This window comes from Giraffa tippelskirchi, chromosome 12 (genome assembly GCF_054371585.1).
Source record: "Giraffa tippelskirchi isolate mGirTip1 chromosome 12, T2T-mGirTip1v1.2.pri, whole genome shotgun sequence".
Lineage (NCBI taxonomy): Eukaryota > Metazoa > Chordata > Mammalia > Artiodactyla > Giraffidae > Giraffa > Giraffa tippelskirchi.
In genome coordinates this window covers 121,789,023-121,909,815 of record NC_137286.1, presented here as the reverse complement: position 1 = coordinate 121,909,815, position 120,793 = coordinate 121,789,023, and the positions used below count along the sequence as shown (strand labels likewise).

General features: G+C 36.0%; 1 protein-coding gene and 1 long non-coding RNA gene across 51 annotated transcripts; both read left to right on the top strand.

The window, feature by feature from the left end:
• Positions 1-32,842: 32,842 nt before the first annotated feature.
• RBM26 (RNA binding motif protein 26) lies at positions 32,843-116,135 on the top strand. Of its 50 annotated transcripts, none has more exons than XM_081549828.1 (22): positions 32,843-33,347; positions 60,268-60,386; positions 61,013-61,149; positions 65,217-65,305; positions 65,975-66,192; positions 67,906-68,166; positions 68,949-69,188; positions 69,866-70,006; positions 70,329-70,469; positions 74,191-74,302; positions 75,385-75,544; positions 77,689-77,853; positions 78,562-78,684; positions 80,011-80,082; positions 86,463-86,588; positions 86,924-86,998; positions 87,925-88,092; positions 89,325-89,429; positions 94,490-94,690; positions 97,794-97,880; positions 105,679-105,792; positions 112,910-116,135. In XM_081549828.1, the coding sequence occupies exons 1-22, from the start codon at positions 33,277-33,279 to the stop codon at positions 112,931-112,933; spliced, it is 2,949 nt and encodes a 982-aa protein (XP_081405954.1). In that variant the 5' UTR covers positions 32,843-33,276; the 3' UTR covers positions 112,934-116,135. The 50 variants fall into 50 exon arrangements, with proteins under 50 accessions (XP_081405954.1, XP_081405952.1, XP_081405949.1 ...); XM_081549826.1 differs by having other exon boundaries at positions 78,553-78,684; XM_081549823.1 differs by having other exon boundaries at positions 69,836-70,006.
• LOC145529428 (uncharacterized) lies at positions 41,101-44,878 on the top strand. Its single transcript, XR_014071215.1, has 2 exons — positions 41,101-43,277; positions 43,778-44,878. It is a non-coding gene; the product is annotated as an uncharacterized LOC145529428 (long non-coding RNA).
• Positions 116,136-120,793: the final 4,658 nt, after the last annotated feature.

Genomic DNA, 120,793 nt, shown 5'->3' with positions numbered 1-120,793 from the left:
TTTAGGGAAATACGGATTAAATGGATGGCTTGGATTGGAAAATAGTTGAACACCCATTTTCAAAAGATTCGCTGGTCAGTGTCACCTGAGAAGGACATGTCTAATGTATCAATACAGAAGAGTATTCTGGGCCCACTACTGTATCACACAGTGGTAAGTGGCGTGGCTCATGATATGATTGGAGTGGGTATGATTGGAGATTTATTTCATCAAATCTATGATGAAATAAAATTGGAAGGAACATAGAATAAATTGAATGAGTTAGGATATTAAAATATTTAGACCCTAAATTTGGGACTTAATTTAACAAGATTAAATACTAGTAAGCTCTTGTGGAGTTATGCAACCTGATACTGAAGTTCATATAGAAAAATAAACAGCAAGAGTAGCCAGGAAACCCTGAAAAAGGAAACACTACCAGGGAACTAGCCCTGCGTGCATCCATGCTAAGTCACTTAAGTCGTGCCTGACTCTGTGCGATTCCATGGACTGCAGCCCACCAGGCTCCTCTGTCCATGGGATTCTCCAGGCAAGAATACTGGAGCGGGTTGCCGTGCCCTCCACCAGGGGATCTTCCCGACCTAGGGATTGAACCTGCATCTCTTCCATCTCCTACTTTGGCACGCAGATTCTTTACCATTAGTGCCACCTGCAAACCCCAGGAACTAGCCCTACCAGTTATTAAAACATAGTGCATACAAATCCGCCATAATTAAAACAATGTGGTACTGGCACATGAATAGACAAACAAGCCAGTGAAATATAACAGACTAGCCAAAACTGCTGCTAAGTCGCTTCAGTCATGTCTGACTCTGTGCGACCCCATAGATGGCAGCCCACCAGGCTCCTCCGTCCCTGGAATTCTCCAAGCAAGAACACTGGAGTGGGTTGCCATTTCCTTCTCCAATGCATGGAAGTGAAAAGTGAAAGAGAAGTCGCTCAGTCGTGTCCGACTCTTTGCGATCCCATGGACTGCAGCCTACCAGGCTCCTCCATCCATGGGATTTTCTGGGCGAGAGTACTGGAGTGGGATGCCATTGCCTTCTCCAGCCAAAACTAGATCCAAATATTTATGAAAATTTAGTACATGAGAAAGGTGCCTATTCAAATCTCTGGGTTAAAGATGGACTTTTTAATATGTGGTGCTGGGACAACTGGGTAGCTGTTTGTATAAAGATAAAATTAGATTAATATCTCACACCATAAACAAAAATAAACTCCAAATAAATTAGGAATTTATGCATAAATTTAAAAAAAACATGGAAGTACTAAAGGAAAAATAGATGAAGTCCTCTTCAACCTCCATGCAATAAGAGACTATCTAATCATGACTCAAAATCCAAAGGCAATAAGAAAATAATAAATTTGACTACATAAATTTTAAAATTTTGTATGACAAGAAAACCATAAAAAAGTCAAAGTATAATTGAAAGTTGGGAGAAATGTTGATACATGATATAGACAAAGGGTTAATAATCTTAATATACGACCAATCTTAAAATTGAGGGAGAGTAGCTAAAGCAGTGCTTACTAGGATATTTACGGCATTAAATATTTATATGAAAAGGGAAGAAAAGTCTGAAATCAATAAAGTAAGTTTTGAATTTAGGAACTAGCAAAAGAAGAGAAAAAATAAAACCAAAGCAAAAATATAGCTGATGACAATTACTGAACTTTAATTAGTATACATAATTTTCCAAACAAATGGCTAGGAAAAAAGTGATTTTATAATTCATAACTCTTATTTTAAAATAATTTAAGTACTTATTTTTGCTTTCTCTTAGTATATAAGCCAGAGTTATAATGTATAAGACCAATACAAAGGAGCATTATTGTCTGAATTATGTCCCCTCCTCCCCAAATTCTTACATTGAAATCCTATCTCCAGTACGTCAACCTATTTGGAGATAGTGCCTTTCAAGGAGGTTCAAGGTAGAATGATGTGGGCACTGATCCAACATGACTTATAGGAAGAGATTAGGACACAGACACAGTTACAAAGAAAAGACCCCTCCAGGACACAGTGGGAAGATGGATCTCTGCAAGCCAAAGAGAGAGGCTTGGAAAAAAATCAGACTCGCTGACAAATTGCAACTTGATCTTGGGCTTCCTAGCCTCCAGAAATAAATTTATTTTGTAAGAAATAAATTTCTGTTGTTTAAGCCACTGAGTCTGTGTTACTTTGTTATAACAGCCCTAGAAAATGGATACCAGGATTTTCAATATTTTTCCCCCACATTTGAATACATGCCCACTATATGCTAAGCTAAAACAAATCATACCTTTTTTTTTTTTTGCACTGTGCTATATAAAGCCCCACAATAACATGTGTTGTTGTTCAGTCGCTATGTCATGTCCAACTCTTTGCGACCCCGTGGACTACAACACGCCAGGCTCCTATGTTCTCTTGATCTCCTGAAGTTTGCTCAAGTTCGTGTCCATTGAGTCAGTGATGCCATCCAGCTGTTTCATCCTCTGCCACCCCTTTCTCCTCCTGCCCTCAATCTTTCCCAGCATCAGTGAGTCGGCTCTTTGCATCAGGTGGCCAAAGTATAGAAGCTTCAGCTTCAGCATCAGTCCTTCCAATGAATATTCAGGACTGATTTCCTTTAGGATTGACTGGTTTGATCTCCTTGCAGTCCAGGGGACTCTCAGGAGTCTTCTCCAGCACCACAATTCAAAAGCATCAATTCTGCGCTCAGCCTTGTTTATGGTCCAATTCTCACATCCGTACATGACTACTGGAAAAACCATAACAATAACATGTAAATGCAGTTTAGCCATGGACAAATTTTAAAGAAAAACATTATTTTCCTGCTCAGCTGCACTTTCACAAAAAGTAAAAAAGCAAATAGTAAATTTTATACTACATTTAACTGAGAATGTCTTAAAGATCTCCAAATAGGTGCTCACTAACAACTGAATACTCACAGATGATAATTTGAGGCCAGGGAACTGACAACTAGAACTGAGTAGAGACAGGGTCCGTGCGTCAGTGGAGCTAGAATCCAAACGATGCTATCTGGGGTTTTACTCTTCTTACAAAATAGGCGCAACTCTTGTATTTGCAATTGTTCTGAGGAGTAATTACAGGAAATTTCTTTCCAGTACAATGTTTCAAAACTAACATACTGCTTTTTTTTTCCACTGGGGAAAAAAAACTGTCTTACTAGTTGATATATGAAGATGTGTTGACAAATGAGAGTTTTGTCTGCTCTCTGCAGTTTGGTACAAGATGTATAATCCGTTCCCATCCCACACATCTACATTACTCAACTCTGTCACTGAATAATTGAAAGTTAGCTCACACTTAGGCACTTACTGCATTGTTTTCTCATGCATTCTTAATGTTGCATTGCTAATAAGTTGATAATGTACCCCCTTGCGTTAGAAATAAATAATCAAATGTGCTGAAGTTTGGGGATATGAGTTTCAGTTTTCCTTTCCTCCGTTATATTGAGTTCATGACTTTGATCACTTGGGCCAATGGTTAGGGTTAAAAATGGCCCATCCTCTTTTGAACATTGAATAATCATTTGGGGGAAGATCTTTCTGGAAATGAATTAATTTTATCAGAAAAGGAGAGAGGCAGACATAGCCATAGTGCTTGCTAGGAAAGATTGCCAACACGTAGTTGTTGCTAAAAACTATATGAAGCTTTCTCAGGCTTGGTCTATAACTTTTATGATTAATAATAAGCAGATTCATTCCATTCATTCATTCATTCACTCAGTCAGTCCATAGAGATTCGCTGAATGCCTACTCTAAGATGCTATCTTACATTGAGTTCCCTAGAAGCAAAACCTGAGCTGGAGATTCTCACTGCAGAGAAATGATTAGTTGAGAGTGATCTCAGGACAGTGTGGGTGAGAGAGGCAGGTTAGCACAGGAGATAAACACTTAGCAGGGATGTAATCTTTTTGGGCTCCAAAATCACTGCAGATGGTGATTGCAGCCATGCAATTAAAAGACGGCTTACTCCTTGGAAGTTATGACCAACCTAGATAACATATTAAACAGCAGAGACATTACTTTGCCAACAAAGGTCCATATAGTCAAGGCTATGGTTTTTCCAGTAGTCATGTATGGATGTGAGAGTTGGACAGTGAAGAAAGCTGAGTGCCAAAGAATTGATGCTTTCGAACTGTGGTGCTGGAGAAGACTTTTGAGAGTCCCTTGGCCTGCAAGAAGATCCAACCAGTCCATCCTAAAGGAGATCAGTCCTGGGTGTTCTTTGGAAGGACTGATGTTGAAGCTGAAACTCCAATACTTTGGCCACCTCATGCGAAGAGTTGATTCATTGGAAAAGACCCTAATGCTGGGAAGGATTGGGGGCAGGAGGAGAAGGGGACGACAGAGGATGAGATGGCTGGACGGCATCACTGACTCAATGGACATGGGTTTGGGTGGACTCCGGGAGTTGGTGATGGACAGGGAGGCCTGGCCTGCTGCGATTCATGGGGTCACAAAGAGTCCGACACGACTGAGAGACTGAACTGAACTGAACTGAACTGAATCTCATTGGGACACTAGCTTCAGCCCAGTCCTAAGGGAAATTCTCGTCTCATTTTGATGGAAAGGGGCCAACTTTTGGGCCTTCTGTCAGTCAATTATTGAATAGGGGCTATATTCCCCAGGGTGTGGCTGCTCCAGGCTCCTGATCCTCTGAAGGGAAGACAGCAGTTCTCCTGGGTCAAGGACAGCTTGAGTTGCTAACAAGAGGTACTCAGACGTGCTAGGGGATGGACAGATCAGCCAGATCAAACTGAGAGATGTGGGGGTGGGGAGGGGACACCAACTTTGTCCAGCAGATATGATCTTGACTTGCTAAATTTTTAAATTTTTGAAAATGCAACGATATAAAGTACCTTAGAGATTAGATAACATTACCACTCATTTTTCACGTAAAGAAAACTGAGGTTCAAAGACAGCCTTGAAAGTACTCGACTTAGCGTAACACAGATTAAAGCACAATTTAACTTTCAGCAGTTCAACTTTCATTATATCCCAGTTCCTAATTCCAGAAATGTTTCTTTTGATTAATATATAGATAGAAGAAAACTCCCTGGAGGAGGAAATCACAACCCACTCCAGTATTCTTGCCTGGAGAATTCCTTGGATGGAGGAGCCTGGGGGGCTACGGTCCATGGGGTTGCAGAGAGTCGGACACAGCTGAGCAACTGAGCATGCATGCAGCAGAAAACATCTCTGATCTTTTCCTTTCAGAGAATGAAAGGACTTGATACACATTTTGGAGCAAAATGAATCTTGTTTGTAATGGGAAAGAATTAACTGCTCAAGAACAAATATATGGACTTCTCCTGCTTGCAATGAGTTTAAGAAGAGTTCAACATCTAAATTTAGATGAAAATGAAAAAAATAAAAAGGTAACCTCAAACTGGAGATAAGAATAAGAAACAAAAGATCAATTTATTCCTATCACAAATGATGAGGCAGAAAAACTCCAGGCTGGAATAACGCCTAAAAATGAAAGAGCGGAAAGAGATGCCTCACCGCTGGATATTTTTTAACAGCGCTAAGTATTTTGACCACATTTTATGTGGAAGAATCTTGAAAGAAGCTGAGAGTTAGGCTTCTATTTTTGAGTCTTCAGACTTAACATAGACAAAACCAGGAATTTTCCTCTTTTCTTAAAACATCCTGGCTTTATAAATATATTTATGCTGTCTTTAGGCATTACGTAACTGTACCAAACAGTCAAAATGTGAGGAATAGAAATTCCATTTACTTTATCTGTTTATATCAAGACTTCTTAACCTGAAGTTCTTGGATGCTCAAACTCTCATGGATAGAATTCAGCAGGTTGTTGTCTTGATGGGTAAAAATATTTAGATTCTTGTTTTCAGTAATATTTAACTGAAATTTAGAAAGTCCTCCAGGTATGAGTGTTGGCAAAAAATTTTAGTTCCTGTGACATTATAACCAATCAAAATCACAGAGACTTTCAAATCACAGTGAAGTTGTTGTATATATCTCAAAATACCATTTATGCTCATCACTCCCTTAAAAATACTGCAGTGTTAGCTCTCAGCCTCCTTGTCCACAGACAGTCTTGCAGCGGAACTGGCCAACTGCAGAGCAATCCTGGGCCTCCACGTGGTGAAGCTATGTAACCTCATAATAGAAATTTAATTCAAACAACTTTAGAGATTTTTGAGAGAACCTTTCCATTCCTTGTTAAGCAAGCAATGGAAGCTTTAATTAAAGTTATGAAAATATGTTTTTGAGAAAGTGGATTGTCAGTACTCGAAGCCAAAACACAGTAACTGGAAGTAAACTTGATGTGATTGGACATGTATAGTGCTCTGTCAAAGGAAGTTTTTCATTCTTATTCATGCTAAGTAACAACAGGCTTCACACTGATAACTGTTGTAAAAATAAAATTTAAATTTGAGTTGCCTGTACTTTAAATGTTATTTAGCATATTTTTAAAGCTCATATATTGTTACAGTACAAAAAAACATTAATTTGTTCAATATAATTGATTTTGTTTGTAATCATATTATTCAAAACATTTATTTTCACTTAATTAAAAAAATGTTTATTGAAACTTAGCAGGAGCCAGTCATTGCTAGGCAAAAATGATGAATATTTTTACCTCATACTTACCAACAACAAATTTTTAACGTGCATAAGTTATTTAGTACTAATACAAATGTCTGCATAAACTTCAAAGATGATAATCAATGAATTTACATTGTTTTCAAACCCTGTTGCCCTTTGAATTGCTCTTAAGCTCACCTGCGGTCTTAACATCAAAGCAGCTTTAATGGTCTCACTTGGCTACACACAGTCACTTATCCATGCTTAGTTAGACACAAGGTAATCTATCAGATTAAAGAGGGAATGGATTTTACAGTTTGAAAATGAAAACTATATAAGAAATGCTGGCTATATTTGAATTTAAATATGTAAAATAAAATGAATATATAAAAAATAAATACATTTAAATTAAAACATTATTCTTTTTTTCCAAACTTTAAACTCTTTCTTTTGTATTGGGGTATAGCCAATTAACAATGTTGTGGTAGTTTCAGGTGAACAGTGAAGGGACTCAGCCATGCATATGCGTGTATCCTTTCTCCCCCAGGCTCCTCTCCCATCCAGGCTGCCATAGTAACATTGAGTAGAGCTCAATGTCCTATTCAACAGAGCCTTGTTGGTTATCCCATTTGAATACAGCTGTGTGTACAGGACCTTCCCAAACTCCCTAACTACCCCTTTCCCCTGGCAATCATAATTTCATTTTCTAAGTCTGTGAGTCTCATCATGTTTTGTAAGTTCATCTGTATCATTTCTTTTTAGATTCCACATATAAGGGATGTCACATGATAGTCCTACTTCTCTGTCTGACTTACTTCACTCAGTATGATACTCTCTAGGTCCATCCATGTTGCTAAAAATGGCATTGTGTCATTCTTTTTAATGACTGAGCAATATGCTATTGTATATATGTAACACACCTTTATCCATTCCTCTGTTGATGGACATTTAGGTTGCTTCCATGTCTTGGCTATTGGTAGGGATCCATCAGCTTTATTGGACTGCCAAAGGGGTCCATGATATAAAAGAAGGTTAAGAACCTTTGATTTAGATGTAAGTTGTTATTTATGTATATCATGACACTGAATAATTGCTTGCACTGGCATTTGCTTCTGTGTTCTGATTTAAATAATTTTATTATTTCCTTAACTCATATGTCTTCCTATTTTTATACCTTTAATGAGGCATATTTTACATATCATAAAATCACTCATTTCAGGTGTATAATTCAGTCATGCAATTAGTTAGCTTTATGGACTCAATTTTAGAACATTTTCATCCCCTAATGAGATCACTCATGGAAACTGATGGTCCTTAGATCATTAGTAGGCTTCCCAGATGGAGCAGTGATAAAGAATCTGCCTGCCAATGCAGGAAACATGGGATCTATCCTTGGGTTGGGAAAATCCCCTGCAGGAACAAATGGCAACCCATTCCAGTAGTCTTGCCTGGGAAATCTAATGGACAGAAGAGCCTGGCTGGCTACATGAAGTTGCGAAGAGTTGGACACAACTGAACACTCAGATCATTAGTAGGTGTATTAAAAATGTATCTCAACTCCTCCTCATTATTATAGTGTTTTTTAGGTTATGAGAATGCACCTATATAATGAGAGTCCTGTAACTATGCTAACACTTAGCATGCATGACTGGTATACATTTTAGAAACACATTTAATTAAAAGATATTCATTCTAATCAATTTAGGCAGTAGTCATCATAGATGGTAAAACTGGTGTGTAAATTTTTGAGGAGTAATAAGAGTTGTGTGTGTGCTTAGTCAGTCAGTCGTGTCTGACTCTTTGTGACTCCATGAACTGTAGCCTGCCTAGCTCCTCTGTCCATGGGATTCTCCACGCAAGAATACTGGAGCGTGTAGCCGTTCTCTTCTCTAGGGGATCTTCCCAACCCAGGGTTTGAACCCGGGTCTCCTGCATTGCAGGTGAATTCTTTACCATTTGAGACACCAGAGAAGTCCAATAAGATAGTTTCATAATCTCAAATTATGTTTCCACAAAGTATGTATTAATTACAAGAGATAACATAGTAATGCTACAGTGGAGAAAAGGACAGATACCACGTTAGCCAAATGATCAACATTAACCTCAACCCTAGTGGGACAAATCAACAGTGCATTCGTCCTACTATAGTGCACTGAGAGGAACACAACCTCATTTCTATCACAGTCCTACCAAAAGTGCATAACTTGAATCTAATCATGAGAAGTATTAGATAAACCTTAATTTGAAGGACACTCTATAAAATCCTTGTCTTGCACTCTTTAAAAATGTCTGCTTCAAAAAATACAAAGAATGTCTCCGGATTTCCATACTGAAGGAAAGTAAAGAGATACAACAACTGAATGTGATGTGTGATCTTCAGTTTCTTTTGCTATAATTGACATTACTGGACAATTAGTGGAATCTGAATAAGTGATGTATAGTGCATAATAGTGTTGTATCAGTATTAATTTCCTAATTTTGAAAATTGTACGGTGGCTATATAGATGCTCTTGGTTTTAGGAAATATTCACTAAAGTACATAGCAGGAAAGAAATTGTATCTGAAACTTACTCTTGAATGATTCACAAGTGTACGTGTTGCAGGTGTGGATGTGGGTGGGCACACACATGAGAGAGGGAAAGAGAGAGAGAATGCAGAAGAGTGAGTACAATAAAAATTGAGGAATCTGGGTGGAGTTTATTCCAGAATTCTCTGTACTATTTTTGAAACTTTTCTGTAAGTACAGTATTATGTTAAAAGAAAACAAAATAAAAGACCTTTCTAAGTGTACACACTGTCATACTGAATACTGAAAGTTCTGATACCTTAATTTTACACTCCACTCAGTTATTTTTAGCTACTGCAAATGTTCTCCGTAGGTGTTTTGCTGTGCTCTATTTGCTTCTTTCATTTGAGTTTTGTGTTCTCCTCTTTTGTTTATTATCTCCCTAGGGCAGATGATGCTAAGTTGCAAACATACGGCCATTTTCATTTTCTGCCAATCACTCACACACACACAAATGCCCCCAAAGAACAATAGTTGTGATAAACTAAAATAAGATATGGAAATGTGGGGCAGAATGAGTCATATTATTTTGCAAGTCAGCAGCGTTGGTTGGCTGCTGATTCAATTTGTGACGTTGGGAAAAAAACAGGTCATTGCCTTGTGCTTTATTCTCCTCATAATCTTTTTCATTATGGAGTGTTGGAAAGATTAATTTATAATTGTGCATCACTTTGAATCTCCATGATTTAGGTATTATGGGAGTGATCACAATTAAATGTTCCTATAAATAGCATACTTATGAAAATCTTCTTGGTATTTTGGTGGTTGCTTCAGAATTATGAAAGCTTTTCATAAGGCTCAAAATATTACAAGCCTTGGCTTGTGGTAAACTTCCTCCCTGTAGACGTTGTATTGTTGAATATTATTGAAGACAACAGGAATTCTGCAAGAGATTTATAGACCACCAGTATTTTGTCTATTTTGTCTTTTCATTCCTAGACTGGAAGTGCCTAAATTATTGTTTTTCCTTCAAAGTTTTGCCCTCTGCACAAGGTCTGCTATATTTGCTTGCATGGTACCCAGCTACCTGTTATCTGGAACTGAGTTTAATTTAGGGAAACATGCTTCCTCCAACTCAGTTCATATGATTTGATTGGGACTGACCTAGAAAGATGGGGTCCTTGATGCAGATCTGGCCAATCAGAGTGGCACATGCCCTATCTACAGTGATGATGGGAATAGGCATGTGATTCGAGGGACCTGGAGTCCCTCATACAACTCATTCTAACATTAGTAAGAAACAGGTGATCTCTTTTCTCTGGGATTGCTAAATTGAGAAAATGTAAGCTCAGTCTTTCTAGTAGCTATCTTGTCACTATGAGGGGAGAGCCCATCTAAGCTGGCTGAAAGATAAAAGGTGAGCAAAGGTGAGAGATAAAAGGAAGTAAAATTTCCCAGTGATCATTTGAGTGCCTAGATTGGGTTTGCCTAGACAGAGACAAGAGTTTGCTAATTCAGGTCAATGTGTATACATATATATACACATACACACACACACATTCATACATATCATGTGTGTGTATATATATATATATATACAATCTAATATATACATATATACATACATATCCTATATATATGAGTGTATATATATATATACACACAATCTAATATATATATATATGTATATATACAATCTAATATATATATATACTGGCTTAAGTTGGTTGAGAGAGCTCCAGCAAAATTGTTTGGTACATGTGGCAGAGATAGCTGGTTGCTTATTCAATTTCCATTTTCCTCTTTATCCTTAGTAACATAATCTCAATTTTATTCAAGGTGCCAATTGTCCTAGCATACTTTTTAAAAAGTACTTCCCAACCTCCTTTTTAGGTAGGAATGACCATGTAACTAAGTATTGGTCAAAGAGATGATAGACATAAGTCATAAGCTGGAATTTATTAGAAGAGTCTTACTAACAGAAAGCTTGGAGGAGTTCTGCTCCTTGCCCATCACCCACTTTTTCCTCCCTGAAATAGACACATGATGATTGCAATTCCAGTGGTCATCTTGTGACCTTGAGGATGTAAACCGTGTATTAAGAAAGGATTCCTGCTGTCATTGTAGAACTTCATTACCAGTATGGATAGCCCACTTTTGAGTTTCTTATATGTAAAAGAATAAACTCTAAGGTATTTAAGCCATTGTAGTCAGGTTTTTATTGCCAGTTGCTGCTGCTGCTGACAAAATTCCTACTTGACATAATACAACTCTACATTTGCACATAAATGGTACTTCAGGAGATGCCTGAATTTATTTTCCGTCAAGTGAAGAGAAATGGGACAGGAATATTTTTGCTTAAAGTCACAAGTACTTCTGTTTTCGCCTCATTTATTTTTGGTAACAAGCAATTAATAATACTGGCTGCTGCTTCCTCAACCTCTTTTCTGATCCTTTCTATACAATGAAGGACATTTTAGACGGGTCAAATGTGGTTGTTCAGAGTCACAAAGCTCACCAATATGAGATTGCAGATGTTCTCATTGTTTTTGGCTTTCTCATGATTATTGTCCTATTTTATGACATAATCATTCTGTTACTTGGGGCTTCCTGCATCCAATCTTTTGTTCACTAAACCCAATTCTCTGCACGGGCATTAAAGTGATCACTCAAATATACATCATGATTTTAAAAACGGCTCAGAAAACAACTACCTTAATGATCTGGAGAGTGACCAAAATCAGGCAGAAGCTGGAGGGAAGTAAGAACTTGAAGGAAGTGGTAACAGATGAGTTTTATCCTGAAGGTAGTCTCTAGCGAGGGAGTTAAAATTTGGATGGAAACCCACAGTTATACTGGCTTAAAGAAGCAAGAAACAAATCATTGAATTTGGGGTGATTATTGCAGCTGGAAGGAACGAGAAAAAAATCTTATACGGGAGACATCTAGAAAGGGAAAATTCCAAATTCTCTGCTCAAATCTTTAGTTTGAAACCTAAACTTTATTTGCACATGACAGATTAAAAGGGTCCAGATAAGGCTGAAAAGAGTCAGACACGACTGAGCAACAAGTACACACACAAGGCCAAAAGATTTGAACAGAAATTTAGCTGCTACCCTCTATAGGGAAGATAGATTTTGAAGTGTGAGTACAGCTATGTTAACTACCTTTTTTGAAAAAGTGCTTATTTACTTTATAACTTGAAGTTTGTATCTTTCTTTTGTATGCCCAATAAGTGCTGTAAGTCCAAAGACAACAAAGTGGTGACATACATCACAAAGGGTTGATTTCCCTACTACAAAGAGACAGCCTATAAATTAATAAGAAAAGAGCTGACAGCTCAAAAGAACATAAGCAAAGGATTATGAAGAGTAAGTTCATGGAAGCAAAATACAAAAAGCTCTAACAGTGATACTCAGCTCACTCATAAGAAGAGAAGCGTATAATACGCCTACAACTGGATACATTTTCATCTATTAGATTGGCAAAATTCAAAAGTTTGATAACACTCAGTTGGCAAAACTGTAACAAAATGACTACATTGCACTTGAGGGAATATGAGTTGGTATAAACTTCATGATGGCAATATCCATCAGTATGACAAATTCACATGTCCTTTTACCTAGCAATTCTACTTTGTGGACTTTATCCAATCTTCCAGGCATAATTTTCACATATATAACTTGGCACATGTATACAAGGTAATTATTGAAGAATAATTTGCAATAGAAAAAGACTGAAAACAACTAAAAAGTTTATCAGCTGGTCACAGGTAAATAAATTATGATATATTCTTAAAATGCACTTGCTATCCACGACACAAGTGGAAAAAAAAGTAGATTTATGGAAAGATTTCCAAGGTATATTAGTAACAAAACTAATATTAATAAAATATATTAATAAAAAAAGTAAGGTACAGAATAGGGTATATGACATGCTGCTTTTTGCATGAGAAAAAAACGGATTACAATGAAACATATGTATTGGTAAATCTGTATATTCATAAAGAAATTCTGGAAGGATGCATAAAGAAACTCATAATGAATGTTTATCCATGAATGTGGAGGGGCTGAGAATTGAGTAGACGGAAACATGTTTATATTGTTTTATTACATATGGAAGAATTACATTTAAAACGTGTCATGATTTATGTAACATGTTCTATAGATGCAACTGGAAGGTTTTCATTTTAGTTCAGTCCACAAAAACTTGGTAAAAAATTGTTTTTAAGTAAAGGCTACTGGAAAAATAAATGGAAAGAATTTTAATTGCTTGTAATGTCTAAGTGAAATAAGTGATATTAATACAAAATACATTGTTCAATAATATGTTTATTAACAAGAAATACGATATTCATTTTACGAATACATTTTTACTATTTGAAAAATAACTACATTATTTTTCAGAATCCAGCAGTTCTAAGAGAGAAAATAATTTTCTCTAGTTCAAAAAGACAAACAAAAACGTTTGGGCTCCCTCTGCTGGCGCTGCAGTAGCCTAGCAGAGTAAATTTTGGTTTTCTTTACAAACAAACTTGCACATGATTAATGCCTTTAATTCATTTACCAATGTTCAACTCCAAACTGTGTTTTCCATAATTTTACCATTGTGAAGTTCTGCTAATATATCACTCAGATTTTCAATATAAAATCTTAAAATTTTATTCACTATGTGCCTTTAATATTTCGGAACATGGTGCCAAGTAAGTGGGTTGCACAGGCACAAATTTTCTACGTACACCACAATATGTAAAGGACAATTTTATTTTTTATTAAAAAATGTTTTTAACTTAATTCTTTTTATTTAGATTTTTTATTTTGTATTGAGGTTTAGCTGATTAACAAACAATGCTATGATAGCTTCAGGTGAACAGCGAAGGGACTCATCCATACATCTACATGCATCTGTTCTTCCCCCAAATCCCCTCCCATCCAGGCTGCCGCATGACACGGCGCAGAGTTCCCTGTGCTGCACAGTAGGACCTGGAGGGTTATCCGTTTGAAATAGAGCAGTGTGTACATGTCCATCCCAAACTCCCTCTTTAGTTTTTAAATTTATTATAGCTTTACCATAAAACCTCTGTGTTCGATTAGTATATTAGTATCTTATGTATTTAAAATACCATATGCATATTTTGAAGTTAGAAGAAATATAAAATAAATGCATAGTTAAACAACGATTTACATGACAGTTCTGAGTAACTGTAAATATTTGTTCTTTGTCATGATAGTATAACCTATGATTGTGATGTGCTGTGTAAAATTACTAGCTACTTCTCTTGTCTTTTTATGATTTCTATGTTCCAGATCACTGATTAGTGTCTCAGTGGTGACCATCTTATTCTTCAATTTATCTACTAAATTATTTTTTTCTGTTTTATTTAAATCTCTTTAAGGATGCTTTTAAAAAGCAGTTCAGGTTTTCAACTCTCTCTTTTATCAGTTATATTTACCAATTGTTTGTTCTGCTGATATTCCTCTTTCAAATTACTCATGCTTCTTACATAAGATGTTGTTTTTCTTGGTCGGTTCATGTGTTCAGTTCCGATTGTTGAAATATTGGGAATTCCCCACATGGTGGAAGATAATGGTGTGCTGGAGTCAGCTGTTAGCAGCCTATGAAACCTGACTGCTAATTTTTCAAGAAGGTTGCAATCTAGTTGTTAAACACAGCCTTTATTAAAAACAAAATTATCTAAACTTAAAATTACATCAATTCTATTAAAAAGGCAAAAAAAGTACTCCAAAAAGTATTCAAAACTCATATACTCCTAATGATTCTACTTTATTATTATTTATGTGACTCAGATTATTTACATCTATTGTATCTGGATGGTGAAAATATTGTATGATGGTGTGTTACTGCAAATTTCTTTCCAGCTCTGCATTTAGTGATACCATGTCAGTAACTTGAAATTGGCTATGGTGGGAGCATTTGGAAATGGCAAGTGCTCAGAGACTGGGCCTGATGTATTGTTTGGTGGATTGTCTAGATGTAAGAAAGTGATGCAGAAAATGTTGGATATAAGTACTTGGCAATAATCAACAAAACACTTTGTGAGAACCAATTTGTTGTGTGGAATTTATAATAGAATAAAGAGTATTGTATATTTTATTATTTGCAAATTCTATGCTACACATCTTTTGTATCAGTACAACTTATGTTTATACATACATATCTATGCATTTTGTTTTCTAGGAAGGGAGATGTTAAACATTAATCAACTCATCACCAAAGTCTCTATCTGCAAAGGTAGTAAAGGCAGGTAAACAGCCAATTCTCTACTAAGGCTTCTGGAGAAATCACTGATGTAGTATTCACCCAGCCTTAAGGGTAGTGCCATGGCTTTAAAATACACCCACAGATTCTTTCATACATCTCATTTCTACAATGAAAATCGCTCAGTCGTTTGCGACTCTTTGCGACCCCGTAGACTATAGAGTCCATGGAATTCTCCAGGCCAGAATACTGGAGTGGGTAGCTGTTCCATTCTCCAGGGGATCTTCCCAATCCAGAGATAGAACCCAGGTCTCCCTCATTGCAGGCAGATTCTTTACCAGCTGAGCTACCAGGGTGGGTGAATACTAATTCCTCCTCTCTTGAATGTGGGCTATACTTGACTCTAATGAGTAAAATATGGTGGAAGTGAAGGTATTAGACTTCCAAGGCTAATTCATAAAAGATGTAGTGTCCTCCTACTTGCTCTCTTGGCTTCCTTAAAGCAAGGAAGGGGGGCTGTCAGCTGCAATGTCATGAGGCCACAAACATCCACATGAAGAGCGCCGCGTGGTATGGAACTGAGGACTCCTGCCAACGGCTATTCTGGAAGAAGATTCTTTAGCCCCAGGCAAGGCTTCAAAGATTGTGGCCCCAGCAGTCATCTTCCCTGCAACTTCATGAGAGACCCTCATCAGAACCTCTTAGCTAAACAGCTCTCATAGATCATCATTGCTTCCTCAACTCCCAGTAAGTCTTCCCCAAAGATAATTTCCACTGGTTTTGTTTGGGCTATTTAGGTGCTTGTGTGTTTTATTTATGATTTGAATTTGCCTTTTGGATATACAATTCCCAAATTAAGTTAACATCCATCTTCTGGAAAGTCACTTGCAAACAAGTTCATTATAAAAGAAAAAGAATCAGAATTTGATTCCTGTTGAAGTGTTATGTGTGATGATGTGCCCTGTTCTCCGGTTTACGTTGGTAGTAAATCCCTCTTGGTGAAGAGATAGGCATAGACTCAAGATCAATCATTTAGCTTCTCTCTCCTGATCATTTGTATCTTGAACAGAGATACCCAGAGCAGGTGCTTGCTATTGTGTCTTTGGGATGCATGAGCATTCTATAGAAAATGTCCATGAAGGAACATATACTGGCAGCTCTGATTCCTAGAGATGTGCTGGTTCCTGTTGCCTAAGAGGCTTGCTGTTCAGCATTCGATGGCATAAGTTAGGTTAATTTCATTCAAACATGAATCACCTTTTACAAGTCAATCAACTATGAATATTGGTTGAATGAATGATAGAATGAAAGTTAGAGCTGTGTCATAAGAAAAATGTTTTAGAAACTACAAGCCTCAGTTGTGTGTTGGCTGGGCTTTGTATCAGTTAGTGTTCACTATATAACTAACGACCTCAAATTAGTGGCTTAAAACCATTTATTATTTCTCATTATTCTGTGAGTTGCTGGGACGTTACAGTTGGGCTGACTGGGCAGAAGCTGAGTGGTTTACTTTGATCTTTCTCACACATCTGGTGGTTGGCAGGCTGGATCTAGCTGGGACTTCTTCACATGGTGGTCTCAGAGTTCTCAGGGTTCAGAAGGATGTGCAACACTTTTCAGGTTGTTGATTTGTATCACATTTATCTCAGCATATTTACTTTAGTCTCATTTAGTCAAAGCAAATCACACAGCTAAGTCCAAAATCACTGTGGAAGGAAACTGTGAAAGTGCATGAATGTGGAAAGTGTGAACAAATTGTGGGACCCATCACTGTAGTAATTTACATATCATCACAATTACTATGCAGAAGTTCCCCTCTCCAAAGATAAATGACAACTTCAAATGTGTTATCTTATTATTCCCATTTTAGAAGTGAAAAAATTTAATGTGCAAGAAGTTTGAGTAACTTGCCCAAGATAAATCAAGGCATCAGGATTCAGACCCTGCTGGTCTAACTACACCCGAGGCTCTCGTTGGCTACACGACTTACCATTGCCCCTGGTAGGGACAACTATAGGGCCATAGGAACAGGTCAATCTTAGGTTAAGTTAACCAGTTAATAATCCACTCACATACTGTCTAGAAAAAAATTATAATAAATAATTTCCTTCATCTTCAGAATGTGCACTCAGAGCTCACTAGATGTTGCCACCTTCTCCCTGACTCTATGAGGAAGTGAACTGCCATACCCCCATATTTACAAAGATCATCACTTGTCCAGAGTCAGTGAAGATTTTTCTGTGCCTACAGCTCCTAATGAGGCTACCAGTCATTAGTTAGGTAAAAAAATGACTAGGTTGGTAACAGAAGGGTCAACATTAACACATCTGCTAATTTTCTAATGAGCCTATGTCCCAGAAAACCTGAGGGGAGCTCCGTTGCCCAAGGGGGATCATAATTTTATGCCTTAGTTTTTTGGATTATTTCTTGGTATCCAAGCAGTAACTCTTTGCAACCCCATGGACTTCCCAGGCTCCTCTATCCATGGAATTCTCCAGGCAAGAATACTGGAGTGGGTTGCCATTCCCTTCTCTGGGGGATCTTCCTGACCCAGGAGTTGAACCTGGGTCTTCTGCATTGCAGGCAGATTCTTTACCACCTGAGCCACCAAGGAAACTAATAAATCCCAATGATGTATGCAGATAGGGGTGGGTCTGATACAGAATGGATGTAGATGAAGTTCCAAGTTCCCCCCTCTTGGTCTCACCACTGCTCTTCCCTCTCCTGACTACTAGCTGTCCAAGGCATTTACCTGCCTGCTGTGTTTGGAACATTCTGCACACTCACAAGCTAAAAGGACACAGACTTCTTGAGGCTCTATGGCAGAACAGACTCTAGAATCAGACATACTAGGTTGAAATCTTGACTCTACCACTTGCCCAAATTCCTTGAGTCCTCTGAGTCTCAGTTCTCTCATCTATACAGTTGGGACATGAACAATACCTACTTCATGGATTGATATAAAGAGCAAATGCATGTCAGCTCCCAGAACTCCATAAATAAAACCTACTCTTCAGGAGTCTGGACTGATTGAAAGTGGTGACATAAGAATATCTCTAAGCAGCACTTTTCCCCTAAAGGTCTCTCTGCTTAACCCACTTCTGGACATTCTCTTTTGGAGTTGTCTCTAGCATGAGTACCTTTGATGATGACAAATTTCTTTCCTTTGGGGATGCATTATGATCAGAACAGTTATTCAGAGCCAACAGTGGCATTGAGAAGAAGCACATCCTTCAGTCAAGTGTGAGAAGCGACTGTGAAGTCCCTGTCTGGTCCCAATACACAAGTCTCTACCAGGTGCCACCACTCCCCATCCTATGCATTCAGAGTTCTTCAAATACCGTTCCCCAAGTGAGCAAAACCTTTCCTGCCCCTGGGACTTTGTACAGGCCACTCCTCCAAATGAAATGGCACAGCCTCATCTCTGACTCATTTGGAAATTTCCTACTTATTTGCCTCATTGGCCCACACTCAACCCTTCTGTAAAACTTCTCCTCTGCCAATGAGTGCACGATGGTCCAGTGGTTAAGAACAAAGATGTAAGAGCCCAATGACAGGGCTCACGAGAAGCAGCAGGTGAAGGCGTGATGTGCATGGACCATGAAGCCAGGCTGCTTGGGTCTGAATTCTGTCTCTACAATGTGGTCATGTGCTCTCTCATCCTAGATGAATTACTTTACGTCCCCAGGTCTTGGTTTCCTCAACAGTTAAATAAGATAAATAGCAGTGGTTATTTCAAAAGTCTACTTTGGAGATGGGATAAAGCACCTAGGACCGTGCCTACCAAATGTTTAATAAGGTCCTTGACATATCATTCCTTAGCTAGGTGACCTTCAGTGGGTTATTTAATCTTTTTGTATCTCAATTTCCTCAATTTTCTTTAAAACAAGAATAAGAAAAACAGCACCAATTTCATAGGGTTGCTGAGGATTAAGAATGTATGTAACTTGCCTTGTACATAATTGTATGTGGAGCTTTGCATATGGAAGGATTTCAACAAAATGGTAGTTTAAAAAAAGTTAGTGTTTTCTTCTGAACTCTGTAACAACTTACTCATATCTCCATTATGACACATATCAGATTATACTGTAATAACCTAAACTGGGAACTTCTTGAGTACAGGAACTTTATCATTGTTCTTCTGATAAAGGAAAAACCAGTTCAGCTGGCAACTAGGAGGTGAGGAGGCGGGGAACTGAAAGTTGAGACAGAAACCACAGCTTGCAAAAGTGTATCATGAGTCACAAAATAGAAAAACTGTACAAAACCATGATAATCAAGACAAACTAAGCTCAGACCCTTAACAACACTTCATAGTGTTCTAAATAAGGCAACGGATAAACTAACCTAGCAGTTGTTGTTGTTGTTCAGTTGCCCAGTTGTGTCCGACTCTTTCAACCCCATAGACAGCAGCATGCCAGGCCTCCCTGTCCCTCACCATCTCCCAAAGTTTGCCCAAGTTCATGTCCATTGCCTCAGTGATACCATCCAGCCATCTCATCCTCTGATGCCCTCTTCTCCTTCTGTCCTCAATCTTTCTCAGAATCAGGGACTTATCCAATGAATTGGCTGTTCGCATTAGGTGACCAAAATACTGGAGGTTCAGCTTCAGCATCAGTCCTTCCAGCAAATATTTAGGGTTGATTTCCTTTACAGTTAACTCGTTTGATCTCCTTGCTGTCCAAGGGACTCTCAGGAGTGTTCTCCCGCACCACAGTTTGAAGGCATCAATTCTTTGGTGTTCTGCCTTCTTTACGGTCCAGCTCTCACAATTGTATGTGACCACTGGGAAGACCAAAGCCTTTGACTGTGTGGATCACAATAAACTGTGGAAAATTCTGAAAGAGATGGGAATATCAAACCATCTGACCTGTCTCTTGAGAAACCTGTATGCAGGTCAGGAAGCAACAATTAGAACTGGACATGGAACAACAGACTGGTTCCAAATCAGGAAAGGAGTACGTCAAGGCTGTATATTGTCACCCTGCTTATTTAACTTATATGCAGAGTACATCATGAGAAACGCTGGGCTGGAAGAAACAAAAGCTGGAATCAAGATTGCTGGGAGAAATATCAATCACCTCAGATATGCAGATGACACCACCCTTATGGCAGAAAGTGAAGAAGAACTAAAGAGCCTCTTGATGAAAGTGAAAGAGGAGAGTGAAAAAGTTGGCTTAAAGCTCAACGTTCAGAAAACTAAGATCATGGCATCTGGTCCCATCACTTCATGGGAAATAGATGGGGAAACAGTGTCAGACTTTATTTTTTGGGGCTCCAAAATCACTGCTGATGGTGATTGCAGCCATGAAATTAAAAGACGCTTACTCCTTGGAAGGAAGGTTATGGCCAACCTAGATAGCATATTTAAAAGCAGAGACATTACTTTGCCAACAAAAGTCCGTCTAGTCAAGGCTGTGGTTTTTCCAGTGGTCATGTATGGATGTGAGAGTTGGACGGTGAAGAAAGCTGAGCGCCGCAGAATTGATGCTTTTGAACTGTGGTGTTGGAGAAGACTCTTGAGAGTCCCTTGGACTGCAAGGGGATCCAATCAGTCCATCCTAAAAGAGATGTGCCAATCCTGGCACAATCCTGGGTGTTCATTGGAAGGACTGATGTTGAAGCTGAAACTCCAATACTTTGGCCACCTCATGCGAAGAGTTGACTCATTGGAAAAGACCCTAATGCTGGGTAGGATTGGGGGCAGGAGGAGAAGGGGACAACAGAGAATGAGATGGTTGGATGGCATCACCAACTCGATGGACATGTGTTTGGGTAGACTCCAGGAGTTGGTAATGGACAGAGAGGCCTGGCGTGCTGCAATTCATGGGGTCGCAGAGAGTTGGACACGACTGAGCGACTGAACTGAACTGGGAAGACCATAGCCTTATACAGACCTTTGTAGGCAGAGTAATGTCTCTGCTTTTCAACACACTGTTTAGGTTTGTCATAGTTTTCCTGCCAAGAAACAATTGTCTTCTGATTTCATGACTGAAGTTACCATCCGCAGTGACTTTAGAGCCCAAGAAGAGGAAATCTGTCACTACTTCCATTTTTTACCCTTCTATTTGCCATGAAGTAATGGGACCGGATGCCATGACCTTAGTTTTTTTAGTTTAAGCCAGCACTTTCACTCTCCTCCTTCACCCTCATCAAGAGGCTCTTTAGTTCCTCTTCACTTTCTGCCATTAGAGTGGTATCATCTGCATATCTGAGGTTGTTGATGTTTCTCCAGCCTATCATAATTCCAGATTGTAACTCATCCAGCCTGGCATTTCTCATGATGTGCTCAGCAAATAGGTTAAACAAACAGGGTGACAGCAGATAGCCCTGTCGTACTCTTTTCTCGATCCTGAACCAATCAGTTGCTCCATACAGGGTTCTGACTGTTGCTCCTTGACCAGCATACAGGTTTCTCAGGAGACAGATAAGATGGTCTGGTATTCCCATCTCTTTAAGAACTTTCCACAGTTATGATCCACACAGTCAAAGGCTTAACATAGTCGATGAAACAGAGGTAGATGTTTTTTTGGAATTCCCTTGTTTCTCTATGATCCAGCAAATGTTGGCAATTTGATCTCTCGTTCCTCTGCCTTTTCTAAACCCAGCTTGGATGTCTGGAAATTCTTGTTTCACATAATGCTGAAGCCTAGCATGCAAGATTTTAAGCATGACCTTACCAGCATAGGAGATGAGAGCAATTGTCTGATGGTTTGAACATTCTTTAGTACTACCCTTCTTGGGAATTGGAATGAGGATTGACCTTTTCCAGCCTTGCAGCCACTGCTGGGTCTTCCAGATTTGCTGACATATTGAGTGCAACAATTTGATAGCATTATCCTTTAGGGTTTTGAATAGCTCTACTGGAATTCCATCATATCCACTAGCTTTATTGACATCAGTGCTTCGTAAGGCCCACTTGACTTCACACTCCAGAATGTCTGGCTCTGGGTGACTGCCCACACCATCACAGTTACCAGGTTCATTAAGATCTTTTTTTGTATAATTCTTCAATGTATTCTTTCCATCTCTTCTTGATCTCTTCTGCATCTACTAGGTCTCTATCATTTATGTCCTTTATTGTGCCTATCTTTGGGTTAAATGTTCCCTTGATATCTCCAATTTTCCTAAAGAGATCTCTAGTTTTTCCCCTTCTGTTGCTTTCCTCTATTTTTATGCGTTCTTCATTGAAGAAGACTTTCTTGTCTCTCCTTGCTATTCTTTGGAACTCTGTGTTTAGCTGGATGTACCTTTCCCTTTCTCCCTTGCTTTTCGCTTCTTTTCTTTCTTCAGCTATTTGTAAAGCCTCCTCAGATAACCACTTGGCCTTCTTGCTTTTCTTTTTCTTTGGGATGGTTTTGTTCGCTGCCTTCTGTATAATATTATGGATCTACATCCATAGTTTGTCAGGTACACTGTTTACTAGATCTAATCCCTTGAATCTATTTGTTACCTCCACTGCATATTCATTGGGGATTTGATTTAAGTCATACCTGGCTGGCCTAGTTAGTGGTTTCCCCCACTTTCCTTAGGTTAAGCCTGAATTTTGATATGAGAAGCTGACGATCTGAGCAGTAACTCCACACAAAGTCATGTTTTCTGAAGATTAGACCACTGATTGTTCCAACAACTTCCTAGTTTACAAATTCTGACCAATCTCCGCCAAGGCCATCCAATGACTAACTCCAGTCCTGCAAAATCTACAGGTATCTTCCCTAACTTCCACCTTTTAAAATGTTGTACTCTCCATTATGTGTATACCTCCTTGCTGCATCAAGCTAATAAACCTTTGTTTGAAGAAAAAAAAAAAAAGTACTAGGTATTATATGTTAGATACTAAGAATAAAACTTTGAATGGAAAAAGCTTTTGACTTCAAGGAACCTAAACTTTTAATGTGGTAGATAGGCAAATATTAATATTCCAGGGTGATAAAATGATAATCAGGTAAGCACTGTGAACACTTTGCCCAGTTGGAGGAGTCTTCCTGGAGGAAGTGATTTTTAGGATAAATCCTGAAGGTTGATTAGGAGTTAGGTAAAGCATAGGGTTGGGCAGAGTAAATGTTCTGAACAGCAGGGACTCCTTGTACAAGAAACAGAATAAAGGACAGCATTCTTAGAATAGAATAAAGGAGAGCTAGGAATAGATTAAGGATTTTATAGGTCCAATGCATCAAAAATACTGCAATGTTCTTCCATTTAAAATTCAGGACTTCCCTAGTGGTCCAGTGGTTGAGAGTTCCCCTGCCAACGCAGGGAACACCGGTTTGATCCCTGGTCTGGGAGGATTCCACATTCCACAGGGCAACTAAGCCCGTGCACCACAACTACTGGGCCAGTAGTTGTGCTATGGAAGCCTGAGCGCCTAGAGCCCAGGCTTTGTGACAAGAGAAGCTCCCATAGTGAGAAGCCCAGGCACCGTAGCTAGAGAGTAGCTCCAGTTACCACAACTAGAGAAAGCCTGAGTGCAGCCATGAAGCCCCAGCACAGCCAAAAATAAATAAATAAATAATAAAATGTAAAAAAATGAATGCTAACTATAAAATACATGTAGGAATGTAGGAAAGTCCTTCTGGCTTTTCTCATCATGTATAGTTTAATACATTAAAGAATTTTCTTTAAAAGAAATTTTGAATTCTCTAAAATATATTAATATGTTCATGTTCCTGTTTTGGTATTCAGCACATACCAGTTTGTCTATTGCATAACGCACTACGAATACTTTAGTGTGGCAGCACTGTCGAGTGTAAAGTACACTGTAGAGTGTAAAGAAGTGAGAGATAAAGCTGGAGAGCCAGGCAGGCACCAGTTAATGAAAGGTCTAGCCAAGATGTGGTTAAAGACGTGGTCTTTGTTGTCTACTGACCTGGGTTCAATCTCTGCCATGCCTCAGCCCTCAAAGCCTTGATTACCTCAGCTGTACAATGGAGATGCTAAACTGTGATGATTAACATAATAAAGTACATAGCACAGGGTTTAATATCATAAAACACACTTAATTTCAGTTAGATATCATTGTTAATAAATTTGTTCTTCATCCTGAAAAACGAGAAGTCAGTAAAGGGCTGTAAGTAGAGATATGATTAGAATGGGCTTTTATGTATTTCTTTCGCTGCAGTGTATCGTCTAGGTTGAATGACAGTGAGTAGATTCTAACTGTTATTAAGAGGAAGATTCAGTATATATCACTGATTGCATGAAGGCTGATGATATATATGCTATATGTTGCATATATACATGTATTACATATTCATACACACACACAATGTCTCCTACATAAACTGCCACAGATGATGACAAGTGTAGAAAATCTGTTTCCAGCAGAATCAAATATGTAACACTACTAAAATCATCTGTCAGTGAATTGATGCAATGTCAGTCTGTCAAAATAACTTAAATGGGGTAAGGAGAAAGGATGGGGTATCAATGAAATGACTGACCAGGAGTTGATCATCATTGAAACTGATGATGGGAAAGATTATACTTTTTTCTGCTTTTGTACACATCATAATTTTTCCATAACAAAAAACATTAAAAAATACATTAAGGCAGGCAAAAAGATCCCTGGAGGGCCTAGTAGACTGGCTCTAATACATGTACCATGAAGGTAGAGACCTTGCCTGTCTTAGTTACATCTGTTATGTCCAGGGTCTAGGGCAACTGATAGTCACATAGTAGGCTGTCAGTATGCATTCATCGAAGAAATGAACACCGGTGAACAAAAACCATAGCTTGAGTGAGTCTGACAGCTTACGCTGAGAGCCAAGATCCCCGGGGTTCCTTTCATCTTTTGTGCTACACAGGATATCCCATTAGCTATTGTAAGGAAAAAGACCTCAAGAAAACCACCCTAAGAGAAAGCAAAGCAGATTCACAAACTTCACTTTGGTATTCCGTGAGAAGTAGGTATTTACATCCTTATATCCATATGGTCCCTAGAAATCTTCTGCAGGACTCTGTCATATCACTTTATTCCATTGCTTTTTTTAAAAAAACAAACAAACCAACATTCATTGTGGAGATATCTTTGACCTTCAAGCTAAGAATCAGAAGAAAACTCTATGTACCCTGTCTTCCCCTTGTCTCTCTTATACTATGGCTAATAGAAGAGAGGGGAGGAATAAACAGTCTTTTGAAGAAGGTTGGCCTCTACATTTTGTTCTCATTTCCTTAGAAGTCTTAGGACAAAACTGTCTATTACAAAAGTAACCATGCAGAACCTTATTTAGGGCTTTTGAAATTCAAGCCCACTCTTATTGGCGGCCGGAATCTGAGCAGAGGGAAACGACTAATAATACTGAAACAACAGCCTTCAGGTACAATTAAATGCCCACAAGAGGCACCCTCCAAAGTTTGAAAGCTGCCCTGTCCAGTACCAAAGTCACTAGTGATGTGTGGCTATTGAGCTTGTGTGATGCAGCTTGTCTGAACTGAGATGTGCTGTAGGTGTAAAAATATACACTGGATTTCAAAGACTTAGTAACAACAACAAAGTAAAATATCTCAACCATTTTTATACTAATTGCACAATGAAATGATACTATGGATATACTGACAAAATATATTATTAAAATTAATTTCACTTTTTTTTTTACTTTTGAAAATGAGGCCACTACAAAATTATGTATGTGGCTCACATATTTTTATTGGACAGTATTTTTGGTTTTCTTCAGTATAAGGATTTTGTTTCTCCTTGTGCTGCTGTGCTGTGCTCAGTCGATCAGTTGTGTCCGACTCTTTTTGACCCCACGGACTGTAGCCCATCAGGTTCCTCTATCTGTTGGGATTCTCCAGGCCAGAATACTGGAATGGGTAGCCATGCCCTCCTCCAGGGGATCTTCCCACCTCAGGGATCAAACCTGGGTCTCCCATATTGCACATGGATTCTTTACCATCTGAACCGCCAGGGAAGCCCAAGAATACTGGAGTGGGTAACCTATCCCTTCTCCAGGGGATCTTCCCAACACAGGAATCGAACCAGGGTCTCCTGCATTGCAGGTGGATTCTTTACCAGTTGCACTACCAAGGAACCCCTTTTTCTCTCCTTATATGGAACAAAGTAAAAATTTCAGTGCATTCATAGCACAACTCCTAGTTCTCTTATTCTGTACTGTTTTGGGTCCCTTTCACAAAAGCACTGCTCTATGGAGTCATTATAAGCAATTACAGGTATAAATGGAGTCCATTGAAGAACTGGAGATTGTCTCACAAACTGTTTTACTAGAAGTGCTCTGAACGTATTAAGGGAAATGATAGAATGTCCTCTGATCCCAGTTCACACTGTTAGCAATTGCTGAAGTGTTTTCTCTTGAATTACCTAAGGATATACCTCACCACAGCAAGCATTACTTTTCTTTCCAAGTTATCAGTGTCTAATCTCAAGATGAGAAAACTGTATTCCCTTTATTAACATGCTCTTGATCACTTAGATGGAAATAAAAATCCTGGTAATATTACGTTAAAAGTGATTTGCCTCCCTTCTGCTTTTACTGAACAAGTCTCAAATTTAATTAAGTTTTCTCTTTTAAAAGAAGTATGCATGTGTTTGTTCATGTGTTCAATTCATCCTGTCATATGGAAAAAATTTCAATGACTGTGCATCATATTTTAAATAAAATCTAGTTCAAAAATCTTAACATGGCCCTTGTTTACCTAATTTGACCTACACACCATGTTTCCCCCTAACTTGATACCCTCCCACGTGTCTTCCTTTCAGATCCAGCTCATCCTTACTTCAGGAACATCCCACAAGCTATTATGTCTGCCTTGAATGTTCCTGTCTCTATTTCGTTTCACATGGCTAGCTTCTACTCATTATTCCCTTTCTTAACCATTTAAACACTATATACTAAGAGAAGCTATGCTTGAGTCTTTGCAGTCTAAACTGCTATAATGATTCATATTTGTTTTCTGTCGTAATACCTAAATGGTTTGTATTAAAGTTTAAATTTAATTATAAACATTAACATTTTTTTTCCTATGTGACTTTCCATTAAATGTCTCCCTTTCCAAGTTTGGCTACAAGCTTCATGAGCAGATACCATACCTGTTTGTCCATCCCTGTATTCTCAGTAAAGAGTATTAGCACGTCTGAAACCGAGCAGACCTTCAGTAAACATTTGTCGAGCGACAAATTGGAAAGACTCAATAGAGTACAAGAGTGGAAATGGGAGATAAGGAAGTAACTGATGAAACAGAGTACTAAAGAGGCCATAGGGGCTAAAGTGTGTGTATAGTAAAAAATAAAATGATAGGGGCTAAATCAATGATGACCATAAAGAAAAAGGTTTGTTAGAATGTAAAAGATGTGTCCTGAGAAAGAGATATGAGAGATCATATTAAATTAAGGTGGCTAGGGATGGTTTCAAAGAAGTTACTGGGCCAGAAGAGATGGTTGGATTTTACTGTTAACTATAATTTTTAAAAAATTTATAAAAGTAGAATGAATTGGATGATTTGTGTCATAGGTTAGGTTCTCTGGAAAGATGTTGAGACAGAGGTAGAAGCACAAAAGGTTTATTGGAGAATAGCATTTGTGAAAGAGAAAGGGAGGAAGTTGTATTGTGCAGGGCAAGTCGTCAGACTGCCATGCAGGACTGACAAAGCCACTGGCATCCTAATGTTGAGTATGTCCTTCTCCTACACCTTACTGTCTTTAGCTGAGGATGGGCATGGGAGAGAGGGGTAGCCCTGAGAATAGTGTAACTTCAGCTTGGAAGCTGAGGTGAATCCAGAAGAAATTAACTGAAGAATGTCAGCTAACTACATGCCTTGCAGTTGGGTAGTGAGTCCTTTCTCAAAGGCAGATCTGAGCAACATACCTCTTGACTGCCTCACACAGAATGCCAATTCAACCCAAATTACTCAAAAAATTCAGTGAAGGATTTTTTTTTTCTTTTTTGCTAAGCTCAATAATCTTGCTCTAAGAAGTATTTGGAAGACCAAGAGTTCACGTTTAGCTAAGTCAAATTTGAAAGAGAAGAGCAAAGGGGAAGGATTTCCCCTGTTACATAGTAAGGTAGTCTACAAAGACAACATGGAACCGGCACAGGCATGGACAAAGAGACCGACTGAAGAAGAGGTCAGAACCAGAGTCATACATAAATGGAAACATGCATTTATGATAAAGGTGGCATCAAAAATAGGTGGGGAAGGGAGAGACTGCTGGGTAGAATCAGACAAAAATTGGCTTGCTGTTTGAAGAAAAAATAGGCTAGATCCCCACAGTACATCAAATAAAGGAATGTATTCCAGACAGAATAAACACCTAAATGTGATCCTCTGGAAAAAGCAATGAATATAAAAGAAACAGAAGAAAAAAATACAGAAAATATTTGAGATGGTGAAACACAGGCTAAGTTTTTAAGCAAAACTCCTGAAGCACCACTGATAATAAGATTGTCTCCACCAGCTAGGAGAGAGAACTAGATGAATCTAAGGAGGAGTTAAGTATACTCCAGAGAATATTCCTAGGATCAGGGCAGTTAAGTAAATTATAAGGAGATGCAGGTCTACCAGGAGATATATCATTATGACCTACCTATCGAAAATATTTCCCCTGCTCTACTTCCTTCCTATATCCTTCAACAGTTTTGAATTCCAGACACTATGCTAAGTGCAGAATGAACAGAGAGGAATAAACTTGACTCCTAGTCCTTAAAGAACTCATAATCTAATTAGGCAGACAGATGAAAAACTGTCTATTTTTTAAATTGTTTTAACTCTTATTCTACAGGACTTCCCTGTAGCTCAAATGGTAAAGAACCTGCCTGCAATGCAGGAGACCAGGGTTTGATCTCTGGGTTGGGAAGATCTCTGGAGAAGGGAATGGCAATCCACTCCAGTAATCTTGCCCGGAGAATCCCATGGACAGAAACCTGGTGGGCTATAGTCCTTGAGGTTGCAAAGAGTCAGACACAACTGAGCGACTCACACTCACACACACACACTACAGGTAAGAACCAAGAGGCAACATTTGCCTCGGCTATCTGGTATTTCAGCAGTGAGGAAAGTCATTCCAAGCAAAAGGAACAGCACTAACAAAGTCACAGGACTTTGAAGGAACACGGTGTGCTGGAAAATGTTAAGTAGGTAGTCTAATACTGGAGATTCTGAAGTGCTGTTATTGAATAGAGAAAGTAGTCTATGGCGGTTGTTTTAGTCTTTTCTCAGTTGCACTGATTACTACATTAGCTAATTATCACCTTTGAAGACAAAGCCAAAGATGAAGCACTGAACTGATAAAGGATAAACAATGGTTAAGAAAGAGAATCATGCTAGGAAGCACTGATGACTCCTTGTGGAGTGGTAACAAGCACTGTAAGTTACTGCAACAAGCACTGTAACTGTCTGGAGGAGTCACAGATTGCTATAAGTTGCACTGTTCAGGGAAGGTTTTATGGAAGTAGCAAGGCTGTAACTGATTAATTTAACAAATTGAGAACTGACTGTATATATCAAGGGCTAGGCATGGAATAGGAGATTGAAAACCCAGTCTACTAATGAACAAATAATCAGATAATTGCAAAAATAAAGCAATGACTGTTACAATAGACACAAGTACAGGCTGATGTGATAAAGCCTCAGAGGGACTCCTGCTTTAGAGCAGAGAAGTCAAGGATGGTTGCTTGTTGTATGCCCTGAATTTTGATGGATGAGTAGGGTTCAAGTGCAAGGGAGGGAAACATTTTGCAATGGATCAGTTTAGTGAGAGAACACACCTTTTTTCAAGGAACATGAAATAGTTGGATGGCTGGAGCAAAGACTGAAAAGCAGTGAAAGAAGTTTCTAAGGCATACAGGAAGGGTTTGACTATAAGAGGTCTTTTATAGATATCTAAGAATTTTAGATTTTTATCCTGAAGACAATGTGGAAGTTGAGACAGATTTTAAGCAGGAAGTGACATGATTAGATCCACATTTTACAAAGATTGCTATTAAAAGTAATGGTGATGAAGGCATTGAAGATGAACTGATATGAGGGCAGCTAAGGGCAGGGAAATTAAAAGGCTGTTACTATTGTTTAGGAAAAATAAGAGAAGGTTCAAAAATATAGCAGCAGTGATAATCAAAAGAGAAGGGTGGGTAAGGTTTGGGTAGCCAGAGAAAGAAGTTAAGTGGAAGCATTCCCTGAACAGTGAATAACTGTTTAGAGGAGGGAAAGGTGAGCAAATCAGTTTACCAGGAGTATATAGCATTTAACAGAAGACTCAACAGTTGGTGATGAGGTTGAAAACACTGGTGGAGTCAGCCTGTGGCAAGGCTACTAAACAACAGACTAAATAATCAAGATTTTACATTTTCCCTAGCAATATTAAAATTTTAAATCATTTTTTATTGTGGCAAATATAAAAAATTATCATTTTAAACATTTTTAAGGGTACAGTTCACAATTCAAGAGGAACTAAAGAGCCTCTTGATAAAAGTGAAAGAGGAGAGTGCAGAAGCTGGCTTAAAACCCAACATTCAAAAAACGAAGACCATGGCATCTCGTCCTATCACTCCATGGCAAATAGATGGGGAAACAATGGAAACAGTGACAGACTTTATTTTCTTGGGCTCCAAAATCACTGCAGATGGTGACTGCAGCCATGAAATTAAAAGACACTTGCTCCTTGGAAGAAATGCTATGACCAACCTAGACAGCATATTAAAAAGCAGAGACATTCCTTTGTCAGCAAAGGTCCATCTAGTCAAAGCTATGGTTTTTCCAGTAGTCATGAATGGAGTGAGAGTTGGACTATAAAGAAAGTTGAGCACCAAAGAATTGATGCTTTTGAACTGTGGTGTTGAAGAAGACTCCTGAGAGCCTCTTCGACTGCAAGGATATCAAACCACTCAATCCTAAAGGAAATCAGTCCTAAATATTCATTGGAAGGACTGATGCTGAAGCTGAAACTGTAATACTTTGGCCACCTGATGTGAAGAACTGACACTCATTTGAAAAGACCCGGAGGCTGGGAAAGATTGAAGGTGGGAGGAGAAGGGGATGACAGAAGATGAGGTGGTTGGATGGCATCACTGACTCGATGGACATGAGTTTGAGTGGGCTCTGGGAGTTGGTGATGGACAGGGAAGCCTGGCGTGCTGCAGTCCACGGAGTCCCAAAGAGTTGGACACGACTGACCGACATAACTGAACTGAACTCACAATTCACACTGTTGTGTGACCATCAACACCACCTATCTCTAGAAACTTTTAGCCATTCCAAACTGAAATTCTTTACTCATTGAAAAATAACTTCACATTCTCCCCTGTCCCTCTTGCTCCTGGCAACTAACATTCAATTTTTCTGTCTCTAGGGGTTTGGCTACTCTAGGTACCTCACATAAGTGGAAACACACAATAATCACCCCTTTGCATTCAGCTTGCTTCGTCTGGCTAAATCACTTTAATCAACACTCTGGTTAATCAAAAGCTGGCTTCTAATTTGCAAAATACTTTTTATTCTACATTTTACAAATTTCTTGACTTTCTTACTTGATCAAATCTTTTCCACTTATTGCTTAAGGAACACTAGAAAATTACACACTCAGAGTTCTTAACAATTTAGTCTACCATTGCGTCTGCCATAAAAAGTTTTTACTGGTCTACTTCAAGTGTCTTTATATTGTGAATTATTTTTAATTCATTATAGTTCACAGGCAGTAGACATTTTGTAAAATTCCACTTAGTACCTTAATGGAAGTAAATAACAGCAAATAGAACAACTGAGGCAGGAATCAAATTTATCTGACCACTTAGGAGAAATGAAGTTAATTTATTTAGGATGCTGATATAAAGGCTCTCTCTCTTGATATTATGTCATTCCCCTATCTGGGGTTGAATCAGTTCTAAATGGACAGAATTGGTTAAATCAGTTCTAAATGGAGAGAATTAAAAACACAACACTTCCCTTATTTCTAGCTAGGGGTTAAGTCTGCAAATTTTGGATAATAGCAAACTACTTGAGAACTAAGGGCTGGAGGAATCCCTGGGTCATTAGTGTATCAATAGTGTTTTGCCCATAAATGGAGTAATTCTGGGCAAGACTTAACTAAGGCTCCGGAGGTCTCAGGGCGTTAGATGAGACCATTCCGTTCTTCCCAATCTTGTCCACAGCACAGCATATCCAGAATATAGTACTGCAGAACCCTGGGAAAAAAACGGAGGAGGCAGCACAGCGCAGCACACCTGTAACCCCCTGATCGCCTGTGTCCCGACACATCCGAGTGGATGCTCAAGAAAGCGCTCCAGTAGCAGTGTCATTCCAGCCGATGGGCCACACCGTCTGGTACCGAGTTCGAGCTGCTGAAGTTCCTGCTGATTCTGAAGCCAGCGGCCTTTCCCTCCTAGTAAAAAAAAGAAAGTCTTTACTCCTTAGGAAGACCAAAGCGTGGAAAAGAACAAGGCCCACAAGCCCAGCAAACAAGCAAGGCTCGCCACACTTGCCCTGCGTGCACGCCGGAATAAAAAAAAAAACAACAAAAACAACTTACGTCTCTTCCCAGCAGGCTCCGGGAGTCACCGCGAGATTTCATCAATTCTCGCGAGATTTGTCGGCAGCCATCTTCTTGGGGGTGCTGGGAGCCGGGAAGACCCCCCGAATCGTTCCCATTCAGCTGCCCTTCGTTTTCGCTTTCTTCACTTTTTCCTCTTCTGCGTTGCCAGCAAGCACCTGGTTTCAGGGCTGAGGGCAAGCCCGTGTCGCGCTCTGGTCCAGGAAGATTCGCTGGGGTGAAGGGAAGGGGGAGGGCCCGGGCAAACCGTTGCTGCCTCAGCCGGGGCCGGGGTCCGGGGAGGGGGAGCTCTTGGCACCCCGTGGACTCGCGGCCTACGGCGGTCCCCGCGGAGCTGTTCGCCGATCCAGGCTCGCGGGAACCTGCCACCGGCGCCTCCCACCGCGGCCCACGCGGGCGGCGCGCGGAGTAGGGGGCGGGGGCAGCGGCGGCTATAGCGGCCGCGACCTGGGCGGGCGGAGGAGTGTGCCGGGCCTCGGGGCCGCTGTGGATGGTTTCTAAAATGATCATTGAAAACTTCGAGGCACTCAAGTCCTGGCTCAGCAAGACTCTCGAGCCCATGTGAGTATTCGGGAGCTGTTTTATTTGCAGGGATGGAAGGGGGAGATAGGTGGACTCCCAGTTGCCTCAAGTGCCTGCCTTGGAAGCCGAAGCGGTGAACTAAGGTCCCGGGCTCTGTGTTTTCGCCTCCTCCGCCACCTTCGTTTCCAGGTTCAGAATACGCCTGGGAGCCTGAGCTGATCTTTAGCTCATAGCTGAGTTGGTTCTTAAACCGATGGCTCTTCTCTTGTTTTCCCGTTATTTGTAGACCGACCCCAGCCTAAACACACAACTCGTTATTTGCCGAGGGCCCCCCTGGTCGGTTTCTTTTGGCGAACTCGAGCATAATCTGTTCACTAGACTGTTTACTTCGCCTTTTTTTTTTTTTTTTTTTAATGAAGTGAACAGCTCTTTTTAGGGATTTAGAACAGTTCTCGCCCAGCCCACTCACGTTTTACCTAAATACCGTCTCTGAAAGAAAGGCCGTGTCTACCATGTGCTGTCTGGCTCTTAACTGATTGAAAATGTAACAGGTGCTAAGCTGACCAGCAAAATTCCCCTTTCTCGTCTCTGCACGTTTGTTCGCTTGGAGGAAGAAAATGCAGTCTAACCATATGGACTGTTTGGCAATTCTAAGTAGAATCCTGTACGTGCACTCTGTGAGAGTGTGTGTGTGTGGGGGGGGGTTCGAAGTGCTGAAATGTCTTAGATTGGAAAAATTGAGTTTTAAGGATTTAACTTTTAATACATAAAAAATATATCATGGGCCAAGTGTTTTGATCAAAATTGGTTGATTTACAATAAACAATTTAAAATGCAATGCGGAATACCCACTTATTTAATAGACTTATTAAACGCCTTCTATGTGCTGTGGGAGGCATTGGGGCTAGAGTTTTTAAATTCCAAAATCGACAAGGCATAGTAGAAAAGTAAATAAGCTAACTTCAGGTAGTAAGAGTCGTGACCGTAATACTAGAGGATCACGTAAAATGGTGATAACAAGGCCTCTCAGAGGAGGTGACAGTGGAGCAACACCTGAGGAGGAGAAGGAACTGTGTAAAAGTCTGGAAAGAGAAGGTTCCTTCCACAAGGAATGACAAGGGCAAAGGCCCTGTAGCGGAAAATGATCATGGTTCGATGGGGAAGAGAAAGACTGTTGTGGCTGCAGGGAATCTTGTGAAGGGGGAACAAAAGGAAAGTTGGGAAGTTGGAGAAGTAGGAAGGGGCCAGATCATATAGGATCTTCTGGGCTATAGTCAGGATCTAAGATTTTACTTAAAATCTAGTGGGAAGACATTAGATGATTTAAAGCAGGCAGAGATTGATTTTGTTTTACCTCTGCCTACTTGGTGGAGATTATGGGGTCAAGAATAGAAATAAGGGGACCATGCTGAAGGAAGTTGTAGGCCAAGCTGTAGATAGTTTGCATTAGAGTGAGAGTGGAGACAAATATGTTTAATAAGTAGATCTGGTGGGACTTGCTGATGGATTGGATGTGGGAGATAAGGGAAAGGAAGATCAAGGGTGACTGATGACTAAGAAGTTAGTCTAAGCAGCTGAATGTGTGTTGGTTGAGGAGGCTTGGAAAGAAAACAGTTTGAGGGGAGAAGGGTGGTTGATTTTGACATTAAGTAGAAAGTGTTTGTTATACATCTAAATGAGATGTGAAATAGGTAGTTGGGTATGAGTCTAGAACTCAGGCCAGGAGTGGAGATACTTGGAGTCATGCGGGTAGTATTTAAAGTCACGAGACTGGGGAGTTTCTGAGAAGAACGAGACTGGTGAGTTTCTGAGGAAGAATGTGTAGATAGGGAAAAGAGAGTCCAAGTGTGAGGTAGGAAGAAAAGTGGGATATGTCACTAATGAAACAGATGTATGACAAAAGAGGAACGTTGTCAGCTTGGTGGGATACTCCATAATGGATAAAATGGAGACAGAAGGGGCCCTTACATTGGCAAGGTAGAAGTCATTGGTGAACTTGTTGAAAAGTTTCATTGGAGTAGAATGGTGCAGATAGAAGCCCTGTTTCAGTGGGTTGGAGTGAGTGGGCAGCAGTAGAGTATAGTGGTTGAGATCACAAACCATGGAGCCAGAATGGCTGCCTTTGAATTCTGCCTCTGCCACTTACCTGCTGTATGATATTGGGTAAGTAACTTAGCTCAGTGCCTCTGCTTCCTCATGTCTGAGAGGGGGAAAATAATGAATATGTATTAAGAAAATCTTTGAACACTGTCTAGTTTGTAATTAGCACTCAGTAAATGTTAGGTGGATGGAAAACTTAGAATGTTTTGCGTTAAAATAGCATTCCCTTTTATAAGCCTTCAGTTCTCAAATTACTTAGTTTTATTACCATTTTTTCCTCTTATTGAAGAGAAGATTATTTATAGCTAATTAGTGTGTTTTCCTGTAATTTTTTTTTGTAGTTTTAATAAAGCATATTCAGGTATCATATTGCAAACTCAGGTGACTGTAACCCTGCAGTCTTTACTGCTGGAATAAGGCACTACTTGTAGAACCTAGACAGTAGGAGGAGCTGGGATTGGTCCTTTTGTAATGTACACTGCTGTGGTAAAATTGAACCCTATCCAAGTTCCTGTCCCTTTAACTGCACTTCAGGTGAATTCTTTAGATGATTTTTAAAGCTGATTCCAGTTATTTAAGACCTATGGTTTCTAAATTTGGTTTTATGAAACTTTAAGATGTGTTTGTTATCTAAAGAGATTTTTTTTTTTTGGCTAAGTAGCACCTATTTGAGGCAGGACCATACGAAGATAGAACTTGAAATTTGTATAGAACTTTTTACTTATTTGTGCTAGTTAAGTCTCATGGTTTTGGACTTGCCTTGTAGTTTAAATGTCTCAGCAAATATTTATTGAGCATTTAATCTACTCTGTGCTAAGCAGTGTGTTAAGATACTGGTTAAACGGTAGGAAACATGACATGAAATGACCATCTTCATATCGTTTTACCAGGGAAGACAGATGTTAAACAAGTAACTATAAGACTAATGAGCATGATGAATCCAGAACGCTATGAAAATATATGTCTGGAAAGACTTTTGTTGCCTGGCGGTATTTCATCTCAGCCAGGAAGGATGAGGAGTAGTTTGTTGGGGCAAAAGGATGGGAATGGAGAGTTGTAACAGCAAGGTTTTTGAGGGCAGATCATATGAAGACCCTAAAATGAAGGAAGGAAAGGTGAAAAAAAGAGCCAGGGGAAGCATAGTGGCAGATAGCTCCTGAGATAGGAGCCAGATTACATGAGACTGTTGAGGCATGTTAAGGATTTGGGATGTTACTGAGGGATAGTGGGAAGCCAGTGAAGGGTTTTGGGGGAGGAGAGTTTTCAAATGGATATTTGTGGGGGTGGGGGTGGGGGTGGGGAGTCAACCTGGTTGCAGTTTCAACATGAAATAAAAGTTGCTAAATCTGTATTTTATTTGATTATAAGGTTTGTAGGTATATCAGGATTCCAAGTTTTCTTTTTCATAATTTATTGAAAATATACGTGTTAAAATTATCATCTTGAAATACTTGATGTTTTTGTTCTCCAAAACATTTGCTTAGTCATACATGCTTAAAATGAAATAGATGTTGGTTTTTCCTTTATCATTGATTTCTTTTTCATAATGTTAAGCTCTCTTTTGATGTTTTTTTGTTTTTTAAATAAGATTTTCGGCTGTATTTTATAACTTTTTGTGAGTTTACATATCACTAAATGTGATTTAATAAAATCATGGATTATTTTCAGTTTAAGGGAAACCTCAAGACCTAATCAAACCCCTTAGTTTTTCAGAAAATAAAATTGAGAGATGGGCTTAATGTCATGCCCAGGTTTTGTTGAGCTTAGTAGTGAAGAGCAGAATGCCTCACTCATTTTTTGCTGCTACTAGGTGGTGCTGTGAAGGTAGCGTTGTGTAGTGGAAAGGAAACATTTTTGTGTCCACATAAGACCAGTGTTCAGATCTCTCAGCTCTGCCACTTACTAAGTGAACAGGCAAGTGAACCTCCCTTTTCCTTGTTAGTATGATAGGGAGAATTATACCTGTTTCTGTAGGTGAAAGAATTAAATGAGACATATTTTTAAGAGCCCAGCCCTTTCCCCCCTACTCCTAGGATATATATATATTAGCAGTGAAAAAAGCATTTACCCAAAGGGAATGTTCCGAAATACAGAGTACCTGCTGTGCAACCTGGGGAGCTCACTCTTACAGGCAGGCATTATTTCAATCTGCTTAGGTTTCTTTCACTCATTTTGACCTTTTCTTCCTCTTTTATCTCTAACCATATTTTCAACTTAAAGTTTAAAACAAATATAGTATTTAATGCCTGACTCTTTAGCAACAGTTACCAGGGAAAAACATATTAAAGAAGTTGTCTACTCTCAAGTCCAAGGTATTTTAAAGCTATATTATCTACTGCCAACAACATAGAAAACAACAGACCAGATTACAACAGCTGTGACAAGTCAAATAAGTTTGATAAGGTTCACAGATGCTACAGCAATAACTAAGATATAGGTACAACAGTTACACTATATTGATCTTAAATACCAGTTTGGTTAAACACAGGTTACATTGCTATTGTTGACATTTGTATACATTGTTAGACCTTTGTATTACTTTCAAGTTCAATGAGGTAAATACTGTTACCTCCATTTTGCAAGTGATGACACCTGAGGTACTGAAGCATGAAGTTAAGATATTTGCCCAGAGTCACACATCTTAGGTGTGACTGAACAGTGATTTAAACTCAAGTTTTTGACTCTGGAGCCTTGTTGTTAATTTACTACAACATAATGCAGTGTATCCTTTCCTCCTTCTCTGTGTGTGTCCCTGTGTATGTGTACTTTTTTTTACTATTAGATTTTTGTAGTAGTAGCTGCTATTGTAAAGGAACAAAGTTCTTAGGCATTGTGGTTGTCAGTGCTTTAGAGTCTAAGACAGAAACCTAGACTTTTGTAGTCTTTTCTCCTTTACCCACACTTACTACTATACCTTTCTCACCACATTAAAATTTATTTCCCTTTTTGTTTTACAGGAAGAACTGAAAGGTGGTCTTTTTATTTCTGAATCTTATTTACTCTTCTCCTCCTCTGATCTTTCAGTTTCTGCAGACCCTTTCGGGTATAGAGTCAGTCTCTCATTCCTTAAGCTCAGCAAAAAACAAAGAATTAAATCATACTTCTAGTCATTTTCACGCTAGCTTTCTTTTCCTGTCACTATTAAATCTTGAAATAGTAGTCAGCCTTTAATTTTTCACTCATTTGTCCCCAACCATTTACTTCTTAATGCCTTGCAATAGTTTCTTTATACTCACGTTCAATCAAAATTGCCTACCCCAGTGTTACATTGAATTTGTTTATTAAATGTAAAGACTTATAGAAATTTTAGTTCTTTGACCTCTGTGTATGACATTAGACAGTGTTGATAGCTGCCTTTTTTTTTTTCTTTAAACTTCTCATGACTTAGATCCCTAATATTTTGGTTCTCTTTCTTCTCAAATCAGTCCTATATCCCTAAGCTCTTTTTCCTGCCTTTAAATTGTATTTTTCTTTGTTCTGTTCCCATGACTGTGTTTTCTTAATCATTACCACTCAGGACCCTTTATTCACATTCATTCCTATGGATGGTTTCTATTGTAATATGTGCCAGTGGTTTTAAAAACTGTGTGTGTGTGTTGTAGTTGCTTTGAAAGTTTGATTAAAGACTCCCTTCCCAAATATGCATATACATATTTGCATTTGAATTTTAGAGCTTTTTCAAGAGTACCTGTAAGCATTTATTTTTCTCTTAGGTATGTCTAGTCTTAACTGCTTCAAAGTTTTATACTCTTAACTTTGATTGCTAGCTCTGTGCCTGATCCTTTTCATCTGAACTTCAAACCGCTGTATGTTTCTGAAAATAAAATATTCACTTATTTCCATTTCATTTCTCCAAATTATTTGGGCTTGAACTTTTATTTTTTTGGCTTCTCCTCCCTTCATTCCTTTCCCCCCATTCAGTTAATCATCGGGTTCTATCTCTTTCTTTTAATAATTCTTACTAATGACAGTGGTCAGTAGGGAACCCTGCACTCCTTATCTAGACCATTGCAGTTTGTTTCCTAACAAACCTCCCTATCTCCAGTCTTTTTCTCTTCTGGCCTGGATACCCAGCTTGTTTATTGTATTGTGTGATCAAAATCTTCAGCACTTCTAAATAATCAGTTGCATACTTCTTAACTTGACTTTGAGAACTCTAATGTCTGTTTCAGATTATCTTTCCAGTTTATAACTTCCTACTTTTTACATAAGTCTTAATTTCAACAAAGCTGAACTTTACATTCTGATTCTCTATCACATAGTTTATACTATCCTTTCTCCCCCAACTTTATGTAGAAAATAAGATTCATTAAGTGCTTACTACTTGCTAATCTTTGTGCATTCATTGTGTGTGAGCTGGGTTCTGTTATCCTAATTTTAAAGATGAAGAAATTGACTCTTAGGAAGTTTAAGTAATATACTTCATTCATAGCTAATAAATGGTAAGAGAGAGGATTAAAGGCAAGACATTTCTATTCCAGAGTTTTGCTGTGTATTGTGATGTAATGCCTTTCTCGGTTTCTTTTATATATGTTAAAATCAAAGGACCATTGCAATTTCAGTTCATCCAGAAAGCCATTTATCTGTCCAGTTGAAATCAGTGACTCTTCCATGGGTCCCCTCTCTTAGTGCTAGTTTGCATAGTTTTTTGACACTCATCATTTGCAGACTTGTTCAGTAGTTAATTCTTTTGTTTAACTGTTCTTATTAGAGTCTAAGGTCCTTGAAAATAAACTCAAAATGTTAAATATTCTCCTGTATAGCACCCAGAACAATGCCTCGTGGGGGGTGTACACCTGGGTTTCAAATGCATTAGTTGAAATTTCTACTTTGTGCACCCATGATCTAAGGAGAGAGAAGAGGCATTTGTATAAAACTATTTTGGAGAAGCAGATATGTGAGCAGTTTGAAGATTTACTAATCTCTGGGTCTGTTTCACTTTATTTTTACCTTACAGCACTTTCAAATTAACTAAAGACTGTGATTTTTTTTTTTAAGGGGAAAAGGACACTGAGAAATATTAGCATTTACTCATTAAAGTATGTGAATGCTGCTATATGCAAGATTGCTTAGCTCCATAGAGCTGCACAAAAAATTATGGTAATTCTAGTCTGATGAATTTTATAGCTGGTAAAAGAGTTTCTGTAATTAATTATTGGCTAAAATAGTTTTCATGACTTTCCACATTTTGCTGCTGCAACCTTAGTTGACTTTTCCATCTGAGTGATGAGTAGTTAAAATGCATTTAGCATTTTCTGTTTTAGCAATTCCTTTTCTTTGGCTTACAGTGCTTTTAAATGAATTATTTTATATACATAATTCCAGGTATAGGGATAGTATTAGTAACAAAACGGAAAATAATATATTCCAGTGTTTGGTATGTATGTGTTGAGAATGACTAAAACTTGAGCTGCTGCTGCTGCTGCTAAGTCGCTTCAGTCGTGTCCGACTCTGTGCGACCCCATAGACGGCAGCCCACCAGGCTCTGCCGTCCCTGGGATTCTCCAGGCAAGAACACTGGAGTGGGTTGCCATTTCCTTCTCCAGTGCATGAAAGTGAAAAGTGAAAGTGAAGTCGCTCAGTTGTGTCCTACTCTTAGCGACCCCATGGACTGCAGCCTACCAGGCTCCTCCGTCCATGGGATTTTCCAGGCAAGAGTACTGGAGTGGGTTGCCATTGCCTTCTCCGAAACTTGAGCTAAGTGTAGGCTTTTAGGAATTTTTCTTCCTCCTGCTTCCTTAGTCCCAAGGAATGAATGGATGGTAAATGCTTCCTGCTGGACTTATTCACTACCTTCCTACTACTTTGTTTCTGTGGAAAAATCTTTTTCAGTTTACAGGTGGTAACTTCTGAAATAGGTAAAAGTTTATTTTTAACTTGGGGTTATATTTAGTATTTTATGTATGTGTAAAAGATGTAGTAATTGGAGATGTGTTAATTGGTTCTTCCTGACATATTCTGCCTGTGTGTGTGTTCAGTCACTTGTACAAGTATGTTATATATATATATTTTTCTCCTTTTTTCTATAATTGGAGGTCATTCAATGTAATACATAAGAGACACCCCCCCCCCCTTTTCAGGTTGCATAGTATTTTAATGTAATGGGTATACCATAATTTATTTAACCATCGTTTATTGATTTGCTGAACAGATAGAACCATAGTGTATGTATTTATCATGTGTCAGTTTATAATTAAACAGATCAGTTGCATAAATTTTGACAGTTACATATACCTATGTAATCACTATATAAAACAGGATCTAGAACATTCTCTGGAAAATTTTCTTGTGCCTCTTCCTGAGTTTTTCTAACAAGGCATCCACTCTAACTTCGGCATTATGAATATGACTGTGAATATTCTTAATCAAGTCGTTGTGGAAATATTTTCTTTGGGGGCATTATGAATATGACTGTGTGAATATTCTTAGTCAAGTCGTTGTGGAAATATTTTCTTTGGGGGAGGGGTAAATACTTGAGAGTAATTGCTAAGTCATAGGGTAGATGTATGTTTTCTATTATAAGAAACTTTAGAAATTGTTTCTAAAGTGGTTGAACTATTTCACATTGCTACATGTGATTTGTGAGAGTTTCAGTTGCTTCATATCTTCAGCATTATTTAGTATTGTTAAGTTTTTTTATTGTTGTTTTTAAACCTTTATAGTGAGTATACAATGACATCTTACCTTTTTTGGACTGACAGTTTAATTCTCTTTATGGTTTTAATTTGCATTTTCCTGATGAGTAATACTATTGAGGACCTTACATCTTTTGTAAAGTGGCTGAAGTGAAAGTCTCTCAGTCATGTCCGACTCTTTGCGATCCCAGGACTGTATACTGTATAGTCTGTGGAATTCTCCAGGCCAGGATACTGGAGTGGATAGCCTTTCCATTCTCCAGGGGATCTTCCTAACTCAGCGATCAAACTCAGGTCTCCTGCATTGCAGGCGGATTCTTTACTAGCTGAGCCACAACAGAAGCCCGTGGCTCAGTCTTGCTTATTTTTAAAATTGGGCTATCTTATTGCCAATTTCTAGGAGCTCTTTATTCATGTAGAATACATGTCCTACAGGTTTTTTCCCCTATTCTGTGACTTGTATACAGTGGTCCCTCCTTATCTGTGGTTTTGCTTTCTGTGGTTTCAGTTACCTATGATGAGCTATGGTTAAAAAAATATTAGATGGAAAATTTCAGAAATTAACAATTTGTAAGTATTAAATTGCATGCTCTTATGAGTAATATGATGAAATCTCGCATTGTCCTGCCCAAGATGTGAATCATTCCTTTGTCCAGCATATCCCACCCGTTTGTCACTTAGTAACTGTCCTGGTTATCAGCTTTGGTCTGGTGATATTGCAGTGCCTGTGTTCAAGTAACTCTTATTTTACTTAATTATGACTGCAACACTCAAGATTAGTGACACTGGCAGTTTGAATATATCAAAGAGAAGCCATAAAATGCTTTCCTTTAAACAAAAAGGTGGAAATTCTCAATAAGGAAAGAAAAAATGCGGTACTGCTGAGATTTATAGTAAGAATGAATCTTCTATCTCTGAAATTGTGAAAAAGGAGAAAAAATCTTTCTAGTTTTTCTGTCACACTTCAAAGTGCAAAAGTTTTGACATCTGTGTGGTAAGTACCTAAGATGGAAAAGGCCTTCAGTTTGTACAGTAATGTATTTTGAAAGGAGAAGAGGGAAAGTGACATTGCACTCACATCAATTACAGTATATTGTTACAATTATTATATTTTATTATTGTTGTTAATCTCTTACTGTGCCTAATTTTTATACCTAATTTGTTCATAGGTATGTGTGTATAAGTGGTGGGTAAAAAATCTGCCTGCAATGCAGGAGATGCACAGGAGACCTGGGTTCGATCCCTGGGTGGGAAAGATCCCCTGGAGAAGGAAATGGCCACCACTCCGGTATTCTTGGGTTTCCCAGGTGGTGCTAGTGGTAAAGAACCCACCTGCCAATGCAGGACACAGATGTGAGTTTGATCCCTGGGTCGAAAAGATCCTCTATAGGAGGGCATGGCAACCCTCTCCAGTAATCTTGCCTGGAGAATCCCATGGACGGGGAGCCTGGTGGGCTACAGTCCCCAGGGTCTCAGAGTTGTACACAACTGAAGTGACTTAACACACACACGTCCCTGTATGGGAAAAAACTTAGTGTGTAGTAGGGTGTATCTGTGGTTTCAAGCATCCACTGGGTGTCTTGAAATGTATTTTCACCGTGAATAAGGTGTGTGTGCAGTTGCTCAGTCGTGTCCGACTTGTTGTGACCTCGTGGACTGTAGCCCCCCAGGCTCCTCTGTCCATGGGATTTTCCAGGCAAGAATACTGGAGTGGGTTGCCATTTCCCTCTTCAGGGGATCTTTCCCAAGCCAGGAATCGAACCCATGTTCCCTGCAGTGCAGGTGGATTCTTTACTACTGAGCCACCTAGGAAACCCTGTAGATAAGGGGGACTACTATATAATAATGTCATTTTGTGGGCAGAAATTTTTATTTTTATTAAGTCCAATTTATTTTTCTTTTATGGTTATGTCTAACAAGTCTTTATCTCCTCCCAGATCATAACGACATTATATGTTCTAGAAATTTTCTGCCTCTTGGTAGGTTAGGTCTGTTCATCTCAAATGAATTTTTAAATAATGCATATGGAGGCATTCAGATGAGCCACCTGTTCTTACTTGGCCCTGTAATAATTGTTTCTCTGCTCCAAACTCTGACATTTAGGCTTGTTTGGCCTAACTGTGTGTCCATCAGGCACACAAACTTGTGTTTATTAACAGTTTTGGCAAGCCAACCCAGTAGTCTGTTTCAGTGGCAGAGGGACCCTGCCCAGGAGCAGCCTCTTCCCCGAGTCCCCAGCATCTGCCAGAGCTCATGTTGCTCTGGGGAACTCAGGAGGACTCTCCCTGACAGGGACTGACTGCCCTGGCTCAAGGCTGTTTGGAGTCAAGAAACGAAAAACCAGAAATGGATATGGAATGAGGTAGGGCCAGTGGCTCTTTTTTTTTTTAATAAGCATATTGTTAATTTTTCCATAAATGGTCCCTAAAAAAGACTTTCCTATTGGATGACCTGGCATGTCGTTTGATAATTAACTGTACTTATAAGTCTGTTTCTGAACTCTGTCTTGGTCCACTGAAATTTGGCATGTTGGTTGATAATTAACTGTATATATGAGTCTATTTCTGGACTCTATCTTGGTCCAGTGATATGTATTTATTCTGATGCTTATACCACACTGTCTAAATAACTTTATAATTTTTGAAATCAAGTTATGTAAATCCTCCTAGTTTGTCCTTTTGAAAAATTGTCTGGGTTATGCTGGATTCACACATGTACACCCATGGTGGATTCATGTCAATGTATGGCAAAACAAATATAATACTGTGAAGTTAAAAAATAGATAAACCAACTTAAAAAAATTAAAAAACCCCAAAAAACAACAAAAAAAAGAAATATGATTGATATTTACATATTGACCTTGTATTCTGCAACTAAGTACACTTATTATTTACAGTAACTGTTCTATAGATCCTTTGGAATTTATCAGTCATGTTATCTGTCATAGTTTTACTTTCTGATTTTTTTTTAATGTTTTCCTTTCTTATTGTATAGGTTAGGAACAACAGTTTAAGTTAAATTGAAGTGGTCTAAGAGTTGACATCCTTGTTTTGTCCAAGTCTTAGGGGAAAGAGACTTAGTGTTTCAGTATTAACTGATGTTCGTGCTAGATTTTTTTATAATTGCCTTTTACCAGATTGAGGAAGTTCTCTTCTATTCTTAATTTGCAGAGTGATTTGTCATGAAAAGGTAAAGAATTGTCAAATTCTTTGTCTACATTTATTGAAATGATCACGTGCTTTTCTCTCTTTTTCTGTTAATATTGTACATTACATGGATTGGTTTTCAAATGCTAAGCCAACCTTGCATTTCTGAGATAAACCCTGCTTGGTCATGATGTAATTATTATCCTTTTCATGCATATTACTGGATTTGATTTGCTAATATTTTGTTAAGTTTTGCTTCTGTTTATGAGGGCTGTGTGTATTTTATTTTTTCTTTAAAATGTTAGATTTCACTGATGAAACCATCTGGGAATAAAGATTTTGTTGTGAAATGGATCTTTTATTACAAAATCAGTTTGTTTAATAGGTATACTTCTATTTAGGTATTCTGTTTCTTCTTGTGTCACTTTTGGTAATTTATGTTTTTCAAGGATTTTTCTCTTAAGTTGCTAGATTTATTGACACCGAGTTGTTGGCATTGTTGCCTTATTATTCATATAATGACTATAGAATCTATTTTGATGCTTCCTCTTCTCTTTTAAAAATTATACCTGATTTTGGTAATATTACTCTTCTTTTTTCTTGACCAATTTTGCTAATAGTGTATCAATTTTATTCATCTTTTACCAAGAACAGTATTAGCTTTGATTGTTTTTCTATTTTAATATTATATTTTTATCATTTCCTTTTTCTATTTAGAGTTTAATTTGCTGGCTTTTCCTTCTTTCTTCAGAGGAAAGCTTAGGTCATTGGTTTTATATTTTTCTTGTAGTTTCCAAAACTAGGGCCTGGAGGTGAAGCCCAGGCAGGTATCCAGAATCTTGTTAATGCTGAGATTCCAGTTCTTATAAAAGGGAAGATCCTGCTAGTGATAAAAACTTTTTTTTTTAACGAGTAGTGTTAGACTATAATGTATCAGGTGGCTGTACTTCAGAATGTTAGTCACTGAACATCATGGCCACAAACGTTTAAAAACTGCTTCCATTTTATATAATTTGAGGTGTTGCATGGGAGTTCTAAACTGATGCATCATGATGTGAAATTCACTATGTGATTCAAATGTAACAGTGCAAAATTGAATATAGAGGCATGCATCATCTTTCTCTTAGAAATCTAGAGGGGTTGTAATTTCAAATATTGTGTAATTAGATTAAATCATCATGCAACAGTTAAAAAAAAAAAAAAGACGATCCTGATCATGCCCTAAAAACATTTGAAGCCAGTGGTAAACTGAATCAAACTAAGTTTCCTACAAAGCCCAAGCCATATCAGTCACAGAACAGTTGACTCCACTCTAGTGTCCTCGTAAAAGAAAGGACATGCCCTTTACTGAAGATAAATCTTATTTATTTCAGTCTCCACTTCAGTGTTCTTTTACACAAAATTTTCAGCTTAATGCAATAACAAGGAACACAAAATAGTAAGAAAGTACGATTCACATGAGAAGAAATAGTCAATGGAGAGATACCTAGAGATGACTCAAGTAATAGAATTATTAGACAAAAACTTTAACTATGATAAAAATGCTGAAGAATTTAAGCATTTGGACAACATGCATAAAGATATGGGGAACTTCAGTTAATACAGAGAAGCTATTCAGAAGAATTTAATGGAGAAATCTAGAAATGAAAAGTATAGCAGAAATAAGCAGACTGGACACCATAGGAAAAAAACAGCAGTGAACTTGAATGTAGGAAAATAGAAAATATCCAAATCAAAGGGACAAAAGTAATTTTAAAAGATACATCTAAGATGTGTAAGACAGTATCAAGCAGTCTAAAATATAAGTTACTGAAGCCCTGGAAAAAGGGAAGAAAAATGAAGCAGAAAAAATGTTTGAAGACGTAACAACCAAGGACTTTCCAAAGTGGGTGAAAGACATTAAAACATAAATCCAAATTGGCAAAATCAGGCAGGATAAAATATGTGTGTGTGTGTGCACACACACACACAGCTGTGAGCATTTCATGGTCACAAACTGCTGACCAAATAAAAAGACTTTTAAAAGTAGTCAAAGGGAGAAAAAAGATAACTTTACATATAGGAAAATAGAGACTCAAATAGTGACTAATTTCTCATCATCATCGATGAGGGACAGTGGCAATAGTATTATAAAATGGCAAAGTGTATAAACACTCAACGCTTACCAGCTAAAACCACAAGAGTAGTTGTGGAAGTAGGGGAGGAAAACTAGAAGAGATCTGCCAGGGCACTCCCAGCTTTCAACTAGCAAAGTCTAGGAGAAGAATAGCAGGGCTGAGCAAACTCCCTTTAGGATTCCAGGTCTTCACAGAGGATTGGTTGGTTACCCTACAAAAAGAAAAGGGAAGGAGCGAGAAAACAACTGCTCTGCTTATAGTCTCCATTTATCAATTTTCTGTTGCTTACTGGCAGTTTAAAAATTGATGTGGAAAAAGCATTTATAAAAATCTTAAGTTATAAATAAAAAACAAAAGAAACTGTCAGTGTGACCCTTGTTATTTTTATATTATTTGATGATGGCTATAGTACTTTACATTTTCAAAAAAGTTTTTTATAATAGCAGATTGTGAAAGAGATCTCATTTTGAAGACTTTCATAAATTTGTACTTACCAGTCTGTGAAGTATTTCAAGGACTACTCAAATTGGATTGTGTTAAAGTTTTGAAGCTTCTGATGACATTGAGTGCCCCAAATTGGAAGAGCAGTTCTATGGGAAATTATGACTATTTATTATGTTTAGGAAAAGGTTTTTGACTCCAGCTAGCCTTCGTTGGTTTCAAATTAAGAAGGGATGAATCATGCCATACTGAAGTGTTTGGACGTTTTGGGGACTAGGTTATAGGATACTGGGAGGGTTAATTAAAGTAATGGAGTAATTGGTCAGATCTTTTTAGAATGAAACTGTGATGTTTAGAGATTTGATTAAGTTGTAACATTTTGGAGACAAGAAAGACTAAATAGTTTTTTAGTCTAGTTTTAAGAGTGAGTTGTAAAATGTCTAAATTTGGACTTGGGCAGAAGGTAGGAAGATAGAAGTACTATTCTTTGAACATATGTACTGAATGTAATGAGGGCCATCTCTGCAGTCAGGGTATGGAAGAAAAAGCAGCTAGGAAGGACTTGTTAAAATGCCTGTGGACTTTTTTTTATTGACCTTTATTGAGATCCATGACAGCTCTGAACTTGTTGGCACACTTTTATATTTGCTATAATTGGGTTTGATCTTAACTGAAAATTGTTTTGTGTGTGTTTTGGTTGATATACCCCTGATTAAGAGTGCTGTTACTTATTGTGATAATTAGTACACTTCTTCACCAGTGTGATTGGTTCTAGGGAAAAGGTAGACTTTGTTATCTAGTCTGAAACAGACAAGTACACCAACAGTAACATTGTAACAGTGATAGAAATATGCACAGATCTTGTTGCCTGGGAATTCAGGAAAAATATGTAAAATGTTTCTACTTAGTAGAATTTAGTTATTCTTTATCTTTCCCAGAGGCTCAAACGGTGCTCACCGGTGTTCAGAAGAGGGAATTTTATAGCTTTTGAAAAAGATCTAGAGGAACCATTTTGGGTTTTTTTTTCAAAATTTTTTTTTTCAGATTACATACTGAATTATTTTAAATTCAGTTAAAAGTAGGGGAGGGAGTGCAATGATGGTGAAAGCTTTTGTGTCTTATTCCTGAAAAATGACCCACTTGGTCAGGTTATATGGTTTAGTGCCTTTGTCTTAAAAATGAGAAAGCGGAAGCCTAGGGAAATAAAGTGCTAACCCAAGATTACATAATAAATGAATAAAGTAAGATAACACTAGAAATCTGAAAACCTCTGGGGTTTTGGAGTTCAGTGCTTTTCAATACCAGACTGCTTCAAGGAAAAGCTGACAGTTTGGCTTAGAAGAGAACATAGATTTGAAAGGGAATAGTGCTTAAAATGTAGTAACTAAATTTTAACATCTTTTCAAAGGGAGTGGTGATAATAAGCATCTTATAATTTCACATTTTTATTCTTTTTTTCATTAGTGCATTTGCTTTGGTGTTTGCAGGTTAATGCTTTCTCGTTTGTAATCATATTTATTTGTAATTATTTCTGATTTGGCAGAGCAGCTGTTCTCTCAGATAAGGAAACTGAAGCTTAGTTTTTTAGCTGTGAGATTTGTGAGGTGAAAAGTATCCCCTTTTTAATGAAAAAAATTTCAGCGTGATTTGATAGCAATATTAGAAAACTATTGTGGCAATATTAGAAAAAACCTAGAAGTATATCGTAAGCTACACAGTATTAGCCAGACTTTTTTTTTTTTTTTAAACATATGAGGGAGCAGGTAGTAAGAATTTAATTGAAAATAGAGTGACAGAATTAGGTTTTCAGATTTCTAGTCTTAGTGCTATTTCTTTTGGATAATTCTTGGGAGAAGGCAATGGCACCCCGCTCCAGTACTCTTGCCTGGAAAATCCCATGAACGGAGGAGCCTGGTAGGCTGCAGTCCATGGGGTAGCTAAGAGTCAGACACGACTGAGCGACTTCACTTTCAGTTTTCACTTTCATGCATTGGAGAAGGTAATGGCAACCCACTCCAGTGTTCTTGCCTGGAGAATCCCAGGGACAGGGGAGCCCGGTGGGCTGCCGTCTATGGGGTTGCACAGAGTCGGACACGACTGAAGCGACTTAGCAGCAGCAGCAGCCCCTTCTTGGTCAAGGGAGAAAATGTTCCTTAGCCTCTCCTAGTAACTGAAGGGATGAAGTGCTTCAGATCTGTTTTGTAACTAGGTAAATGGGAACCTACATACAAGTAAGTGAAGGAGTGGCCTTTGGAAGCCAGAGCCCTTTCCCAGAGAATTTGATTCTTCCTCAGCAGCAGCAGCAGCAGCAGCAGCTGTGAATTGGAATGTAAAACATTTAAGAAATAATGGAGTTTTGTTGAGGGCTGCCATATCAGCATTTCACCTGCAGTCTACTTTTCCTTTGAGAGAGAATTCTGTAACATGATTCTATAACCATACCTGTGTATGCTTAATTTGCTATTTGGGCTACTGCTTTTTGCACTAAACAGTATGAAGTCTGACTCTTGGGGAGTTTGAAGACTGTCTTTGAATTAGACACTTAATACTTGATGAATAACTTCTAAAGCAGTGATTCTCAACTGTGTGACTCCTGGGATTTCCTGAGACTCTTTCATGGGAGTCTATGAGGTCCCCACTTTTCCAACTGTATACCAGTTGAGGAGGTATTTTCTTCATATATTTCAACCAAAACAGTGTATTAAGACAGATTAAATGTAGAAGATAGAAGAACCCATCTATTATTTAAGCCAGACATCAATGGTATTTGCCAAAAAAAAAAGAAACGTTATCAGTTTTACCAAAGTTTTATTTTCTTGTGGGAATATAACTGTATTCATAAAAAGTATAGGGTACAGGTTTCTCCTGATTTCTGAAAACAGAGCTTTCTTGTGAAACTTTTCTTAAGCCAAAATGTCATAAAGTGAAGTCATTACTTTAGGACACATCTTGTTAATGGGTGCACAAAATAAGTTGGGATAAAGCATAGATGCTCACCGACACAGTTCAGAGCTATGGTGGTCTGATGCTGAGATGCCTAGTGTACCTGGGAAAGGATCTTAGCAGTGTCACTCTGTCTGCCCATGATAATAGCTACTTCTCTTCAACTTGCTACAAAGCAAATGCTGGAGACTTTCTGCTTTTCATCTTTTCTCATAAAAGTGAAAATACTTACCAAATTTCTTGTGGTTATTAGCAATGTAGCTTTTCTGTAAAAGTTTCACAAAGTGACATAAAGCAAATTTTCAAAAAGCAGGGAATACGTGTGTTAATTTCAGGTTATTCAATTAGTCATTGAGCTCTGTGCATCCCTGCCCTGCAGTGGTTGAAAGGTCAGTCATTTCCCAGAACCGATATGATGATGCTGTTGGAGAGAGCGGAGGCTGCTCTAGCTGTCAGAATAATGTAAGTTCAGAACTGCTCAGGGCCATTTTTGTTGCCACATGGAGAACGCCTGCCTCAAAATGAAGGAAACTCAAAGGAAAGCAGAATGGAAAGGGAAAGTCCTGGTAACAGCATTTGAACTCCTGGATCCAGCTGTGCCTACACTTGAACTTCCCATTTGTTTATATCCATAAGTTCCTCCTCTTGTTTACTCTTCCTGCCTCCTCCCAAGTATTTATGTTAAATTCTAATGGATTTATTTAGTTATTTTAAGCTAAATAATGTAGAATTTTCTCAGTTTTAAATTTTATTATGATAAATAATGGCATATAGAATCATTTTAAATAAAAGCTCTTCTGAGTTTTCTCTAATTTGTAAAGTGTAAAAGGATTCTGAGACCAAAAATTCGAGAACCACTGCTCTCAAGGTAAGGAGGCATTCTTGCCATTTCTTGAGGGTAATATTAAAGAATGAAGGAACTAAGTAGTTTTCAGCATTATAATAGCATGTTTTGTGATAAGTTTTTACCAGTGATAAGAAGTGGTACGTGTGATGGTCGTGGATAGATCATGTTTAGATATGCTTGCTGTGATGTTCATTTTATTTTATAGAATGAAGTGGGCATGTAATAATTCTAAATGAGTAACCTTTTTTGTAACTAATTACTACATACAAATAATCTATTTTCCCTCTTTATTTGAATTGGATGAAGCTGTATAATAAATTCTGGTAATCGAATTTTTCAATGTATATAGTCTGTTGCAGTGGAATTTGGGTTTTTAAAAGAGTAGTTCGAAGTACAGAATATAATTGTATGACTTTGATGCAAATTAGATATTTTTCTTGAATATAAAGTGAAAATTTGGTAGGAACAGACGTGGGTGTATATCCGTGTTCTAAAGTTACTGAGTTAACATATTTAAATTTAATTTTTAATTCCCACTGCCACCTCCAGTTCCTCCTTCTCAAGATTACTGAAAATGGAAGCTTGGGTTACATTTCATCAGTTATCTTCCACTGAATTTCTAAAGCCTCCAAGAAACTTGAAGAAAACAAAACCAACTACTCTTTGAAGTATTGTACTGCAGTACAATATTTTTTCACTTTACTGTCTCATTACTATTTTGAAAGTATTAATTAAAAAATAAAAACTAATATGAGGGTATTAGGATTAATTAGAACCTTTGTATTAGAGTTCTTTTTTTTTAAATGTATAGTTGATTTACAGTGTTGTGTGTTGTGCCAGTCTCTGCTGTATAGCAAAGTGACTGTTGATTCATGTTTTTTGAAGTCTTTCTTAAGAAAATTAAGTTCTTTTGGGAGATTTTATTAAAAATTTCATCTTCACATTGCTTTGGCTTTTCTAGCTTATTTAGTGCATGTGCTCCCCTGCCCAGATACAGCTGGAGAAGAATGAGCCTCTTAGATGTTCACCCCATGCTTTTCAGGGGCATTATTATTAGTTGTATCCTTAACAGAGTATATTCAGAGATTGCTAAAGTTTTATTTTTATGCCTTTAAAATCATTGATTTGAATGACTTCATAGTGATCCGATGTTAATTTTAAATCCTTACAAAGGTGAGAGGTCCAAATGTTTGTGAATGCTCACTTTGCTCCGTCACTGGACTCCTGTCCCCTAGGTGTCAAGTAGATGCCCACCTGAGGTCTTTTCTGTTGGGTTCCTTCTTTTTTCTAGAAGAAGGGCCTTTTCTAGAAAGCCAAAGAAGCTTGCTTGTACTACGTTCTGTTCACTATCTAACTTCAGATCCCTGTTTAAATATCCTTCCCTGACAATCTTACCTAGGATCTACTCATTCATTCCTTCTCCTTCCCTTTTCTTTCTCTTTTTCCCCTTCACTCCTTTTCTGTACTTTATTCCCTTATTGTTGTTCAGTCACTAAGCTGTGTCTGACTCTTTGCGACCCCATGGACTATGCTGCCAGGCCCCTCTGTCCATGGGATTTTCCAGGCTGAAATACTGAAATGGGTTGCCATATCGTTTTCCTGCGTTGGCGGGTGGATTCTTTACCTCTGAGCCAGCAGGGAAGCCCTGTATTCCCTTACCTTGCGTTTTTTCTCTTCAGAACTCTTGTCTACGTGAGAATGCCTTGAATGTATGTATGGTCTGTCTCCTTCTACATCCCTAGTGAAATAAATTCTGTAAGGATAGGGACTTTATTGTTTTCAAATTTGTATCCCCAGGATTCTAGAACAGTACCCAACATTTTAGGTGCTTATTAAATATTTTTGAAAGGTGAATGTGCTGTTAGAAGATAATCGATAAACTATTGTGAAGTTTTATTCTCAGAACTTTATGAAAATGGAAAAAAAAAGGGCCCTGACAAGTGAGCTAATGATCTAGTGAAATTCGTATGTATATTCTCTTTTTCTCTTTCTTTCAGTGTTGTCTCAGGTACTGTGTTAGGTGTAGAGGCTACATATAAGAGTAAGAAGTTGTATTTTTGGATTTTGATATATTTTTGATGAAATTATTTTATAGTTTATATTTTATCTATAGTGTAGCATTAAGTTGCTACTCATTTTTATAGATTTGAAAAGGATGCTGTATTATCTTTTTATATATCTACACAATACCCCATGAACAAATTAAACCTAAGAATTACACTGTTTGAGGTTTGTGAGGGATTTACTATCTAATTTAGTGCTTGTCTGCCAGAGGTTGTTGAACTTACGCTTGAAACCTTTCTAATGATAGAAAATTCACTTACTTTCAGGCAGGTTATTCAGCCTTTGGGAGGCCTCCGATTATTAAAAAAATTCCATCTCTATTTTAAACCAGAATCTCTTGCTTCCACTTACTGGTTCTAATTATATCCCATGGAGGATGTATTGAATAAATGTGATCCTTCTTCCTTGTGATAGCCCTTCAATTATTTGAAAACCTACCAAGTTCCAGTTTTCCAGGCGAAGAATCCTTAGCAAGCTATCTGATGATGATACACATTTCCATTCTGGTCACTTTCTAAGAATGTTTGGGTTTGTTTATACATTTATAAAAGGTGGCACCTAGAAGTGAAAGCAGTGGCACTCCTTGCTGCACAGGAGAGCGACACTGTTTCCTCTTAAGTTCTCAGTTCTCTGTTTTATCTCATCTTGATGATCTGTTTTCCTTCATTTCTCAGGTTGTCTCATTTGGCTTTTATAAATTACATGGTTGCTTCCCCTTCATCTCACACTCCTCAATGCTATTTTGTAGTTTCTTGTTTTGTGTTTTACCTGCCCCCCTTCCCCTCTCCCCTGCCTGACTCCCGTCCCCACAACAGACACACAGAAGGGTAACTGAAGTTGTAGCTCTCTGTGGTCAGAATTACACTTTATTGGCAGATTATGTTTTTGCTGGTCTTAGAAGTGCTTAACGAAACTTCGTGGAAATTCAGCCTGTTTTCTAAGTAGAAATGAATTTTATCACAGTTTCAGTATTACTGCTTTGTCCTTAACATTTTCAAAATGTGATTCTTCTTTTCTCTTTCTTCGATCTGAACGATTTCAGCTCCACTTTTCTTTCACATGTTTCCAGATTACTGGTAGTATAGCAGGTGGTAAAGACTGGCTCTGACAAGATAAAGTGTCATTCAAATCACAAACCTATCGTCAGTAGCAGCAACTGGTAAAGTACCTCATGAACAGTCTTTGCTTACCGTGGAGACAGTTTTTAAAAATAACTGACCCCTTACTATAAGAATATAGTTTTCTTTTGATTCATAACTTAAGTATTTTTACTTCATTAATTTTGCATAGTAAGTTATTATTGCTCTATGCTCAGATGAAGTAGCAGTGGTGCTTTTAATTAAGACGAATAGTAAAAAGAACACATTGTTTGCCTTTTGTCCCTGACCCACGCCATTCTGGTATATTAAACTTCTGTGTTCAGATTATTTTTTACTTACCTGTAATTTGTAAGTACATGCCTTCTTTTGTTTTCAGAAGCGTTGAAATAAAAGTGAAATGGCTTCCTATAGGACTTAAGAAAAATTAACCTCCCAAATACCTATTTCCTGTTTTGCTGTTAAATGTGAAATTGTAAATCTTACTTCTCCTATGTAATTTTCAGTCTAACATTTTAAAAAGTAGATGCCTTTCAGACCGTTTTAAGTATTTTGCATTTTTTTTTCTGTGGTTGTTGATTCATTATGATTGTTGTGACTTCTTAGTTCTTGATTTGATTTGAATTGCTTCTAATAAAAGATTTTGAGCAAAGATCCAGGACCTCTATCTTGCTGTTTTATAAAACTGTAGTCTAGACCATAATAATTTAAAAAATCTTTCTCCACAGTTTTAGCTGCTAACATTTTAATTCACTTTTAAAGTGTCCTGTTTAAAAAATAATGGAGGGAATGGAATAGATTTGATGTTTGGCTAAGGGAAATGTGAAGTGACAGTTACTAGAAAGATCATTATTAAACTAAAAATGCACCACAGCTATCAAACCAATACTCAGCCAAATTATAGCATTTGGACTCAGTGTAGAGACTCTGAATTTGTTCATTAACAGCAGTTGCAATAAAACAGTATAAGATAGTGATAGTATTATATATATATATATATATTTTACCACAGTGATTTCTGGTAAAGTGTATTTAGCTTGATACCTCATTAGGTTAAGGTTTAGTTGATGGTGCTTATTCAGGTTACCTAACTCCAGTACTCTTGCCTGGAAAACCCCATGGATGGAGGAGCCTGGTAGGCTGCAGTCCCTGGGGTCGCTAAGAGTCGGACATGACTGAGCAACTTCACTTTCACTTTTCACTTTCATGCATTGGAGAAGGAAATGGCAACCCACTCCAGTGTTCTTGCCTGGAGAATCCCAGGGATGGTGGAGCCTGGTGGGCTGCCGTCTCTGGGGTCGCACAGAGTCGGACACGACTGAAGCGACTTAGTAGCAGCAGCAGCAGCAGCAACATGAATAAGTATCGTTTCATGGTCTCTCGTGCAGTGTTACCAGATTGCCAGTATAAGTGTGTCTGTAGGTACAGCGTGAGGTTATTGTCCCATTTCTTCATGCTTGTTTCATCACAGATTTAAGTACTTTCATGCTCATTATGGTAAACATGAAAAAATTAACATCACAAGTCATTTTGTTTGCATTTTTAAAATGGTTGGTTTAAATAAGTATATTAAAATAAATTTCAAAGAGAAAGTGCTTAAAAATCTCATGTACCATTGAAATGATTTTTTTTTTCTATTTAGGTTATAATCTACTTCAAGTCTTTGTGAATAAATGGAAATAGATCTATGAGAAAAGTGGATTCGTGATTACTAACAGATACCCTGAAACTTAGCTTAGTAGCACAGCAGACATTAATCATCTCATGACATGTGTCATTCCTGTGGGTCAGAAATTTGGAGCAGGTTAGCTGTGTAGGGAGAAGGCAGTGAATGGCACCCCACTCCAGTACTCTTGCCTGTAAAATCCCATGGATGAAGGAGCCTGGTGGGCTGCGGTCCATGGGGTCGCTAAGAGTCGGACACGACTGAGCGACTTCACTTTCATTTTTCACTTTCATGCATTGGAGGAGGAAATGGCAACCCACTCCAGTGTTCTTGCCTGGAGAATCCCAGGGACGGTGGAGCCTGGTGGGCTGCCGTCGATGGGGTCACACAGAGTCAAACACGACTGGAGCGACTTAGCAGCAGCAGCAGCTATGTAGTCTCTCATGAGATTGTGGTCAAGTTGTTGGTCAGTGCTGCAGTCTTTTCAAGGTTCCACTGGGGCTGTAGAATTGGCTTCCATGTTCATTAATATATGGCTACTGGTAAGAGACCTTAGTCCACCCTGGGGGGGCCCTCATTACCCTGGGGGGGCCCTCATTTCGTAGCCACATGGTACTCTCCATAAGGCTGCTTGAGTATCCTTGAAGCATAGCAGCTGATTTCTCTAGAATAAATAATTCTAGAAAAAGAACAAAGAGTATGCCATTGTGTCTTTTATGACCTAGATGATGTCTGACCTCAGAAGTCAGACACTGTCACTTCTGCCATATTCTAATTGTTTAGAAGCAAGGCACTAAATTGAACCTACTCTCAAAGGGTAGGGAATTTGGCTCTGCCTTTTGAAGGGAAGACTGAAGAGTTTGAAGACAGTCACCAAAGCCATGTACTGTAGGGAGTCTTCACAGCATATTATAAATGTTGTACTGGTTCCTTAATAGAGCAGTTCTCAGTTCTGATACTGTATCAGACTTACCTGTGCAGCTGTTATATAATAAGTGAAGCAAAATGCAGATGGTTCTATTAGACCTGTTGATTCACTTGCAGTCAGATTTTCCATAGGTGTTACTACTGTGCAACCAGAGTTGTCCACTGTATTTAAGATGTGCTTTTTGATTCAATGATGTGTTACTGATATACTTCTGTAGAATTGTTACGTTCCATGTATGTATAGGAATTAAGACTTTTTGGTATATGTGTTATAGTTTTCTAGCTTTAATATATATAGGTTCCTTATTAATACTCATATTTGAACTTTTAGTAGAACTTGGGAATTATATTTTGTGTTTATTATTGTTAGAGTTAAGATTGCTAACAGTTTTACAATAAAGAGCAATAAAAATGAATTGAAGGATGTCATGTATCATTATGTTGTTCATTTGCTTAGTTGGATCCCACTCTTTGTGACCCCATGGATTGTAGCACGCCAGGCTTCCCTTCCTTGTCCTTCACCATCTCCTGGAGCTTGCTCAAACTCATGTCCATTGAGTCAGTGATACCATCCAACCATCTCATCCTCTGTCATCCCCTTCTCTTCCAGCCTTCAATCTTTCCTAGCATCAGGGTCTTTTCTAATGAATCATGTTTTTCCTCAAATGAACTACTGAGTTATCCTACCTCTCCCCTTCGTTTGTAGTCACTATCTCTCCCTGCTGTAATTGCCTAATGTATTTGTCTTTTTTTAAAAGCCATGATTGGTAAGTCTTTTTGTGTCATCTATCCTTTGAAAACCCAATTTACTGAACATTGTTTATGTTGCTGGCATGAAATTAACTCAAGCTAGAAAGTTAAATCTAACCTGGAGGTGGAGTGGGTTCTGAGTTGGGTTTTTGCCAAGTTGGTGGCATAGAAAAATAGTAGAAAGTGAGGCAAATGGGGCTGAGGAATCCAGAGGTTTATCGAAATAATGGACTCTGAGAGGAGGAGCACAGGAGGAGATAAATTAGAGGAACTATGCCTTGGACAGCAGCTAAGTGTATAGGGAGGCATTGTAGGGGCTTTTGCTAGGATGGCTAAGAAGTAAATTGGTGGCTGTAACTAGATGTTTGTAGCAGTAAGTAAATTGGAGGTCTGGTTTTGGGGTAGATCACTATAAGAAACAACATGGTTGGGGGCTGTAGTGTTGAGAGAGTGGACTTCAGGGTAAGAAATGCAGGTTTAAATATTGGTTCTGTTAATGTGTAGTCTGAAGTAGTTTGCCTAGTTTTTTTCTGAGCCTCGTCAGTAAAATGAGAGCTAAATACAGAGTTTAAAGTATGGAAAACAGTTCATGGCTCAAATAAGGGTTCAGTAAGGGTTAGTGCTTAGCTGTTGCTATGATTTTATTTACCCTAACTTGGAAAATGATCGTTAATTAAATAGGTAACAACTTTAGCTTAGTTGAAAAACAGTTATCTGCTTTTTAAAAATTCGATGGGGATGGTTTGGGCATCAGAAACTTTCCCTCCTGACCCTATTTCATTTTCACTGACTTCTACTCTCCATCCCCATCATCAGGCAAGCATAGTTTATACTTACACGTATTCCATTATTCAGACATAAGCCAATCCAAATATATAATCTCCTTTTCTCCCCACACATGGTGATACATTATACAGATTTTTTCTATCTCACTTTTTAAACATAACAAATTGATAGGGAAATTTCTCCATGACATGAAAACTCCCTCATTCTTTTTTGTCATTTTGTTATATGCCATTCCCTTGTGTAGATTCAGTATATTTTCTTTTTCCAGTCCTCTGTAAATGGACAGTTGCAGATTTTTTATTTTATAATTAGTGTGACACTGAATATCTTGTACACAAGTCATTTTGAACATGTAAGTATATCTGTAAAGTTTATTCACTGAAATAGAATTGCTGGGTCAGTTGCATTTGTGACCTTGATACACCATACCCTAGGATCTACTGGGTTCCTCTCAGCAGCCATAATGTATGAAAACTGGTTGTTTTCCCCTTAGTCTTGCCTCTAGGATATATTTTCATATATTTAGATTTTCTCAACTTTGTAACAAAAATGATATTTCAGTATAGTTTAAGTTTGAATTTCTCTTATGGATGGATGAGGTTGTATTTTTACTTATTTAAGAATTGTTTTTCTGTTTAGTATTTCGTTTGACTTTTAAGGCTTCTTTACACTCCTAAGATTTTGCTTTTATTTGTATTACTATAATCAAACTACTCTTTTGCAGTGCAGTTCAGAAAGTGTTCATTACTCCAGAGTTGTAAGATAACTTTTTCTTGTTTTCTTCTAATACTTGTAATGGTTGCATGTTCTTACTGTGGTATATGGAATAAATTACGGGTCCAACTTAATTTTTTAAGAACGATAACTGCCAAGTTTTCTCAGTGTCATTTATTTTGTAGTTCATCTCTTCTTCCTTGATTTGGATATCATCTTTGTAAAATCTGGATTTCTATATGTATTTGGGTCTGTTTCTAAACTTTCTTTTGTTTCATTAAAAGTATATATTGTGTGGTATGTTTTCAAGTTTCTCTGTATTGTCCTCTTTTTCAGATGTTGTCTGACAATTATTTACCTTGTTTGGGGGAGAATAGCCTCTTGGTATTTTTTATTGGTACCACATTGCTTATTAGTTTTTGATGTTTTGGTGTTGTCCATAATTTGTTGTAACTTCTTTTTTTTTAAATAATAGAACTTTCTGAGTCTTTAGTACATGTATTAGTATCTGTTTGGTAGGATACTGAATGATGACTACATATACCGTGTAAAGTATATTAATATGAGGGAGAAGAACTTCTATTTCATCATTGCTTTCTGTGAATTAGATGATGCTTACATATATTAACTTGTTGAACTATCATGCTGACTTAGTTTGTAATTGGAATTTATAGAGTGTGCAGTTGTTTATGGCTAAATTTCCTTCAACATTGCTCTTTTCTTCAGCTGTGATGCAGATCCATCAGCCCTGGCAAAGTATGTTCTCGCTTTGGTAAAGAAAGACAAAAGTGAAAAAGAGTTAAAGGCGTTATGTATTGACCAACTGGATGTATTTCTTCAAAAAGGTAAGATCTTTGGTTTTAAGATATTGCTTTGATAACTTACTTAAAACAAGATTTAGAGAGTGTTAAAGGAGTTTGGTAAGAGATAGGCTCTAACTCTAATAAAGTTGAACAGGTAGTATAATTACTGGTTATATTCATGGCTTATTTATAATGGAAATCTTTTTTTTTTTTCCGTTAACATCCTTATGCTTATTCTTAAAGAATGCTGATATTTTTCCTTAAAAGATTAAGAAAATGACTGAAAGATAGTACTGTTTAGGAACCTACTACTGATGTTGTCTAGCACAGTGCTTCTCAACTTTTTTCACTTTGCCAGCAACTTGGTAATGATGATATTTCTGTTTGGCACACTAGGCAGGATACATGGAGACTAGTGATGGCTGGTGGTGACTGATCCAGAGGCTCTAGCCATTCATTCTAGCTCTCAGCATCCTGAGAATTGACAGAATCCCTGTTACCATGGGACTTGTACCATAGCACACTGGTTAGGAAGCTGTTGGTCTTAGTATAATTTTTAGATTTGTAAAAATCAAGATATATTTCATTATACTGAAGTCTGATGTGAAGAAGTGGAGAATAACTAGGAAATGTTTTTTAATCTGTGCTGGTTTTTGTTTTATTGTTAGAGACACAGATATTTGTGGAAAAACTTTTTGATGCTGTGAATACAAAGAGTTATCTACCTCCTCCAGAGCAGCCATCATCAGGAAGCTTAAAGGTAGAATTTTTTCAGCACCAAGAAAAAGATATAAAAAAAGAGGAGGTAAGAATTTATGTTAAACTTTTGTGTTCTTTAAAAACTTATTTGGAGTAGTTAAATTGAGTTTTATTTTTTGTATCTGTGTTGGAGTTCTCAGGACCACCTCCAGGTTTGATTAACAGGACTCAGGATATAGTCATTGTCATGGTTATGATATCTTACACTGAAAGGATACAAAGCAAAATCTGCAAGGGAAAAAAGTGTATCATGCAAAGTCTGTGGTAGGAACAAATTTGCAGAAGTTTCTTCCAGTGGAGTCAAAGAGGATGCACTTAATGTGTAGTGACAACATATGTGAACCAGGGAAGCTCCTTAGAGACACAGTGCCCAGGGTTTTTATTTAGGACTGGTTACATGGGCACCTTCAGCCTAGGATGTACCAAACTTCCAGACTCTGAGGAGGAAAGCAGATGTTTAGCACAAACCACATTGTTTACCCAGACAGTTCAGGCATCAGTTCGGTTCAGTCACTCAGTTGTATCTGACTCTTTGCGACCCCATGGACTACATTAAACTAGGCTTCCCTGTCCCATCACCAACTCCGGAGTTTACTCAAACTCATATCTATTGAGTTGGTGATACCATCCAACCATCTCATCCTCTGTCGTCCCCTTCTCCTCCCGCCTTCAATCTTTCCCAGCATCAGAGTCTTTTCAAATGAGTCAGTTCTTTGCATCAGGTGGCCAAAGTATTGGAGTTACAGCTTTAGCATCAGTCCTTCCAATGAAGATTCAGGACTGATTTCCTCTAGGATGGACTGGTTGGATCTCCTTGCAGTCCAAGGGACTCTCAAGAGTCTTCTCCAACACTACAGTTCAAAAGCATCAATTCTTTGGTGCTCAGCTTTCTTTATAGTCCAAATCTCATATCCATACATGACAACTGGAAAGATCATAGCTTTGACTCGACGGACCTTTGTTGGCAAAGTAATGTCTCTGCTTTTCAATATGCTGTCTAGGTTGGTCAGAACTTTTCTTCCAAGGAGCAAGCATCGTAATTTCATGGCTGCAGTCACCATCTGCAGTTCAGGCATAGTGAACTATTATTATTAGGGAATGATGGGAACCTTCCAGAAGTCATAGTTTGCAGATGTCAACCAAGGGCTTCCCTTGTCAGCAGCCCTTTCTGTTTATTTCTTTGACTGCACTGGGTGTTTTGTTGCTTTACATGGGCTTTCTTTAGTTGCGATGAGCATAGGCTACTCTTGGTTGTGGTACACAGGCTTCTCATTGTGGTGGCTTCTCTTGTTGCGGAGCACAGGCCCTAAGCATGTGGGCTTCAGTAGTTGTGGCACACAGGCTCAGTAGTTGTGCATGGGCTTAGCTGCTTTGCAGCATGTGGAATCTTCTTGGACCAGGGATCAAACGCATATTCCCTGCACTAGCAGGTGAATTCTTAGCCACTGCGCCATTAGGGAAGTCTCCAGCAGCCTTTCAAAGATAAGTCTCAGGTGTGCTTTGAACTCTTTTGTGCATAGTATCTTATGGGTATGGGCTCCTTCTATCTGTGTTCTAGGAAAATAGCCAGATTGTCAGTAGATCTGCTTGTTTCAGCCTTACATGCATTTTGCAAGGGACTATTTTTAAGGTAGTCAAATAAAAGGGCCTTCACAGGGCAATAGAAATGACTTCATGCTTTAAGAGTTTTTGAAGTTTTTACCTTTTGTACAAATTTACCACTCTTGTATAATAATCATATACTAATTCAGATTTGCTTAGTTTGATGTTAAAGATTGTAATTTTAAAAATAATTGTTGACAAGCTATAATATAATACGTCCATGGTTAGTCTTAGTTTTAGATCAAACAAATCTTGGTTAAATTTTTGCCTTTCCCCGCCACTGTTTTGTGACCTTGAAATTACTATTTTTCCAACCTGTACTCAGCTGTGAAATGGAAATATAGGGTTATTGTGAGGAATAGTAAAATAAGGTCTGTGAACACTTGGGAGAGTATTTGGCTCAAAGTAGGTTCTCAATAAATGCTAGTTGCAATTATTGTTGAGGGATTGTTATGTGGTGGGTGATGTGGTTTAATCATGACCTTTGGTTCTTTCACCTGATACTATGTTTTTTTTTTTTACAGATTATATAAGTAATATGTGTTTATTATGTAGTGATATATTTGCTGTGTATTATGTAATAATTTTCAAATGTATTTTTATCTTTATGTCTGAACGCATTTACACACATGTACATGTGTTTAGTTTCTCACACACATACATAAAACACCTCTATTACTTTTATCTGCTGGGGAAGACCAGAAATTATTATAACTTCATGCTTTGTACCTAATAGTACAGAGTTCTAGAACGTTAGGAAGAATGGGGTAGTGGGTATTGTCTTGGCAACTTCTTATGCAACATAGAGATATACAATAATTCATTTAAATTTTACCCATTGATGAATTAATGTTGAAGACTTAGTCTTACATCTGTTGATAAAATAATATTTTACCACAGTTGTTTTGACCAGTTGTGAAGGATATTTATCCCTTGTCTTTCAGAACTGGAATGTCAGATGGCAGTCTGAGTTTTAAATGCTGTGGGTGTTTTAAAAGTTCCCTATTGGGCATATACCATGGAATATGGCAGTCGGTCAACATAGATTACTTATAAGAGTGCATGGAAGCAAATAGAAGGGAAAAAGTGCAACAAGAGGTTTTGGTTTGTTTTGTTTTGTAAGTGGAGGGTTGAAATGGATAGGAAGAGTTGAACAAAAGTACTTAAAGAAAAAAAAAGCAAATTGTTAAAAGAAGGCTTTTAAGCATTGTTTCTCAGAGCTTGGTGTGTTGATAGGATTTCCATTTACTTTCTCATTCAGGGCCACTTGACAGTGAGAGGCTTTTATCCAAAGGGATGCTGAAACAACTGGCATAAACCTGGACATGTTTATGCTATTTCATTTATTTATTTGTTTTTATGCTGTCTTGTAGACTTATCTACATCAGAATATCTTAGGGTTTTTATTAAAAATCTTGAGCCCTATCATATTTATAGAGGCTCATGTTTAATATTTTCTCAATTTGTTTACCCTCTAAATAAATCCTTTTTTCTCTAATAACACATCTTAATGTCCTGTGGAACCAGTTTTTTGTGCAGCATGGAAAACTGGTCTAGGGAAAGCAGCACTGATCATGGGAATGTGTTTAAGAACTGCTTTCTATTAATTATGTAATATGGATTGTAGGAAGAGGACTATATAGCTGTCATACTGCTATGAGAAACTAGAGAACTATTTTCACTTGTATTATTTTCTCAAGCATTTTCTTTTTCTATTACTTGGTTAATTTTATTGCATTCTCCTTTAAAACCCCTGATGTGTTTGATGCCAGACCAAATTCATGAGAAGAAATAAAATTGACTTTCCAGTAATTAAAATTAGGACGTGTGTGTGTGCTTAGTCACTTCAGTCATGGCCAACACTTTGTGACCCTGTGGACCTTAGTCTGCCAGGCTCCTCTGTCCGTGGGATTCTCCAGGCAAGAATACTGGAGTAGGTTGCTGTGCCCTCCTCCAGGAGATCTTCCCGGCTCAGGGATCAAACCTGCATCTCTTTTGTCTCCTGCATTGGCAGGTGGATTCTTTACCACTAGTGCCACCTGGGAAGCCTGTAAAGTGAGGACACTTGCTTAAAATGTTTTTGTCACTACTGTTAACTAAAATAAACAGTTATGAATTTCTTTACCATTCACTTTAACTTTCAGCAAGCCTGTCTTTTATTGTTAAATGTACTTAGAAGAGAAATTTATTTTGTTTGAATGCTTTCAGAAGAAGACTATATTGCTCTTGTATTTTATTGTTGTTATTCAGTCGCTAAGTCATGTCTGACTCTTTGTGACCCCATGGACTGCAGCACGCCAGGCTTCTCTGTCCTTCACTATATCCTAGGGTTTGCTCAAATTCGTATCCATTGAGTCAGAGATGCTATCAACCATCTCATCCGCTGCCACCCACTTCTCCTTTGGCCTTCAATCTTTCCCATATATTTTAATACCAGCTAAGTCATTGAAGCAGTAACATGGCAAGGAATAACTGTTATTAAACTTACGCACGTTTTTCTTTGTATATCAGATCACAAAGGAGGAAGAGCGAGAGAAGAAGTTTTCTAGAAGGCTTAATCACAGTCCTCCTCAGTCAAGCTCCCGATACAGAGAAAATAGGTGATTGATTCTTTGAACCATGTTTAATTTTTAGACATTGCTTATCTTTATATGAATATTTAAACTTGATTTTCCTTTACGTAGGAGCAAGTATTATCTACTCTTTTATTAGTCTAGGAAAGTAGTAACTGGATCCTTTTCTATCAAGAATAACTAGGTGAGGTTTGAAGGTACTAGAAGTGAGATTTAGAACAGTGCTTGGCATATGTTAGTTATTGTTACTATTTTTATTCCTAACTTCAATTCCAGTGAAGTCTTACTCAGATCTTTTTTACCCAAAGCTTCCCTTTATAGTGAATAAATTATTTTTCCCATTAAAGTTTCAAAAGCATTTAGAGTGCAGTGCATGTGATACTTGCCTATAATTATGAGACTGTGCAAGACAGAATATACTATAGGACCTATGTATAGATGCCTGTGTGTATATGAGTAAGGCTTTGAAAGAGTTGGGTTTTTTGGGGGGTGAGGTGGGTACTGTGAAAGGCTTTTAGAGTGCTTAAGTAGATCAAGTTCAGTTTTTCAGTTTTCTGAGTCTCCTATGTTTGTATTTGTAAGATGGGATAAAGAATCATGATGTTACAAGAATGAAGCAGAACTTTTGCATTTGATTAGAGTTTTTCCTGTATCCACTTGAATATTTTCAATAAAAAAGTTCATATATTTCTTTAGAAGTCGTGATGAGAGGAAAAAAGATGATCGTTCTCGCAAAAGAGATTATGATCGAAACCCTCCTCGAAGAGATTCATACAGAGACCGGTACAACAGAAGACGAGGGCGAAGTCGCAGTTACAGCAGAAGTCGGAGTCGAAGTTGGAGTAAAGAGAGGCTTCGTGACAGAGATAGGGATAGAAGCAGGACTAGAAGCAGGAGCAGGACACGAAGCAGGGGTAAATAATCACATATGGGTATATTTTGCCTGGCACTTTTATTGTGAAAAAATTTTGTATTTGAGGGTTTTAAAAATTGTTTTATCAGTATTACCTTTATTTTTTTCTACCTTGCTGTATTTTATATTATATGTCTGAGTAACTATTTAAAAATTTCTTTAGAAAGTTTTATTTTAGGCAAATTACAACCACAGTGTACTACTGCATACCCAATCAGAATGATTGAAATTAAAAAGACTAGCTTTACTCAGAGTTGGTGAGGATGGGGAATAAGCTGGAACCCTTTGGAAAACACTTCAACAGTGTCTTAAAAATGTTAATCCTGTATCTACCAATGACCCATTCCACTCCTGAGTGTTTACTTCAGAGAAATGAAAGTGTATTTTTCACACAGAGACATATACAGATGATCATGGCAGCTTCATTTGTTATAACCAAAAGCTGGAAACAGTCCAGATGTCCATCAACAAGTGAATGGATAAACAAATTGTGGTATAGCCATAGAATGGATAAAAAGGAAAAAAACTATTGATACATGCAACAAAATAAATGAATATCAAAATAATCATGCTGATTGAAAGAAGCCAGACAGAAAACAGAGTGTGTATATGAGAGGGAGAGAGAGAAAATTTTAGAAAATGCACACTAATCTATGATGACAGGAAACATTTCAGTGGTTGCCTGGGATGAAGTAAAGGAGGGATGGATCATTAAGGAGAACAAGGATACTTTTAGGGGATGATGAGTATGTACAGTATATACCTTACTGTGAATTGTGATGTTTGGTTTCATAGGTATATGCATAGATCAAAATTCATTAAATTGTATCTTTTAAATATCTTCAGTTTATTTATCACTTAGACTTCAAAACTATGAAAACAATTAAAAAGTTTCATTTCAGATGTGTGAGTTTATAAGAGTGTGTCATTTTCAACATGTGTAATTTTTCTTTCAATGTGTATTACTGAAAGGAATATGTTGCAGGCAATAAAACAGATTAACACCTTAGCGTAAAACACCTTTACTCAAGCTTAGATTTTTACTCCCCTTGTGACCTTTATTGTATAGTTACTTTTAGTCTTTAGAGAATCATGACTTTTTTTATAATCCCAGTATTTCTCTGTTACTCTGTTCTTAAGAGTTTTTTCCCTGTCATCTAGGTGTTCTAGGCCTTTCTACACATTACTTCACTTAACTGATCTCCTTAATATCTTTTCTCTTTCCATAGTAAATTTTCTTTTCTTGGCCTAGTTAATTTGTTTGTATTTGTTATGAGCTCCTTTTCCTTCCTCTTTAAGTATCCATTCTCATCTTCAGCAGTGTTCACTGTATAAAGTCATGTTGGGACCTGTACATGGATAACAATTAAATGTTCTTCACAGAAAAAATAACTACTTTTATTGTGTATTTTGTTCTGTTGGCTAAAGTTTTGCATACTAAGATTTCAATGAAGAAAATAAAAAATCTCTCATCTATAAGTAAAACTTCAAGAAAAATATCATTAAGTACAGCAACTTTATGTGTGGCTTTTTAGTTTAGGTCATAACAAAAAGAAATAACTTATCTTGAAACATTGTTTTTATATTGAGTAATTTTTAAAAGGAGGATGAACTTTTTTTTTATGTTTAGCAGAAATATCTATTAAATTTGAGACTTTGTTGTTGTTGTTTTTAATTGAGTGTAGTTTGTCAAGTCATTTATATTTTGTTGCAGAAAGGGATCTGGTAAAACCTAAATATGACCTGGATAGAGCTGATCCATTAGAAAACAATTATACTCCAGTCTCTTCGGTACCTAATATTTCATCTGGCCACTACCCTGTACCTACTTTGAGCAGCACTATTACAGTAATTGCTCCTACTCATCATGGTAATAACACTACCGAAAGTTGGTCTGAATTTCATGAAGACCAGGTGGACCATAATTCATACGTAAGACCACCAATGCCAAAGAAACGATGTAGAGACTATGATGGTAAGCCTGTCAACCATTTCATAAGTATGATTTAATATTTTCAGCTCAGTAAATTCTGTAACTTTAGGTTATACACAGTTCCTCAAATACTTAACCTTTTGGAAATAGTGGGAAATTAATTTTAGGTACTTCATGAATTCCTCAGTATGTTACTGAAGTCTTCATTAGTCACCACTGACTATTGACTATCAATTTAAAGATAGAATTTATTTGCACTTAAGTCTTAACATATTTTTGGAATTTACCAAACAAAGAGGAATATCTACTGAGTTATTTATCAGGAAATTGGCGACTGAAACGTTCTTGACAAAACTTGCTTAAAAATCAGGATTATTAGCATGTAAGTAAAATCGAGAAATGTATCACCTATGTAAGACTTTTATAAATGAACTGAGGACTCTTAAGGTTTTACTGTAAAAATTTTGTAAATTGTATTAAAGCTGTAGTTGCAGTATCCTTAAAGTTTTAAGTGAGAGATTTAAATAAAGGAAATGTTTCTAATGGTAAAAATAAGACAGAAATACCTATTTTATATCATTTTGCTAGCCAGGAATACTCATGTTAATTTGGTGATACATTTTTTAATGTGTGTGTTAGCTATATTATCACTTAATGAGGGTTTTATATTACTGGAAATTAGTAGGTAGTTCTTATGATATGGTTGTTTATACTTGCCCAATATTAAAAATATTCTAATTTTTAAATATCTTACTTTTGTTGACTTAAGAGAAAATGTTTGTCCAGCACTTTTCATATTTCTTTCTAACTATTTTTCCTCACAGAAAAGGGTTTCTGTATGAGAGGAGACATGTGCCCTTTTGATCATGGAAGTGACCCAGTAGTTGTAGAAGATGTCAATCTTCCTGGCATGCTGCCTTTCCCAGCACAGCCTCCTGTTGTTGAAGGACCACCTCCTCCTGGACTCCCTCCACCACCACCAATTCTTACACCCCCACCTGTGAATCTGAGACCCCCTGTGCCACCGCCAGGCCCATTACCACCCAGTCTACCACCTGTCACAGGTAAGTAAATATGTTTGCTTATACTTACTATCTACCCATTCATAGTCCTTTATAAAAGTTAATAGTTTGATGCTTGTCTTGGTTAGAAGGATCTATAGTAATCCTGTATATGCCTGCTAGAAATTAAGAGTAAGATACTCCCATTTGGAATATATTTTGTAGGCTAATGGGCTTCCAGGTGGCGCTAGTGGTAAAGAACTCGCCTGCCAGTGCAGGAGACATAAGAGATGTGGGTTCGATCCCTGGGTTGGGAAGATCCCTTGGAGGAGGTCATGGCAACCCACTCCAGTTTTATTGCCTGGAGAGTCCCATGGACAGAGGAGCCTGGCAGACTACACAGTTCATAGGGTTGCAAAGAGTCAGACGTGACTGAAGTGACTTAGCATGACATGGCACAGCCAAACCCATGGTTTACTGTGGTTTAGGGTGACCCTGAATTATGTACGTCCCTGATGAATCCCGACTGTCTGTAGTCCTTTAGACTAATCTGTAGTCCTTAAGACAAACCTGTTTTGGAATATTTTGGATATTTTACCCTTGAAAACTATTTTAGTTCTAAGAGCTTGATTTTTATAGATACTATTATTTGATAAATGAGCATATCGTGTTTGGATATACAATAACTTATTTTATTTGTTTGCTTCCAGATGATATTTCTTATTCTTTGGTTTTGACAGGACCACCACCTCCACTTCCTCCTTTGCAACCATCTGGCATGGATGCTCCCCCAAACTCTGCAACCAGCTCTGTTCCTACTGTAGTAACAACTGGCATTCATCACCAGCCACCTCCTGCTCCACCCTCTCTTTTTACCGCAGGTGCAGTTTTAGCCTTTCTATATTAATAATGTAGTATAGTTTAGAGAAGAGTTTTAGGTGAAGAATTTAAAAATATGTAGAGAGTGAATTACTCTATCAGATCTATTCTCACTAAAATTTTATGGAATAAAATGTAGACATGGTGAATGTACATTAAATATAAGTCCTCAGTTAACGATTTTTAGAAAATGAAGTTCGAAAACTTTTTAAAATACATATAAAATGTGAGTTATGAATTAGTAATGTTTTTCTATTATCAGTATAAAAAATTACCGAGTGGAGTTTTATAATTGTTTTTTAATTACAGTTTTTGTATTACCAGATACATATGACACAGATGGCTACAATCCTGAAGCCCCAAGCATAACAAACACTTCCAGACCAATGTATAGACACAGAGTGCATGCACAAAGGCCCAACTTGATAGGGCTCACATCAGGGGATATGGATTTGCCACCCAGAGGTACTATGATGAATCTTTTCTTCCTATTATTTTCATAATATCAAGAGTGATAAAACATTTAAAAAGAACAGTTGGTCTTGTGTTTATTGGGATTGAGTAAGGAATGTTGTTATGTTTGTTCCTTGGATTCTTTGGTTTCACATGAGAGAAAGGTAATATGTGGTACCCTGTTTGTAGTATTGGTGATGTTTTATTCTGTCATCCATGGGGAAAGGAGTTTCCCCAAAGTACTAATTTTCTAGCTTTTGGGAGGTATATTCTCTCATTTGCAGTCTTAACTGGTTCATTTAAAGTCTTAAGAATAATGCTTTAATTCCTAAAGATACATTTTTTCATAGTTTAGAAAATGAAACGAGCTATGCAGACTTAATATTTGATATATATTTTATTTTTGTTTGCTTTGACATGTTAGAATTTGATGTTGATTTGTTTATAATATTTTAAGCAAAAAATTATATTTTAGACTGACTTGTTAGCTTTTAAAATCTTTGTTAGAGGAGACAGACTTTTTGATATAATTTCTAAATGGGAGAAGAATTTAGATTGGTCCACAAGCCAGTGCAAGAAAAGTACTATAAACGTTCAGAGGAGGAAGCATTCACTTTAATTTGAAAGACAGAGCATTTGCTACAGATATTTGACAGTATTGTCAGACATTGTAGGAAATACTATATAGACCAATAAAAATGTATCTTTTTTCCTAACTACTTCAACTAACCTTTAAATCCCATTTTCTTTCTGGTCTTTCCTTGCCATCTTTTATTTCTAATCAAAAAAAAAAGTCATGCATTATCAGTTGTGAATAAAGTCCATCTTATTGAACTAAGTGGCGGTCCATACCTAATGTGGTTTAGTAAACTTGTTTACTTATGCTTTGCACTTTTTTATTTGTTCATTAGAAACTGTCAGATTCTGAACATCTGTCTTGAGTGTTCAGAGAACTTTTTGTGATGGAGTGAGGAACATTTTAATTTATACCCGGTTTAATTTATATCCTTTGAGGTCACAGGACAACATTTCATGTAGATACCCCTTTTCCCCAATATTTTTTAAAGTCTCCTAGAGGCATTCTAATGACTTTTGTTAAGAACAACAACAGAAATAGAGATTTCTTAACAATTTTTATGTAAGAGTTATAAGATGGCTTGTAATTGAAAAGTAGTCGGTTAAGATTGTGGCTATATTGTATTAATGTGGCTGTCATTGTATTAATATTGACTCATCCTCTGAGTGTCTCCTACCTGGCTAGTTCGGAGAAAAATGACGTCATTCTTTCGGTCATGACTTAGCACTCATCTTCTTTCATTATACCAGTATTCTTTGCTCTTACTAGAACCTTTGACATCAAATCATCTCTTTCTTACCTTGTGGCCTTCCACTGTAGATCAATATTGGACCCATCCCAAATCTTGGTCAGTTTTTTTTTGTTGGTGGTGATTGAGGAAAGACAGAAGGATCAAATCCCTTGCACATAAATCTTAACCATGTAGAAGTTGGAATTATGGTCATTTCAGCTCCACATACCGATAGTTAGAAGTTACAGGAAATGGCTCGCTGAGATGTAAACGTCTGGTATGCCTACTTAGAAATTTGAATGCCTTTTCTCATAGAATCATTATACATAGTGATTTTTAGTACTGTTCTTTAGATATTTCGTGTAATGTTTTTGTAAGCTGGTTCAGGAATATATTCTCCACAAATTGTTTTTATGTACCAGACAACTGATTTAGCAAACCATTTAAACTGAGGGTTACCTATACTTCTATTTCCTTATCTTTTTCAGTCTTTCTCCGCCCAAAATGTTCTCAGCTATTGCCTATTTAGTTTGAAATTTACTGGCCTGGATTGTGAGATATACATAATTAAAAGTTTATAATATTGTTCATTATATAATTATTATACATTTATAATAGCCTGCAGATGGCCTCATTTAAATTTGTCACAGACTATTATGTGCAAACTGTTTTTATGCTTCATACTTAAAGCTTCACAGGAAATTATTGTTATTAAGCAAATGAAAAAACTTTAGGCCTTTTGATGCCTTGGAGTTACTAAAAAAGTGACCTTGAGGCCTGATGATTGTTCATTCTAGATTCTAAGGCAATGGTAAACTTGCTAGACACTCTTGATTGGATACAGATAGGTAGGAAGAAGGGCTCAGTAGTTTTCATCAACAAAACTAGTGCTGAAAATTTTAAGCAGAAAAACAATTTATTAAAATGGTATTGGGGGAAAACAATACATGCAACTAAAAGACACATTTGCTAATTGTATATCAAGAGGAACTTGCTTCTGTGTGTTTATTAACACCCTCTCTTTTAAATAAATAATAATGAAAGAGAATATGAGTGAGAGAATACAGATGAATTGGAGCAAACACATCACTGTCTTTCTTAGTGAACCTTCAGATAAAAAACATATTAAAGTAGAAAAGGATATTGGATAGCTTAAAGAGTTTATAAAAGGGCTGGTGAATGAACATGTTTGGGAGGCAGTAATAAGGCCAGAAATTCTGTTGCAAAACTAGTCCTGTGAAGATACCACTGGGCAAAGAAAATACAGTTTGTCCTGTGAATGCCTACAATGCTAAATGCTGGATGTTTCTACCTGATATGCTGACGAGTTGTAGGACAAGTCAGAGTTGGTCAGAAAAAGGGCATTGATAAAGCACATGTAGCCTGTTGATACTTTTGTGAAACCATATCTTTTTGATTAGAACAGAGGGAGTAAGGAATGTCGGAGGGAATAAGAGGTCAATTACAGGCGTTTGAAAAATTGTAGAAGAAATGATGGTAGCTAGACTAGGGTAATAAAGCTGGGAAGTAAAAGATGTAAGTTCAGTGGAAAGAATTGACAACACCTATAACTTATTGATTTGGGGACTTAGAATGGGGCTAATGGAGAGGGTAAAATGAAAGATACCAGGTTTCTGCTTTTGGATAATTGGGCAGATGATACTTATTCATTGAGAGAAAGAATCAATTTGGAAACACCTGCTTGGAGATTATAGTGGTAGGAAGACTGTGCTGAAACAGATCCAGAATTCTTTTGGTTACATGTGTTTAGCGATACTCAGAAAAGGATTTAAATAACCAATTTATCCAATTCCTTTTTAAAAAGGAATTTTAAATATACATTTTTTTCTATGTGGACTAAGGTTAGCATGTTTTAAACTTTGGCATCATTGGGAATAACAGGTTAAAGGTAGTTGTGTTTGTCAAACTCTTATCTAAAAGTGTGTAAAATATTGAAAGTAGGTGTTTGCAGTTCTTTTGCAATGCATTTCAATCTTTTGAATCTTTACCTTCTAAAATATAACATAATTTTATTATGTTAATTTGCTGATGTTTAAATAAGCAGCTCATTTCAGTCGCAGTTCAAAGTTATTGATTCTTAAGGTCATTGCACTAGTGTTAAATTTTGAATCTTATAGGTTGTGCATTTGATTTCAAAACTATACACTTAGAGTCCCAAGATGATTTGTTTATTATTAATTTGATATATGAGAATTACTGATTCTTCTTCATATAAATGTGAAAGGAATTAAAAATAAATTAAAATCCCTTAGATTACTGTGTTTAGATGTACATTTTTTTCTGTTTCTTCTAAAATGTATATTTGGACAAAAAGCCAGAACTTTGTTTTTAATGTAAATTTAAGAATGTGGCTATGATTAACAGAAAATATTAATCTTTGCTTTTTTTTCTTTTGTTTCAAACAGAAAAGCCTCCTAATAAAAGCAGTATGAGGATAGTAGTGGATTCCGAGTCAAGGAAAAGAACCATTGGTTCTGGGGAGCCTGGAGTTCCTACAAAGAAGACTTGGTTTGATAAGTAAGCTGGCAGGGGAAATTGAGGAATTTTATTGTGCAGTGATTTTTAGGATCATTGCAGTATTGTGGCAGTAATAGTGGTCTCTCTCAAAGTAAAATTTATTCTGTAGGGAGTCTCCAACTAAAGTATATAGTATCTGTTTTCTAAAAGTGTGTTTGTTAGTCATCTGGTACTTGGAAGGTACTTGCTTATAGAAATGGTGTGGTGGTTAGCACATTGTTTTTCCTACCCCCAAAAAACCCAACCCTTAATTTAGAGATGTTGTTGAATACTAGCTATTTAAGGGATAGTCACGAGCCTGCTATTAGGGAAGAAATGGGAGGAGGCTTTAGCATGTGGGTGATTTCTATAAATTAGAAAGCAGTTTTTGGTGGGGGCAGGGGAGATAGCATGGGCACCGAAGTTGCTGAGGAAGGGCTTCAGAGAAGCAGGTAAAGAATCAGAATGTTAGTGTATGTGTTTGATGATTCATTTATAATTTAGCATGTTTGAGGAAAGACTGGGATTACACTTTTAGAGCTTTAACGTATGTTTATTAATGGATAATATATGCTTGCCTTTAATTCTCTGATTTAAGGCAACTATTATAACCTCCCTGGGCCACAGTTTTGCCCCCATTTCTTCGAGTGTCAAACGTATGGTCTATTGTTCCCCACATTTTGTTTTAATCGGAAAGAGATCGAGACAGTGATTTCTTACTTTTAATCAGTATTTGAAAATAGGAATTATTTCGATAAGCTAGCTTTTGCTGAAATGGTGCAAATGGTGAAATGGTTATATAGGCAAATTGACTGAAAGAGAGTAGACCTTTCCTGCTGAAAATTTTAAGTAGGTGTAGAATAGAAGTGGGAAGGAACAAATGATCTGGAAGAACCTTCTCACTTGGCTTCTGTGAAAGATAAGAACGTTACTTATTTGGAAACTTCATTTTTTAAGGAAAAAAATATAAATGTCCTTTATCAACTAGCAATTTCAATTTTGGAAAGAAAATTGAACTTAAGTTGCAAAACTTTATTCCTTTGTGCTTGATAAGGATCAGGATTTATAAATGAATGTATTAATTAACTTGATTTTTGTTACAGGCCAAATTTTAATAGAACAAACAGCCCAGGCTTCCAGAAAAAGGTTCAGTTTGGAAATGAAAATACCAAACTTGAACTTAGAAAAGTTCCTCCAGAATTAAATAATATCAGCAAACTTAATGAGCATTTTAGTCGATTTGGAACCTTGGTTAACTTGCAGGTAAGAGCTATGAAGTGATTCTGTTGTCTTTGCTTAATTTAGAGAGGAAATCTTATATAGTAAAAAGAAATACTTTTAGAAGAAAATATTATGGAAATTTTGGTAATTCTAAATTTAGAAAATTGGATATGACATGAAACTTTGTATTTTAGAAAAATGTGATTTTGAATAACGTATTTACTTTGAAAAGGCAAGAGGCTTGATTGCTCATATTATATACTTTTTACCTAGTAGAAGTTATCATAAAATTACAGCAAAGTTAAATAGCCACAGTGGTAAAGTCTAATCTTACTATAGTTTTCATTTCCTTAGTTTCACTTTAGCAGAGGGCTTTAGTCACATTTATTTTTGCTGCCTCTAAGGTGGGACATATCTAACAGATACTTTGGGGGCCCAAATACCTGATTAGTTTAAACATTTACTTTTTCCTCTACTGCTTTTGAATGTCTTTTAAGATAAATATCTGTAATTTGTATTTGATTTCACCTAAAATTAGACCTTGGCTTAGATATATGTTATTTGTGAGTTTATTTTGTATTGAGTTTATATTATGTGATATGTTGAAAGTGTTGAAATAATGTTGGGCTTCTTTTCCAGTTTGTATGGCATTCTTTTCAACTAAAATAATTATTTCCCATAATCTGATAAGAATAGATGTTAGAAAGTACAGCTTAAGTTGGTATTTTGGAAAATTTTGTGATGGGTTGCCCTTTAAAAAATAATGTTATTAAGTAGTAGATGAGAAAATGCATGCTTGCTTAGGGTCAGTCAGTAGAGATTTCTATAGATTTAAAGAAAATATTTTCAGCTCTCTGTCTCTTTTCCTCATGTATCTGCATGATATTATTACATTATTGGTAACAGCTTACTATGTGTTATTTTGGATTTTTTGTTTTGTATTTCTGTATGTGTCTACCAATCAATTAGTATGCAAGCTTAAAAGTATATATGTATTTAAAAGTATGTGGGTCCGTGTTGTGGGTCCCTAGTATACATATTACCCTGTAGTAATTTAATGTTATCTTGACTATCTCTAAATACCTTTTTATGGCAGTTCAATTTGATCTACCACATGTAGATCTAGCCTTCGAAAAATTCTTTTCCTTACCCAGTTAACTAATTAGTAATATTAAAGAAATTTAAAGCTGAGTATCTCACTATTATTTCAGTTTTTTTCTTTAATTTGTTTCAATTTGTATTTCCTCAGTTACTATTGAGATTGTTATCTCCATACAGGTCCTCTTGCTGTATCTGTATCCCATTTGCCTTATTATTTATAAAATATATATTTTTAAAAGTTAGTTTCAAAAAACCCTATAGCTTTATCCTAATTGAACACCTCACCATCACCTGCCCCATGTATAATCCCTGCCCCACCATTTTATATGAGTTACTGTTTAATTCTTAACAACTACAGAGTGGGTATTGTTATCCAGAACCAGGTTGTTTGATTCAGGGTCTGTGTGCTTAATCCCAATTTTGTATTGCTTTGCCTCACCAGTAGTTTATCGAACACACTTCGAAAGTGCTGGTATTGTTGAACACTAAAAAGCCTTGGATCTGTTAATACTACTTATCCATTGTATGGGTCTAAAGAATCACATACTTTTTGAGTCTTAGTTTCCTTATGTGTAAAATATGATTGTTGCTATTGTTTTGTACATTCCCCCCTCCCCCCACCTAAGATTTTTGTGTGTGTGCTCTTGGAAATATTTTTGTGAGAATTAACCAGTTTGGAAAATTTTACAGATGGATTTTTCTGTAATTTTTAATTAGAGATCATTCCTTTCAAAATAGTTTACTGCCCTCTTTTGACTCTACATCACTCACTGACATAAGAATTATTTCTGATAGCATTAATATAGGGGGTAAGAAGTAAAACATTTTGAATGCTTGTGTATAACCTTTGTGCAATGAGCATTCTTTCCTAAATGTTATTTAGAGGAGGCTGATTCTACTCTGAGTTGTCCACAGTTACCATTTCTTCTGGAGTGAAAGTAGACTGTGGTAATAATCTCAATATAAGGTAGTATAAAGATAGACTGTAACCTGGAAGGACCAGCATTTCATTTCCTGGGGCATTTTACTGTATAAAGCAACTGATTCATTTGCAAATTCGCTGTGCTTAATATTTTAAATCTTAGGTTGCCTATAATGGGGATCCTGAAGGTGCCCTTATCCAATTTGCAACATACGAAGAAGCAAAGAAAGCGATATCAAGTACAGAAGCAGTACTAAATAATCGCTTTATTAAAGTTTACTGGCACAGAGAAGGAAGCACCCAGCAGTTGCAAACTACTTCTCCAAAGGTAAGAGAGAAATTTGTGTGAAATTAAATGCTTTTCTTATGAAAGAAAAGCATTTGGCATAGTGTTTTTTAAAAGCAGAGGCATGCAGTCAGGTAGACTTGAGGTCAGATCCTGGCTCTACCGTTGTTAACTGTATGTAGGCTTGAGCAAGTTACTTAACTTCTCTAACCTGCTCTTTCATTTTGTTATTACATTCATCCCTAGTTTAGAAAGTCATAAGATAGTACATATAAAATATAGAGCCATCCCTTAAAGTGGGAGATACTCCAGTATGTAGTACCTGTATGTATTCTAGAAACTCATGAGTTCATATTGGAAATCCTTCCTTCCCTCTCTTCCTTTTTTCTCTTTTTCTTTCTTTTAATCAGTAAGTCAATCAATATATAAAGTTTAATTGCTTATAGAAGTGTACTATAGCAGCTTGTTTTTCTATTTAGCTTTCTTCTGTTAATTAAAGAGAGACAAAAGATACTGAAGGGTAGATTTTGATTTTTTCCTCTACTTTATAAATTTTTTTTTGTACCTGTAGACATCTATGGGGAACTTGTATGAAGGAAGGAATTTGGCATGTGGTTAGGTTTTGATTATAAACGCACTTTTAAGACTGTCTGCATGGGCAACTTAGTAACAGAATAACGAAGGTTACTCTCCCTGATCATGAACTAATCAGCTTGTTTAACGTTTTTTTCTTGTTCTGAGGTAATGCAGCCTTTAGTTCAGCAGCCCATTTTGCCTGTTGTAAAGCAGTCAGTCAAAGAGCGGTTGGGTCCAGTACCTTCAAGTACTATTGAACCAGCAGAAGCCCAGAGTGCCAGTTCAGACCTTCCTCAGGTAAATGAAAAGTCTTATTGTGCCTGTCACATGATAGGTTCTCAGTCTATTAGTTTCCCTTGGTGATCTGAATTTTAGTTAATTGTATGTGTGTGTATGTATATATATATGTGTGTGTGTGTGTATGTATACTTATATAGAAATATAGTCTGTATGTATTTGAACAGCACCTGTAAAAATTTTTTTTACCATTACCATAGCATTTTTACACCCTACTTTTCCTGTAGTATTTGATTCTTAAATTCTTTTCTCTAGCTAATACTTATTTATGAGAAAGAGTTCTTTTTCACTTCATAGAGAAGACATTTTCTAGCAAAACTGCCTAAAAAGTAAAGTTTTAGTACATTAAATCTTATTTTTCCCGTCATCTTTTACTTCATTAGACGCCTGTTCCAGACATAATTATGCAGTAGACTGAACTGAAAGCTTTTGGGAAGGGAAGGCTTAAAGCTTCAAGTTACTTAATGCAGCTCTTCAGAACTTTGCATCACTTATTCCTGATTCTCAAATTCTCTTCTCCATATGTCATTCCCTTCCCACTCCCTTCCACACTCGAGTGGCAGTTTCTTGTTTCCACACCCTCAGTCTCTGAAACTTAACTTTCTTTTGTCTACAGATGTTTCAACATTTGCTGCGTAAGATAGTTAGGATGTAGTATCCTACTTAGCTAATGGATGCCACCTTATTAAAATAGTCTTCGCAGATTATTCCTGAAGAGTAAGACATTGAGATTTTATAAAAACACACAATGTAAATTAGTAAATTATGAGGTACTAAAAAACAAACAAACAACCCTCCAATCCTGCTATCTCAAATCATCACCAAATACTGTGTATAGAGTATACTGTGTATACTGGCCATAAAACAAACATACTATAGGAAAGAATGGCACTTGTTTTAAGCTCAAGAAGCAGGCGCACTTTTAACTACTCTAATGTTTAAAATGTACAGACTTTCTACTTGTCAACATAGGATTCTAAGAATTTATGATGCTGTATCAGTGAAGGGGACTTTAGCAAACCACCTGCCTATGTGACAGGCACAATAATTTTAAAATTATTTAAAAACCTCTTTATATAATCATTTTCCGTGATTGAGTAATACTGTATACTGTTTATTTTTCCAAACACATTTTCTTTCTGTCTCTGTCTTTGCAAATGGCCCAAGTTTTTGTTATTAATATCATATGCAAATGGCCCAAGTTTTTGTTATTAATATCAGTGTACTTATAGTCAGGATATGTTAGTAGAATGAGAATGTTCAAAATCCCTACAGACTTTTATATGTTTGGGGAAACACTGAATATGTCCATTTTAATTTTTTTAGAATGTAACTAAGTTATCTGTGAAGGACAGGTTGGGTTTTGTATCAAAGCCATCTGTTTCAGCAACTGAAAAGGTAAGAAGAATAGCATGATGTGTGTGTCTTGGCTTCATAAATGTTTTCAGGTGGCATCTTAATTTTTTAATTTTTTTCATAGTTCCAAACTCTTGCTTCTTAATAGTATCTGTATCTTTTATTCCTAACTTTTTGCTTTCCATTTGCTGAAAAAGAAAAATATTTGCCTACCTCTTTTTACTTTTTGCATCAGCATTTTAATACTTGCCGCTCACTGTATTTCCTTATGCTCCATTGTTTTTGTTTTTTCACTTACTATTTTTTCTTTAGAGATATTGTACATTTTAATTTTAAACCTCTGATAACCTTATAGAAAGGGCCGTGAATCAGGAACTTGACCCGAGTTTGAGCTCTGGCTCTTCACTTACTAACTGCATGACTCTGGGCAGTGCGCTTCATCTTTCTGAACCCTTCTCCTCATCAATAAGTGGTGATGGTTATATTTGTCTTTCTCATGAGGTTTTATGAGGATTAAATAAAATATTATTTAAGAGTATTTTGTAAATTAGAAAGAATGGTATAAATAAGTTTATGACAACAGCTATTGTGTATAGCATGACAATGCAGTTAGTCATTTTTTTTTCAAATGAGGAGAGCAAATGCTGACTAAATTAAGAGCATTTTTGGACCTGTCTTATAGTTCTGTGTAGATATATTATTTTTTTGTTTAGGTGTGAGTGAATGGCCTTGATCTTTAGTCTTTTTTTGAGGTATGTGGAATCACAGAATATTAGAATTAGTAATCTTTCTTATTTCTTTATCCTCACCTTAAAGGAAGGTAAGGCCCCGCAAACTTTATGCTTGACCTACACACTGTGAGTTACTGAGCTAAGACTGGAATCTGGATCTTCTATTTCTAGTCCCTGGCTCTTTCCATTATGAAGATTACAGAGGAAATTGACATTATAGATAATTAGAACCTCTCATGAAATAGCTGACCTGCTCTCTTCACTGGTTCTTCAGTATATTATTTTCTATATTTACTGTGTTAAACTTTGTCAGTTCTAGAAATTTGAATATGAATCTCATTCTGAATATCAAATTTTCCTCTTGGGTACCTCAGCATTACTTCAGGCATAAAATGCCTAAAATGATTCATTATTTCCTCTGTAAATTAATATCTTCTCCTAGCCACCCACCTCTGGAAGTGATGCCACCATTTTCATGCTGTGCAGTCTAGAAGCTTTAGAGTCATCCACTTGTGTTTTGTAGCTCTCTGCCACCTCTGGGCTGGCACTCCCTCTAATTTACGCTGCCACCATCCTACCCTCAGACTTTCTTTAACTCCTTGTAGAAACTTACAGTTATTTTCTCAGCTAAATGACTTTGCTGGATTAATAACTCATCATAGTTCAATTATTCTGGTTCTGTCACCTCTGTTTTAGGTCTTCTTTCTACCCTAATAAGCCTTTTCTGCTCATTATCTCTTGCTATTTCCTGCCTCTTTTTTCTTCTTTTTGGTGGTGGTTTTTCTTGAGTGTATTTCCCTCTGCCTAACAGAATTCTAGTTCTAGTCATTCTTTTAAAAATTGAAAATCTCTCTAACCTCTACTGTGAAACCTCCAGATTTTTCCGTATATGCCCCCTGCCTCCGCCTGATTCTGTGTGGCTTAGTCTATGCTACTAAATTTAGCAGTGTCTGAATATTTACTTTAATTATTTTTATCCTCTTTGATAATAAATACCTAAGGAATAACACAACAATATAAGGGTCATTATCCTTAGTATAGTACTAAGCAATTCTGGAGAGGTCTACAACCCTGATTATGTTTAGGATCTGTTATGTTAAGATTTGTACTCTGAAATTAAAGTGTACTAATTGCAACTTTTACAAAACTTTTCTAGTATGTTTTCCTACTTGTTCTCATTATTTTTTGACATGTTTTGTATAGCTTTAGATAAAAAGTATACAGATTGGGAATTGATAGTATAAATTTGCTAATATAGTTAGCATTAACTTCATTTATGAAAAATCACTAATGGTAGTGGGCTGTTTATGAAAGAAAATTACTCAGTAAAGATTGTAATGAATCTTCTAAGGAAAGCAATTATTTACCAGTCTGTAACTTTCAGTCTTCAGTGAACCTGTTTACAGAATAGCATTTTGTTTTTGCTTATTCTTGGTTATTTCTGTTCCCTAGTCAGTAGGGATTTTTGCGTAATAATCCTTAGAGCTCAGTGATGCAGAGAAGTCTTAGGGAAGAGTAGGAGAATGTTCATCAAATGTTATTTAAATTTTTTAAAAATTGAAGGCAGGCAAAAACTCAAACCTTGTATCTAAACAGTAATTTCTGTCATTGTTAAGGCAAATAAGTGCACAAATACAAAATTTTATCCCCTACCTCTTATAGTAGCCAATAAATCCTTTAGTGATTCTTTGTTATTCTAAGACTGCATGTGAGAGGGCTAAGAAAGAGGAAACTTAAAACCTGATTTTTTCTGCTAAATATTAAGATACTGTAGTAGCTGTTAAGTAGGTATTATTTGAATAGAGTGATCAATAAAATGATGCCTGAACGCCTCATCGTACTATAGAGAGATTTATGAAGAATAAAATTGGCATCTGCTTTAGAAACCTGTGAGAACTAGCTTATTGAGAGTGTGGCTTTGAGTCATCTTAACTATGTTTCTTTTGTGTTTGATTTTAACTTGGGCACCAATTATTAAAAAATGATACTTGGATGACTTAATTTGTAATAACCTTCCTTTGCAGTAAGTCATTTTTACAAAATACTTTTCCCCCATTTTTATCCGTGAGAAAAATCTGTTTTTCTTTTTTTTTATAAGTAGTAATAATAGTCATGGCTTGTAATATTTTATATAGGAAATAAATAAGGAGGTGTTAATAGATTATAACCTCTATTTTATTAAAGAATTGGCTTTTATCTTGAAAGTAAGAGGTATTAGTGATGTATATATTTCAACAACAAAGGATATGATACTTTTCAACTCATCTTACGAATTCAACAAAAGCTTTGATACCAGACCTGAAAAGTGTATTACAAGAGAGGAAAATTACAAGCCAATATCTCATGAACATAGACACAAAAGTCCTAAATATGATGTTAGCAAATGTGCAGTGGTATTAGAAAGAACACATCTTGACCAGGTAGCATTTATTCCAGAAATGCAAGGTTGATTTAACATTTGAAAATCAGTTTATTTCACCATATTAACAAAATAAAAGATTGAGGGAAGGAATGGGGTAGATATCGAAGGGAGGGGAACCGGACCCCTTGTGATTATTTCAGTAGGAAAAAAACATGTGATAAAGTTATTTAGTCACATTACACATTTTGGGAATTAGTAATAGAAAGAAATTTCCTTAATTTTGACAAAATATCTGCAAAAAAACCCTACAGCTAACATTGTTAATGGTGAAATATTGAATACATTCCCTCAAGGTCAGGAACAACAAAGGATGTCCACTCTTGTCACTTTTTCCCAGTCGTATAGAGCCTAACCATTGTAATAAAGCAGTAAAATAAATGGCATAAATATTGGAAAGGGAGAAACAAAACTATGTTTACTCATAGATGATATGATTATATAAGTAGAAAATCTAAAATAATTCACAAACAACTTGATTAATGAGTGAACGCAGTAAGGTCACTGGAAATAAAGTCAATATGTAAAAATATGGCGTATGCAGAAACCATTTTGAAAATAGAGATGTGGTTGTTTAGAAAGGCTACTATGTTTTGATTATATTCTTAGAACTGTAGCATCATCTTTTCTTTTAGGTTTGTTACTTCCTTCCACTGGTTTCGTTTTTAACAGATTTTCTTTTGTCACAAGTCTATCTTTATCTTTTGAAAAATGCAAGTATTTTTTGTTATTCGAATGCTTACTATCTAAACTCTGAAACCAAATAGCTTTAGGTAGGGAGCAACATTTGTAATCATATAGTTCACGGTTGTAAGACATTTTATTTTCACATTTTTACACCTCTGAAATTGGGCTGTATCTTATAGTTGTTGATGTTTATGGTTATAATTGGCAGCCTTTTCCTTTAGTAGGGTTATATTAAATGACCTCCTCGTCAGTGGTGTCTTAAACTCAGTGAAATACGTTAGCTCATGTTCTGTTTTTACAGAAGTTAATTCCTGGACAAAACAAGGAAGTGATATAGGAATACAGAAATCTTCTTGTTGTCGGATGCTTTTATTAACCCTGAAACAGTACACCTTAGTCTGATATCTGGTATTAATAACAACACTTTGAAAGGGAGAATTCTCTACTTCTTGAAATTGGAGAAATGCTGAGTTAAATTATATGGATTTCTTTACTTCTGGCTTTCTCACAGCTCTTATGATAATATACCATTTGAAAGGACAAAATAGAATTGTAATATTGTTTCAAAGTTTATTTGAATATAGAAATCTTTTTTGGTCACAGCTTTTCAACTGTTATAGAACTATCATGATGAAGACGGTTTATGAAACACTCCAACTTTTGCTTCAGCAGATCATCTTGTGTTTCTCCCCTTATACAGTGTTTGTCTCACCCTTACATTTTCATACAGTTTAACATTGCATAATGTGGTAAGGTAGCATGATAGAATAGTGACAAGTTAGACTGTGAACTAAATCCATGTCTATTTTGTATTTTACTGAATGCAACCATTTCATATTTGTTAGTGATATCTTGAGTGTTTTCATTACTGAAGAAAATTATCAAATTTGGAACATATCAACTACTATACTGGCCTGTGATGAATCACAGATCAACCAGGTCCATAACTTATATTTAACTCACCCTACTGTGGCCACTCAATAATTACTGACTGACTTCGCTTTCGTCTTTTAAAATCAGTTATTCCCTTAAAATGATACCATATGCTAGGCTCAATGAAAAATAAAGTTTGTTCTGTATAATTACAGTATTCTAGCCTTTTTTTTTTTCATTTTGAAGCTATGACATTCTTGAATACTTAGAATAGTGATGAGTTGCTTAAGCTTTGTGATGTTCCCTAGTCTAATTTCATGATAAAATATTAGAAAGTCGTGTCCAGATTGCTACTTCTCTGCTATACCTGAATTATTTACATTTTAGTAGTCAGAAAATAGGACTCGTTTTCTCATTGATACTCTTCTGCTTACATAGTTCTTCTAACTTCTTTTAGGTCATGACTTTGGAAGCTGTGTTTTTTCCTCTGGAAAGTTACACTCTCTCACACATGGTTTCATGTTTAGGTTTTATGGCATTCATAGATCTCTTTGAAGGGATCTCTAAACTCCTTCCCAAGAACCAGTAATCAACAACTCTCTGGAACCTACAACTTTCTGTTTCTTTTGGAAGATAAAAAAGGCAGCCTGTACACTTTAATTTTTTTGAATTGACCTTCGTGAGGAAAAGATTGTTCACTCTGATCTACCATCACTTCATTTTAATTTAGTGCAGAAGTGTTTATCGAGTACTTGCTTTGTGTCTAGCACTGTTCTAGGCACTGAAGATACAGCAGTGAGCCATGTTTAAAAAAAAAATCTTTACCCTCATGGAATGAATCTTTGGGTTTATGAGGACATCAGACACTATCAGGTTGAACTTGCTTATTTAATGAGCAAAATGAGGCCCAGAAAGGTTCCTGAACTCACCCATGGTTTCATAATTAGTTGGTAGCAAGGTTTAGATACTGGAAGAAGCACAAAGAAGAGAAAGACATGGTTTATGTTTCAGGGCTCTTATAGTAAGGACAGGGGAGAGATATCGAGAGAGAAATATAAATTAAAGTATCATCAGGTCATTTTTACTAAATATTTTAATAAGAATATTATTTCATAGAGGAACGTAGGTAGAAGAAATAAGTGATTAGGACTTTGCAGAGGTCTTGAATGGTTGTGCTAAACCTGAGCTGAATTAAAGGGAATAAGGTCCCTTAAAGTAAAAGAAATAATGCTAATGCTAGCAAAGAAATGGAGAACACAAAGCAATAAGGTTAATGTCAGAAATGTCAATTATAAATGATCATTTTAAATTATTTTCAGGACATAATTCCTCCTCTGCTGTGCTCTTATGTACAGTTTTTCTTTAGTCACTAGGAATACTAGTAATGTATTCAGCAACTAATATTTTATCAGTGTTACAGTAATACCACCAGTGTTTATTGATTTGAAGTTTTTATATGTTTGTTTTTTGCTTTTTTCCTGAAGGTATATGATATTACTTTAAAATTTTTTCACTTTGTAGCTTATCCCCCACTCATACCCTTCCTTTCAAGATGCTAAATGTGACTTAGTTACTGTAACTATATAAGTACTTTTAGTTCAGTGTGCTAAGTTTTGACAGGAGTGCTTCAAAGTTGAGTTTTGAAGGAAATAGGACTCAGGAGATCATGACTACTTGATACATTTTTTGAGAAATTGAATTTGTATTGGTAGGTGTTGTCTACATCTACTGGCCTAACAAAAACGGTGTATAATCCAGCTGCTTTGAAGGCTGCACAAAAAACCTTACTTGTTTCCACTTCTGCAGTTGATAATAATGAAGCACAGAAAAAAAAGCAGGTAAGTATAGTTAGTAGTGTACAGTATTTACATATAAAGAAGCTTTTTCTGCATGTATATGTTTTTTCATAAAATAGAGATAAAGGTATATATGTTGGCCACCACTGAACTTTTGTTTTCCATAGTATATTAGTAAATATTAATTTTCTTATTGTAATGAAAGGCTCTCCTGATTGATCTTTGAAACTTGCATACTGTTTAAGCTTTACTTAGGAAAATTTTGCATTTATTTTTGTTTCAAAGCTTCTCACCACAATCTCATTTAGAGCACAGTTCTGTCTTCTTAAGTAATTGAAAAGTAAGTTTTCTAATACTATTTCTGATCCCTTCTCTAGGAGGCACTGAAACTTCAGCAAGATGTAAGGAAAAGGAAACAAGAAATTTTAGAAAAGCACATTGAAACACAGAAGGTAAAATAATTAAAGTTAGATTTGTCAGAGGAAACAGTATCTGGCTAGGCTAAGAACAGTATGCCTGACAGCAAGTAAGAAGATAAACATGGTAATAGGGAGTAGAAGATGCCACAGTTTCGCTCTAGTTATGACATTTAATTAGGTGTCAGTTCTTAATTATGTCTGGTTATAATATTTCAAAATATTAAAAATATACAAACTTTTGAACATTTGGTTTAAAATTATGTCTTTTCTGATTTAAATTTGTATATACTTAATAAAGAGAGATCACAATGCTTTATAGCAAAAACTGAAACCATCATGACTCAGAGAATCTATAATACTATAGATGATAGTATTATACTATAATACTATAGAACCTATATTGTGTGGTGTCTTCTACTCTTTACCATGTTTATCTTCTTACTTCTTATCTTTGTCCAGCATATTGTTCTTAGCCTAGCCAGTTACTGTCCCCTCTAACAAAAGAAAGAAGGTAATTAAAGATTCCACTTTTCTAATATCTCATATGAAGGGAAGCCGTAAAACTTTTCCTATGATCCTTTCTGGGTTGCAGACTGTTTTTGGAGTGTGACTACTTAGAATTAGTAATATCAACAGATGGATTAGAAAGTAAAATTACTGCTATTTCAAATTGACGACTTTTCAGGGATTAAATTAAATTTAAAGCTTATAACCATAAGAAATTTATATTCTAAGAGACTTAAGCAGTACTGTAGTTCTTTACAGTGCAAACCAAGATTAAGACTTGAATTGAGATAGTGTCACCAATCTGCTGTTCTGCTGTCTTGGTGATTATAAGCCTTGCATGATTACATAAGCTATAAGTAGTAGTTATTTATTTTTACATTTACTTTGCTATGTTTGCTTTCTAAGTAGTAGTAGAAATGTGTCTTATATTTTTGTTTTTAAAAATTGGCCAGATGTTAATTTCAAAACTGGAGAAAAACAAAGCAATGAAGTCTGAAGATAAAGCAGAAATAATGAAAACTTTAGAGGTTTTGACTAAAAATATTACCAAGTTGAAAGATGAGGTCAAAGCTGCTTCTCCTGGACGCTGTCTTCCAAAAAGTATAAAAACTAAGACTCAGGTATTTCAGTTTGTGTTGTTATTCATACTGCATGTGCATGCAAAAAAAATTAAAACACTGTATTAAGATTCCTTCTTTAGTTAATATTCTTTGTTCAAAATTTGATCATTATATACTACCATTCTCCCCCTTCTCTATTAATTAATAAGTTAATAAATACAAATAAGCAAACTTGATTCATCTTTTGAATCCTGTACATTGTAGCTAGAAAGTCAATAATACAGTATACACTTGCACATTCAGATGGTTCCAGAATTGCTAAAATAGTACCACTTCCATCAGCTAACTAAATATAAAATTCAGAATTTGTTTGCATTCTTTATAACCTCACAATATAGTCCATTAAGAGTATAGAATCAAACTGTGGTACAGGATCACGTTTTTGTTTGTGTGGTTATGTTATTAATTTGGTAAAGTTAGGTCTATCTCTGTATGTATTCAATTTTGGATTCCCCTCCGCCTTATTCTTGTTGATTTAATCTTCTTGTATTTTTATTTTTAAAATGTATTTTATTTCATAATATATGAGGATCTTAGTGTATCTTTAATATAGAAGAATTAATTTCCAGATGATACAAAGGTTATACAGTCCTAATTGATTTGAAGTTATTTCAAATAATGTGTAGCAGTTGCACGATAATAACCATGAAGGAGGCTCCACTTACATAATTCTCTCCTGTTTCTCACTCTCAATTTAATTACCCTAATTTTATTTTCTCAATAAATAAATAATTAACATGATTCAAAAGTTATACTGTTTATATAGAAAGGATTATGTAGATGATCATTCCTGTTTGATCCCTGGCACTCTGTTCCCTACTCTTCCCTCCCTCTTGGTATGTGTGTGTACGTATTCTTTCTCAGATGAAAGGGTGCTGTATAGTCCTCATTTGCACCTTAGTTTTTTGTTTTCCTTGTCAGAGTTATTTCCTGAAAATTCTTCTGTGTCAGTCCATAAAAATCTCACTCTGGCTTCCATATGGAAAATGAATTGTAGGGAAATCAGTGGAAATAGGAAATAGGAACAAGTTAGGAAGCCTGTTGCATTAGTGTAGACCAGAGGTGATTGATGGCTTGAATTAGGATGGTAAGACTGGAGATAGAGAACAAATGTATAGATTAAGTAGGAATACGTAAAAAGCATTCCTTATAAAAAGTGTGTGTGTGTGTGTGTGTGTGTATGTAAGTGCAGGATATTATTGTCACCTGAATTACTAATCACTGTCTTCTAGATGCAGAAAGAGTTGCTTGACACAGAACTGGATTTATATAAGAAGATGCAAGCTGGAGAAGAAGTCACTGAACTTAGGAGAAAGTACACAGAATTACAGCTGGAGGTATGTTTCATCATAACCACACAGTATGCTGAAGAAGAGCAGTTGTGGTCTTGAATGTTTATTTGAAAATATATTCTTCTCATTCTGGTCATCAGTCTTTGACAGTCTCTGGAAAACATATTGGAAGTTGATGTAAGAAAGAAGGAAGAGGTTAGCAAATTTTTTTAGAGCTAATAGAAAAATCTCTTAGTATTTAATGAAAGGTGGCAGCTGGTCTCTCGACTTGTAGTAAATTTTATTCCTTTTCTATTTTTGTTTTTTTCCTGGAACCAAAATCTATTAAAGTCTTTTTAGGCGTTCTTAATGGAGATGTTCTATGCATATATAGACATGTTACATTGAGTTACTATAAGGATCAGACTTTCTGTGGTAGAATTAACATCGAAGAACATGCTGACTTAAGTTTTACCTGTAGATGGTGCTGTGGGTGTTTATAAAAGAGAAATAACTAGTTTCTTATAGTTCAGTTATGATTATTTATATAAGAAAAAGCTAATAAAATTGACCTCTATACATGATAATTTCTAAAGCAGAAAGATGTTTAAAAACGAGAATTACATTTTGATGTAAAGGGACATTTATGTCATTAGTGTAGTTGGTACTTGTCTGTATTTATCATTGTTGCCACAATTAAATTTTTTGTATATTAGCTTATTGTTTCTGCTTAGTCTGAAAATAATGCTTTTTTCTAAATTTGTTAGCAACTTGATTTTCTTTATCCAACATCAGTTCAGTTCAGTTCATTCACTCAGTCGTGTCCGACTCTCTGCGACCCCATGAACCCCAGCACGCCAGGCCTCCCTGTCCATCACCAACTGCCTGAGTCCACCCAAACCCATGTCCATTGAGTCAGTGATGCCATCCAGCCACCTCACCTTCTGTCATCCCCTTCTCCTTCTGCCCTCAATCTTTCCCAACATCAGGGTCTTTTCAAATGAGTCAGCTCTTTGCATCAGGTGGCCAAAGTATTGGAGTTTCAGCTTCAACATCAGACCTTCCAGTGAACACCCAGGACTGATTTCCTTTAGGATGGACTGGTTGGATCTCCTTGCAATCCAAGGGACTCTCAAGAGTCTTCTTCAACACCACAGTTCAAAAGCATCAATTCTTCGGCGCTCAGCTTTCTCTATAGTCCAACTCTCAACATCCATACATGACTACTGGAAAAACCATAGCCTTGACTAGACGGACCTTTGTTGGCAAAGTAATGTCTCAGCTTTTTAATGTGCTGTCTAGGTTGGTCATAACCTTCCTTCCAAGGAGTAAGTGTCTTTTAATTTCATGGCTGCAATCACCATCTGCAGTGATTTTGGAGCCCAAAACAATAAAGTCAGCCATTGTTTCCCCATCTATTTGCCATGAAGTGATGGGACCAGATGCCATGATCTTAGCTTTCTGAATGTTGAGCTTTAAGCCAACTTTTTCACTCTCCTCTTTCATCAAGAGGGTCTTTAGTTCTTCTTCACTTTCTGCATAGTACAAATCTAATTGAGTACTGGTATCTGGGTATTAAAGAGTTTAACATTCAGCAGTCACTGTTCTTATCTCAAGACCCTGTATTGTCTGTTATAGGAAGCCACAGGTTGGAGTCCTAAACCTGCATATATTTTACTACTCTGGAAAATTGATATGGTTGTCTTTGTGTCCTGCCTAAGATAACAGGTTTTGAAAAACATAGATTTCTTTTATGTTAATGGAGAAATTGTGTTTTTACCGCTCTGGAGATTTCATGCTTGTGTTGGTGTGACTTTAAAAAAAAATTATCATTTAAAAAATTTTGGCCTATAATTTTAGTTAACAAATAATAGTATTACTACTAATATTCTTTATATCATTAGTTCATGTTTTTGTTCTTTATCATAATATAGCTAAACACTGAATGACATCTTCTGTTTTTCATTTATGATGGCCGAACTTTAGTTTACAACTAATATTAGTACGCGCAGTAATGCAGTATTTGCCAGAGTGTATTCATTCGCCACACCAGTGCTGTATTTTATTAATAGGTATTAGTGATAAAAGCTACTGAGGCCCAGTAACTTTGAATGAGATTATAGTAAACATGTTTTTTTGTTTATGGTTTTCTAGAGGCTTATAATTTGTGTATCTCCCGAAGTAAATACTTAAATATTTAAATATTTAAGTACTCAATAATGCTTCCTTGTCCATGGACCCTCTTTTTAAGGTGCATTTTGAGACATTAAAGTTCCCAAGAGGATACTTTTGTATGTGCTGTGCTATTATTAACTGTAATCCTTGACCTTTGAAGTTTATTATTTGGATTTTAGATGATTACTTTAGCTAATGTTAAAATTAACTGTCTTGATATGAAAAATATTTATACTTGCAGAGATTTTGGCAGTGGTGGCTATTTGACATTTCCACTTGGATGTCTCACGTCCTCAGACTCAACATGTTCAAAATTGTGCTCATTTTGTCCTTAAACTCATCTACACGATTGCTCAAACCAGAAATCTAGAAATCTTTATTGATTTCTCCCTTTCCTGCAGTATTCATATATATTTAAATACCAAGTATTATACATATTACTCTCCAATATATCTTAAATGTGTTTATTTTACTTCTCTCTACCTCCGTTGGCACCACTGTAGACCAAGCTTCTGTCTTCAGTTGTTGGGGATATTGTAGTAGCCTGACTGGTTTCCTTCCCATCTTCTCTTTTTCTCTTGATCAGAATAACATCTTAAAACACTGATTTGATTACATCACTTTACCTCTGACCTTTGAATGTTTTCATTGATTTTTGTGGCTCTTGGGAGTTAGAACTGGACATGGAACAACAGACTGGTTCCAAATAGGAAAAGGAGTACGTCAAGGCTGTATATTGTCACCCGGCTTATTTAACTTATATGCAGAGTACATCATGAGAAACGCTGGGCTGGAAGAAGCACAAGCTGGAATCAAGATTGCTGGGAGAAATATCAATAACCTCAGATATGCAGATGACACCACCCTTATGGCAGAAAGTGAAGAAGAACTAAAAAGCCTCTTGAAAGTGAAAGAGGAGAGTGAAAAAGTTGGCTTAAAGCTCAACGTTCAGAAAACTAAGATCATGGCATCTGGTCCCATCACTTCATGGCAAATAGATGGGGAAACAGTGGAAACAGTGTCAGACTTGATTTTTTTGGGCTCCAAAATCACTGCTGATGGTGATTGTGGCCATGAAATTAAAAGACGCTTACTCCTTGGAAGGAAGGTTATGACCAACCTAGATAGCATATTTAAAAGCAGAGACATTACTTTGCCAACAAAGGTCCGTCTAGTCAAGGCTATGGTTTTTCCAGTGGTCATGTATGGATGTGAGAGTTGGACGGTGAAGAAAGCTGAGCACCAAATAATTTGATGCTTTTGAACTGTGGTGTTGGAGAAGACTTGAGAGTCCCTTGGATTGCAAGGAGATCCAACCAGTCCATCCTTAAAGAGATCAGTCCTGGGTGTTCATTGGAAGGACTGATGTTGAAGCTGAAACTCCAATTCTTTGACCACCTCATGCGAAGAGTTGACTCATTGGAAAAGACCCTAATGCTGGGAAGGATTGGGGGCAGGAGGAGAAGGGGACTACAGAGGATGAGATGGTTGGATGGCATCACTAACTCGATGGACATGGGTTTGGGTAAACTCCGAGAGTTGGTGATGGACAGGGAGGCCCGGCGTGCTGCAATTCATGGGGTCGCAAAGAGTCGGACACGACTGAGCGACTGAACTGAACTGGGATGAAATAAAAATCTTTAACTTTGTCCGTAAGTTGTTCGTGATCTGGCTCTGCCTCTCTAGCCTCATCTCTCCATCCTGTGTGGTCCAGCCATACTGGATTTTACTCCTTAGAAGTACCATGTTCCTTTCAACCTTGGTTCCTTTTTCATGCTGTATCCCTTACCCCTCATCCTTGCCTTGCTTTGCTTATTCTTTGTACATTCTTTGAATCGTTGAACAAATACTAAATTTCTGTGGTTTGCCAGCTGCTATTGTAGGTGCTGGGAATAAAGTAGAGAATAGGACAAGGAAAAAATTCCTCATGGAACTTTTGTTCTAGTAGTTTATTCATAGCAAACTGGGCTTTCCAGGTGGCGCTAGTGGTAAAGAATCGTTGGGTTCTCAGTCGTGGGTTGGGAAGATCCCCTGGAGTAGGAAATGGCAACCTGCTCCAGTATTCTTGCCTGGGAATCCATGGACAGTGGAGGCTGGTGAACTACAGTCCATGGGATAACAAAGAGACATGACTGAGCATGAGCGTGCGCGCACGTGCACACACACACATACCCTTTCATTGCAGATCTTTAATATTCTATTCATATCTTTAAATAGAGCATTTCCTCATTTTTGGAGTCACTTCTTATTAATATAATTAAATAACTTAGTTGCTTAATTTCTCTACCCTTCTAGGATTTGAGTTTCATGAAGGTAAAGACTAGTCCACAGGAAGAGCTCATTAAATATTTGTGGAATGTAGAAATAGTGTGGTAATCACATAGAGTGATACAGTGGGGTATAAGTTGCTATACTACATTGGTTGTATAAAGGTGTTAGTGATCAAACTAATGAATTTGAAATAACTGTATCTACTGAAGTCAGCAGGCAAACAAATAGAGACACTGTATTTGAAAGTCATAACTGGGGGAAAATGTACTTATTTTATATATATATATGTGTGTATATATATAGCTATTTTGTATCTCCGTGTTAAACTAACTTCTGAAGTAATATTCAACGCTGCATTATTTGAGACTCAAGAATTGCTGGCCTTTTTGTGATATAGTTTGATGTCGTGGAGAGTAAGGACTTAGTAGAAAAGGTGTATTTGATAATTTCAGAACATTGCTTGAATTAATGTTATTTTGTTTTCTAAATTCATTAGCTAAATTTGGTTTTACTTTAAAAACTAAAACTCTAGCTTGAATTATTAAATGCCTCTGTAAGACATTCTTTGAATATGATATTCAGTTGTATGACTGATGTCAGATTGTGTGACTCATCTGAGTATAACACTTGGCTTGTGTTCATAATGGTGATGTTTAACCTGTTTGTCTAATCTCTTCTAGGCTGCAAAGCGAGGGATTCTTTCATCTGGTCGTGGTAGAGGAGTTCATTCAAGAGGTCGAGGTGCAGCTCACGGCCGAGGCAGGGGTCGAGGCCGAGGTCGAGGTGTGCCTGGTCATGCTGTGGTGGATCACCGTCCCAGGGCATTGGAGATTTCTGCATTTACAGAGAGTGATAGAGAAGATCTTCTTCCTCACTTTGCGGTACTTTCTTATTGTCCAACGAAACAAATACTGATACATTGTTGGGGATAATGGATGTTAAAGGAGAAAATATGAAAATGAAATGAATAATTTAAACCCATTAATCTCACCAAGTGTTTGATTAATCTATAATAATCTTTTAATTATTTAAGAAACAAATTGTAGGAGTTTTTTGTTTAATCATTGAAAGAAATGTTACTTTTCTTACACTTAGTAGGCCTTCAGATATTATGACAGGAATGATTTAAACTTATTGATTCAGAGAGAGAAGTCCTAGAGTTTAGTTTCATTTGATATTTACTTTTAGGGAAAATTGAGCATATTGCTTGGGCCATCCAGATTTTTAAAAATTAAGGTGGAATTTTATTCGTTAATACTGTAAATTTTGGAATATGATCTTGAAGTTGCCTTAGTTGATACCAGGGTATAATTAGAGTTAGTCTAATGTTAATAGAGTGATGTATGAGAAAGGAGAATAAGAATCTAGTCTCTGCTAATCCATTATTTTACGTGGATATCCTGAAATCTGTTGGGCTCATGTGCAGAGTGGAGATTAGGTCTGCCTAAAGGCCTTTTTAATTTACATGTTGTAATTCTTAGTGGTATCACAAAGGTTAGTTACTAAGCATTAGTCTTGCCTGCAGCATTAGAGTAATTGCTCTAGATAAAGTATATAAAGTAACTAATTGATTCTTTACCCTCAAGGATTTTACATATAATGGTTTAACACAAACCAGTTAAAGAAAACTACAGACAATTTATAATCAAGTTAAATTTATTAAAAACTGTAACTGCTTCAATAGTTCAGAGAACTTTTTTTCACACAGGCATATGATAGTAAATGAACAGTAAAGTTTCATGAGGTTTTAAAACTGGAACTTGTGTCTTGAAGGATAGGTAAGCTTGTAGATAGGTATACAGGTAGTTGAACCTTTTGAATGTTCAGATTTAAATGTTTCACAGTTATATTCCAGGCTGTTAACTGTAGATACAGATGTGAAACTATAGTTTTTTAGGACATCAAGAGGTATTGAAAGAAATGGTGTATGTTTAAGAAATAACTAAGATGATTAATATTTAACAGTGAGGAGTCTGGAATATCTTATGCTTTATGACTTTAAAGGGAGACAGAAAGGAATCAAAGTTTTCTAGCTTGGAGATACTGTAGCCCAATACTTACCTACTATACACCCTGTTTCTGTACCTTCCCAAGGGGAAGAAGATCCAGATAAACTTAAGTGTATTACATATAGTTATAGTTATATAGCTAATCAGGAAATTATTAAAGAATATGCTAAAATAATCCAGACAGACAAGGTGAGTTTAGGGACGTGTTTTGGTAAGACTAAAACGGTTTTGGTTTTAGAAACATTAAAGTGAAAGTCGCTCAGTCGTTTTGGACTGTTTGCGACCCCATGGACTATACAGTCCATGGAATTCTCCAGGCCAGAATACTGAAGTGGGTAGCCTTTCCATTCTCCAAGGGATCTTCCCAACCCAAGGATAGAACCCAGGTCTCCCACATTGCAGGCGGATTTTTTACCAGCTGAGCCACAAGGGAAGCCCTAGAGTACTGGAATGGGTAGCCTATCCCTTCTCGAGGGGATCTTCCTGACCCAGGAATTGAACCATGGTTTCCTGCATTGCAGGTGGGTTCTTTACCAACTGAGCTATGAGGGAGGCTTAGAAAAGCTTAGAAACATTCAGAGCCTCTATCTAAATGGATATTCATTCTTGCATGAGTTTGGATATTCGCATTCTACTCAGTTAGTAGTGGTAATGCGCGTTTAAAAATTGTCAGTCTTTAAATAAGATAGCTTCTCTATCTCAACCTGTGATTTGAACATAACAGGTATCAGAAAAAACCTACAGTACTAAACATTGTTACAAATTGTGATTAATGAAATGCTTTCTTTAATTTTTAATTTATGCGCTGGAACTAGTACAGTAATAAAACGTTACAGCTAAAACTTATAGAGCACTTATTTTGTGGCTGGTTTTATTCTGAATGCTTTATATAACTCACCATATTACGAGTTATTTTGACACCTCTCTGAGGTAGGTACCTTTATTGTGCTTATTGTAGAGATTGGGAAAATGAAACATGAAGAAATTAAGGAACTTGTTCAGGTATCCACAGCTAACACTAACAGAGCTGGGATATGACTGATTCTGTGGTCCATTTTCTTTACTGTGCCCTATAGAATTTTTCTTTGTGTAGTGTGTGCATTTAATGAGATTGTGGTTTTAATTTTATTTGAGGGTAAGAAAGAAGGACGATATTAGTAATGATATATAAGGGACTGAAGTTTTATGTGATAAAGGTGCTGTTTTGTGCTATTTGCAGAAAGATCTTCCTATACATGGAAAAAACAAAATCCAGCACACCCAAAGCAAGCATACTTTAATATGCTTAGCTTGTAAATGTCCTCAAAGAATGTGTTCTAGAGGAGTGTAGAGTAAGAGTAAAAAGCAGTCAGATAAACTTTTGAATTGAAAGACCTGGACTCTCATCCTGGTAATTAACTTAGTTACTTTGGAAAAATTACTTAAATTCTCTGAATCTTCCTCCCCTGCCCCCCAGATTTAAATTGGGAATCAAAAAAACTCAAAGAATATTCTGAGGATAATAATCTGCTTTAGAAAGGATTTAGCATTTTCTGGAATTAGAATAATGAGCATAAAAGAAATGGCAATAAGGAAACTCAGTCTTTGACCAATGTTTCCATTATTTAAAAAGAACAGTTCAATTGAAGGGATGGATATAGGTATACTTACAGCTGATTGACTTTGCTGCATAGTAGAAACTAATACAACATTGTAAAGCAACTATACTCCAATAAAAATTAAAAAAATAAAGAGTTCAGTCAAGTTTCCCTAATTCTAGAAAGTATAGAATTGTAAAATAATATTTGAAAATAAGACCACCCTTTATCTTACAATATCAAGTACTAAAATGAATTACTCATAGTTTTTTTCTTATCACCCTGAATTGTTATGTATTCTGGGTTATATTTGTTGGCATTTTAATATTGTAAAACCATTAGGATTTTGGATGTTTCAAAATATTTATTTGGAGGAAATACTTTTTTTTAATTTAAAGCAATATGGTGAAATTGAAGATTGTCAGATTGATGACTCTTCACTTCATGCAGTAATTACATTCAAGACACGAGCAGAAGCTGAAGCAGTAAGTATTACAAATAATCTAATTTATTGAAATTCAGATTTAAATGTTTTATAAATATTACAATTAAGTTTTAATATAAGTGATTTTTTTTTTTACTTAATAGCTACAGTTTGACAAGATGTAGGACATATGAAGTGGAATTCATGGCCACAAAGAATGTCCTAAAGCTGTTAGGCAGTTTTAATATATAACATGGAATTGTTAGAATAGCTAGTCACCAAGTTGAATGTCAAGTTGTACTGTCTTGAGACATCAGGAATTCCTCCATTCTTTTTAACACCAATAGGGCCCCTTCACTTTTGCCCTTTCTCAGCTGGCCCAAAACAAGTCTGCTTTGGCAGAAGGAGTGGTGAAGCATAAGGTAGAAGCAGAAATAATGATCCTGATGGCTGCTCTTCTTAATCATCCGTCATCTGCTGCTTTCTAGACTCAGTTGGCTGAACCCTACAGTGTCCCTAGCTCAGCATATCTTTGTCTAGGCCTCTACAGCTTTTTACCAAGACATGAACATATAGTGCTAGCCTTTAGAGTCCTTTCAGTGTGATTGTCTTCAAATGTGTATCTTGAATTATCTTTCTAAAAAACAACCAGAAGTATGTGCAATCTTGTCTTTCTTCTGGATTTAAAAGATTAAAAAAAGAAAAATGAGTACAAGGTGTAGGAGATTCATAGTAATGTTTTTAACCCTGTGTATTCTTTGTTCAGGATTGTAGAGAAATAGATGTACCCTTTTGATTTGGGAAAAGTGCATTAAGCATTCCAAACAGTTAACCTAATATGAATGGGGAATGGAAGAGTAGGATGGTTTTCAAAAGTTTTGAGATGACTGCGATCTAAATAAGTTTTGAAAATCTTCTAAATTGATTTACCCTCGTCTAGTAAATATCCCCTGGCAGTGCATTGCTGGGGATTTCCCTGGTAGGAGTTGTTCTTGGGGCATTGTAGTCTATAATATAAAGACTGTGTGTCTGAGAAGTCTCAGAGAAGTGTTAACTGGGCCCTGGAATAACGTAGTTTCAGAATTAGATTGGTGGGTAGTGGATAGTTTTATAGGAATTTCTCATCCTAGAGTTTTGTTAAGTTTTAAGAAAGCTTTTTATTTAAAGGTCTTTTGTGAAAATAAAAGCTAATTTATAATTGATCAAAGTTTAAACTTTCTTATAAGCTTGTATGTATATGTGTTATATTGAAAAAGAGTTTTGATCTAGTTTTCTCTCAGAGGTATTGTAGAATGTAAGTTAAGAATGAGCTTCCTTTAAATGATGCCTTCAGTGACAGTTTTCAAGGTAATGTTGAATAGGTAGCTTGAGTACCATCTTTTATGTTCTATTTATTTTCTGGAAAGTAGTCATGTTATTAAACAATGGTAGTTACATTCAGATGGTTATAGTATTTACCAAATTTGTGAATGTAGTAACTACTTAAAAAATGTGTATTGTTACTTCTCCCTATTTATTTACATGACTGAGAGGAAAAAAAACTTTCTGCCTCTTAAGTAATTTTTGGATGTTTTTCTTTTAATAGGTAAGATCTATTGACATATACCATCCTTCTTGGGTTTTGCTTTTTCTCTTTCAGGTGTAAACTTTTTTAATATATATTTTTATACTGTGTATATATTTTCCAAGCAAATAGCAGTCAGTTTAAAGACCAGGGATTAATGTGTAAAGAGAAATTTTAACAATAAATTATGTGAAGATGGAATAAGTGACAGAACAAGTTTGGCTAACTTGGATCTGATATGAGTTAGGTTGAGCAATTTAAAAATTAGTGTGTTTGACATTGAGTTGCCAATATTTAATTTTGTCAAAGAAGAATGCTTAAAAAGTACAAAAAATTACTTGTTCCATCACTCAGTTCAGTTCAGTTGCTCAGTCGTGTCTGACTCTTTGCGACCCCGTGGACTGCAGCACGTCAGGCTTCTCATCACTATCATTATATATAATAAAGAAAAATTTAATACCAATATGTGGGTGGATAGAACCCAAGCCAAAGGATAGGCTTTCCCAGGAAAAGAAATTTGTCCACGTTTCTTAATGTTTATTTCTAAATACTTCATAATTTCTGAACCATTGTATTAGATGATTATGTGTATATTTTCTTAAGTCAGTAGATGGCATAATATTTCAAAGTGAAAGTACAAGGAATAAGATAAGAATAAGATAAATCAAAGACATTCAAATATGACTGAAAAGTACGAAATTTTCATCAGAAAAGAGATTGAAGTATTTTAACTTTAGGTTAAGTCAACAGAATCATTTTAACTTTAGGTTGAGATGGTTAAGATTTGACTCTGGTTAATTAGATGATGAATCCTGTTGCTTTATTTTCTGTTCTCCATTTTGTCTGTCACCAACCCCAATGTACTAAAGGTGGATAAGTACCCAAAGAGGACAGAAAAAAAGTGACCTCTTCCCATGACTGGTTAGAAAGTTAGTTTTCCTACTCTGAATTGTTCCTATACTTCTGTAAGCAACCAGGATCCGGTTTTAGAATAGGATAGTTAAGTTCCTATTTTATAAGAGTCCGTCCCAAAAATGAAACTCAACAGTCTCAAACTCAAAGAGGTATGTAGCTTTTTATAGCAAAAGGAAAGAGACTCTTGTTCTACTGGTAGGTTTTGACACCCATGCCTCAACTCCCAGTAGTTGTGAGGATTCAAAACTTATAAAATATACTTAGAACACAGTGCCTGGAACATAGTAAATCATCTTGTGTGCATGCTAAGTTGCTTCAGTCATGTCGGACTCTCTGTGATCCTATGAACTGTAGCTGGCCAGGCTCCTCTGTCCATGGAATTCTCCAGAAAAGAATATTGGAGTGGGTTGTGATTCCCTTCTCCAAGGGATCTTCCAGGCCCAGGGATCGAACCCATGCCTCTTGCATTGGCAGGTGGATTCTTTACCACTGTGGGCTTCCCTTATAGCTCAGTTGGTAAAGAATCCACCTGCAATGCAGGAGACGCTGGTTCACTATCTGGGAAGCCCAAACCATCTTAGTGTTAGCTATTATTAATATTTGTGTGTGTGTCTGTGTGTGAATGAGAATTGATTGTTAATTCAATGAAACTGAATAGAAACAAGATAGAAGAAATGATTTCAAAACTCTCATTCTTTAGACCTGAAGATAGAAGCACAAAATTGGATTCATAGAGGATAGTTCAACATCAAGTCAGAAATTGATGGGGCTAACTGAATAAATAGTAAATCTGTAGCAAGAACTAAGTGTATAAGTGGATTCAGTCAAGAGAAATCAGAGCGTGTTTTTAACAGTCTGTGTGTTCTTACTGATTTACTTAATAGTTAAGTATTGCTATGTGATGAACACTGCTATGAGAATTAGTAAATCTAAGTCTGAAGCTTGTGAGAAAGTGGCCATATAACTTGAACTTAAAGCTAAAGAAATAGAAGTCTTTCTCTATAAATTCTGAAAATCAGATTTTACATGTTTTGCGTTTTGGTGGTCCTTTAATGTAACTCCTGCCTAAACATTATATACTGTGGTTATTACAAACATTAATAAACTTGGTTTTAACTTTATTTTATAGATAGTTTTACCATTATGATTACTAAAAAAGAAAGATATACTGGGATTGTAGCTTTAGCTCTTCTGACCTTAGGTCCTTTTTCCTCACAGTGTTTTTGCAGAACATTGGTTTTATAAGAGCTCTAACAAAGGATTTTCTTGTCAGTAAGTTTGTGAAGAGCTGCATTTTTGTATGTTCAGTTTAGATTTATAAGCTAAATGACTTGAAAAAGCAAAAGGCAAACACTCCTGTTTAAAAGGCAAACACTCCTTGCTTATTCCAGTCTTTTCCAAATGTTGTTTCTAGAATCATTTTCTGTGTAAGATACGAAGCCTCCCTCATAACTACTTTTCATACTTGTTTTCTTCCTTCATTTGTCAGATCTTCAAGCCTTTTTCTTTTTTCCCCTTCTGTCATATGTTTGCCTGCTAGCCTTACTTCTAATTTGGTGCAAACTTTGAGTGATGCTGTATATACTAAATAGGCAAAAGTCTAGAGCAAGCTTATGAATAAAATCCTTCAGCACTTAAACAGGCTTTTAATTTATACTTCAAAGCATAGAAATTAGAGAAAATTGTAAAATGAACCCCCACATGTTCCTCATTGAGCTTCAGCAGTTATCCACTTATGGCCAGTCTTTTTTTTTTTCTATATTCCACCCACTACAACACTACCTCCTTGTTTTGGAGCCATTCCCAGTCATATCATTTCAGCTGTAAATCTGTCAGTGTGTCTGTCTCAATATTAGAGGCTGAATAAAATAAAACAATACTATTATTGTACCTAAAAGTGATTATTGTTCCTTAAGTATTATTAAATACCCAGTCAGAGTTTACATTTCCCTGGTTTTCTTATAAATATTTTACTTATTTTTCCTTCAGGGATCCATAATAAGTACATATTTTGATTTAGCTTGATTGGTATTATACAATTATAAATTCATAGATTTAAACATTTCGTGGATATTGATCCATTGTTCTCAGTTATTGATGTGTCCTGTCCTTGGCTAGTGGCTACTATATAGGTTTGTTGTGAGTTGTTTTGACAGGACTCTAGTGGGTTATGATATTTTCTTTCTTTCTGGTATGAAAAGGTGTTCTAGGTTCATCTTATACATTTTCTCTTCCAGAGCAGGAATTGGCCATTTCTCTAAGGAGCTCTGGTTGTTATTACTGGGAAAGATATTTAAAGACCATAGTCTGAGTACTAAGCATGCTCATTACTACTGAGTATGTTAACTATAACAATTTTTTTCAGAAGTTAGAACTGGGAGCGGGGGGAAAAAATGCATTCATATACAGATGTGCACATATACATATACATGTATAGCACATATATACACACGTATAAAGAAAATAAATTTAAGGCTCCTGATATTTCCCATATAATTCTGTGCTGTGTGGTTTTTATACACACACATATATAGGTATGCCCTGTTTTATTGTGCTCTACTTTATTGCAGTTTGCCGATATTATTGTTTGTTTGACAAATTGAAGGTTTGTGGCAGTGCTTCTTTATGCTGATCTGTCGCCACCATTTCCCAACAGCATTTGCTCACTGTATGTCTCTCTATCACAGTTTGGTAATTTCTGCAATATTCCAAACTTTCTCATTATTATTATTATATTTGTTCTGGTGACACCAGAACAAATGGTGGTTATTTGGGGGCACCATAAACTGTGCCCATATAAGATGGCAGATTTGGTCAATAAATGTGTGTTCTGACTGCCCTGTCAACCAGCCATTCTGCATCTCTCCCTCTCCTCGGGCCTCCTTGTTCCCTGAGACAAAACAGCCTTGGAATGAGGCTAGTTGATAACCCTACAGTGGCCTCTAAGCATGCAAGTGAAAGGAAGTCTCACGCACTCACTCTAAGTCCAAGGCTAGAAATGATTAGGCTTAGTGCGGAAGATATATCAGAAGCTGAGCTAGGACAAAAACTAGGGCTCCTGTGCCAGTTATTCAAGGTGTGAACACAAAGGAAAAGTTCTTGAAGGAAATTGAAAGTGCTACTCTAGTGAACACACGAATGAAGAGAAAGTGAAACAGCCTTATCGCTGATATGGAGAAAGTTTTAGTGGTCTGGAGAGGAGATCAATCCAGCCACAGCATCCTTGTAAAGAAAGAAAGTGAAGTTGCTCTGCTGCTGCTGCTGCTAAGTCTCTTCAGTCGTATCCGACTCTGTGCGACCCCATAGACGGCAGCCCACCAGGCTCCACCGTCCCTGGGATTCTCCAGGCAAGAACACTGGAGTGGGTTGCCATTTCCTTCTCCAATGCACGAAAGTGAAAAGTGAAAGTGACGTCGCTCAGTTGTGTCCAACTCTTAGCAACCCCATGGACCGCAGCCTACCAGGCTCCTCCGGCCATGGGATTTTCCAGGCAAGAGTACTGGAGTGGGTTGCCATTGCCTTTTCCGGTGAAGTTGCTCAGTCGTGTCTAATCCAGAGCAATGCCCTGTCTTTTTTCAATATTGTGAGGGCTGAGAGAGATGAGGAAGCTTCAGAGGAAAAGTTTGAAACTAGCAGGGATTGGTTCATGAGGTTTAAGGAAAGAATCTATCTCCATAATATAAAAATGCAAGTGCCAGTACAGAAGCTGCTGTGAGTTATTGCTAAAATAATTAATGAAGATGGCTACTGTAAACAGATTTTCAGTGTAGATGAAACAGTCTTATATTGAAAGAAAATGCCATCTCTAGGGTATTCATAGCTAGAGAAAAGTCATTGCCTGACTTCAAAGCTTCAAAGGTCAGGTGACTTTTGTTAGGGACTCACGCAACTGATGCCTTGAAGCTGAAACCAGAACTCAACTTAGCATTCCGAAAATCCCAGGCTTCTTAGATTTATGCTAATTTTACTCTGCCTTATAATGTGTGTAAATTTTGAGTAGAGAATGGCAACCCACTCCCGTATTCTTGCCTGGAGAATCCCATCGACAGAGGAGCCTGGAGGGCTGCAGTCCATGGGGTCTCAAAGAGTCAGACACAACTGAGAGACTAACGCATACGCATAACGGGTAAATTGAACAACAAAGCCTGGATGACAGCACCCAGTAAATAATTTAAAAACTAAAACTTTATAGAGAGTTGTCGATTCACCTTATGAATTTGAAGTAAGTATTGAATATAAAGATGTGCAAAATTAGATCTTAAGAAATTTTTGAAGAACTTACTATAGATGACATCACTAACATTTTTGCCTTCTTTAGCTGGATGAAAACATGAATTTTATGAACAGATATTTTGTATGAGATAGTTGGAATTCTTTACAGGAATATATTTTTATGTAATATTTATAGCCTCAAAAAATTACAGTTTGTTTCTGGACTTAAATATTATATATAAATATTTAAAATTTCTTTAGTTATATGACATGATGGGGTGGGTCATGGACTAAAAATTTCTGAGCTACATTTTAATAGGCATGAAATCTTTTAAATTAACCATTAATTTATATGTGTATATTTAAAATTTTTACCTAAGGACTTTATATCACTCGTGGTCAGATGTCATTAAACATGTAATTGTTTCTACATTTCACATTATGCTGTACTTTGAGGTTGTGCTGTAAATCTTTGGTGACTATGAGTTATTTTGGTGTGTTGCTAACATTGATTTATATTAGTTCACATTACTTTAATTTGAAAGCACTCTTTCTGAACCAGCCATTTAATGTAGCAAGTACTTAGGCTTGACTATTTACTCAGCTTTTATTATGTGCAATTCTGAAAGCTTTATAGGGAAGTTCTTTAGTTTTCAATAGAAAAGCTCAGTTTTTTTCCTTCATTGAGATACTTGTATTTGTAATAGTGATACAGCAGGCATTTTATGGTATTTGTGATTATTTGATGTAATTTAAAAATAAATACAAATGCAAAATTATCCTTGAATTTATTAGAGGCTTCTAGTTTCTAGTTACTGTATGAGTCATTTGTGAATTAATAAGAATTAAAATCTAAAACCAGAATCTTGAAGTGCTTTGCGATTATTGCCTTGAGTAGCAGTTATCATTTTACTATAGACTTGGAGACATAGTTCTAGTCAGATATTGGCCAGTAGTGAAATAGGTCTACTCAAATCACTAGGCTGACTTTAGAAATAAATAACTATAAATTATAAACTGCAATAATAAATAGTAAATAGAGTAATAAACCACAAAGCAAAAATAGACAACTGTCTTCACTTGTATTTAATATTAGGTAATGTAACATTTCATTGTTTTCTTCACAAATTATTAATGTTCTGTGTTCCAATGTTTTTCATTGTTTTAGGCTGCAGTTCATGGAGCTCGTTTCAAAGGGCAGGATCTAAAGCTGGCATGGAATAAGCCAATAACTAATATTTCAGCTGTTGAAACAGAAGAAGTTGAACCTGATGAAGAGGAAGTATGTTTTTTTTTTTTTCATTTGTTTTTACCCTTAAATGTTTACATTTTTATATAAAATGTGATCTATGGCTGTGATTTTAACATAAAGCTTTTATTCCTGAGCTACCTTCCAGGCAGGGGATAGCAGATAAAATGCAGATGACTAAATTTTATGTATTAATGAGAACTGTGGATTGCTAATCCAAAAAGAATATATGAAAATCATATATATACTCAGTTTTCATTTACTCTTAGAAGACAATAATTACTCATTAGATTTTTATCCACAGGAAGTCTTGTGATATTTTAAGTTTTAGAGTATATATTTTACTTTATCAACATTTCAGGTTTTATTTTAATTCATATCATTTTAGTTCATTAGAATGAATGCCTGCTATATGGTAGATACTGCGATAGGCAGAAAAATGAATAAGACACGGTCCCTATCATCAAGGAGCAATACAATCTGGAAAAGAAGGTGGTGATAGACACAAGAAACTAATTATAATAAAAGGCAGATTGATGTGGTGAATAAAGATTTGAACAATATGCTGTGGGTACCCAGAGGAAGGAATGATTGTTTCTTTCCAGAAGAATCTTGAAGGAGGTGGTAGCAGTGTAGCTGAACCCCAAGTGATAAAAAAAGCTTTTCATAACCAAGAACTTGGACTGGGAGTAGTTAGAGAGGCATTATAATTGGCAGAGATATAGGTGTGGAATAGTATATTTTTTCTTGCATAACAGCAGTTAGTCTTATGGCTGAGAGGGGGGAGCGTAAAGACCACTGAAGTGGGAGAGCCCTTTGAAACCAAAAATCTAAAAATAAGCAACTCTGTTTTGTTTAATCATGAAATAAACTGTAGGAAAAAAAATTGAGGAAGTTAAGGAATAAAGGTAAGGTGGGAAAATTAAATGGTTCCATGTTTTACCTTGATTAGATTTTCATTATGGCACTTCATTTTGTTTGAAGAGCATTTGAGGCTGTTATACATGTCCATAGTCAAATGCAAGAATAAAATGTGTATTTTGAAACTCATATACATGATTTGTCATTTTATATTTTAGATTATACCTTTGTCCTTCCATGAGTTTGAATTGAATGGGGAGAAAAGCAGGAGAGCTCCTGGTATTAGGTATTTTGAAAAGTTTGAAAAGTAGTCTGAGAAGCTTTTATGAAGGGAATGGGGAAAAGAAAAGAATGCTGTAAAAGAAAATGTTTGTTACATACAGCAGAAAAGAAATATAAATATTGATAACTTTATTCAGGTTATTGGTTGATTTAGTGTCAGAGAAGAATTACTGATGTTTTCTTTAAAAAAAAAGGTGTGCAGCAATGTTTTGTAGGTATAGAAGATGGCATAATTTGATAGAGGCAGGAGAAATGGCATGTACAAAGGCTTATTACTTTGATTTTTTTTAGTGTCTGTTTGATGTAAACAGTAGAATAGATAGTATTGAGAAACCTTTGGGTGGATGAAGGTTGCTTTTTGTTTCTTGAATGTTCTAACTATAGAAATACCTTTTGTATTCGACTCTGTTGAGAGTAATCAGTATTTAAAAGTGTCACCTTTTTTCTTTTCTTTTTTTTTGGGTAAATTCCTAAATGCATTTTAACCTAAAGTTTCAGGAAGAGTCTTTGGTGGATGATTCATTACTTCAAGATGATGATGAAGAAGAAGAGGACAATGAATCTCGTTCTTGGAGAAGATGATTTGACTGATCATTGATCTGCATATGATAGAACTCTACCTGTGTTTCATTAGTATTATCTAATGTACTTTTACATATTTGTAAAAACAATTTTTGGTAAAATGTGATGAAGATGGATTTCACAAATAGACAAAAGAGAAGAAAACTACCTTCTGAATCTTGTATTTTGAAAGATTGATGTTTGCGTTTTATTTCAGTAAACAATTGGTAAAGACATCACACTAGAAACATATGCAATGTTTTTATTACATACTTACTGAACATTACAGAATTCTTTGGGTTCTTTGTAATTTAATGAATAGGTCTGAAGACTTAATGACCAATACTTGTTATAACTTAGAGGATTTTGTTTTACTCCAAATAAGGAATGAATTTGCATTTAAAATCTTAATGAATGTTTTCAAAAAATGAATAGATAACATAGTACTCTAACTAAAGTCTCCAAGTTATGTATTCATAATATTACATAGTAGTATGCTTAGGCTTTACTATGTATTAGCCTTTTGTTGGACTTGTGTATGTATTTTACCATATGGGTTTTAATGATAACGGTGTATGACTGCTTTGCATTTGAGTCCTTATGCATTCAGATGTTAAAAAATAAAGTGGAATGGTCTCTTGAAAAGAAAAGAAAAGAAAAAAGCAATGACAAAAAAAAGAAAAAGACAATGTTCCTTGATTTAAAAAAAGAGAAAAAAAAAAAAAAAGAAAAAGAATTAAAATAAATAGACCATTCCAGATGGTGATCTACCCTTCTCCCCAGTTATCACAAAAGGAGCTATAATCACTAACTTATTCTTAATAATGGTTACTGGTACCTTTACAATAATGTACAATCCATTGTTTAAAATTTATACCACTTCAGTTTGGTTTGATCCTATAAACTTTCAACAGATGTCTTAAAATTTAAAAGCAGGCTGATTAGTTTGGAACCAGACTTCAAGTAGAGATAACATTTGGTGAATAAGAAAACATCTCATTACATTTTGGATGTATGAAAGAAAACTTGACCATTTGAAGATGTATGAATAAAGAAATGTACTATAGATACTACTTTAGGAAAGCACTGTTTGGTAAGTGTTCCAGTCTGATATTTTAAGTGTGCATTTCCTATACTTCTATAAAAAAAAAATCTTTGACATTTGCAACAATATTGTGATTTTTAAGTGGACTTCTCTGACAACATGATCATTGAAAGTTGATACAGCAGTTTCCAGGAAATAAATGTGTTCTTTGTAGAATGGAGGGTGGGAGGTTACATATTTATCTTTTAAAATTTATCCTTTTGGTTGGAAGTATTTCTGCCTCTTCTGAGATTACAGTGATTATATTGAAAATCACACACAAAAAAACTTTCTTCCCATGCTGGGGTCCTCACAGTCACAGACTATAGTTTCACCACCATAGTCTTTGGCCAGTGGAGTAGCTCATGGATGCTGTTCCTCCGGCTTGCAGTTGATGCACATGTTTATATTTAAAATTTCACAGTCAGATTTCTTTTGTCAAAATAGTGACTTTACTCAGAACTTCTTTACTATACTTAGAGCTGTGATATATTTTTATGTATAGTCTCTTGTATGTTGACTATGTGCTATTCTGATTCATTAGGTAAGTTTGTTTTCTTTTCTTTTTAGTAGTCGTGAAAGATGCCAAATTGGCAGAGGCTCACGTTTCTTCTCTTTACACCAAACAGGTATTATAAAGAAAGAAAATCTTTCAAAGGCCAGTTAAATCTCCATACTGATTTTTGGCTTTATAATTTGATTAGCAAATTTTAGTGTGATATTGTGTAATTATTCTAAAATTCCCATATAATGTAACTGAAATTACATATTGTTTATTTAAATCCATAAATAGCTAATCACTTTCCCTATTCTTAAATTCTGTCATAACCTAAAATTAAAATGTTTTACACCATGTTGCTTTGAATGAATCAGAACGCAAGTATGTTTTGATCGGGTCCTGAAGTATGGGGATTAAATATTAGCAACATTTATCAGGTTCATAATTATATTTTTATTATCATTAATATGATTTTAATTGTAAATATTATTTAGTATTAAATTGCTATTGGATTTTTTAAATTAATGAGTATGTTTATAAAAAAATACTAGTACTCTACATGTACTTTCATGTGTTCTTATTTAAAACTTAAGATATCCATTTTACAGATAAGGAAACTTAGGCTAATAGAGATGGAATGACTTGCCCAAAGTGATAGCTAGTAAATAGAAGGACTAGATTTGAATGCAGGCACTCTGATTTCAGTGCTGACTTTTTTAAAAACTATGTTGCTACCTCCTTCCTAATTATTGATCAGGCATGAGATTGTGTTTGCAGTAAATGTAGTAGATGTTACACAAAATTACTAGTCTTTTTGGTCATTAGCCAGTTCATACCTTAACCATCCCTTTTAATACAGCACTTTGTTCATATCTCTGTTATAGTACTTATGTTGTAATATAGTTTATCTGGTTTATATGTCTGTCTTCCCCACTAGATTACAAGCTCCTCTAAGAAGGGGACCATGTCTTATTCATCTTTATCTCTAGTGATTATCATAAAACCTGGCTCATAGTGGACATTCAGTTGTTTGTGGGATGAATTAATGAATGAATGCATATTTAAATCTCCAATAATGGAGTGACAATTACCTCCCTTGTTAATTCTTATCAATTTTCCAGAAATCTTTCTTGAAGGTCTTCTCAATCAATTGGGACCGTCTTAGTAAACAGTTGATTCTGTTAAGTATTGTACCATTGGGGTTTGTTACAAATAGTGATGGAGGAATATACACATAGTCTTAGTGGAATTTCCATAGCAATTAGTAAGCTATCAACATTTTGGAATATTAAATGTCTATTTCAGGAGTAAGATAGCCATTTGGTTTCTATCAGTGTGTAAGAATAGAAATGTCAAGAGCCACTAATCTAGTCCATCCCATTAATTTTTTATATTCAAAGATGAGCGAGTATAGAGTACTGGACAAGTGTTAAGAGATTTAACTTTTGGTCCCAAGCTCCGTAACTAATTCTCTGGCCTTAGACAAGTCTCTTAACTTATCCAGGGTTGTTTCCTTGTCTGTAAAATGAAAAGGGTTGGACTAGATGATCTGTTAAGGTTCCTTTCACGTCTCTAGTTTCCCTGGCAGTATATTAGTGTTTGATCTAAAACAGTTTAACGTATCTATACAAATTCTCCCTACCTGTTGTTGCTGTTACTGTTTCTGTCATCAGTAGAAGCAACTTAGATTTGGTTATGATAAGTCATACAGTGTGTCTTGGTACAGTTTTGTATACTGTTCCCAGATGTTTGCTTTTGCTACACAAATTATATTTAACCTAAAAAGTATAGATTAACTTCTGTATTTGCACTTTTTCTTCATACTTAGAACGTTTCCTTTCAGTTCTAAACTCAGAGTTTAAAACTCTTTCTTACTATAGTAACTACCTAAAACTTGAAATACATTTTTTAATTCTACAGTTTTCCTTAGAAGTTCTTTGCCATAGTATAGATCTGGGCTGAAGTGGGAATGAAGAAGGAATTGAGATGTAGACAGCTACTTTTTTCAGGAAAAAATTGAAGGAAATTATATATCATTTGTTAAAAGATTGATTAGGATTACCTCAAGGGATGGTTGAGTTGTCATTTTACATATTTCATTAAGTATCTTATGTCTCTACATAGCAGTGTTGTTTTAAATGTTATTGGGTAATTGTAACATTTAAAAATTAATTTTGGTAGTTAACCAGTATTCAGCATTTAATGAAATCATGTTGCATGAATGGGATAGTATTCCATAGCTCTTGTTTTATTTTGTGATATGATCAAATGTGTCAAATGATAGTTTACTATTAAGATAAGACTTCACTGTTTTAGCTGACTACCTGTGAAAAGTATGGATTAATTGGAGGAAATTTCTTCTTACTAGAACGGTTTTATGGGGACTATTTTCAGTCTTACTTGGAACACTACTCACTGTTTCTAAAGGTTACAAAAAGAAAGCAAACAGTTGCTCATCTAGTATGTTGAAATATCGATGGCTATTTTAGAGTATCATACAAACTTTTATCAATTTATATTTTCTTCCTTTTTTCCCCTTATCTGTAGTGTGAACTAATTATAGAAAATTAGTTTGAGTCCTAGAATTTATGTAAATATTTGTAAGATTTTTTTTTTTCTTCTCTTATAAAAATAATCTTAGCATTTTAAAACGAAAATGTCCTGTGTAAAAGTTTTGGCTTGTTAGCTTAGTTCAATAAGCTTGTTAGCTTATTTTTGGTCTTTCACAGTGCTATTCCCATTCTTCTGAAACCCTATATGATTAAAAGTAGAAATTTAATCTAGGGATAAATCATGAGCATACAATATTTGTAAGGCAGAAAGAAAAAATTTCCTTTTCCCATATTTTCAAAAACTATCTTATTAACTTTTTGAACTGGCTAGTTGCTCTAAGGTATGTATACAGAATACAGGCTTTTAGAGAAGAATAGATTTTTTGCTGATTATTGTATACCTATCAGATGACAGCAGATTATCAGATGACAGCAGATTATCAGATGACAGCTGTCTGATATCCAGGATAGCTATCTGAAAGACTCAAGAAAGAAAGAAACCTTGGTGAATTTGATTAACATGCTTAGTAATTTCTAATGAAAACGTTATACTTATTCAGTAGAGAAATTCCTAATTTGGTTCTTGCATTTTATCAGTATTATGTACTTACTAGCGTAGTATAATTGAAGCATTTTTTACTTTTTTGTACCAATTTATATTGTTTCTTTCTAACCCTTCCCTCCGTGTTCCTATATTTCATCCATCCTCTTATCATCTCATCATCCAAGTTAGTCTTCTTTTGTATACCAAACACTGTCTCATTTTGATATGTTCCTTTTTATTTACTTTTGTTGTTTATCATTATGCTTAGTATAGTATTTTATGTCATACAGTGTGATTGAAGAATGAAATGGTTATCCCATGGAGTTTAAGGAAATTATATATATATAGCTCATGATTATTTTGTAGTCCTTGGGAAACTTAAGACAACTGTTCTTGGTTTTATTTTTTTATCAATATCTTGAAATTTGTTAATGATTTCTTAAAATTGTTACTTGCCAACCCACACTGATAAAATTTTACTATATGGTCCATGATGACATTTCCTAACAAAAAATTTGGATCATAACCGTGTTGCCGAGCTGTGATCTGTGCAGCTTAATGTTTCAGTGAAGCGTGTTGCAGAGAGGTTTTGTTAAAATCATTTTAAACCATGGTTGATCTTTGTAAAATTTGTCTGCAACTTTCATTTTGATTCCCTTCTCAGATGTAATGTTTTAAAAAGTTGGAGGTCAGTGTATGGTATGATTCAAGTTTTAGATTTATTTACTGTTTTCAAAGTTTTTTTTAATAGTCTTCTCTTTTTCCAGCAGAGGGAGATCATCATTGCCTGAATTTAGCTTTGTGACTACAACAGCAAGACCTGTTCCTGTCTGGAGACGACTGTTATAATTATATGATACTATCACTTTATGTTTTCCCTTTATCAGTTTGAATAGATGTTTACATGTACCATAATTAGCATTTTTATTTTTCCAGTTCTTTTAGGGTACATCTGAGTCCAGAAGTAAATCTGAATGTGTGCTTTGTCTGATCTTACACTTAAGTGTTTTCTCCCCTTTATAGCCATTTGTTTTTAAACACTCTATGAAGGAAAAAAAAAAATCCTCTTGGTTTTCCTAACATGAGATGAGTTTTCAGGCTCAGCCAAGTTGAAATTGTATCTAGAAAATCTATAAAGCCATGATACTATGTTCATCAGCATGAACAATCTAGAATGATGAAAGTGATTAAAAAGTTAAACCTTGGTTTGGCTTTAATTTTTCTGGGCTTTAGGATACATTTCTGGAGTTAGGATAGTTACTTACAGTAATTTTGAACAAATGGTTAAAATATTTTTTTTCACATAGTAATAACTTGCCTGTTTCTTCTAAATACATTTATTGAAGTCTATGCCAAGGCCACTTACCCAAATAGTTTTTTAAAAATTATTAACTCTTCAAAATCAACAAGGAGAATAATTTGCTTTTCAAGTAGTATGGGATGACCTGTGAATTATAAATATTGAGAAATATGTAATGAACATCTAATTTACACAATGTTTCCTTGTTTTCTTCACTTGCAACCAAGACATCAAAGACAATCTTAAAAGCAAGGGGAAACAGTGTGTGTTTAACATTGTTAAAGACTGTAGTTTTCCTGCCTTAAGAGGTGTATGTCAATGTTATTTATTTATAAGCAATATGGTGTAGAATTATTTATAAACAGTGACGTTAAATTTTATTCTAAATTTTCATCCAAAATTCCTTCTTTATAATGGGCACTATAAAGTTTTCAGAACACTAATTTCTTAGTATTCCTTCTTAGATTCTCATTAACATTTTAGAAGTTACACTTGATCGCAACTTTTCATTAAAAGAGCCCAAATTATATTTGATTCTCTTCACCCTTGTTTTCCTTTCGTTTTTAGTTCCATTCAGCCATGCTCACATTTTCACCTTTTTGTGCAAAGTTAACTATTCTGCAAGCACTTTTTCTTGAGTATGCATTGCATTTGTCTTCAGGAAAAAAGAATGAATACGTCAGACATAATGTAAATTATCTATTTTGATTATATTAATTGAAAACAGCATGGTTAATGTAGGCTTGGTTTAAAGGAACAGTAAGTATTTTGAAAATTTTTCTTACCTATGACCTTGTAGCCTACAAGGCATTTTAAAAATTAGACTTTTGTTTTAGTTCACATTGTAAACTAACATGTAGCCACTGGGAGTTCGCAGATATTTTCCCAGGTTAGTTCAGTATTTTTTCTTTGTAAGGAAAGATTCTCTGTCTGTGTAGTAGTTAGAATAGCTCTAACGTGCTGGGCTGAAAACCCAAAGATAATTCTCTGAAGAGACCATACTTGCTGTTAACAGCTTTGGGTTGGTTAATAGCTGTGGATCACATACCACTACTCTTTCCTATTTTGTCATCTTCCTTCCCCACCCCCCCCTTGCTTTTAAATTAAAAACAATAAAGCAAAATGAAATTGAACATGCCATTGGGAATCAGAAGTTGAGATGATTTAATTCTCATTAAACATTGCAGTTTTTGAAAAATTGCTTTGAGATCTGGTAGGTCAGGTACATATTTTAATTAAGTTCTCATATGTTTATTAATTAAAGATGAGGATTTTCATTATTTCATTTTCCTGAAGAGGATTCTCATGGAGCTATATGTAGATAACTGTACAGAATCACTTTTGTGTAATTGAATGAAGCAGTTTACCTCTGCATGATTGCATTATGAAAGCCTTTTATATATCTTTATATTTTTCAATATACTTAGATTTTACACTATTAGCTGCCCTAGTCATGCTATATGTGGGTTTTGTTTTTTCAAATAGAGTTTATAAATATTTGTGCTCAAAGTACAGATCAATTGAATATTTTTGGTCTTGTTTACAAGAGAAATAATACTTTAAAGCGATGCAGCCCCTAAGTGTCTTAGGAAAAAGTCATTGGTGCTACAAAACCTTTCAATATCATTTTTCAACCTGTTATCCAGACTTTGCTGAGCTTAAATCTATGACTGCTTATAACTTAATCTAATCTAGCAGCATAATTATAAAAGCAGTCTGTGATGAGTCAGGTAAAGAGCCCAGCCAATTAGAAACACCCTGTAATTTAAAGAGAATGATGCAGAATGACATTGTACTAATTGGTGTCCAACTTTCCAGAAAAAAAAAATTTTCTTCAATTTGTCAGCAGCTCTTTTGATAAGAGGAATGGTGTTAATATGACTAAAAAAAGTGATACATTGAGCATGGCTCAGTTTTCCCAATTGCAAATGGAAAACTTTTCTAGTCCTAAAAAAAATGGTGTAATCCTCTTCTGCTTTCAATTCCCGTCTGTCTTTTACTCATCAGGAGGCAGGGTAATTCTTAAATATTTATAGAACATTTGATGAGTTGTAAAGAGATGTATTATTTACATTGTTCAAGTTTTGTGTTGATGTGCAGATTTTCTGCATCTGCAAGACTTCATTCCAGCACCTTAGTGAATGTTCTTAAGATACAATTTTTAAGTATCAGCAAAGCATTCATAGATGTTTACTTTTGATTCTCAGAATCCTGAACCTGTTTGGGGTGTGATATTACTTCAGAACATGTCTGGCACAAGATTTCCTTTAATAGTGGTTTAGTTTAACTCAATTTCTGTGGATTGTTGAACCTAAAAACACCAAAGGAATTCCTTCTTGTCTGGAGACTGGATTATTCCAGTTTTTAATACCTGTGCCCATAAGTATCCCATTTCATGAATGTGTGTTGGCATGGGGGAAAAATTCCCTGCTCTTTGAGTGGAGCGAAAGTAATTGGTTAAGCTGTAGCAGCTTTTTTGTTTATTTTTAAAGTGATAAAACTTGAAAATGGTAAAACTTGAACTAGAAAACTACTCTTGTATGCCTAGAATGTTTATAGTATTACGTGTTTATGTGGGGTTGTCAACATTTTTATTATTTATAGTTGAATTATGTTGTTTTGTTTGTTAATACCCATAATGTTTATTATTTTTATATTTTGAAAATTTTTTAAATAAAATAGTCTTACTAAAAGCAGTTGTTAACTTTTTAAAATTGTCCTGCATTTTGCATCAAGTTATATTAACATAGAATAGATAGGAAAATTTGCAGCTCTCAGGCATCGCACAGTTGAAAATTCTGAAAATATTTATATGAAGAAATGGCTCTATATTGCCTCTTCGTCTCTTCACAGCCATTCTCACTTAAAATTGTTTTAAGTCACCTTTGGTACCAAAGTATTCTTGACTCCTTTTGTCACACATACAAAAATCTTCCGTATCCCTTTTCTCCCTAGTTCCTGCCTATTTATTGCTGGAAATGTTCTCTTTATTTCATTTGGGGGCTAAAAAGTTTCTCCTTATCATGAGTGATAGTATAAAGATACTGTGATATCAGAGAAGGACTGCCATAGATTCTGAAGTGAAATTAGAGACATAAAGCATTTCTGTCAACCTCGAAGGCCAATGAAAGCTTTCAGAACGTCCCTCCATAATTTTCAGTTTTCATCCGAATGTTTATTCTCCTGATCTAATTTGATCTGCTTTTCCAGCATTCAGCATGTTCATTTCATGCTTTTATTGAATGATCAGTATTGTGATATTTTTTGTTTTTTTTATTGCAGATACTCCTTCTGTCATCTATAACATGGGTTAAATAAGTTTGGTAATAGCCTATCTTCCACTGTTTCTACAGGAAAATACTTTATCATCTCAAAGTGCATAAGTTGATAAAAATCCAGTTAGAGATCTGGTTATGAAATTGAAGTCTCTGGCTTGAGATAGAGGACTTTGTTTAATACATGATGACAGTAAAATTATTAAAAAATATATAATATGTGGCGTATTTACAGAATAAGCATGTTAGCCTTCACTTAACCTGGGAAATACTTCTGTATAGAGTATGAAAGGATGTGGTCTTTTTTAATACTGTAAAAAATCACATGTGACATTGTCGAAAAGCTAGACATTTGAAATAAAAAGGTACGATGATAGAAAGCCTGTCATTTACAAATGATCCCCAGACATTTTAAAATGGGATTATATAATGCATATTGCTTTGTAGTCTTTCCATGTGTGGTAATAGGTTTATATACCATTTTTAAAGCCCCTCTATTTGTAGATGACTTATAGTGTATTGTCTCCTCATTTGGGGCACTTTTGACTTTTCCAGCTTTTATTTTATTGTAAATAATGCCATATCCTTAAACATCTTTGATTATTTCTTCAAGATATTTTCTCAGAACTGCTGCATCAAAGTACATTATTTTTAAAATGATACATTTTAATTTGATCTTTTACAGGCAGATACGTTTGAACACCTGTTTTCATAATTTAGCTTTGGAAAAGAGCATTCATTCAGTTTTCTTTGTAAATGTGTTAGAACTTACTGAAATTGTTCTAAACATAGTAGCAAATTAATGCTTGTTATAGTGGTTAAGCTCTATTTTTATTTTCTATAGTATGTTGTTGGCAGGATTTTTTGTTTCCTATCATAGCAATTTTTTCCCCCCTTGGAACTACAGATATGTATACTTTTGTTACAGCATTTTATAAACTTTCAAGAACTTATACAGTCTCATAACTAGTCTTATTGGACAGTAGGGCAGATAACCTTTATCTTTATTAAATAAGTTAAATGACAAAATAAGGACTGGAATTTCCATTTCTTAATACCATAGCCACTATAAGAATACTCAAAGAGGTATCAAATAATTTATAGCAAAAACAAACTCCCTTTATTTTTTTATCTCAGCTCTGCAAACTGCTTCCAGAAAAATTTGTCTTCCCCATGAAGTTCATGAACATTTGTGACTGAAGTACATAAAGAATGAAGTAAATTGTGAAAGAAAAAAATTACGTAGAAATGAGAAATGAGAAAATGATGGGTTCCATATATTTCCTTATATAAAAGTTCATTTTTAGAAGAATCATTTTATTTGGGATAATAAGATTCCTTGCAAAATATTGCTTGGATATTTTCTTGAGCTATTCATGGTCATGTTTTATCTAATATTTTTCTATTATACAAGTTCCAGTATTCAAGGGTTTTACAGTGTTATAGCAGAGTTTTCTTAAGTTGATCATTAATTTACTTTTTATATATCTCAAATGTGTGTTATTGAAGTACTATGCAAGAATTTGTATTCAGTGCTGTGAGAATCATTCTGATAATCTAAAATATAACATGCCCTGTATTTGTGTTGAAGATTTTGAATTTAGGTCTTGGAGTTAATGAAAAGACCAATTTTATATTTCTGACTTCAAAGAGGGTACAGTACAAATTACAAAAAAGTAAACTTTAAGAGTCTTACATTTTGACCAGTTTTTTTTTTTAATGTTAAAATGCTATTTGTCCTTAATATCTCATTTAAATCAGAATTTTCAGGGACATTGCCAACCTTTTTTTTAAAGTAACATCTGTGATGTAAAACTTAATAGATACCCTTTATTTATTTATTTTTATTAAAGTCTGTGTTGGAGAAATACTTAGTAATTATAGCTGTCTGAAAGCTTGGAGTTAGAAGCAAATTTGTACTACGTTTAATGCAGTATTTTTCTTGTTTAGGGTTTTGGTTTTTGGTGATAAATAACTAGTAGATGATGTGCCAGCTTTACATTTTTTTCTTATCAAGTTAATATTCAGAATTAACAAATTAATGATTAAAAAGGAGATCTCTGGCATTTAACAATTGTCATGTCTGCCTAAGGTAAGAGTTGTAAGTAAAAACCAAACAGGTATCTTGACAAAAACACTGAATACTGAACCAATTACTAGTCATGACAGTCCTCACGCATGTCATATTTATAATAGTAAGTGGATGAAAACTGCATATATTAAAAACAATTGTGACCAACAATTCGGTCAACCTAAAAGAAGTAGGTCTTTTAAATTTTGTTTTGTCAAGGTCTCCAGTGGAAAGGATTTCCCTGGTGGCTCAGACAGTGAAGAGTCTGCCTGCAATGCAGGAGACCTGGATTCGATCCCTGGGTTGGGAAGATCTCCTAGAGAAGGAAATAGCAACCCACTTCAGTATTCTTGCCTGGGAAATCCCATGGACAGAGGAGCCTGGTGGGCTGTGGCCCATTAGGTCGAAAAGAGTCAGACATGACTTAGCGATTAAATGACAAGCAGTGAAAAAAGGAGAGAATTCCCAGAGTGGGAGTGCTCACAAAAGAACAGACCCATCTAAGGTGCCAAGGATGGAAAGAGAAGGATAGGTGATAGATTTAGTCCTGCACTTGTGGAAGTTCTGACCTGGAAGCAAGTAGTACATTTTCATTTTTCTCAATTGATAAGATTTATGTAGCACCAAAAGACAAGGAAATTCCATAGAAAAGCATGTCTCCAGGGCACACCTATTCAGGGTCCTCCTTGAGTTTCTCATGGGAGAGCACTCAAGGTGGGGATGATAGCAATTTGAGCTAATTCTTAACATCCCTCCTCACAACTCTAATCTGACGAGAGCGTAAGCCATACCATTCACGCCTAATGTCCTGATTTGATGTCCCAGATTTTTTTTTTTAAACTGTGCTGTGTACATAACCTACCTGTAGTAGTTCTTCCCCAGTTGGACCTGGAAACGTTCCAAATGTGAACAATTAACAGCCTTGATGTGTGTAATTCTAAGTATGGTGTACTGCATATGGTAGACAGGAAAATCAGTTGTGTTTCTAAATACTAGCTTGGACCATATGGAGGCTGAAATTAAAAATACAGTGCCAATTCTAGTAAATGAAAAAGTGACATACTTAGGTGTAAATCTAACAAAGTGTGTGCAGGACTTCTATGCTGAAAACTACAAAATGCTGATAAAAAGTATCAGAGGAGACCTAAGGAGATGGAGAGACATTCATGTGTCAGAAAACCCAAAAGTAAATGTGTCAGTTCTCCGAGAACTGATACACAGGTTTAACACTGATAACACAGATTTAACATAATTTGGTGTGTGTGTGGACACAAGATCGTTCTAAAATTTATATGGAAAGGCAAAAGAACTAGAATAAAACAATTTTTTAAAAGCTAATCAAGTGGGAGAAATCCAATTTTAAGAGTAATTTTAAAGCTAAAGTCATCGAGACTTATTTTTTTAACTTATTTTGTATTGGGATATAGCTGATAACAATGTTGTGATAGTTTGAGGTCAATGGCAAAGGGACTCAGCCATACATACACGTATATCAGTTCTTCCCTAAACCTCCCTAACTATCCCTTCTCATCCTTCTGGACAACCATAAGCTCGATCTCGAAGTCTGTGAGTCTGTTTCTGTTTTGTACGTAAATTCATTTGTATTATTTCTTTTTAGGTTCCACATAGAAGGGATGTCATACAATACTTCTTTAAGACTGAGTTCTTTATGGCAGAGATAGACACAGATCACTGGAGTAGCATAGAGGTCACAGATGCACATGAGTATGTCCAACTGATTTTTAACCAAGTGCCAAAACAATTGAATGGAAGAAATACAGCCTTTTCAACAAATGGTCCTAGGACAATTGAACATCCATTGGCAAAACCAAAATGAACGCTGAGTTAAATATTACACCTTACTCAACTCAAAATGGATCGTTGACTTAAATATGCGACTATAATAGGAAGGAAAAAAATCCAGGAAATCTTTGGAACCTAAAGCTAGGCAAGAAAAGTTCTTAAGACGATACCAAAAGCTTAATCCATAAAAGCATGATAGATT

Bases quoted from the DNA above. Each gene is read 5' to 3' on its own strand.
- RBM26 (XM_081549794.1), top strand. From the start codon at position 33,277: ATGGTTTCTAAAATGATCATTGAAAACTTCGAGGCACTCAAGTCCTGG. The intron at 70,007-70,313 runs GTGCAGTTTTAG...TTTTAATTACAG, and splicing joins ACCCTCTCTTTTTACCGCAG to TTTTTGTATTACCAGATACA. The intron at 80,083-86,462 runs GTAAGAAGAATA...TTGTATTGGTAG, and splicing joins CTGTTTCAGCAACTGAAAAG to GTGTTGTCTACATCTACTGG.